Source organism: Dermacentor albipictus, chromosome 2, assembly GCF_038994185.2.
Source record: "Dermacentor albipictus isolate Rhodes 1998 colony chromosome 2, USDA_Dalb.pri_finalv2, whole genome shotgun sequence".
Taxonomy (NCBI): Eukaryota; Metazoa; Arthropoda; class Arachnida; order Ixodida; family Ixodidae; genus Dermacentor; species Dermacentor albipictus.
In genome coordinates this window covers 75,996,979-76,109,943 of record NC_091822.1, presented here as the reverse complement: position 1 = coordinate 76,109,943, position 112,965 = coordinate 75,996,979, and the positions used below count along the sequence as shown (strand labels likewise).

Genomic DNA, 112,965 nt, shown 5'->3' with positions numbered 1-112,965 from the left:
ACGTGTGGTGGACGGCACCAGTGTCAAAACAGCTTGTGCGGTGCCGGTGCAGTGCAGGCGTGGAGTCCGCGATGCCTGCTTAAGTTGTCGCACACGCCTTCAAGTCGAGCGCTAAGGTGTGCGGCATGTCACCGATTTAAGCTGAACAATTTGCGGCCCGGCCTATTTATCAGGATTAGAAATTGGGCTGGCTGGTCACTGTCAAACCACTTGAATGTCACTGTAACAAACCACTTCTCACAGGGTTGCTGGTTCCTGTATTCTCATGCTCATCCGTATACCTGCCGCGGTGGCTTAATGACTATGGCGTTGCGCTGTCGAGCTCGATGTCGGGGGTTCCATCCCGGCCATCCCAGCCACATTTGAAGGGGCAAAATGCAAATAGCACTTGTGCATTAATATTTCTGAGCCCGCTAATCAACCCAAGGGGTGAGAATTATTCTGGGAGTCTGGCACTGCGGCGTGCTTCAGAATCAGATCGTATGGCACGTAATACTGCAAGAATAAATTTTTCAATTGAGGGCTTTGTACGTGTAATGTCTCAGTATGACTCATGCAGCAACCGTTTATTTTAACTTTAAAGTCCCTGTCCGCTTTTTGGTTGTATGGTCATAAAATAGTGATGAAGCAAGTGTCGGAAATAGTGACGGGCCATGTATGATACGTTTGTCACACTGCCATTGGGATCGGGACCGAATTTCTATATCGCAATTCGCTCATTAGCCCAAGCCGCGCAATTGGGCCACTCGCAGTCTAGAAATGCGTTCCCGATCAAAAATGCATCTTTGATACTGGTATTGCAAGCGCAGATCATCGAAAAAAGCAGGTCGGCTCGTATGTGGTGAATCAAATGCAACGGTGATGTCTCCTCAGTTCTACAAATGCAAAAATTAGGTGCTGATAGCGAATGCGATTGACGCCACCGGTTTCTTACCTAGCTGTGAGCATTTATACAGGCGCAAACATATTTCGGTTAAATTGTGCGTGTGCATTTAATAATATAAAGACCAACGTATTACTTCAATGTTGTGGAGTATGGAAAAAAATAATGGATCAAGACGGGTCATACGATTACCTCTACGCTAATTACAAAACTACGCTAATTTAAAAGGTGTTGTATTTTTGCCAATCGTTTACCAAGTGCATCTCAAGAGCTCCATCATAAACATTATGTAGCCGTTGATAACAGTGAACTAATGTTCTAGATAACGTACCTACGATTTTATATCATATATTTCTCCTGGCGAAAACGTTTCTTATAATAATTTTATTGTGTGCAGGATTGTGGAGCTAGTAGTTTATAACGCTCAGTGACAACTTTCAGAACTTTCTTGGCTGAGCTTATACGCTTTCCATGGTATTTAACAGTCAAGTGGCATTGTCTTTGTTGGTCTACCATTATACTATTTGTGGCAGGAAACGTTTTGTGCTATAAATGACAGAGCAGGTAAAGCAGTATTTGATCCCTGCCCGGCCGCGGTAGACCAGTGGTTATGTTGTTACGCTGCTGAGCTCGACGTCGCGGTTTCGATCCTGGCGGCGGTGGTCACACACCAATGAATGTGGCATACAAAAGCGCTCAGGTGTCGTGCATTTAGATACCGGTTAAGAAACCACAGCGGGTTCTAATTATTGCGGAACCTCTCATTACAGCGCGGCAATAAGTAGACTCTCGTGGTCCTGCATATAAAACCACGGAATGCTCTCTTTTATACACATAATGATTTTCAGTACGTTTATATCTGTTGTCATTTTGCAGGAGAAGGTGACAAAATATACCCACATTCATATCTGGTCCACAAGTTCAATGCAGTCCAATCAACAGGTACAAGCAAATCAAGCAGAGGAGTTCACGGCGATTTAAATCAGTGCCTATCTTGAACAATTTAGTATTCAGAAAGTATGTATGCTTGACTAAACCTATGGTGAATTTCTTTCCAGAGAACACGTACACCAAGTACCCATCGTCCAGCGTATCCGCATAACAAGTAGCCTGGTTTCGATGCTGGCAGGTCAAATGCAGGAGAAATACACTTATTATGAGCTTCATCGAAATGTATTTAATGCTTTTTTCTTTGTGGCCAAATTCAATGTTTACTTCGGATAACATTACAGGGAAAATGGGTCTTGAAATAAAAGACTACAAGAAATAGCTTGAAAGTGTCCAACGCAAACCTATGCCTACATGGAACAAAAATTACATTAATTTAGCATTGTAGTCCACTTTAAAATCGATCAAAGTTATGTTGCATCCGACTTTCCATTTCAGCAAGCACTACATTTATTCCATAAGAATCCCATCTAAGATCAACGCAAAATTGCTTTGTTAAATTACAGTGGTTTCGCGGTGGCCTCTTTGAATAACGATCAATGAGTCTACAATAGTAGGTCCGTGATATTTCAACAAAAAGTTTTGTTTATTGAGCAACAAGACGTCAACGAAATTTCTGCTCGGATTTCCATTTTAATAAGGCGTGGTAGAACGGCTAGCGCATCGGGATGCTATGCTGAGATAACAGCTTTAAAATTTGAATAAGAGCGCAAGGACATCAGAGAAAAGTGCTGGAAGTTAGCGCTCTGTTCTCTCTTCTGTCTCCTCTGCTATCATTGCGCTTTTATTCGAACTTCAAAGCATGTTTCACCAACAAGCCCGATCCTACACCCTTCTTGAGGTAACAGGCTATTTTTCAACTCTTTCAAGGCTCAACTCTTTCACTTCGACATGGGCCACTGTAGATGGTAGGTAGGTGGAACCCATTGCCATCGAAACTCACCGTAAGGTAACATCTGCCATTTTATTTTTATTTTGGCTAACGTCGCTATAATAATAATGACGCAAAGTCCAGGATTCCGATGCTTTTTTTTTTTAGTGACAAATTAAAATGCGTTTTATATGTTTGCCAGGCTGCCTATCCGCCAGGTATTGCACTTACATGGGCGAAATGCGTATACCGGTAGTGCTTGTTCAACTTGAAAACCGTGTCTCAGATATAGTTTCCCGAACAGGCCAAATTGAAATAGCTTCGGAAGCGGATTCCTGACTTAGGCGCTTGTCCTTTTGTACCGAACAAATACATACGTAACGTCAGTGCGCAGGTAAACTTCATTTTTTGAGACATTTCCGAATTGGTGTTTCGCGTAAAACAGCAAGTGTAACTTGGTAATTCTCCAAAAAACGCCGTCACGTACAATGCGAAACCCCAATTCAGAAACATTGCCAACATTCGGCGCATTCACTCTTTCGATCAAAAGCAGAAATAGTGCCTTCTAAGGTACGATATGGTGGAGTGTGCAAGACGGTATCAGAGCACAGCGCCTCCTGAACCGTTGCAGTTCACGGCTGGTAATAAAGTTCAAAGAGGCACGTTCACACTGCGAAACATGGCGTAGCTCATTCACAACCAGCAGTGGAGTTGCACAGATAAATAAATTGACTTTATTTTCTAATTAGATACAGCGTATATGGTCCCTGCTTTAGAACGTGTATTCTATTAGCATTGCAGCTGGCCTAATACACAAATTATGCACCCCTAAAGTGGTCCGCATGTATAAAGTTTCTTGGTGCGTGACGGCATTATACAATGATAAGCAATGCGATTTCATATAGTTAATTATTAGTGCTGAACAAGCGCACAAATACTGGCATACGCGACACAAAAGAAGATCGGGAAGCAGTACGCTATTTGAACGACAGCACAATACAGAATCTTGACAGGGCTATTGATTGCTTAACAATGCAGGCATCTGCTTTTGCGGTTTGTATCCATTGTGACGGGACGCGTCATGATCATCACATTGGGATAAGAGTAGTGGTAAAGCTTCCTTGAACCATTCCGGGTGCTCCACTCAATGCCGTCGCCTAAGCTGTCGTGCGCGCCGTTCAAGTTGAGGCCGTTCGGGTTAGCCTTGAAACAGCGGTAGTGCCACCAGCCACTGCGGTAGTTCTTGGCACAGTTGTATTTCGCGTCGTCGTGGTCCTGGTCAAAAGTTGAAAATTTGGTGTTGTTGCTCAGGTGGAGTGAATCCCAGCCTGCGTATTTCATTGCACAGAATATTTTAACGTTATTCAATGGGGGTCATCTTCATTTAAAACAGCTCAACAACGAAGGTCGTCGGTAATCGAATATTTCATGTACTAAATCGATATTGTTCCAGTACAGGCAGCAGGAAGCCAAGCAATTTCGTTGAAATCACCACCTGCTCTTCCTTCAACTCTGAAATATTCGCTACCTTTCGTCCAAGCTTTTACGCAATCCCAACGATGATGGAGGACGGTCGCCAGATTCATTTAGTTATCGGGACAAAGTCGTGCCACCATAAAAAAAGATAACTATACACCATCTCAAAATTCATTTGCAGCAATGTGGAAGTTTCCGGACTTAGCCCACAGGAAAGTCTTATAACCCTCAAGATGTGTCAAGTCGCGCCACGTCATCTGCCCGCCGACAACGTTTTTCCCGGTGTGCGATGAGTATCCGCCAAGTTACTAACATGTGGCGCATCTCTGTGACGTATAACGTTCAAAGCAAAAAGAGAGCTCTCTCTACTTCCGGCAACTTTTCTTGGCCATGAAGCCAAGCCTACGAAAACTAAGTGCGCCTGTTTCTCCGTTACTTAAAGTATTTCAGCAGCTATGCTCACGTTTTCTTACGTTGGAAAGAGAAAACAATACTTTTGATAGTACGCGTTTCAGGTTAGATACGCTCGATGTTTCATATGAATGCCTAAAAAGAGACAACGGCTGAGCAGTGCCAGCGCGAGCAGCAACAACCGTCCTCTTCCTCTTCGTCTTCCTCTGGCACCCGTATTTCTCACTACAATCACTCCCCGCCGAAAAAGGAGCCAACCTGGCGACCTATGAAACGGGCAGCGCTGGTTGGTCTTAATGCTGCTTCAATCAATCGACATGAACAGTTTCGCGTTCGCGACGCCGTTGGTCTGTAGATGACTGAATAGGCTTAATAACTAGTTGACCGGGGACGCCTGTTGGAGTTCGACCTGAACGTTATAGAAAGGCCAGGAGTAGAGGAAGGAAGCCGGAGCCATGCCAGCGTTCGAGGTAAGTATGATGGAAAAGCAAGCTTGCGTCACGGCCGTGTTTCTGGCTATCCTGGTATTACGCGGTAAGTGAGCGCGCGATATGACGACATTCTTCGGCATAAGTGGCGGCTTCGGGCAGAGCCGTAGATTCGGAAGCGTCCGGGCGATACAAAAGAATTGTGTCCACAAACGAGGAATATTGGCGACCATAAAGAAGAAAGAAGGGAGAGAATCCCATGATAGATGGAGTGGCGTTATTGTAAGCATACATAAAGAAGGGAAGGATGCAGTCCCAGTTAGTGTGGTCAGTGTAGATGTACAGTCTTAATCAATATGAAAGGAAACACCAAATTTTTTTCCATCGCCAGTATTGGCTAAATCCACATGCCCACCATGAAAGTGTTCAATGATACTAAAACTTCAACATGAAAACTTATTGCTATTTATCAAGTTCCTAAATTCGAACCTGTGGACTACGAGTTATTGTCAATTAAAAAAAAAATGTTGTTCCCTTTCATAATGATGACGACTGTATATGACGAGCACGTCGACAAGAGTACGATTACAGCGTTCAGTCACACCACTAGGTTTATGGATAATAGACACTTGTTGCATTCGCGAAGTAGGGCTTCTACAGCTTCGGGTAGGAATTAACAACCACGTTCACTTAGTAGCTCGCGAGGCACACCGTATCGAAGAACAAGGCTGCGAAGGATGAACGAAGCGACTTCACGTGCTGTGGCCGCCGGGAGCGCTGAAGTTTCGGCGTAGGGTGTGAAGTGGCCCACGGCAACGATGACCCAGCGGTTGCCATCAGGGGTGTACGGTAGAGGGCTGTAGAAATTCATGCCAATATGATGAAAAGACCTGGAGGGACAAGGTAATAGTTGGAGCGGCCCTTTTATCTTGTGAGGTGGGCTCTTGCGGCGTTGGCACTTGCAGCATGAGTGGACGTACTGTCGAACGCAGTGGTACATTCCTCGCCAGTAGTATCGAAGCCGTAACGTGCATACGTCTTTAGTACACCACCATGGTCGCATCGCGGATCCGCATGAAAAGAGGCGCAGACGCCGGAATGTAGAAGGCGAGGAATCACGAGCAACCATTTATGGCCATCAGATAGGTAGATGCGGCGGTACAGGAGCCCTTCGCGATTTGCAAAGTGGCGGGCAGTGCGCGGAAGCTAGCGGACGGTGGTGTGTGTTGAGGGTTGAGAAACATACCCTAGAATAGAGGCTATCCAAGGATCCCGGGGTTGTTCTGCTGGCATGTCGACTAATGTAAGACACGAAAAATCGTAGCAGCAGACAGACGGAGCACCACACTCATCGGGCAGTGGTGAGGTGGAAATAGCGTCGCCATTCCAGTGCTTACGGCCTCACCGGTAGACGACACGGATATCATAGTCCTGCAGACTGTGATGTGTGGTGCGCGACATGGTGCGGGGAGCGCGACGGTCAGGAGCAGACGACGCTGAGTGCACGCGCGCCGAGGTGGAAGAAGGAAGACAACGACGCTGAAAAGCGTGCGGCACGAGAACGCGCGGCGCATGACAGCCAACAAAAAGAAGAAAAGCCTCACCAATCAAGAAAGACCACGGAGCGTCCGGCAGCCAATCCGAAAATGCCAAATCGGCCAGACCAAAAGAAAAAGCGTGGTGCGCTGGCAGAACGGGGCGACACGCAAGGGCGACACGCAAGAGCACACGCAGGGAGACGCCGGGGAGACGCCAGGAGAGTCCCAGGAAGCGACGGCAGGAGGAGGTCAACCACCGGAGCGGGCGTTGAAGACGGACCGTCGGGTTCCGGACCCGAGCCCACCAGGACTTCACCCGCCCGGGGCCTCCTGCCAACCTGTTCCTGTGCGTCGCCCGTCTACCTGAGCGTGCCGTCAGCTCCTCGAGGCCGGCGGTGAGCTTCTGCGCCAGTGGGCAGGATGAGAACAGTCGGGCTACGGGCCCGAGTTCTACGCCAGCTGTCCGGCCAGGACGCCACCCCCGTCGGCCGTGCCGTCTGCTGCCCGAGGCCGACGTTCGAGCTTCCGCGCCGTGGGCGAGAGGGGAGCAGTCGGGCTACGGGCCCGAGCTCTCTGCCCGGCCAGAACGCCGCCCTCGTCCACTCCTGCCACCCAGCCGCCAGCGTTACCTCGCCTAGCCAGAGCTAGCGCGCTCCCGCCGCCCGGTCGGTCAGCTAACGCCGCAACCTTTGGTGAGACCGGCGCCACTCCTTTCGCCAGCTTGTCGCCGCGTCGCCGCGTCGAGACCCTGACGCGTCCCCGCCCTCGTGGCAAGCCCGGACTCTCGCACTCGTTAACCTCATGCTAGCCCTAGGTGTGTTCCTTACCGCAATGTCCGCATGAGTGTTTATTTTATGCATGCTTTCTGCTTCCTTCCATTTACTTTATGCCTCTTTTTAGTGTGATTAAAAGTCTTTGTGTGTGCGTCCAAACCAACGGCTTTGTCCTCATTTGGGTTCTCGGAGGCTCCGCCTAAGAGATCGACCGAACCATTGAGAACACGAACCTTTGCCCCCATAAGTGGGTCATCACATAGACAAAGTACCCAACGAGCTAGGCGACCAGTTGGGTCTTTAATGACGGCAACCAGCACATGGTGGGGTGATCCGTCACGCCGTCAAATGGAGGGCGAAATTTCGTGATTGCTCACACGATTGCAAGACATTGTTTTTCAGTGACCGAATAGTTCGTTTCCGTTTTGGGCAGAGTGCGGCTGGCGTAAGAACCGACGTACTCTTCGAAGTGAGACATACGCTGGGCAAGAATAGCACCGAGGCCTATTTCACTAGCGTTCGTGTGAATATCGGTAGGAGCGTACGGGTCAGAGTGGCGCAGTATAGGTGGGGATATCAAAGAATGGCGAGATGTAGCGAAAGCATCTTCACAAGCGGTGCACTATGCCAAGGTGCATTGGCTGTTCGCAAGCAGCTGCGTTAAACGGGCGATTATGGACATGAAATTACGGACGAATCGGTGAAAGTACGAACACAGGCCTATAAAGCTACGGATTTCTTTCCTTTCAGCGTAGACGGCCTGGGAAACTCGGCGACGGCGCGAAGCTTTGCAGTGTCGGGAAGGACACTGTCCTTGCTGACATGGCCTAAGATTGTAAGCCGGCGGGCGGCAAATGGCACTTCTTCAAATTAAGCTGCAGTTCAGCGTGTGAAAGGCAAGTCAGGACGGGTCAGATGGGAGCCAAAGTACTTCGAAAAGTCCACAACGTCGCCCAGGTTGCAAAGACACGTCTGCCACGTCTGCAAGCAGTCGAGAGCGTCGTCGATTCCGGGCACCGGATAAACATCTTTTCGCGTGATCTTGTTAGGGCACCTGTAATCAGCGCAAAATCTGATGCTACCGTCCTTTTCTTGACCAGCACAACTGGGTAGGCCCAAGCGCTGTGTGAGCGCTGAATAACGACACGATCAAGCATGTCGTTGACTTGTTGATCAGTAACACTGCGTTCAGTGTAAAAAACTCGGTATGGACGCTGCCGTAGGGGCGCATGGGGTCAATGTGGTGAACGAGAGTGGATGTGCGGCCTATGGAAAGTTGTTTATAATCGAATGACATGCGAAAGCGGTCGAGCAGCTCCAACAGTTGGGTACGCTGGGCAGGAGGGAGTTCTGTGTCAATTGACGGAAGGAAGGCCTCTAAGCAGGGCGAATCAGTGGTGGTAAGAGGAGCAAGGCTGTCGACGGGAAGACAACGTGTCGTCAGGCCGTTCTGTAGAGTAGACGGAAGCAATGTCATCAAGCCGACCTATACATTGGCCACGGAATAAGGTGGCTTTTGAAAACCGATTCGTGACATAAATGGCGCTGCAAAGGTTTTCGACTGCGAGAACTGCAACAGGGAGGAGGAAGTTCTTGCGAGCGTTGAATGCTTTTGAGGGCGCAAACAGGGCGGTAGAAGAGGGAGCATAGCCGCAAGAAAGTGGTATAAAAACATAAGTGAAAGTATGTATGTCAGTATCCGTGGCGACGACCACTCCAGAAGAAGGTGGCTTGTCAGATCACACATCGGCGACAGCTCAAGCTTGGCACGCACACAGTCAACAACGGCATGGTTTCAAGAAAGTCGCAAGCCAATGTAACCTCGTGCAAACATGGTGAAAAAACGACAAATTTGACTGCGTACGAAATGTGCTCATTTACTATATGAGCTGTGTATGCCGCTAAACGTTAAATGCGGTGCGCGGTTGCGATACGCAGGGAGAGGTCGGAAAGCGGAATCGTGACCTTTCTTAACTTGCGGCACAGTTCCTCACTAAGAACAAGCAAAACGACTCCAGTATCAACGAGTGCTTGCAGGAAAATGCCTTCGATGTTCAGAGTTGTTTTGTTCGCAGGTAGAAATCGAGGCCTTGAATTTGTCAGACACGAACGCAGTTCTTACCTCCGGAAGTGTGATGGCTAGTTTTCCGCTTGGACGGGGGGGGGGAGGTGGGGGGGGGGGTAGAGGTGGCGACGAATCATAGGGGAAAGTGAACGGTGACGTAGTGAGGGCGACCGACGTGAGCCGTAGCCACGTCGATTCGGTGAGCAGGCGTCCTTCGTTGTGTGGGCAGAGATCGGGTGTGGTGGCTCCGGTCGTGAGTAGCCTTGATTTTCATCAGCCCCACTAGTCCGGAAGTCAATACGACGGCAGAAACCTGCGACATGCTCAGATAGGCAGCAGAAGTAGCAGATAGGCCTGTTCTGCGGGGTGCGCCTAGGATTAGTGGACGGTGGTGTGGAACGGTGAAAACATGGCGGGTTCGGGCGGATAAGCGCAGGTACAGCGTAAAAGTAATTTGCAGGTCGACCAGGATCCGTGCCGAGTGGAATTACTGGCGACTGCCTGCGTATGGCTTCAGCATAGGTCAGAGGAGCGGAAACAGGTGGATGTTGGTAGGAAGTTGGTCGCACCTCAGAAATTTGCTCCTCTATGGTTTGTCGTAGCGTGGGAGCAAGCGGCTGCGCGACGTCCGGTACACAGGGAACAAGGAAAAAACTGTCGGGCCATTTCTTCTCCGACAAACTGCTGGATTTGCTGCATTAACAATGTGGTGTCAGTGGAAACGTGCCCAGTTATTGCTGACATGTTGGCCGTGCCAGAGCACGGGTGGCGTGTAGAAATGCGCTGCTTCCGCAACTCGTCGTAGCTCTGGTAGTACAGTACTGGACCACGTCCATGACAGTTTGGGGATCTTGGGAAATGGTCATTTGGAAGGCGTCGTCCTCGATTCCCTTCATGATGTGTCTGATTTTATCAGCCTTAGACATAGCAGGATTGATGCGACGGCAGTGGTCGACAATGACCTCAATGTAGGACGTGAAGTTCTCAGCGGATTGCTGGGCGCGACAGCGTAAGCGCTGTTTTGCGCGGATCTTGTGAACAGTGGGTCGGCCGAAGACTTCCGCGAAGCTCGTTTTGAAGGACGCCCAGTTGGCAATATCAACTTCGTGGTTGTGGAACCACAGCTGCGCCACGCCCGCCAGGTAAAAGTTGACGTTGCTGAGTTTGTCGCCGTCGTCCCATTTATTGTGGGCACTCACCCGCTCATACGAAGTGAGCCAGTTCTCGACGTCGTGTTCGCCGGTCTGTTGAAAATGACAGGGTCTTGCTGTCTTGGTACTCCGGAGCAAGCGACCACCGGTGGTGTGGTAGCACTTTGCTGAGGCACGTCGGCAGGATATGAAAAGACGGGGGGTGGAGTCTGGGTACGGAGTTCCCCGATGAAAAATGGAACCATCGCGCTCCACGAATTGATAGCACGCGTTTAAGGTTAGATACACTCAGCTTTTTATATCAATGCCCAGAAATAGACAACGGCCGAGCGGGCCGAGCTCGAGAACCAGCAACAGCAACCGTCTTCTTCCTCTTTGTCTTCTGCTGGCACCCGCATTTATCATTACACCGTTTTTTTACAGCACCTAGCTTGAAATCATGCACAACATTCACCAGTCAGCAATTGATATCTTGTTCTATTTTTAGTTTGCTCTTTCGAGTTCCCGGACACCCGAGGCCGTCGCACCTTTGCCACATTCAGCAAGCTAAAAACCATGCCAGTGTCTTCTGGTGAGTGTTCGCCGTTTTCTGTCCCGCCAATCAACTCCCCTGAGAGGCTGTTGACCAACTTTACCAACAGAAGACTATATAAGCCCAAAAAGAAAGTGTTTCCATCGTCTGCGCGGAAACCAAGCGAACCCACCTGGATAGGATAAGACAGGATACACTTTATTGCTCCAATTTATAGAGTCATTCAGCGGTCAGACCGAGTACTTCCATCTTCTTCTTGTCGATGGTGACTCCCGTCTTGCAGGGTTGGCGCCCCTATTCCAGGGCACCACTGACCGTGGCTGCTCTTCGGGCATGGTGTACCAGCCCCCGTTGCAGGAATGCGTTGCCGCTGGAGAGCACACTCTTCCACTGCTCGGCACTCGGATTTTCTAGACTGTGGAATGTTTTGTATTTGCTGCATACACACGTAATATGATGCAGGGTGGGTTTTGTGCCACACCAAGGGCATATGTCCGTGTATTGGTTTGGGAACATTTTGCTTAGTATATGTAGGTTTGGATAGCTTCCTGTTTGCAGCTTCCGCCAGCAAAGTGCCTCTTGTTTTTAGTATTTCGGAGTACGTTGGTATCACCGTCATGAAGTCCTCGGGGTCTCCAGTTAGGTCCGCTCGGTTAGTAAGCTCGCGAACAGTCCTATCGACCCTCTGGTTGCCTTGAATTTCAGTGTGTCCCGGTATCCAGAGAATGTTGTGTCTAACTGGTCTTTCGTGTTGGCCAGCGCGGTGGAATATTTGGAGCGCCTTTTGGCCAATTTTGCCATTGATGTAGTTACGGCATGCTTCCATGGAATCCGTTAATATAGTAAAGGATTTGTTAGCGCGGTAACGCTCTGCGTCCGCTAGAGCAACAGCCATTTCTTCGCCCTCACTTAGCGTACAGTCCCGTGCCGACGCGCAAGTGATCTCCTTATAGTCCGATCTAATTACTGTCGCGACGACGTTTCGCTCTGCTGTGCCTCGTTTCCAAGGATACACCGCGTCGTTCGTATATACGATGTTCGCCATGGTTGCTAGATATTTCTCTACATATTTTGCCCTCGCATTCCGCCTGGCTGCGTGTAGGTTTGGGTCCATGTTTCTTGGCAAAGACCCTACCCTGATGGTGCTGCGGTACTCATCTGGTAGGTTTGCCGTCTCTGTTCTTCCCTTTCTCTTTCTTGAAGTCCAAGCCTTTTTAGAAGCCTCGCCTGCTCGACGGAGAAGTCCGAGATCCTGAGAGTCAGACGAGGAAAGCACTCAAAAGAGGAATTCAACGTCACCCTAAAAGGACAGAAACTACCAAAAACGAAGTCAGAATTCTGGGAATGTGGGTGCAAAGTAACCAACGCTGCACACACACTATAAGCCTACTCAAGCGAGCGACAACACAGGTAGCGCGCCTGATCACCGGTGTATCACAAAAAAGAAGCGTCATGAGGGAGGGAGACATGGTTACGCTGGTTAGGTGCCTCGTAATCAGCCGAATCACGTACTCCCTCCCCATTACAACACAAACAAAGGCGAGAGGGACCAGGCCGACGCCATCATAAGGAAAGCCTACAAAACAGCTCTTCGTCTGACGGCCAACACTTCGACAGAGAAGCTGGTAGCCCTTGGATGCAATAACGTGTTCGAGGAGCTCAAAGAAGAACAATTATGGTCGCAGATACTCACACTCCAGCAGACTACGATGGGCAGGAAACCATCTGAAAATCGCAACCACCCGCATGTAGTACAAAAAAGTGAGCGAGCCGATTGCTACTGCGCCGGCTACACCGACACCAGTGTCAGTTGCGCGTGCATGTCCTAACCGACTCCTTACGGCTGGCTCGCAGCTCCGACGCCGCCTACGATGCTCGCAGTTGAGAACTATATCTTTATTTTTTTATTTTTAATATTAAATACTAGAATTTTATTACTTTGCAATTTGTATTTCTAAAGGAATAATGTTTAGTTTGACACACCATTCATTGTATCTCGTCTTGTAGTTCATCGTAGATAGCAAGTTTATTTTTGTCGTGTTTTACTTTCTTTTTTGTCACTTTCGATTGCGGTCATTCATGAATTGATATCGCCACTGTCACGTTTGTGCGCCTAATCTGCAGTGGCATTCGCCTTGTGTTACATTTGCTGCACGTAGATTTTCCCGTCTTTATATTTTATTTCAGAGGTAGTTTTCTTCTCGACTGATTGATTTTCTTCGGTATACTGTTGTATGAATAACGCTTTTGCAGCGTTGATGATCTTTGCGCGCCTTGCTGAAAAACACTTATTTTATGTTGATGTAACCTGAGTGTCCCCCTTACCTAATGCCTTGCTGAAGGGTTCTAAGGCATTCATAAATAGATATTTCTCTTAAATAAAGTAAAATTCCCTATGCCGACAAGCGGAAGAGTGACTAGTATTTTTTCTTTGTAAAGAACATTTGAATCATAGCATTCATAATTATCATAATGCCTTCCTTGGTGGTGTCTATAGTATCCTAATAAACGAGTACATAATGGCATAACGTAGCATTTCACAACTTTTGCGCACAACTCATCGCTGCGTTCAGCGTGTTGCATTGCCTGTTTCTCGAAGCTCGACCGGCGTTACGATTGAGTACCGTGGCGTTGTCGGCAGGAGGCAGGTGCCCGGTAGAACATGGCGACCAGGTAGGAATGAGACGATTTCTAGTGCGAAACTTGCACTGTTCATACAATGGTTGGTGAAGGATATAGAAAAGAATGAATGCTTTTAAAGAGACATTGCGGAACCCCTTAAATAGTCCCACTAAAATTGCACGTGGGATCTTGCTGACGTCAACGTCACGCGACATGCACTGAGTCGCCCTCGGTGCTTTTCGGCTGCTCCCACTTTCCTGGGCGAGGTTGGACGTCCCCGTTTGTCCCTTGCGGCTGCTCGCCCTTTCCTAGGCAACGTTCGCGTCCCCGTTGGTGCTTTGCGGCTGCTCCCACTTTCCTGGGCAGGTTGCACGTCCCCGTTTTTCCCTTGCGGCCGCTCGCACTTTCCTAAGCAGCGTTCGCGTCCCTGTTGGTGCTTTGCGGCTGCTCCCACTTTCCTAGGCGACGTTGCACTTGCTTGCCTCCACTGGCGGCAACCCGCGGGTCTGGAATGGGCGGCTGATCCTTTCGTCTAGGTGGGGTTGGTTCGCGGAAAATGGCCTCCCCTATACAGTCGGACAGTTGGCGGAAAGCGTTTTCACGCACACACACCCAAAGGGGCCTGTAAACACTGAATGGCGTCCGCTAGACCGGCAACCATTCGAGACAACCATAACAAATTAGGAATACATCCTCCGTTTGGTTGAGCAGGGTCTTTCGAGCATCTTTTTTGCCTGGGGCGTTACACGCCAACCGTAACAAGCCTTGAAACTGCGGCACGCAGCAGGCAGTCACACACAAACTCACGCAGCAACTTCAAGGGGAGTATGGTAGCGCGATTCAAAGACGGGACAAGAGAAGACACAAAGGGACACACACAGCGCTAACTTCCAACACTGTTTATTGTCGAAAACCAGGTCGTACTTATACGCTCAAAGAACACGAGTCACATCCACGTGAACAGATTAACAATCATAGCGATACATTTTGTGATAAGTTAGGCCATGCGCAGAAATTTCAGTTCTTTTTCAGAGAGAGCCAATGATGGTTTGCTGATACATGTGTCCCCTAGGGCATCAATCTGCTCGGCTTCTATTATAAGTCTAGTGAGTTCGTACTTGTTTCTACCGGTAATGGTTGTTGATTCGAAGAGAGGGGAGCACTTATGTTGCTTACAATGAAGGGAGAGAAAGCCATCTGATACAAGTTTGTCGACTTTATTTTTGTGTTCGCGCAGTCTATCATTAATGCATCTGCCCGACTGTCCGACGTAATACTTCCCACACGATAAGGGTATACGATATACAATTGAAGTCTTACATTCTCTGAACTTCTTCCTGTGTTTAACTTGGCAGCTAGGGGCACTCTCTTTCTTTTCTGGTCTTGTTTTCCTGCACAGGCTGATTAGTTTGTTGGGTGCAGAAAAAAACCACATCAGTGTTTCCTCGGCGAGCAATTTTCTTTAGGTTGTGCGAAACCGGTGGATATACGGTATCACTGTTGGTCTTTTTTTCTCTCGGTTCCTATCTCTTTCTGCTCGTTCAGCAGTCCCTGATTGCTGCACTTGCCGAAGTATTCCCTCAGCAACTGATGTCAGTACATGATTGGGATAACCTGCTTCATGCAGCCGCATGGCCTGTTGTGTGAAGGCTTCGTCAGTGCAATGATGGCATGATTTAGTAAGTGCGTCAGTGAAACACATTTTCGCTATTCCTCGTTTTACCAGTTTAGAATGGGCTGAATGATATGACAACAACGGTTTATTTGTCCGGGGACTGTAATACCAGCAAGTTAGTTCATCACCGAAGGTAAATTTAATATCCAGAAATTTGATCTTTTGTTCTATAGGCACTTCGAACGTTACTTCTAGAGGACAAAGGCACTCGCGTGTAGTGTTACTAATAGCCGAACACTCTGTGTCAAAGTTGTCTTGCTGAACATTCACAAACACCAAAAAATCATCAACAAATCGAAATATTTTAACAACTTTTGTATCATTGATGCGTGAGCACAGGTCTCTGTCTAGCTTGGCTAAGTACAGGTTGCTTAAAACAGACGCTAAGCAGGATTCTATACAGATCCCTTGTTTTACAAGGGATCTGTATAGGTCCTTAACATCCTTAACATCAATACAGGTCCTTAACATCTGCTGAGAAGGCCTTTAGTCCCGTGTTACAGTTGGCCTCTACAAAGGCTAACACTTCCGGGGAATTTCTCGTGATGAACGGATCCTTAATCTCGAGCAGGTTAAGCTTGTCTAATAAATAGACTGCAATAAATTTCTGCCATGTGCCTTTCTCCGATACTATTACTCTGAACGGGAGACATTTTTTGTGAGTTTTCGCGCTAAAAAACACATCTAGACTGTCATTCTTTCTTTTTCCTATTGATTTCAATACTTCATTTAGGTGCATGTCCCGGCACATCACTACAGCTCTGCTCTTGACTTTCGCCAGTGAAATTTCCTTGTGTTCATTGAACACGGCTGCTAGTGCTTCATTAGCTTTTTCGTTGTAGCTTCCATGTGACAATAATACAAAGCCTCCTTCTTTATCAGCAGGTAGGACAGACAGTGCATTTTTAGCTAGGTACATTTGTGCAAAGAAATGACATTGCGTACCTTCAAAAACAAGGGATCTGTATAGGATCCTGCTTAGCGCCTGTTTTAAGCAACCTGTACTTAGCCAAGCTAGACAGAGACCTGTGCTCACGCATCAATGATACAGAAGTTGTTAAAATATTTCGATTTGTTGATGATTTTTTGGTGTTTGTGAATGTTCAGCAAGACAACTTTGACACAGAGTGTTCGGCTATTAGTAACATTATACGCGAGTGCCTTTGTCCTCTAGATGTAACGTTCGAAGTGCCTATAGAACAAAAGATCTAATTTGTGGATATTAAATTTACCTTCGGTGATGAACTAACTTGCTGGTGTTACAGTCCCCGGACAAATAAACCGTTGTTGTCATATCATTCAGCCCATTCTAAACTGGTAAAACGAGGAATGGCGAAAATGTGTTTCACTAACGCACTTACTAAATCATGCCATCATTCCACTGACGAAGCCTTCACAAAACAAGCCATGCGGCTGCATGAAGCAGGTTATCCCAATCATGTACTGACATCAGTTGCTGAGGGAATACTTCGGCAAGTGCAGCAATCAGGGACTGCTGAACGAGCAGAAAGAGATAGGAACCGAGAGAAAAAAAGACCAACAGTGATACCGTATATCCACCGGTTGTCGCACAACCTAAAGAAAATTGCTGGCCGAGGAAACACTGATGTGGTTTTTTCTGCACCCAACAAACTAATCAGCCTGTGCAGGAAAACAAGACCAGAAAAGAAAGAGAGTGCCCCTAGCTGCCAAGTTAAACACAGGAAGAAGTTCAGAGAATGTAAGACTTCAATTGCATATCGTATACCCTTATCGTGTGGGAAGTATTACGTCGGACAGTCGGGCAGATGCATAAATGATAGACTGCGCGAACACAAAAATAAAGTCGACAAACTTGTATCAGATGGCTTTCTCTCCCTTCATTGTAAGCAACGTAAGTGCTCCCCTCTCTTCGAATCAACAACCATTACCGGTAGAAACAAGTGCGAACTCACTAGACTTATAATAGAAGCCGAGCAGATTGATGCCCTAGGGGACACATGTATCAGCAAACCATCATTGGCTCTCTCTGAAAAAGAACTGAAATTTCTGCGCATGGCCTAACTTATCACAAAATGTATCGCTATGATTGTTAATCTGTTCACGTGGATGTGACTCGTGTTCTTTGAGCGTATAAGTACGACCTGGTTTTCGACAATAAACAGTGTTGGAAGTTAGCGCTGTGTGTGTCCCTTTGTGTCTTCTCTTGTCCCGTCTTTGAATCGCGCTACCATACTCCCCTTGAAGATGCATTACCAACAAGCCCACATTGCAACCCTCACGCAGCAAAACACACGGATTTCCTCTAATCTCAAATGAAACTGTTCTTAAAGTTCGCTGCGTCTTAGCTGAAGCATTCTTCGTGTGTTCGCACTTTCAGTGACGTTCCACCTCGAATATTTGCCTTTGGAGAGGCATGCTGATTACGGAGAGTTAGGGTTGTTCGTTCGCTAACAAAGCCAACACATACGTAGTTCAGAAAAGCGATGAAAGGGACTAGTTGGTGGCTGTGCACACTTTCTACCTGGAACGCGACGAACGCTTGCAGAGATATACCGCTTCTACATGCCTAGCTGAGTGTATTGGGAGTATGCGTTTCGAAAAAAATAAACGCATTTCATAATTAATAGCCGCCAACACATTTTTTGCCCCACGTACACCTTCTCCGGTCATTTTCTAATGAGTAAGGATTCATGCATCGCTGAAAAATAAAGTTTTGCTCGCCTCATCAAAGCGGCAGCAACGGTACTGGAGTGCGCGAAAGCCTCCTCGACGCCTGAAAAGTCCTTAGGTGATAGCGCCGCGGTACAGAGAAGGAGCCAGCCATACCCACCACTAAATTTAAGCTCTTTGCGTGTGGATAGGCGTGCTAGAAAAAAAACCACTAGTGCACGCAAACCTCTGAGGTCATGCGGGCGGGCGATCAGCTCGGATATCGGGAGTTGAAACATGCACGTTGATCGGCTGGTTATTTGAAGATAATCCAAAGTGCAATCATAGACGTGGCTTTGATCTCACTACTACTACTCTTACTCTTAGCGAATCGTTGATTTCCCAGGATTACCGCAAAAACAAAACAACAAAAATGGTGAGGATGGCGCCATGAATTTTCACAGCACCTGCTGATGCCTAGTTAATTTTTTATCGCTAAACTTGTACTACGTTGCATTTGAGGATCGAATACTGAACTTGGCAAGTTTCGATTGCCTTTATTTCGACACAACAACCTGACTGATGGGCCAACGCTAGATTTCGGGCACGAAAATGAAATAACATGGCCAAGTTATGTTTTAATTTTCTATTGCTCAGAAGCCCACTATGTATCACAAAATTAGGAAAAATGAACTTTTTTTATAGGATAGGTTACCATTATCAACTGATTTAGTGTTTCTCTTTAGTGGCCCATTAGGTATCCTATCAACTTCTGCCCACTTGTGAGAGGTTCTGAATTTTATCGATGCTACGACGAACGCGGTTACATCGTCATCCTCCGAGGTGTGTCCGGGCACTGCAGCTAACATTCAAATGTTACACGCCTTTTTAGGCACGGGGCAATATAACTTAAGACTCATAAGAAAATGTCCACTTATTCTTTATTAAAAAAAACATGATTGTGTAGAGAAAGAACCGCGAAGAAGTTTACCGGAAACGAGTGAAGATTCACTAACACTGTCACGTGCCAGTATGGCAGTATCTTGACGCATATTTTTAATAACAACTTGATGAGGCTGGTTGATTCACATCTAAACACAGATTTACCGGCACGAAAAAATAACCACACGAAGAATCAAATACGACAGACAAGGGTTGACCACCAAATGGAAGTTCGGTTGGAATTTACCAGCCATTTTGTGCCTTTCCGAGCGCAGGCATGCGTACACCAGTCATATATACATGAGAAAAAACAGCAAAATCATAATCTTTAACGCGAAAGTGGTTTTATTTTTTTTTCCGATAAGGCAAGAGAGGAAGCATTACCCATTTATATCTTTCCTTTCGAATATGATATGCCTTTATTATTACCCTTTCCCTCTTGCCTTTTCCTTTCCTTGTGAATTTTGTCGTTTCAAACATGGGAGTACATGCGTCCTTGTTTCAAATCCCCGTTAAATGATTTTAATTATTCTTTACGCTACTGCAGTGCTGACGAGCTCTTTGGAAATTCTTCGGAAACATTGTCCCGTTTCTCTGATATATGTTTTACTACAGATCAGCGGTATCTGGTAGATAACGTTGCGAGTGAGTGAAGGGAGTTTCATGATGGGTGGCTCACAGGGGCCTTTCGAACGCTTGCGCTTGCACGCTCAGGAAAGCTTGCACGGGGCTCTGAAAAGTAAATTAGCAGTATGCCTATCAGAAACATTCTTGAGCCTGTGCAGAAACTTGTGCAAATTCGGCACCAGGTGCACTGCGCTTTTGTTATCATTCTTTTCTTTGTGTGCTGGTTGCAAACTTATTAAAGTGCTCCAGCAATCATCCAATAAACTCGCTTCACTGAGTGCACTCGCAACATTACCTGTTAGATGCCACTGCTCTGTGGTGAGACATAATAAATTGGACAAACGGGACAGTGTTTCAAAGCCAGAGTTCATTTGCACTGTAGTAACGTAAAGAACGGTTATGCAAGTCATTTAGCGGCACGTCGTAACAAATGCGCATCTACTCACATGTTTGAGAAAAAAGAATTCACAGGAAAATGAAAAATAAGAGGGAAAGGGAAATAAGAGAACACATCATGTCGGAAAGGAAGGAGGTGAATATTGAAGCGCTCCCTCTTTTGCTTTCTCGGAAAAGGAAATAGCTTTCTCTTTCGCCAGAAAGATTCAGATTCTGCTGATTTTCCTAAAGTATATGTGACAGGTGCAGGTATGACTAATACCGGGACAGGTATAGAGTGGCTGGTGAACTTCAATTAAAATTCCAGTCGGCAGTCGGCGCTTGCCAGTGCGGTTTGTTACTTCGCGTCCTTGCTTTTTTCGATTTGTTCAGCCTTACTTCTAAGAAATTTGTAGGATATAATGAAAGAGGTATCTTTTGTTTTTTTATTTGGTGAATACTCCGCTCAGCTACCACGCGTCATTTATTTTTTTCTTTATGCTTTGCATGCTTCATTCGTTACACAGCAATCCAATATGGCTCAATAAAATAAGCCACATGGCTAATGTATCATTATTACCAGCTTTATCTGAATTCCCAAAGTGCTGGTAAACATTTCATGCAGTGACACACCAATAGTGTTCACAACAGTAATGCTTTGACGAAGCTCCGTGTAAAGGTCTTCATCTCGTACACTTGTCGCCCTCATTGCGCTGGTTCCACATAACAGTAACTTACTCTACAAAACAGCTGGTCGTAATAATGCAAAACCGTATAGGTAAAGGAATTGTAAATGAAGCAGCGAATATTTCCACATGCTTTCTTTCACTGAAATATATTTTTGTTTCTTACCCTTCGGACCCAGAAATCGTCCTAGGGAAAGCCTAAAATGACCTTTCTCCGGCCCGACTTTGATACTCTCGTAGTCCACAGAGACGCTTTCACCTGTGTGGTTCTTCAAGACAATCTTCAGCTGCATTCTGCATTCTGCATTCGACGTCAGAGCATGTAGCGCTCTGTTACCTGTTTAAGACAAAATTAAAGGAAAAGGTGTCAGAGAAAATACCGGGAGCAATAACAATATATTCAGCGCCGAAAAACGAAGATTGCGAACGTACAAGAAAATTTACATTGGCTGTGGCACTTTTAGGACTATGCAAATATGAAACAATGCCAAAAATGCAGAAGACAATGACAGTTTGCAAAGTTGCTGCCACCATTGCTTTAGAGAGTTCATTTGTGGGGTTGAACGTCCCTTTGCAACTCACGAATTATGTCTGCCTGGGTAGTAAGAAGCGTCAAAATAATTTCGGCCACTTCTGGTTATTTAACGTGCATCCAAAGCACAGCGCAAAACATTCTTGCTGTTGGTCGCGTCCATATTGCGGCCGCTTCGTCAAGGAATCGATCCCGCCACATTGTTGTTGAAAGAGTACATAGGAGTCAGAACGTCGAACAAGACGGCTAAGTGTAAACCAAATTCGGTTCTCGTTTTGTGCAACTTAGCCATTCCCCAAGTAAATTGCTGATTTACACTATTCCATTCGATGGTGGCCATGGAAAAGAATTGCTTCCGAACGAACAACTGAGAAAAAAATAACAAAGAAAAATTTCCCTTTCACTGTGTTGCACCGGGTTTCAACTGTAGTTCAAGCATGAGCAGTCGCATGGATACCGTACGATTGTAAAGTTCCAAACCACATACGTCATCCACACTGAAAACGTAACGAGACTCCAACTATAGTCAACTTGTTTCGTCAAAATCTAGTTCGCAGAACATCCTCCATGTTCTCGCAGAACATCCTCCATATTGCAACCACATACGATATCACTCGAGTGCTCCCCCACCAGCTATGCTTTGACATCGCCAATTTCCTCCGGTACAACATCATTTTACTCCATTAGGCCCCCCTACCGTAACTCACGGGCCGCGGCCGCACCATTTTGGTCACAGTCAATGACGAGAACTTGCGCTCCTGCCGAACGGAGCACAAGCTGACCGCTCCCTACCATCTTCAAATAAACGGTCGCACCGACCCTCTATTCGCGGCCTGCCATAAATGTTCTCTGTACGTGCTTTATCAGACCACCGTGACTAACACCTTGCGCTACCTCTACTTAACGTTTTCCTAGAATTCATCATGCCACGACACCACCGGATTCTCTGTACGTGCATTCTGACCGTGAACCGTCGTCACTTCTGAACACCCTAGTTCCTGCAGCTAAAGCCCCGCCCAGGGAGAACGCACTTGATGTGCCGACCGCGCCCAGCAGATTCCGGCTCTCGCTTGTCTGGCTCACACGCCAACCACGAGAGCCTGTATGATAACCGGCGCCAAAATAACCGCTTCTCAATAGGTTCTTTAGTTATCCAGTGGCACCTGTTCCATCGTGTAAGCTTGTGGGAGAAGCTGCTGTCACGGTACGTTGGTCATTACTGTGTCGTCCGTCAGGTGGCAGATGTGCGATATGAGAATGTTAAAGTGTCAATGCAGTATGCCACTTCAAGACACCAACGTAAAAGACGCGAAATGAATCTTCCTTGTTTCCCATGCACCAATCGGCTGCGCAACGCCAAGACCACCTTGTCGTGCTCGGCGGTAAAGTGCGTATCTGTCAGCCTACGCTGAGATTTGCCTTACTGAATTGTTTAGTGTTGCGGTATGCGCTTCTTTCGCAGGTGAAAACTCAAAATTACCTTAAATGTGCACGAACATCCCCAGTGCAACAGCAGCAGTGAAATAATAATGATACGGTAACCAGCCCTGGGATTGCGAGAAAGCGTTTGATTCAGTCAAAATCGCAGCAGTCATGGAGGCATACAGAATCAAGGTGTAGACGAGTCGTATGTAAAAGTACTCAAATACATCTATAGTGGCTCCACAGCCATCGTAGTCCTCCATAAAGAAAGCAACGAAATCCCCATAAAGAAAGGCGTCAGGCAGGGACATACGATCTCTCGAATGCTATTCACAGCGTGTTTACAGGAGGTATTCAGAGACCTGGATTGGGAAGAACTGAGGATACGAGTTAATGGGGAATACCTTAGTAACCTGCGATTCGCTGATGATATTGCCTTACTTAGTAACTCAGGGGACCAATTGAAATGCATGCTCACTGATCTGGAGAGGGAAAACAGAAGGGTGGGTCTAAAAATTAATCTGCAGAAAACTAAATTAATGTTTAGCAGTCTCAGAAGAGAACAGCAGTTTACGATAGGTAGCCAGACATTGGAAGTGGTAAGGGTATACATTTGCTTGGGGCAGGTAGTGACCCCGAATCCGGATCATGAGACTGAAATAATCACAAAAATAAGAATGGGCTGGGGTGCGTTTGGCAGGAATTCTCAGATCATGAACAGCAGAGTGTGATTATCCTTCAGGAGAAAAGTGTATAACAGCTGTGTCTGTGGCTGAAGGAACAAACGCGAGTTAATGACATCTCAGTTGAAATGAAGAAAAAAAATCGGCATGGGCAGCACATGTAATGAGTAGGGAAGATAACCGATGGTCATCAAGGGTTACGGAATGGATTCCAAGGGAAGGGGAGCGTAGCAGAGAGCGGCAGAAAGTTAGGTGGGTGGATGAGATTAAGAGATTTGCGGGGACATGGCCAGAATTATTACATGATCGGGTTAGTGAGAGAAATATGGGAGAGGCCTTTGCCCTGCAGTGGACGTAACCAGGCTGATGATGATGATGATGAACCAGCCCTGGGCATGCACGCCCTGTAGTTTGCTTGGCACGACGCGTTCACTAAACTGCAGTGCGATTATAAGTCATGATTCGCATGTAAACACGATCGCTATGTGCGGTTACTGAAAGCAAAACACGCCTTCAGACATAGGTTTCAGGCATAGTTTGCTTTGGGGTCGGAGCAGTGTTTCTTCTAAGCCCTTTCAGGGGCCATATAATTCCTTTGATTGAAAACTTATTTTCACCGCATTTCATGCATTTTAGGAGGAACCGAAGACGTACAGCTGTCATATACACTACGAATTTTCTATTGAGGGAGTTTTGTCAAGTGGACATAATGTGCGCTCCTTGTAAAAACTCACTAGACGAACATTAGATATGGAGGTACCAATTCTTTCATGTCAAGCAGGCTTGAAAAGTAGAAACCTGGTCACTTGAAGGTTATCCCTGGTGCAACACATTGCGAAACATGGTGAAAGCCGAGAACCCGATACTTACAGCCGCATACTCGCACTAAAAAATAACAGACACCCGTGTCACTTCGCGTTAATTTAAAAAACCATACTGGACACGTTATTCAAATTTGCAGCGCAATTCAAATCATAAGTGAATTGAACACATTTTAGAAATCCTTATTTTCGCGAACGGTTTGGCTGTTCACTATGTTGGCGTACACAAATGTGTATGCAGCTCTCTAGAGTGCTAGTAATATATTTCCTTAGATTTGGGCAAATGTCCCTATTTCCCTGAACAACGCCTGCAATTGCTAGATTTTGGGGAAATTCCCTTGGTTTGGCAGCCCTGTGTTGCCCCTAGACGGTGTTTTTTACTACGCGTTTTTTTACTAGGTTAACACTACGCGACTACTGAAAGCAATACAAAACAGCCATCGCTGTGCAAAGAAGAGGAAGATGACGTTGTTGTTCTGCACGCCAGCTATCTACAGTTTGGGCGACAGACATGCATCGCAGCGTCAGTATACCCTGGATATTGTGTTTTGTATATGTAACAATATCTCCCCTGATCTAGATTCACCTTCAGTATCTGCAACGAAATGTGTGCCACAGTGGGGCCAGGAGAAAACACACCACGCTGAAGTTGCAGGCTTTCTGCGGAATCCGCATAGCGCGAGGCCAGAACCACACATCTAATTCAGCATAACCTAGGAAAGAAGCTTTAACACACGCCCATGCATATTTGCTGATACGGCCACTCATAGAGGTGATGCTATCCTTTAGAATTCCAGTGCGAGTACGCGTTCTTTAAGTTCAGTATGTAAGGAGAAATTCTCTGAGAAACCCCTCGCAGAGGTGCGACATTATCGCAGTGAATATTTTCAGTTTTCCTAAAGAAGCCCGGAAGGGGTGTGTTCCTGCCGCGCCCTCTACCACTCAGCAAGTACAGCAAAATCAGTTTTAAGAAAAGGTGGTGATTAGGCTCGACGTCTCAGAATGCACTCAGGCAGACGCAGAAAGTCAGCAACTTCCAGCTACATACCCACTCCCGTCCTTCCAACAACACATTGTGGTCGTATGGCTATCGAAAAAGCAAGTACTTCGCCCATCCACCCATTGGTAACTCCACCTCGACAAGCCCGGCCACCAGGGCTCTCACGCCGCGAGGAGGTTCGGTTAAGAAGGATGTGCGTGGGTGCTACATTGTTGCCAGCTGCAACCTGTTTATGAGCTACAGACCATCGACGAACCTTCGGCTTGACCTGCCCCTTGTGCCCTCACCCAGCTGCTCTCGAGGGTCTACCGCACCTATGGTGAAATTGCGCCGGACTGCGCTCATCAAGACTCCACTACCTGTCATCACCTGTGGATCTGTGGTGCTCACCATAGATGACTGTTGGACTTCCTTGAACACAACGTGCACATATATCTTCCATGCATCACACGCTTTGTGCTGTAGGGCAACCTTCCGAATAAAAAAAAAGCAAAAGTATGCTTATTGAGCATCAAATTGCATGTGGGCCTAATTTGGGGGGAGGGCGGGGAGCATCGGTTGAAAGCTTTGTGGTGATAGTAACTATGGTGACGCATATGCACATCTGTAGGGTACGAGACACTTCAAGAGTGAGACGCACTATGGGTGCCATACTGAAAGTTAGGCTTAGACCAGTGCTTTCTGGTTGTGCAGCAATTTTGGCAGCAGCTTCAGCGCCCATTCATTTCCTTGAACCAGCCAAAAATTTTACCACCTTCTTGTAGTTCCATAATCAGGACTACTATTCTATAGACAACCATTCTACACGAATTTGGAAATCTTTTCTTGAATGGCAAATTGACATCCGTGGGTGAATACCATGAGGTTACAGAGAAAATCAAACACCATCCACGTCGTGGTTTCTTTGAATAAATGTATTAATTAACGGCATATTTGGTATTCACAAGGTATTTCTCTCCTACTTGTGAGCAGTGCTATGCTCACATTAAGAATCCTGCACCACAGTGGAACAATGCGTAAACTTTATCCTTAAATTACACCTTGAGAAAGGAATTTAGAGAGTTTTAGAATAGGCAACCTAAGCCACACCCAAGTGTTTCGGGCCTCGACTCCATTGCGGGTCCTTCGCACTCTTTTGTACTCACTATGCGTTCTCTTACACGACCAGTGGCTTTAGTCTCCCAAAGTTTGGGCGATCTAATCGAAAGCGCTCTATTGTCTTCGATGCGCACTGAGATTCGTTGACAGTGACCGACATCTGCAGACACCGCTCGGAAGCCCACAGGGCATCTAGCAGTTCAATGAGGCATTCGTTCCGCCGGGGGAGTCCTTCTCCACAGGGTCAAGTAAGCCTTTTTTTTTCTTGCACGCTTCATGCTGCAGGAAAGATTTTACCATTACTGCATGATTTCGTCCTACGAAATAACTTAGCGAGCGAAACTAAAAACAATGCCGCAAAATGGACGTGTCAAGTGCGTCATTGAAGCACATTATTGCTCAATCCAGGCAACTTTCACAGCGGCTATTCCTTGTCGCTGTGCTAAATAGAAAGCCTGTCATGAGACCCCATCATTTAGGCATCACGAAGGCCAATCGGAATGTTTCGTTGGACCCTTTCTGCCCATGAGCAGTCTTTTTGTTTTCCTAAACTTACCTGTGAGGATTTCATGTCCCAATCGCTAAAGTTGTGCAGGAAGGTGAATGAACAAGATAAGGGGACACGCAAATCATCAGGTAATGTTTAGAGCAAACGACTTGTGTCTCACTTGTGTTGTCTTTGCACCAAACGGCACAACCGTGCCACACACGTGAGCTCCGAGCCAACCCAACTTACCAAACCAGTACTCTTTGGCCGGATCACCAAAGCCGGTGGCATACTCTTTCCAGTTACGGTAGAAGTAGTACACCCTGTTACCGAACTGCCCTCGTCTCTGAATGACCTGCACGAAGCACGAGCAGAACAAGAAAGCATGCACTATGTAGTGATCCTTGTGCCTGACAGTTTATGACAGATCACGACAAAAACGTGTGAAATAGCGAAAGTTAGTTGCTTACCAAATATATAGCCCTGCAATTTGACATCATAGATGACCTAACGTGGGCACGTCAGGCGCGAAACGCTATTGATTCGCAGTTTTCATGTCCCACGGATAATTTTCTTCAACTTTGAAACTGGCAAACAGACTTGATAATTTATTAATCTGAAAACGCAACCTTTGCTACTTCGCAGATTTGTGCTCAACTGATTTACATAATTGTGTATTTTGGTATTGCTCGTAGAAGATACTTTTATTGGACAGCTGAAGTCGTTAGATATGGCCTCTAAAAATGGCCTTCTTTAAATGCATTAGCATGTCTAGGCCTACCCAACGACGAAACCCGTTGGTCTGTTTGTCACGTACAGTGAATTAGTACCAAGCAAATAATTTAGTAAAAATAGCTGAATACGTTTGCAAGCAAAAACGCTGACAGAGGTGAGTTTCGAATCTACCACCCCACGCTCAGAAGCCAAGTGTCTTATCCAGTGGGTTAACACATACTTTCTTTTTCAGTTTGTTTTCTTTATTTTTCGCTTGACTACGAGCATAAATAGATGCTTGTGATCCCGGATAACACTCGTTTTATATGCTTTGCAACATCGAACATAGACATCACGTCTTGATCCCATTCAATCGTCGTATACACAACATGTACTTTCACAACCACTTCCACCAACTATTTATGCACAGATGGGCCTTTAACATCACAGTGTCTACGTTCCATGAGACCACACAGAATGCATGCAGTCCGTCTAAAAAGATAACATCCATCTGTTGAAGATCAGTTTCAGCCGGCAAAGGAAGCAATGTCATGTACATTGAATGGAAGGTTTATCTTTAAAGTTTTCTCTAAAATATCCCAATATAATATTGCACAGTTACAATCAATGAAAACTTGTTCAATAGTGCCAGCTTCGTTGGACAGAGAGCATCTTCTTCCGGACGATACGCAAACCACTCTTTGTTGTAACCACGCTTTAACAAGTAAGGTTCCCGCGCGGGGCTTCAACATATATGTTTCAAGTTCACCGGTGTCTAGATATATTTAATCCTTGTGAGTACTTCTTGCCCACGCCATCTTCGAACAGTAACCGACTGATTAGCACAGGGAAAATAGACGCTTTATTTTGCGTTGCAAGTGTACTCAAGTGAAAATCTTGCCCTGAGGAACTATTCTAACGCCAGAACTTCGCGCAAGAACCATGCCATTGTGCAACAAATGCCATGGCTGAAGAAATAAAAAAAGTGCATAGCAACTGTACACGTGGTTTGAAAACACAGCAAAGAAAAGCCTCTCTTTCCTCTCCTAAGAATATGAACCGTCATACAGCTTGCTGAAGAAACAAGTGACACAATGACAAACCACCCTTCTTTACTGGAATAAACAAATTTGTCTATGGTGTTCGTTTCCTCAAAAAACACCAGCTAAACGTGGGAGATGTGCAGTGAAATTATAGAATAAGCTGGCGTGTACAATACAGTGGCTGAAGAGCATACATAATTTTCGCAGCATAAGAAAACGTTGGAAATAGCGGCACTTTCAAATATCGACATTTCACTGCCACCACGTGCTTCGCCCATCGTCCGCATTTTAACGCGATAGTGTTAAGGAGCTCGTGTCGCAGAAAAGCCGGTGTCGTTGGCGTCGGCGTCCGTGGCGTTGACCGTGAGCGATAAATCATGGCAGGCGCTTGATAAATAAAAAGCAACTTCCAAGATTGGCTCGGCGGGAATCGAACCAGGGTCTCCGGAGTGTGAAACGGAGACGCTACCACTCAGCCACGAGTTCGATGCTTACAACCGGTACAAACGCGCCTCTAGTGAATGCGGTGTTGCCTTCGAAACGAGCCGTGGAAAGTTATACTGCGGTGTATATCGGTAATTATGGACATGTAACGTACAGAAGTCGCAATTACACGAGTTGCGAAGTGCGTTTCCGCTGCATTTCTTCTCCGCTTTCCGCACACGCAGAGCCGTCTCGCGGCAAACACAGAAGACCCCCTCCTCTCAATGTACGGCGCTGCCCCGACAGGAGGCGCGCCGCGCGCGCATTGGGACTGCTGCCAGGCGCTTCGCGGTCCCGACTCCCTCTCCCCTGACGACACTTCGCCGTGCTCCCGGTTGCAGAATCAAGCGCCGTTCCTTTCTTTAGATTACTATCTATCTCTCTACCCGTGCCATCACGACGTTTGGCTGGCGTAGATCGTTTCCCCTCCGAGACACCGAGTTCTTTGGTTCGTTCCGTTCGCTCAGGCGCACGTTTCGTTGCCGTGCATTGCTCGACGCTCACCGCGTGATAGGTGGGCGCTAATTCCGATGCGGGGCGCATCGTAAGTGATCGCTGTGCCGTAGCGCATTGTCTTATACCCCTTGGCGGGTCGACGGGAACGCTGTCGCGTCCCACTCTTGAAGGCGAAGCTTAGGCGTCCTCCAATTTTTATTATTTTCTTGTTTCGGGCCAGACTGACTCGTTCTCACCATATCAATTAAATGGTGCCCCCAGATAAGTACTAGGTGCTGTCAGCCGCTGCATATACACAAAAAACAACGGGCGTGGCATCACCATGGCCATGCCAGAGACCAATACACAATTCCCAATACAATTCCTCTTTTGCTTATTAATTAGACTGCCAATTTTCTGGCCAAACGTTTCAATAATTTCTAATAATGAGCTTACACTCTTCCTATACAGAGGAAATATGGCAACATCATCAGCATAAGTTAGAACATGCACTTCGCATGATTATATCTTAAACTCTCCGAGTTCTGCACTATTCAATATTATTTTATAGAGCGGCTCGAATAAAACAGCAATAAAGAAAGGACCTAACGTGCAACCCTGTCGAACGGAAGAAAACAGTTGTATGCGTTCTCAGAGTTCCCTATTTACGATTACATTGGTACTTCACCTTTGATAGGCCATTTTGATTCTTTACATGTGACGGAACCAACTACTACATGAGCAACAAAAACACAACACTATGTGGTACTTTGTCAAAAGTCTTACCTATATCTATTTGCGGCATTACTGCTTTGAGGAGAGCGTTATCGCAATGATCTAAAATGCTTCTGGCTAGATGAATATTTCAAATATTATCCTACCTCTAATGCCCGATGCCTGACGCAGCCCAGCTAACTTCCGCTTTATTGCAGCCTTGGCGTAAAAACTTTTAATAAAACCTTGTAATCAACTTTTGTCAACATAATTGGCATGTGTCCCATTATGTTACGTGATGTATTGCTATCTTTTAATTTTGGGATTAGTGCTGCGGGTGCACGATTGAACGATGGCGGTAAGGTCTCCCGCTCGAATGCTCCGGAAAATACCTCACGCAATGCTGCTGCCGTATTCATTTTGAACGCATTGTAAAATGCCGCGGTAATTCCCTGTAGGCGGTAAGAGAACCCCCCCGCTGAGTTCCTCAAGAGCGCTCTCAATTTCTCCCCTGCTAATATCCCGCAGGAGTAAACTTGTTTTCTCTCCATCTAGCCGTCGGCGTCTCTGCCAAGAACTCATCCACGTAGTCTGGCAGCTTTGCCTCGCGACAAGCAAACAACTATCGATAATAAAATTCCAAATATTGTCCTGATAACTTTCTATTCCCGCGACATCTGACGACTATATTATGCTTCCAATACTTCATTTTTCTCTCGGCTTTACATCTGACAAAGCTCGGCTTATTGGTGCTTCAGCTGCGAGGTATTTTTTAGCTCTTGCCGTTTAATCGCACCTCTATATGTTTCTTCCTATAGGCATTACAGTTTTCCTTGAACGTACTGCAGCTCTTGCGTCACAAAAACACGGATTAACTGTATTGATTGGCACCAAGTCTTGCATCTGCTGCGGCAGGTCCTGTTCGTGCTTTCTAGCTTGCTGATTGATGTGTCCACCTCTCTCCATAGCGTTCAATCTTCACCTTTTGTTTAAAAAACTCCCATTTTCCGGCGGCACTGCTTATTGCGTCACTATAAGAACTGCCCGATTTCTTTCTGTTTCATCTATTAACACTTCGTCTTTGGCTAGCTGAGTCTTCTATTTCCAACTGTCCTATTTGAAGTGTTCTTTCATGCTTTTGGCTGATCTCAAACACCACTTAACAATTATTACTAAAGGAAACCGCATCAACATCCTAGTTATGACACAGAGGCGCAACTTCTGAAAATGCCTACACCCGATGTAGTCATGCATGATTGATTCCTTCAATGTGCGCGAAGCGTTCATGACTTCCACCCCTTGAGAACTGTGCCACATCGCTTGAAGAACATTTCCTCATGCATTCTTTGAAAAACGCACCACTTTCATCATTTACACTTGCAGTGGCTGAACGCTCTTCTTGATAAAAGACGCTGTTGTAGTCGCCCCACACAATCGCACACATTTCACGAGTAAAATACACACTCAGCTCGCGGCTGAGCAAACATCTTTTATGCGGCTTTGTAGAACCTTAGACACAAATAAATGGCTAAAAACCCTCGCTCGCAGAAGGTGAGTATGTCTGAACGACATGAATGTGTTGTAGCGGCGGTACACACACATGTCCATGATGACAGTTTCTATGCAGGCTTTGTTGAAATATGTGGTGATGGCGGAATAAAAGCCATCTCTACAACCACATGTAGAGCCGACTTGGCGCTGTGTAGACCTTAGGAAGATACTGATTTCATGAAAATGTATTGGCAAACACACCACATCTCTAATGGATTTCTGTGGTCCGTTCCAGCGCTCGTTCAAGGGACGAAAAGCTACTGATCTTCAATGCTCATGCGCTTGAGCTGAATTGAATTCGTTGGTTTTGCGTTCCAAAACCACGGCTAAGTCAGTTGGTATACTCCCCAAGTAAAGGGGAATCGCGTCAAGCACAAATTTCTCCCCAGGTGCTTGGCAGGCCAAACTAAGGGAGGTAAAGAAATCAAGCATGCTGCCATGGCAGTGGTTTTGTTGATGCGTGAGAGGGAAACGCCATCCCGCTTGTCGTCTGCTATGCCCTCCATGTGCACACGACTTTCTCTGCGGGCGCCAACGAAAACCTACACCGCTTGCATTTTTTTAATTTTTTTCAGATTACTTTCTTCTTTATGATATTTTCAGCACCATTCGCCTTCTAATTTTCACGTCTTACTTACGTCTGTGCAAGAAATCTATGTGGAAACCTATGTATGTTTGTTCAATGTGCCCGAGCCAGCAGGCCATGGCACGTGGCTATATTGTTTCGTCAGAACGTAAGTAGGCAGATAAATGTGGTTTATTCTATGTTTTTATTAGCTTCATTCGCACAGCAATGCATCCAATACACAACACACTAATGTAGACCTAGGTTTCTCAATTTTTATGCTAATATGCGCCTTCCGAACTACAACCATACATACATAAGACAGGTTCCTATAATTTGTCAGCGACCGAAAAGTGCTACAGAGGCCATGTTTGTTTCCTGTGTTCAACATAACTCTATCAACTCAATTTCTGTCGCGACAGTTATTTGTGAATAATAGAAATATTATGAAGAGCACCATGTCCACATTTTTCGCTTACAAGTAAAATCAACTTCCTTTTTTCTTCCATAAACAGTTGTTGTTGCTAGTCGGAAAAAAAAGAACATTGTATACCTGTCTAATTCTCTGCATAGCTCTCCTTGTGGTAATGTGCTAATGAATATTTAGGGAATGATACTGAAAAATGTCTATAGCTTTTTTCTTATTGGGTTTTGTTTCGCTATCGAACTTGTAAGACTACTAGAGCTTCGTTCAGATCTTTACCCTGGCGAAGACGGTGCATGATTATGAAATTCCTCACGAGCGTATTAGATATGTTTCTTGAAATATGTAGTGCATTTAGTTTGTTCTATCATCATTTTGGCAATCACGGCATATTCTCAAGAAAGTAGTAAAAAATAGCGCCGAGTTCCTTTGTCGAGAAACAGTAAATGCAGGAGACGCGTGTGTCAATCCGCGGTGGCTCGTCAATTGAGGTTCGGCAAGGACAGAGTGATGCACGAAAGTATTATATACAGCGTAGCTTTGCGACATGCACAAACACTCTTGCCCCCGTATTCAGAAATGCATCTGAATTTGAAGCACTTCCTTGACTTGATTTACATGACGCCTGTCGTGAACGCACCAAAAGAAACGCAGTGAATGTCTTGAGCGCGTTCGCACCAGGCGTCATTTATATCAAGTCAAGCATGAGCTTCACGTTAAGTGGCATTTCTGAATGCGGGGGTTAAGGCAGTTTAAATCGGCTTCATTCAATGCATCAGAGTAATCTGCACACAACATTTCTCTTTTCAATGGTTTTCAAGATCTTCCTCTAACATAATGAAAGAGAGTCATATATATAAAATTTGTGGAATTTTTCTTGGGCGACCAGTTCATGGCGAAGCTTTAATATTGCCATAGCAATTACATGGACACTCCAGGTGCACTTCTGCCGTGACCGTTGGCGTCCGCGTCGCCGTGAGGTCCCGTATGAGTGGAAGCTTGTGAAGGTGAGCCGGCTAACGCGGCTCATGTCGCGTGCACGATCGAGGAACGCGGCCCGGATGCGTGCCCTCCCCCTGTGGCTCGCGCGGAGAGGGGTGAGGTGAGGTAGGAGGAGCGTTTTTTTCCGGTGGCTGCTACGGTGCCTCGACATCCTCCTCGCATGCCGCTCCGTACTGAGTGGAGACAACCGTGGCGTCTGCTACGGCGTTGTCTCAAAACCGAAACTAGCCCTAGTGTTCATCAAGATCGTAATCATCATCAGCAGCCTCCCTACACCCCGGTCATGTGCTAATTGTGGCCATGTTGTCCCTGCAAACTTATTAATCTCATCCGTCCACATAACTTTCTGACGCACCCTGCTACGCTTCCCTTCTCTTGGAATCCAGTCTATAACCCTTAACCACCACCGCTTATCTGCCCTCCTCATTACATGCCCTGCCCATGCCCATTTATTTTTCGTAATTCCAACTAAGGTATCATTAACTCGCGTTTCTTCCCTCACCCAATCTGCTGTCTTCTCGTTGAACACAAGATATGAATACAACAATACAACCCCAGTGTTCACCCGCTGCCAAAACCATGATTTGATTATGATGCATACCGTAGGGGCGGAGGGGGAGGACCAGGGATTAATTTCGACCACCACGGGATGTTTCACGTGCCCCTAATGCACGCATGCCCTTCGCCTGGCGCCACAATGAGAAAACATGTCAGTCAGTTGATAAAGGTTATAAGGAGTGGTATGGGGTTATGTGGGTCTCACCACTGTTGATAATGGTTCTACTTTGACGGATAAGGTTCCAAAGAGCGATAACGGCTTTTAATGATGGGAGCAATTCTGATACGGTTGAAATCACTGATAAGGGTTGATAAGGGTCGCATCAAGTCCGATATTGTTTATAAGGACTGCATTATGTCCGACAAGGTTGATAAGGGCTGGAATATGTCTGATGAAGTTGATAAGGATAGTCAAGAGGTGATTAGAATTGCATAAAGTGCAATACGGCTGATAACGACCGCTAAGAGTTCGTATGGGTTTATACTGGTCGCATCAACTTTGGTAAGATTTATAATGAAACCGGGCTGCGTGGAGATGAGCAAGCGGCACAATGCTTACGCATACTTTGACAACTCCAGCTGAATTTCTCCAAAATCCTTATTTTTCAGTTCTATCGCATCTGGTTCTTTTCCTAAAATTCTAAGAATGCATACACAGGCAAACTCAGCATAGAACTTGCCATACACGATGTCACCTAAACTGGAGGCGGCCTAAGCCTTGCAAAGCATAAAAAAATGGCTACACGCACCGTCCAGCCTCCTCCGTCGGTCTCCATGTCGCAGTAGACGACTTTCCCTTTGACGTCATCTTTCCCAATAAATATGTCGTACAGGCCACTTGTCGTCTGTCCGGCGCGCAGAAGGTCGGCACAATGCCGGGGCCGCATATTGCCTGCGATGTACACGCGAATAAATACTGGCAAGCGGATTTTTTCATATATTCAAAATAAAAACAAGCTTCGTTTGGTTCCTCTGTGATCTCAATCAAGCTTTCTTTATTATTGCACTTGGCAGCGAAGCCGCAAACTCGTTATTTTAGCACAATAGAACTACATATAAATTCACAACTGCTTCCTGAAAATCTTTTTTCTTCTTGAGAATAAAGCGCCCCGCCCTGATACATTTCTACAAGGCGATGCGTTTAGTTCAGAAACATTGTTGTGATATTTAAGTCGCAGAAAATGTTAGCCCTGCTAAAATTACCTTTTTCTCAATTTTATGCCTATGTCGAATTTGATACTTCAATACACGCTGATTCATTCACATTTCCAAATCGTGGTTTCTTTGTTTCTCCTAGAATACCCTCTCGCTTGGACAGAACACAGCTTGAAGTACATATAAATAGTATTAAAGATAATAAAAAAAGGAGTTCATGGTGCCACAGAAGAATTTGCTCCAACATGTCAATGTGCGAATTTTGCGCTAAGTCGAGATGCATTCACTGCTAGGCGTAAATTACGCGTTAGCGGCAAACAGTCTTCCCGATGGCAGCAACAACCACGTCGGAAACCTACCCATAACACGCACCCGCTGTTTTTAAGGAAGCCTCGTTGCTTAAGCGAATTACAAATCGTTATTCCCTGTAGCACCTGCATAACATATTGATTTCTACTTCTTTCCAAGATGTATTGCCAAAGGCTTTACTTTCATATAGGACCGTGAATTTCTTCTCAAGCTTTCACAAATAAGCTTTCGATTTAACAGGTTTCACATGACCACTATTCATAGGTTGCGTGTCTTTGCCATTTCCACATTCCTTGTGCAAGTGTCTCACCTTTGAGGTCTTGACACCGCTTAGTAGTCTTGACACCACTTCCGCTTGAAACCGAGCACAGGACCACCAAGCTGAGGCCCGCCACGCTCCAGCCCATTTTTCTTCCACGATGCTCACTATCCTATTGAGAACCGGTACCGGTGGAACAGATAAAAGGTTGGAGAGCATCACCGTCCTAAATCATAAGGAGATATCATAAACATTACTCAAAGAGATCGGGCACTCTCACCATCTTTCTCTCTTTCTCACTATTTCTAAACCCGTCATTGTTTTCTTCGATGCAAGATCTTCAGCAAATATGGCAAATTTCTTCCCCTCGCCTACAATTTTTCATAAATACTGAATGCATAAAATAGCAAAGCACAGAGCATGGCTGCACATAACGATAACAAAAATATACCCTAGTTACGCTTATATTGTTTCCCTTACTTAAAACTTAGTAGCACGTGCTGGTGTCAGTCGAACGGCAAAGTACTGGAACGTGACTGGAGAAAAGATGGGGAAGGTGGGAGATGAAATTCGTGTTGTTCTATGTCCGGAACGTGCACTGTTGCATTCATGTTCCGTAGTTATGTTAAGAAGTAAAGCGCAAACTGGAGAGCACCGTATGTTACCGATGCGCGCTTAAGAATGTTTGGTATAACCGAAGACCATTTTAAAGTACCAGCTTTCCTCAGCTCTCATTTCAAGCACACTGCCATCTCTTGGGGTGCAGGAGGCGTCTCACACGAATGCTCGAAGTTTCATTTATGAGAACGTGTTCCCAAATATCTATCGTCACTGAATTTACATTTGCACAAATGAGTTTCTCTTCGCGCTTTAAGTATCACTATTTTCAATAAAGATTACGATATCAACCTATAAACCTATGTATATCTCCAATTTCTGAACCTGTCAACGTTAACCTCTAGAACCACACCCAGAGAGGCGAGTTTAGCAGTGCTATTAGAGCAATTAAAGGGCAGTAAATGGGATGTAAGAGGGCTCAGTGAAGCTAAGAGGACATAAGAAGCACATACAGTGCTAAAAAGCGGACACGTCTTGTGCTACCGGGGCTTAGCGGAGAGAGGAGAACTAGGAGTCGGATTCCTGATTTGTAAGGATATAGCTGGTAACATACGGGAATTCTATAGCATTAAGGAGAGTGTGGCAGGTCTTGTATGAAACTTAAAAAGAGGCCTCATTTAAAACTTTTTGTGTTCAAACAGACAGGGACAAAGAAGAGGAGCAACACAAGGACGAGCGCTTGCCTTGCGTTGCGTTCGTCCTTGTGTGGCTCCTCTTATTTGTCCCTGTCTGTTTGCGCACAAAAAGTTTTTTAAATGATGAATCTGTTCCAACTAGGCCGACTCGCAGTCATGTTAAAAAGAGGTACAAATTGAACGTCGTACAGGTCTAAACCCCTACATTCAGTCATGATGAACAGGAAGTCGAAAGCTTCTATGAAGACGTGGAATCGGCGATTAGTAAGGTCAAAAGAATATACACTGTACTGATGGGCGACTTCAATGCCGAGGCAGGCAAGAAGCAGGCTGGAGACAAGGCAGTGGGAGAATATGGCATAGGCACTAGGAATAGCAAGGGAGAGTTATTAGTAGAGTTTACAGAACAGAATTATATGCGGATAAGGAATACCTTCTTCCGCATGCGGGGTAGACGAAAGTGGACGTGCAGGAGCCCTAGTAGCAAGACTAGAAATGAAATAGACCGTATGCTCTCTGCTAACCCTGGCTTCATAAGAGATGTGGACGTGCTTGGCAAGGTGCGCTGCTGTGACCATAAGATGGTACGAACTCGAGTTAGCCTAGACTTGAGGAGGGAACGGAAGAAACAGGTACATAACAAGCCGATCAATGAGTTAGCGGTTCCGGAAGGAATTCCGTATCAAGCTACAGAACAGGTATTCGTCTTTAAGTCAGGAAGGTGACCTTAGTGTTGAAGTTAGGAACGACAATCTTATGGGCATAATTAAGCATTGGGCAATAGAAGTCGGTGGTAACTCCGTTAGACAGGATACAAGTAACGTATCGCAGGAAACAGAAGCTCTGATCAAGAAACGCCAATGTATGAAAGCCTCTAACCCTAAAAAAAACTAAAATAGAACTGGCAGAGTTTTCCATGTTAATCAACAAGCGCAAGACAGCTGACATAAGGAATTATACTATGGATAGAATTGAACATGCTCTCAGGAATGGAGGAAGCCTAAAAGCAGTGAAGAAGAAACTAGGAATAGGCAAGAATCACATGTATGCGTTAGGAGACAAAGCTGGAAATATTATTACTAATATGGATGAGATAGTTCAAGTGGCTGAAGAGTTCTATAGAGATTTATACAGTACCAGTGTCACTCACGACGATAACGGAAGCGACAATAGTCTCGAGGAATTTGAAACCCCATAAGTACCGCCGGAGCAAGCCAAAAGAAAACCTTAGAAGCTATGCAAAGGGGGAAGGCAGCTGGGGAGGGTCAGGTAACAGCAGATTTGCTGAAGGATGGTGGGCAGATGGTTCTAGAAAAACTGGCCACCCTGTTTACGCAATGCCTCATGACTTCAAGACGTACCGGAATTTTCGAAGAACACTAACATAATCATAATCCATAAGAAAGGGGATGCCAAAGACTTCCAAATTGATAGACCGATGAGCTTACTGTCCTTCGCCTGCAAAGGATTTACTAATGTAATCGCAAATAGGATTAGGAACACCTTAGACTTCTGTCAACCAAAGGACTAGGTCATAGACCATATTCACACCATCAATGAGGTGATAGAGAAATGTGCGGAATATAACCAACCCTTATATATAGCTTTCATTGATTTCGAGAAAGCGTTTGATTCAATCGAAACCTCAGCAGTCATTGAGGCATTAAGAAATCAGGGTGCAAACAAGGCGTATGTAAAGATACTGAAATATATATATAGTGGCTCCACAGCCACCGTAGTCCTCCATAAAGAAAGCAACAAAATCCCAATAAAGAAAGGCGTGAGGCAGGAAAATATGATCACTCCCATGCTATTCACAGCGTGTTTACAGGAGGTATTCAGAGACCTGGATTGGGGAGAATCGTGGATAAGAGTTAATGGAGAATACCTCAGTAACTTGCGATTCCCTGATGATATTGCCTTGCTATGTAACTCAGGGGAGCAATTGCAATGCATGCTCACTGACCTGGAGAGGCAAAGCAGAAGAGTGGGTCTAAAAATTAATCTGCAGAAAACTAAAGTAATGTTTAAGAGTCTCGGAAGAGAACAGCAATTTACGATAGGTAGCGAGGCACTGGTAGTGGTAAGGGAATACATCTACTTAGGGCAGGTAGTGACCGCGGATCCGGATCAGGAGACTGAAATAATCAGAAGAATAAGAATGGGCTGGGGTGCGTTTGGCAGGCATTCTCAGGTCATGAACAGCAGGTTGTCATTATCCCTCAATAGAAAAGTGTATAACAGCTGTGTCTTACCAGTACTCACGTACGGGGCAGAAACCTGGAGTCTAACGTAAATGGTTCTACTGAAATTGCGGACGACGTAAAGAGCTATGGAAAGAGGAATTATGGGTGTACCGTTAAGGGATAAGAAAAGAGAAGATTGGGTGAGGGCACAAACGCGATTTAATGACATCTTAGTAGAACTCAAGAAAAAGAAATGGGCTCGGGCAGGACATGTAATGAGGAGGGAAGATAACCGATGGCAATAATGGTTACGCACTGGATTCCAAGGGAAGGGAAGAGTAGCAGGGGGCGGCAGAAAGTTAGGTGGGGGGATGATATTAAGAAGTTTGCAGCGACAGCATGGCCACAATTATTACGTGACCAGGGTAGTTGGAGGAGTGCGGGAGAACCCTTTGCCCTGCAGTGGGCGTAACCAGGCTGCTGCTGTCACTGATGATGATATCTTCAATTTAAAAAGCGCTCTTTTAAAGGAACCTTTTGTAACCCTAACCTGCTACTTTTGCGTCTGCGGGCTCTCTCTGTTGAGGCTACGAAACTTGGTTACTGCCATAGGAACGCATGTGGCGCCTCAGTTGATTTTATTCGTAAAACAAAGAGAATAACAGGCTGATTCATGTTTTATTATTGTTATACCATTTATCCATGTAACTAGCAGGACGCAGTAATATTCACTTCAGTAGTTCATGCCAATTTCACGCTGCAATACTCAAAGCGCCTGTTCCTCCGTATGTTTGTTAATAAGGTCTACTCATTTACTGGCATATTCCTTTACTACTTTTTCCATTATTGATTTCGCATATATTCCCTACTGTAACATAATTCTGGGCCCATCTGCCGTAGTGGGCTTTTCCATTCCTCTTGAAACAAACCAACCAACAGGGTATAAATAAAACATTGCCGACTCTCCCCTAATCGAGAGTAGATGTAAGCATGAAATGGCAATAATAATATGTACTTTTTATTGGCGCAAGTGCCAAGTATGGCCAAAGAGTGTCATTACATGTGGTGAGGGTAAGCATGAAAGGACAACCGGCAAGGATATGGGAGATGGTACTAGCCACAATCTTAAAATCGGTGTGGCGCATGTTTTCAATGGCACACCCCACCACATTACACCGCACCACGCCATACTGCGCACTGGTCAATATGGACGCTGTCCAGCTAGAAGAGGAAAACTGGTTGAACGCTGCACGACAGGCAGCGGAATACGCCAGGGAGGCACAGCGCACTGCCACCTAGAAGAATAATGAATTTAATTGTGGGGTTTTACATGCCAAAACTACGATTTGATTTGCACGCCATATTGGGGGACCGCGGATTAATTTTGTTCACCAGAGAATCTCTAACCTCGCCCTAATGCAAGGAACACGAGCGTTTTTGCACGTCGCCTTCATCAAAATGCAGTCAGGGCAGACCGGGATTTGATCCCGCGACATCGTGCTTAGCAGTGCAATACCATAACCGCTAAGCCACCGCGGCGGGTAGAAATGGCCTTTTATATATAGAACATCATTTTATATGTGTGACAATTAGCTTATGCGTAACTGTGCGCTTCCGTGGTTCTATGTAGCCATACGTTAGTGATTGACGACTCGGACACTACTTTGAAAACGTGCCGTGTATGCAATGCTTCCTATTTTGCATATGTTATCGTCCCTGTGGAAAAGTGCGGTGATTGTCACTCAGCGTTCGTATGGTCTCTTGTTGAAATAAATTGTTTCTAGACTTCCAAACTGGCCCGGGTGTTCTCTGAATGCCAGGATAATCACTCTGCCTTTTGGGGCCAAGGCCTCTTAAAGGTCACCGACAACGGTACCTAAAATTTCATGTTCAAAATAAAGCTTCCATGATTGATGGTATGGTATGGTGAAACTATGGTATGGTATGGTGAAAGTCCTGCAGATTGTGATTCTTCACGAAGCGGGCCGCTCCCACGTTCTTGTGCACGTTCTTGCAAACAGTGCACCCAGGTGCTCAGGATCGCGTCGCTGACTGCACTTTGCTGTTGCTTACAAGTCCTGACGGGGCCAGACCGAGGTCAAGGCAGCAACGTAGCGATGAACAACGAGCCTTTGATTACACCGTTACGGAGTGGTCTGCTCTACAAGCTTCTTGGCGGAGAGCGACGCGCATTCTAGATTGCGCAAGTCTGCTGCAGGCTGAAGTCCTTTATAGAATCCAACTCGCTCAATCAGGAACAGAGAGCGAACGTCCCAACGCTTGCAACTGCCGCTTGGCATACATAATAAACGGTGGTCTAGGAGGACCCCGTCCAGCAGAGGAAAAGGCACTGACGCGCACACATATACACCGCCACTATCTTGCTTTCCGAGGAGGAGGAGAAGGAGCGAACAGATGCACGAACATGCGCACGAAGCCGACCCATCCTTCCCTCTGCCTCTTGCGCGGCCTCTTGCATTGGCCGCCGCATCACGGGCAACGCAGGTGTCCGCGTTTCTGCCAGACAGCTGGTATTCTTACATAGCGTTCGCAGCCAGGGTTTCCCGGTAAGCTTTACGGTTGCATGTGTTCCAGTTGCAGGAGACTGGCCCTATCCAGCGTCCAAGCGGAAGACCCCTGTATGAGATCATCTGGAGTCACTACCATGGCTGTGTCGCCAGCAATGGTTTGCACTGGACTTAGGGTACCACTAATCTTGACCTGTGTAACCACATCTGTCTCTCTATCCTCCCTCGCTTACTCCTGAATAAAAAGTTACTCACCAACACCAGTTGCAGAAAAGCGAGCCATAACCGTCCTTCATGGTATTCTAACTGCCCCACGTCCAGGAGAGGAAAAGGCACCGATGTTCACACACAGACACAATTTTCCTTGCCGAGGAGGAGGAGAAGGAGCGAATGGACGCACCAAGCTCAACCATCCTCCTCGTTGAAGGAATAGAGCACTGGCGAGCCTACGCAGACATTAGGCCGTCGCGCGAGCCCTGTAGAAGGTAGAGAATGCGTGCACAAAGGCCAACGTCTGTTCGCCATTGCAGCAACCTAGGCCTTTTTCAGTGGCTGAGGGCGGGACACAGTATTTGCAACGTCCAGACTTTCGCCGTGGCTTTGGAAGCACCACAGAAATTATTCACCACGGAGCCCAGCCGTAACAAGGTATCATCTGAATGTCTTTTTTTTTCTTGAAGGTCCAAAATTCTAAAACTGCTTGTGGTGGAAAGCGCCATGGTAACCCTTGTTCTAAACATTCGATGAGGCGGCCAGTAGTTCAATACTACTTACTTACTTACATATTTAAATTAGGCACGTACTTAAATTAGCGAAATATAGCCGGTGAGTTCGCAAATAGGCGTAGCCACTTACAAATTTTGAGGACTACACCAGTTTCAAGACACCAGTTTTCAAAGTGTTCCATGAAATGCATTGGCGTTCCACAGTTCCTTCATTTAGGAACGCTTTGTTTTAGGCATTGAAGCACAAAAGTAACTGGAACACGAAAGCATTGCGTCGGACACTTTTATTTTTTCAGAAGGCACAGCGAAGAGTCCTACATGATGCAGGAACTGATTCTAACCGCAAGTGAACCTTTTCATGACTGCCTTTTAATACACCTTATAGTTTAGCGCTGGCTTCGTCGCCTTCTTGCAGTAGCGATAATCCTAGCTTGTATCTGATCCCGTTGTAAGCTACATTAAAGGGAAGCTGAAGATTCTGTCGAATTCAATAAGACGCTCATATACGGATGCGGGAACCTTATAAACCTTGTAGGTAAAATTTGGGTTTTTTTTCAATTAGGAGCGACGTAATCGTCGGTTAAAATTGCGCTGTAGCTCCTCCCCTCGTTGAGTGCCGCGCGCTGCTGCTGATGCTGACGATGCGAGCAGAGACCGGAAACCGCGGTGGTGTGACGTCAACACTATTGTTTCGCTTCTTCGCAGCCTCCGCGACCGTGCCTGACCGTGCTTGTTTCTGCGTGCGTGCCATCGTAATCTGCTTCGATCGACCCTGCATTCCTTTGTTGGTGCGTCTGCGTGTATGTAGAGTGGTAGTCAACGTGAGTGATAATCAAGGTGAGTGGTAGTCAACGTGGTAGTCAATGGATGAAGGCCACTACACGTACTGCATGAACCGGGAAGCTTTTCACGCCTTTAAACCGTCTTTGTAGATTGCCGACAGCTTTGGTCAGCGCACAAATGCCAACGATCGCATCTCCGCTTACGTTCCACGAGGGGGCATGCAGGACAACAACACTACAGTTGTTTGACCGAAAACGAGCTCACTAGATCGGCGAAAGATCGGCGAGATCACTAGATCGCTTTGCAGAAAACATACTCACTAAAGAGCATTTCCAACACGAGGAGATCCCAAGACTTTGCTTTCGTTCTCGTCGAAAGCACTGCTCGCACCAGCATCGTTTGCTTCCTCGAGAGGCCGGCTCTTCGCAATCGGCTCGTACATGTAGGGAGTAACGCCGAACTCCTCAGAAAAACGCAGTCTCTCTAAATTTTCCATTACCGTCTCAGAAAAACAGCACCAAACTACCTGGCACCGCGCTTCATGTGCAGCGGCAGCGGTCGGTTACTAAGTTGACGTCACGAGGCGCCCGTCCAATCACAGGCGGAAACGAGACGCGCGAGCTGGGCGCGTCCGGTGCTGCAATTTTCGTCGAAAGAAAATATATTTGCGCTTTATTTCGCTCAATTTCGATGCGATATTTGAATTCGGAGGGTTGAAATCCATTATGGACAGATGTTCGCTCATTTTTTCTGGAGAACCCTTCAGCTTCCCTTTAACGTGACAGCGTTAAGGAGCTCATGTCGCAGAAAAGCCGCTGTCGTCGGCGTTGGCCGTGAGCGAAAGATGGCGGAAGGTAATTCATAAATAAAAGCAGCATGCAAGATGGCCTGGATGGGAATGGAACCATGGTCTCCGGACTGCGAGACGGAGACGCTACCACTCAGCCATGAGTTCGATGGCTCAAAGCGGGACAAAAGTGCCTCTAGTGAATGCGGTGCTGCCTTAAAAATGTGCCTTAGAAAGTTATACTGTGCTGTATATTGGTAATTATAAGCATGTAAATTACAGAAGTCGCAGTTAAACGAGCAGCGAAGTACGTTTCCGCTATATTTCTTCTGCGCTTAGCGCACATGCAGAGCCATCTTGCGGCAAACAGAGACGACCCCCTTCTCGCAATTTACGGCGCTGCCCCGACAGGTGACACGCCACTCGCCCGCTTCTCCCCACGTCTCGCTTGAGCGCATTGGGGCCTTGTGGTGACCAGTGCGAGAAGGCCCCAATAACCTTGCATTTATAAACTTTTCCCACCCTCTCCCCTTCCAAACTTCAGGTGTCGTCACTCGAACCCTCGTGTTTAGGAGACGCAGCTCCATTGCCGCTCACAGCGCGATTCCTAGGTGCAGCTTCCGAAGTGAGACGCCTCTGACGTGATCGCTGCGCCGTAGCGCGTCTGCTGGGAAAGCGTCCCCTGCGATGTGTGCCGTGCTGCTGGCGAGGAGTCATACGTCTTCGTGGTGCTCCCAAATGAGACAGAGGACGATCCCATCGAGGCGTCAGCCCCATGATCGCGTCCGCCTTCATGGCGCGTCGCGGCCCGGCTATCCGTGCCGATCATGGCGTTTGGCTCACGTAGCGCGTTTTTCTCTGAGAGACACCGAGTTTTTTGGTTCGTTCCGCTTGTTCAGGCGCATGTTTCGGCTTTGTATGACTCAAGAGCATGCCGAGCGAATGAGTGGGCGCTGGGAACGGGGTGCGATAACACTATCGCGCTCCACTCTTGAAGGCGAAGCTTAAGCGTCCTCCAAGTTTTTTTGTGTGTGTGTGTGACAGGCGATTAGCCTACGTAGTAAAACATTTGTTTCTTTTCTGACCGTCACAGTGGGGTAACAATGGGAATAGTAACTACACTGTCATTATTGAGAGACCATTGGCGTGAACGTAAAAATTTGAAATCATGCACCTATTTCCCGAAAATGTTTGTTCGTAGTGTTTGAACAAATAAAGCTCGCGTTTCCAGCATTCGATTATTATTCAGAAAAGTAGCAGGATGCAATCGGCTAAAATTACCCTTTTTTGCGATGCGTAAAAAGGTTCGCTCGTGTCAGTGACAGCTCGCACTACAATATTTGTAATAGAATTTCACGCAAGCCAGTGGAGCTATTCCAAGTATTACAATATGTGCGGGGATAGTTACGACTGCCATCGAAACAGCCCCGCAACTACAGGTTACCTGTAATGTTCAATTTTTTGCGCAGGTGTCACTTTGCCATTGCTTGTATTTTATGCGATTAAGCTGATCATTAATGCATTACCCGGCCTGAAATCCTCGATTAAATTATACTGATACGGAACAGCCACAACAGTGTGGCTGCACTGATGAGGAAGAAGACGACGTGTGCCCGCTTCATATAGCGTCGCCAGTTTGGCCTCCCTTACCTCCCCTATAAATAAATTGTAAATAGAATGGGGCATCAGCTACACGTAACATTTATTTGATGGAAGTGGGCCTTTTCTGTACCCGTCACGGAGCTCCGTAGCAATCGCAACGCGACAGTGCAACTTCGGTTCCTCCTGGCGGCACTTCAACTGCGCAAGCGTCTCCGCCTACAGCCGCGACCTACGCGTTGCCGTTTCCCCTCCTCGGGACCCTGATGTTTTCACCCGCATCGGCAGTCCTCATGTTGACGACTGGCTCCGCTTATACCAACATGTCAGCACCACTCACAGGTGGGAGCCGACTATTAGTGTTGCCAACGTTCTTTTCTACCTGGACGGAGCTACACTGGCATGGTTCCAGACACACGAAGAGGAGATCTCGAGCTGGGACCTTTCTGGCAGTCCGTTCGGTCGCCAAGTCAACGCCAGGAAAGCCCTTGCCACACGTGTACAGACGTTGATCGAGTCCTACGTGTCACACATTCTCAATGTCTTGGCCCTTTGTGCCAACGAAGACCCGAACATGTCTGAGGACGATAAGGTTAATCACGTCTTCAAAGGCATTGCTGATGACGCCTTCAATTTACTGGTGTTTACGAACGCCACCAGCATCGATACAATCCTCAAGGAATGCCGACGTCTCGAGCATGCTAAAAGCCGCCGGGTATCCCAGCACATCACGTGACTTCCCAACACAGCTGCTGCGTCACCTTGTGACGACCTCTTCCACCTGCCATCGTGATGCGACAATTTGACCCGCATCATTCGTCGTGAGGTCGAAGCAGCACAATCGGCAGCCCCTTCATTCCCGTCACTTGATCATTCTCCGCTCACAATCTCCTTGATCCAGACTTCGTCCGACAAGAGTTGTCCAACGTCGGCTTGCAATCCATTCGTTCCGTACGATCGCAACCTCTTTCTCCGCGCACGTCCCCACCCGGCTCTTCCTCGTTTTATTGACAGCGCAACCTCTCCGAATGGCGAACCGTGGACGACAAGCCAATCTGTTGTAACTGTCAATGCATTGGATATGTCGCTCGCCACTGCCACAGCCGCTGGACTTATCCGACGCGCTATTTTCCTGATTACCACGCTCGTCCCTCTAGCGAGTCCTTTTCCTTCGCTCCTTCTATGTCCGCCCCATCATCAGACCCTGCGACACCTTCGACGTGACCCCGCTACTCCCGCTCGCTTTCTCTCTCCCACTGCAAATCTCGTTGGCCCCCGTCACGCCGTGTTCCTTCCCCGAACTACTCGCCACACCCCCAACTGGAAAACTAGACAGTCCAGCTTCTGGAGGTGAAGCTGCAATGACGAAATTGGCACGAAATCCTCGCTTCACCTTACCCACGAACAAGAATATTTTGGACGTTCTCGTCGACAATGTTCCTGTCTGCACGTTGATTGACACCGGGGCGCATGTGTTCATTATGAACGCTTATCTTCACCGTCGGCTCAAGAAAGTTCTGACGCCTGCCTTGAACCGAGTTGTACAAGTCGCCGATGGAGGGAGTGTCACTATTGTTGGCATGTGCTCTGCCCGACTCACCATTGCTGTAAGACACCGTCGTCCTCTTCACCATCATGAAGCATTGCCCTCACAAACTCCTTCTCGCTCTGGATTCCCTTGCAATACTTCTGCTCTCATTGACAGTTCGGCAGTGTTGCCAGATCGCTCCAACCACAGGTAGCCAAAGTGACCTCCTCAGTAGCCCAAATGTAGCCAAAAGCGAAACATTTATGGCAGCCCAAAAGCAGCCTAGAAGGTTTGCCTTTTTGTGAAGTCATTTCTTAAGCATACTGAACCAATTTTCGTCAAGAATACCTACATGTTGGTTTTTCCACGCATGACTACGCATGACCTCCGCGCGCAGCATCACGGAAGCCATACGGCACGGAAAACAGATGCCGCACAAGCCCAACAAGTGCAGATACGACGGCATGCAGGCAAAAATTCATGATCTGGCGAATGCGGTCTTCGTTGCAAATGCACTGTTTTACTTTTCGCAGACCACCAAAAAATCACAAAAGAAAACACAAATAGCAGCGCGCAATCAACACGCAAGCAATGGCATGAATTCAGGCATTCAGTATTATTACTTACAGCTCATGGTAATTTCGCTTAACACCACACCGTGCACTAAGCAAAAAACTACAAAAGAAATTGGAAGACAAAGTCTAACACAATAGATCGTGGTAGGTACAAAATCTAGTACGATATACATACACAAAAAAGTCTGCTATGATTAAGCATCACAAGCTTACAGTGAAGTGGAACTGCTTGGTCCGTACAAAATGTCAGAGCTGAAAGGGGACAAAAATTCTTGGCCTTGTTTAAAATCCTAGCAGCAGCCTCAGTTCATGGCCAGGCCAAAGTTCACGTGGAGGAGCACTACGAATGTCTCGTTCGACATTATATATCGAAGGTCGGTTTTAATGAGCGAGACCTTTCTTAACACTGGTTCGATGGCGTCATTTGATACGGGTAGTGATAGTAAACACAGGAAGGGGGTTTGGAGTTGTGTAGGGTGTAGGGAGTTGTGTAAAGTTGTGTCCGGCCGCCATTGGAATATGAACCTGGCAATGTTTAACGCTAGAACGTTATCTAGCGATGCGAGTCTAGCAGTGCTATTGGAGGAATTAGAGGGCGGTAAATGGGATATAATAGGGCTCAGTGAAGTTAGGAGGCCAAAAGAAGCATATGCAGTGCTAAAAAGTGGGCACGTCCTGTGCTACCGGGGCCTAGCGGAGAGAAGAGAACTAGGCGCCGGGTTCCTGATTAATAATAATATAGCTGGTAACATACAGGAATTCTATAGCATCAACGAGAGGGTGGCAGGTCTTGTTGTTAAGCTTAATAACAGATACAAAATGAAGATTGTACAGGTCTTCGCCTCTACATCCAGTCATGATGACCAGGAAGTCGAAAGCTTCTATGAAGACGTGGAATCGGCGATGGGTAGAGTGAAAACTAAATGCACTATACTAACACGTGTACTTATCTTTATCGGGCGACCACGTTTCGCCGCTTAACAACTGTAATCGCACAGCGAGGGACGCGCCTGAATGTATCCGATGTTTCTGGAAAGTTATCCATGCTTCTACCTGGCTGTCTGTTGTCGCCGAACCTTGTGTTATCTGATTTCATCGCGTAACGCGAATGGTGTAGAGCTTTGTGGAAGGCGCGCGGGTCCGAACGATTAGTCTGGAACATTCGACGACTGCTCTATAAAAGCCGACGCGCTTGACCCGCTGATCAGATTTTCGACGATCGCCGACTGTGTTCGCCGCTATCGTTGTGCTTTAAGAGTATCCTATTTTGTGGGCACAGGTTCGCCCAATAAAAGCTAGTTTTGTCTTTCGCAGTACTGCTACTGTGTTCTTTCTTCACCGTCACTACCACGTGACATCTGGTGGAGGTGCTAGTGCGTTCATGTACCGAACGCCCCCGCAAAGCCGCGATCCAAGCCCGAAGCCCCAGGACAAAACCGACACCGCCCAAGACCAGCGTGCTAGCCGCAGACTGCAAGGACTGCCCCCAGAGCACATTCAACAACTGGGACTCCGACGACAAGCTGCGGCATGTCTACTTCGCCTTAGAAGACGCCGCCAGAACGTGGTTTGAAAACCGTGAGTCGACCTTAACGACATGGGACCTCTTCCGTAGCGGCTTCCTGCGCACCTTTACGAGCGTCGTACGCAAGGAAAGGGCCGAAGCCATGCTAGACGCCCGAGTGCAGCTACCGAACGAGAACGTTGCTATCTTCACGGAAGAAATGAAACGTCTCTTCCGCCACGCCGACCCGGATATGCCCGAAGAGAAGAAAGTCCGCCTTCTCATGCGTGGTGTGAAGGAAGAACTTTTCGGCGCAATGGTACGAAGCCCACCGAAGACCATAGAAGAGTTCCTTCTCGAGGCAACCAGCATTGAGAAGACACTCGAAATGCGGAACCGGCAATTCAACCGCCGTACGAGCTCTACCCACTACGCAGGAATTCAATCACTGGCCACAGAAGATCTGCGCGAGACCATCAGGGCCATTGTGCGCGAAGAACTGCGCAAGGTCTTGCCATCGTCGCAGCCTCAAGTGGCCTCGATCGCCGACATCGTGAAAGAAGAGGTGCACCGATCCCTTGGAGTTCCTGAGGTGGAACCAGAATCACCGCAGCCGGAGGCAATGACCTACGCCGCCGCCGTCGCCCGCCGTCAAGGCCCCCCTGCGCGACCGCGCCAGGGTCCTGCAACGCCGCAATTCCGTCGTCCGCCGCCGCCACCGCCGCCGCAGCCAGCACGCCAATACGTCGCCCAGCGCACCTACGCGAGGAAGACGGACATTTGGCGAGCCCCCGACCACCGCCCGCTCTGCTATCACTGCGGAGAAGCCGGCCATGTGTACCGCCGATGCCCATACCGCGACCTGGGACTGAGAGGGTTCGCCGTCAATGCGCCGCGTCCACAGCTTGGCGAGCGCCCACGTGAAATCGCCGATTACCTAGCCGCCACTCAGCGGAACTCTCGACGACCATCCCGTTCACCGTCACCAGGCCGCTACCTGTCACCGCAGCGCCGACCGTACACTGGTCCAGCTCGGGGCCGCTCTGCGAGCCCATATCCGGAAAACTAAAAGCAGCAACCGATGGAGGTGCGGTTGCTGTTCGTCGAACTGACGAAGATCCTCCGCCGCCGACGAAGTCGATGAAGAAACCATCTCGACGACCTAATGACCACACGCCGCCGTCCCGACGAAGTCAGCAAGCCAAGACTACACCGACGAAAGACGACTTGACGACGCGACGTTCCAGTTTCAGTTCAACACGACGCAGCCGTGATCCGACGCCAAGACCTAACTGCAACGCCAGACATAGAACCACCGACCTCGACGTGCTTCTCGACGGCCACGCAGTTACCGCCTTAGTGGACACCGGTGCTGATTACTCCGTCATGAGTGGACACATCGCCGCCCAGTTGAAGAAGGTTAAGACTGCATGGGAAGGCCCTCAAATTCGCACCGCTGGAGGACATCTGATTACGCCGACTGGAATCTGCACGGCAAGGATAACCATTCATGACCGGACTTACCCTGCCACCATCGTTATCCTCCAACAGTGTTCTCGAGACGTCATTCTCGGTATGGACTTCCTGAACCAACACGGCGCAGTCATCGACCTGAAGTCGAAGTCAATAACGCTGTCGGAAGATAAAGCGATACCGCCGGAGAGCCCTCGTAGTCACCACGCCTTGAGTGTGCTCGAAGACCAAGTGAGCATCCCGCCCCGCTCCAGCATTGTTATTTCGGTCGGCACCGAAATACCCGCTGACGTAGAAGGTGTCATCGAAGGCGACCAACGCCTCCTGCTAGACCGTGACATTTGCGTCGCAAGAGGGATCGCTCGACTGCATGGAGGGAAAACTGAAGTGTTGCTGACAAACTTCAGCCCGGAGTTCAAGAACATCAACAGGGGCACGACGATCGCGTACATCGAGGAAATTGTGGAAACCAGTAATGCGTTTGTCCTCTCGGATTCCGCCACATCTACCCCGACGACCACGGTTCCCGAACCAGACTACGACATTAATCCAAGTCTCCCAGTGATTAAGCAACAGCAGCTCAGAAGTCTGCTCCGACGATACAAAGACTGCTTTTTGACGACATCGAGGATTCGACAAACACCAGTCGCCAAGCATCGCATAATCACCGAGGAGTACGCTCGACCACTCCGCCAAAGCCCTTACCGAGTTTCGCCGCGAGAACGCGAAGCTATAAGAGAACAAGTCGACGAAATGCTGCGCGACGACATCATCCAGCCGTCGAAAATCCCGTGGGCATCCCCTGTTGTCCTGGTGAAGAAAAAGGACGGAACCCTACGTTTCTGCGTCGATTATCGTCGTCTGAACAAGATCACGAAGAAGGACGTATACCCCCTTCCACGGATAGACGACGCATTGGATCGGCTTTGCGACGCTAAGTACTTCTCCTCGATGGACCTCAAGTCTGGCTATTGGCAAATAGAAGTCGACGAAAGAGATCGCGAAAAGACCGCCTTCATCACCCCAGACGGCCTCTACGAGTTCAAGGTTATGCCATTTGGACTGTGCTCGGCGCCTGCAACGTTCCAGCGTGTGATGGACACGGTTTTAGCGGGATTGAAATGGCAGACCTCTCTCGTTTACTTGGATGACGTCGTTGTATTCGCCGGAAATTTCGACGATCACCTTAGGCGGCTTGCCACAGTACTAGAGGCCATCAAGTCATCAGGGCTCCCTCTGAAGCCAGAAAAATGCCGCTTCGCTTACGACGAGCTTCTGTTCCTAGGCCACGTCATCAGTAAATCCGGTCATCAGTAAAATCAGTCATCGACCAAATCAGTAAAATCAGTCAACAGCTGCCATCGCAAAGTTCCCGCAGCCCACCGACAAGAAGGCAGTGCGTAGATTCCTTGGCATGTGTGCCTACTACAGGCGCTTTGTCAAGGACTTTTCACGCATCGCCGAGCCGTTGACACGTCTAACTAAATGTGATGTTGAGTTCAAGTGGGAAACGCCGCAGGCCGACGCATTTGAAGAACTCAAACGACGCATGCAGTCGCCGCCGGTACTTGCGCACTTCGACGAGTACGCCGATACAGAAATCCATACTGACGCCAGTAGCCTAGGCCTCGGTGCCATTCTAGTCCAGAGGAAAAACGGAGTCGAACAGTTGATATCTTACGCTAGCCGGTCGCTGTCAAAAGCGGAAGGCAACTATTCTACGACCGAAAAGGAATGCCTCGCCATCGTTTGGGCTACAGCTAAATTTCGCCCTTATCTTTATGGCAGGCCATTCAGAGTCGTCAGTGACCATCACGCTTTGTGTTGGCTAGCGAGTATAAAGGATCCTTCAGGACGACTGGCGCGGTGGAGCCTCAGACTACAAGAATACGACATCACTGTAACCTACAAGTCCGGACGAAAACACTCCGATGCCGATTGCCTATCACGTGCCCCCATTGACCCGCCGCCGCAAGATGACGAAGATGACGACGCCTTCCTTGGCATGATAAGCGCAGAAGACTTCGCTGAGCAGCAACGGGCAGACCCGGAGCTAAAAGGCCTGGTGGAATATTTGGAAGGGCACACCGACGTTGTCCCCAGGGCATTTAAGCGCGGACTATCTTCCTTCACGCTTCAAAACAATCTCCTCGTGAAGAAGAACTTTTCACCAGTCCGCGCCAACTACATTCTTGTTGTCCCGTCAGGACTTCGTCCAGAAGTATTGCACGCCCTACATGACGATCCGACCGCTGGACACCTCGGTTTTTCCCGGACACTCTCGAGGATACAACAAAAGTATTATTGGCCGCGCCTGACCGCCGACGTCGCCCATTATGTCAGAACATGCCGAGACTGTCAGCGACGTAAGACACCGCCGACAAGGCCAGCCGGATTACTACAGCCAATCGAGCCTCCATGCCGACCATTCCAGCAGATCGGGATGGACTTGCTGGGACCCTTTCCGACGTCAACAACCGGAAATAAGTGGATCGTCGTGGCGACAGACTACCTCACCCGCTTCGCTGAAACTAAAGCACTGCCGAAAGGTAGCGCAGCCGAAGTGGCGAAATTTTTTGTCGAAAACATCCTGCTTCGACATGGCGCCCCAGAAGTCCTCATCACCGACAGAGGAACGGCCTTTACAGCGGAGCTCACCCAAGCCATTCTGAAATACAGTCAGACAAGGCACAGGAGGACCACGGCCTACCACCCGCAGACGAATGGCCTTACGGAGCGGCTGAATAAGTCCCTCGCCGACATGCTAGCGATGTACGTCGACGTCGAACACAAGACCTGGGATGCCGTCCTGCCGTACGTAACATTTGCTTACAACACGGCGGTGCAAGAAACAACACAGATCACGCCGTTTAAGCTGGTTTACGGCAGGAACCCGACGACGACGCTCGACGCCATGCTGCCCCACGTCACTGACGAAGAGAATGTTGACGTCGCTAGCTATCTCCAGCGCGCCGAAGAAGCCCGACAGCTCGCCCGCCTACGGATCAAGAACCAACAGAGGATCGACAGCCGACACTACAACCTCCGACGACGCTTTCTTGAGTACCAGCCCGGCGACCGTGTTTGGGTTTGGACACCGATACGCCGACGAGGACTCAGTGAGAAACTACTCCGACGCTATTTCGGACCCTACAAGGTCATCCGACGTATTGGCGCTCTGGACTATGAGGTCGTGCCAGACGGCATTTCGCATTCACAGCGGCGCCGCGCACGATCTGAAGTGGTCCACGTGGTGCGCCTTAAACCCTTTTACGGACGCTGACGAAATTCCTTATTTTTTGTTGTTGTTTTCTTTGCTACGGGTGTTTTTATTTCGCTTGTATGTAGCATCGGGTCGATGCTTTTTAAGAGGGGGGGTATTAACACGTGTACTTATCTTTATCGGGCGACCACGTTTCGCCGCTTAACAACTGTAATCGCACAGCGAGGGACGCGCCTGAATGTATCCGATGTTTCTGGAAAGTTATCGATGCTTCTACCTGGCTGTCTGTTGTCGCCGAACCTTGTGTTATCTGATTTCATCGCGTAACGCGAATGGTGTAGAGCTTTGTGGAAGGCGCGCGGGTCCGAACGATTAGTCTGGAACATTCGACGACTGCTCTATAAAAGCCGACGCGCTTGACCCGCTGATCAGATTTTCGACGATCGCCGACTGTGTTCGCCGCTATCGTTGTGCTTTAAGAGTATCCTGTTTTGTGCGCACAGGTTCGCCCAATAAAAGCTAGTTTTGTCTTTCACAGTACTGCTACTGTGTTCTTTCTTCACCGTCACTACCACGTGACAATACTAATGGGCGAATTTAATGCCAAGGTAGGCAAGAAGCAGGCTGGAGAAAAGGCAGTAGGGGAATACGGCATAGGCACTAGGAATATCAGGGGAGAGTGATTAGTAGAGTTTGCAGAACAGAATAATATGATTATAATGAATACCTTCTTCCGCAAGCCGGATAGCCGAAAGTGTACGTGGAGGAGCCCGAACGGCGAGACTAGAATTGAAATAGACTTCACACTCTGCGCTAGCCCTGGCATCATACAAGATGTGGGCGTGCTCGGCAAGGTGCGCTGCAGCGACCACAGGCTGGTAAGAGGAGACGAAAGATCTGAACAAGAAACGCCAATGTATGAAAGCCTCTAACCCTACAGCTAGAATAGAACTGGCAGAACTTTCGAAGTTAATCAACAAGCGTAAGACAGCTGACATAAGGAAGTATAATATGGATAGAATTGAACATGCTCTCAGGAACGGAGGAAGCCTGAAAACAGTGAAGAAGAAACTAGGAATTGGCAAAGAATCAGATGTATGCGTTAAGAGACAAAGCCGGCAATATCATTACTAATATGGATGAGGTAGTTCAAGTGGCTGAGGAGTTCTATAGAGATTTATACAACAGTACCAGTGGCACCCACGACGATAATGGACGAGAAAATTATCTAGAGGAATTCGAAATCCCACAGGTAACGCCGGAAGAAGTAAAGAAAGCCTTGGGAGATATGCAAAGGGGGAAGGCAGCTGGGGAGGATCAGGTAACAGCAGATTTGTTGAAGGATGGTGGGCAGATTGTTCTAGAGAAACTGGCCAGCCTGTATACGCAAAGCCTCATGACGTCGAGCGTACCGGAATCTTGGAAAAACGCTAACATAATCTTAATCCATAAGAAAGGGGACGCCAAAGACTTGAAAAATTATAGACCGATCAGCTTACTGTCCGTTGCCTACAAACTATTTACTAAGGTAACCGCAACTAGAATCAGGAACACCTTAGACTTCTGTCAAGCAAAGGACCAGGCAGGATTCCGTAAAGGCTACCCAACAATAGATCATATTCACACTATCAATTAGGTGATAGAGAAATGTGCGGAATATAACCAACCCCTATATATAGCTTTCAATGATTACAAGAAAGCGTTTGATTCTGTCGAAACCTTAGCAGTCATGGAGGCATTACGGAACCAGGGTGTAGATGAGCCGTATGTAAAAATACTGAAAGATATCTATAGCGGCTCCACAGCCACCATAGTCCTCCATAAGAAAAGCAACAAAATCCCAATAAAGAAAGGCGTCAGGCAGCGAGATACGATCTCTCCAATGCTATTCACAGCGCGTTTACAGGAGGTATTCAGAGACCTGGATTGGGAAGAATTGGGGATAAAAGTTAATGGAGAATACCTTAGTAACTTGCGATTCGCTGATGATATTGCCTTGCTTAGTTACTCAGGGGACCAATTGCAATGCATGCTCACTGACCTGCAGAGGCAAAGCAGAAGAGTGGGTGTAAAAATTAATCTGCGGAAAACTAAAGTAATGTTTAACAGTCTTGGAAGAGAACAGCAATTTACAATAGGTAGTGAGGCACTGGAAATGGTAAGGGAATACACCTGCTTAGGACAGGTAGTGACTGCGGATCCGGATCATGAGACGGAAATAATCAGAAGAATCAGAATGGGCTGCGGTGCCTTTGGCAGGCATTCTCAGATCATGAACAGCAGGTTGCCATTATCCCTCAAGAAGAATGTCTATGATAGCTGTGTCTTACCAGTACTTACCTACAGGGCAGAAACCTGGAGGCTTACGAAAAGGGTTCTACTCAAATTGAGGACGACGCAACGAGCTATGGAAAGAAGAATGATAGGTGTAACGTTAAGGGATGAGAAAAGAGCAGATTGGGTGAGGGAACAAACGCGAGTTAATGGCATCTTAGTTGAAATCAAGAAAAAGAAATGGGCATGGGCAGGACATGTAATGAGGAGGGAAGATTACCGATGGTCATTAAGGGTTACGGACTGGATTCCAAGGGAAGGGAAGCGTAGCAGGGGGCGGCAGAAAGTTAGGTGGGCGGATGAGATTAAGAAGTTTACAGGGACAGCATGGCCACAATTAGTACATGACCGGGGTTGTTGGAGAAATATGGGAGAGGCCTTTGCCCTGCAGTGGGCGTAACCAGGCTGATGATGATGATGATGATGATGATGAGGGTACTGGTGGCTGTGGTGGGTGGCTGTGTAACAACGGAAAAATGTTCTACTTTGTGTTGGAGCAGGGGCGATTTGGGCAGGAAGAGTTCGAGCGAATTGCCACGTAGGCGTCATGCGGCAGGCAGAAAATTCGGCAAATTTCGGTTAGGTGCCGCTCGGTGTTCTCTGTTTTGGCGCCAAAGTAACCCGTGGCGCACCTTCACCGGGAGCTAAAAGCATCTGATGCTTAAAACGTAGGACGCCGAAAGCTCGCATTCACTGGCGCGCGCTGGTAGCGTTAGTTCGCGGATGGAGACGTGTTTCCGGAGGTCGGCTCTCTTAATTAAAATTATCGTAAGGCCGTGATTCTTGACCATTTGAAATGCATATGTGTTCTCTAACATAGAACTTACAAATTTTCATATTGTAGCAAACGCGCTCAATCTCTTTATCCTGCTGTCGTCTGCATATTGATTCCAGCGTGTTTTCATTTGTGCTTACCTATTTAGACTTTTTTACACAGAAAAAAGATGTAGCCCAAAAATAGCCACATAGACAAAACGAAAAGTCTGACGGCGACACAGATAAAAAGTTGTCCGATTTGGCTATTAATAGCTCAATCTGGCAACCCTGCAGTTCGGCCGGCTCACTTCGCCTTTACTTACCTCTGGTTCCCGACCCTGTGGACCCACTTCCAAGCCATTTGAGCTGCATGGATTTTCTTCGACTACCGCCTCACTCTGTGACACGCGCCGGTCTCCAGTTAAACTCGCCAAATGTCACTTTGCTCGCCGCGAAATCACCGTCCTTGGACATCTCGTGAATGGCAGAGGCGTGCGACCTGATCCGGACAAAATTGTCGCCGTTACGAACATTCCTTTTCCGAAGTCTGCCATGGACGTTCATAGTTTCGTAGGGCTGTGCGCTTATTTACAACGCTTTGTGAAGGATTTTGCGATCATCGCACGTCCCCTTACCGACCTCTTGAAGAAAGACGCCCCTTTTTCTTGGGGTCCGGCCCATGCCGCATCAATTGGCAGCTCACTACTCTTCTTACCACGCCTCCAATTCTGGCCCACTTTGACCCGTCTGCCTCAGCGGAAGTTCGAACTTATGCCAGTGATCACGGCATACGAGAAGTTTAGTACAACGTCAGCGCGGACATGATCGCGTTTAAACCTATGCCAGCCGATTTTTATCACCCGCCGAGCATAATTATTCAGTCACGGAGTGCGAGTGCCTCGCTCTTGTGCGGGGTGTTGCGAAGTTTCGTCCATACTTGTACGGACGCCAATTCTGTGTAATCACTGATCACCGTATGCACAGTTAAAAGCACACGATGCGTACTCTCATATGCTCTTTGGAACTGAATGAATTTGATGCGGAACTAGAACGACTTCGAACACACTATGCGTACTCTCACATGCCCTTCGAAACTGAATGAATTTGATGTTAAACTAGAACGACTTCGAGCAATCCGATTACGTGCTGAACGAAGATACCAACGTACGAAGACAATGGACGATCCACGGATTGCCAGGCACACGCAAAAGAAGATACAGCGCCGGTTAGACAAGCTCTGTCGGTCGTTCTGTCAGTCGCAAAATCCACGCAAGGCTTCATCTCAACTATGAAGAACGGTGTGCGGTCTCCAGACACTTCCCGTACAGCGATTCCTATTCAAGGCGCTTGCCCTCTCTCAAAAGATATCGGATATTGACGTGGCAGAGGATTTCTGCGCCAGATTATCCGGCCAACTCCCAGCTACCACCATTCTATCACCTTCGAGCAGCTGTCCGCCACCACGTGATCACCGGTTGGATCTACTATTCTAAATCTACGAACTTAAGGCAGCATTAGCTTTGTGTAGCCGCTCATCAGCGCCAGGACCTGACAGAATTTCCTAGCGAGCTCTGTGTCACCTGGGGGAGCAAATGAGAGGAGTTCTCCTTGAGGTGTACAATGAATCTTGGAGAAATGGCACTCTACCAGCAACCTGGAAGACAAGTCGCCTTGTTCCACTGCTGTAGCCTGGCAAATCGCCGTTGGAACTCTCATCATATCGCCCGATCGCTTTGGCGAGCTGTGTGGGCAAAGTAATGGAGAGGATGGTCCTAGGACGTCTGGAGTGGTACTTGGAGTACCACAACACCTACCCAGATGCCATGGCGGGCTTGCGACGTGGTCGATCATCGATCGATAACGTCGTCGACTTGGTCGCCTACATTCAACATGAGAAATGCAGTAAGCGTCTCTGCGCTTCTTTATTCCTCGACGTTAAAGGGGCGTATGACAACGTTACACATGAAGCCATGCTCTCTGCGCTCGCAGAGGTAGGAGTGGGTGGTCGGATGTTTCAATGGATACGGAGCTATCTACCCATGCGATCGTTCTTTGTAAGCACTGAGGAAGGCCATACTTTTCTACATTAGAGCTGCCGTGGCGTCCCCCCGGGGCGGTGTGCTTAGCCCTGTGTTATTTAATCTAAGACTAATTGCTCTCCTTGACCACGTGCCAACCACAGTCAGGCTATCAATGTACGCGGATGACATCTGCATATGGACGTCTGCAGTAACACGCCTACAGTTGCGAGCGAGAATTCAGAGAGCCGCCACACAAACTGCTATCTACCACCGTAATCGAGGCCTGGAAATTTCCTCCGAGAAATGCGCACTAGTGCCATTTACGCGCAAACCCATGGCAAACTACAGTGTTATGATAAATGGCCAAATAATACAACGGGTCCGATCGTACAAGTTTCTAGGTGTCATAATCGACAGGGACTTGTCATGGAGCCCATACATATCATACGTGAAAAAACGGTTGATAGGCATCTGCCACCTGTTCAAGTTTTTCTCTGGCAAGACCTGGGGAATGTCGCCAAGTGCCATGTTACAACTGTACAGGGTGCTTTTTCAAGGATTTCTGCGATATAGCTCGCCAGCAATAAACAACACAGGCGAAACGAATCTACGAACAATGCAAAATCTTCAGGGTGAAGTGCTCCGGATCTGTCTAGGCCTGCCTCAGAGGGCTTCAACAGTGGCTACGATAGCAATCGGTAGTGACCACCTTGTAAAGACCCCCATTGAAATTGAAGTACTCAGGACCCATATAAGGCATCTAGCCAGGACTCTTCGTCACCATTTAGCCTCAGTACCAGCGGAGAGACCACACTCATCTTTCAGCAAAACGATAACTGCATATGATGAATCATTGCGAGCTTGTTTCACACTGGCTGCGAGACCTTAGATCCCTCCATGGTGCCTCGCTCAGCCAAAGATCAATCTTGGAATACCTGGTATCTCGAAAAACGCTGATCTGTCATCACCAGCCCTTAGACAGCTCACGCTACTATATTTTACGAGACCTACCGCGACACTACGCATATTTACAGTGATGGATCTGTCCTTTCAAGCAGCTCCGCGGCGGCAATCGTCGTACCAGCGAAAGCTACAACAATCAAATTTAGGACGACCCGCGCGACAACTTCGACGGCAGCAGAGCTCGCAACGCTCTTTACTGCCCTTCATCAAATTGGTGACGAACCGCCACACAAGTGGACAATATTCTGTGATTCGAAGGCGGCACTGCAGTCTCTGCTGTCACCTTTACGACGTCGACTGCACGAACAACTAATATTCCATATTACAGAGACGTTACACCATATGAGGGATGCAGGCCATCAAATAACCTTCCAGTGGCTTCCAAGTCACTGCGGGATTATCGGTAATTAACGGGCGGATCACGCTGCCCGATCAGCCCATACCGAGGAGCGCCACGTCCCGATTCCTCTTTCTAGAACTGACGCGGCACGGAAGCTCCGCCTACTTGCTCGGCAGTGCAGCGCGTCACAATGGAATGAACCACATTTAAGAAATACGCGACTGTACTAACTTGATCCCACACAAAGTCTTCGAGTGCCATCACAGCTTCGCCGTAGAGACGCCACGTTTTTATATCAACTATGGTTGGGCGTTGCCTTTACCAAATCCTATGCATTCCGCATAGGGATGACCGACACCCCTACCTGTGACCACTGCGGCTATGAAGAATCAATTGGTCATATTTTGTGCGCCTGTCCGCGGTACAGTCCACAGAGGGCATGCCTTCGCCACGAACTTGACCAACTTTACGACCAACCGCTATCCGAAAAAAGAATTCTACAGCATCGAAAGGACCTACCGTCATGGAAGAAGGCCGTGAAAGCGCTATTGCGCTTCTTGCGATCTACCGGCTTGTGTGAACGACTTTACCTGGAACGACTTTTGTATGCGTGTCTCCAGGTGTGCGCGTTCCATTTTCCCCTTCTTTTTTTTAGTGTTTTCCTCTCTGTCATCTTTGTAACCCCTATCCCCCATCTCCAGTGTAGGGTAGCAAACCGGAAACTCATATCTAGTTAACCTCCCTGCATTTGCTCTTCATTCTCTCTCTCTATTTTTGTAAAACCATGTCCTCGGGCAGTCCGTTCCACTCTGCATTATTGCACTCATTGCATCAGAGTTCTTCCTTCAAAGTTCTGATATGTTTTGTTATCCTTCAAGGTTCTATTAAGTTTTTTTATCCCTTAGTTTGAATACAAATAAATACTTTACAATTTCATATATTATCAACTTCCCTAAATTAATTACGAATCGTATATGGAAGTGCTATTACTATTATTATGGCACATTTGAGTGGTCTTTTTGAACTCTTTCAATGCATTCTGGTGGCAGTGAAGCTGTATTGTGGTGGCAAATTATCTGTATCTGCTGGCTATCCTCGCTTAAGGGCCCCCCGGGATGACTCGTTCGCTGGGCGTTATGCCTGACAGAATATACCTTCTCCGTGGTATATAAGACAGGACGCTTGCACCAGGATACCGATTGTTTGTCCCACTACCCCACTGACGAACCGGCTGATGCGGACGCCATCGCTGGCGTTTTCTCTGTGTCCCTGTTGCTTCAAATCGGCAACGAGTAACACCGCGGTCCTTGATTACGAGCCCTCATCGACCGCCCGGAATCAATGCTTCGCGACGCCTCACTCCGGATCTTCTCCTCAAGGACCGGGACATTTTACCGCCACAATTTCGATCCATACGGCCTTGGCCTTATGCTCGTGATTCCATCACACCTGCGTTCAACTATCCTCCACCAACTTCACGACGCTGCCTTGGCTGGACAGTTGCTCGTCTCGCGCTCATACGACCGTGTACGCCGTCGATTCTTTTATCCGGGTCCTGCCCGCTCCGTGCGGTGCTACATTGCCGCTTGTGAGCCCTTGTAAGCGCCGAAAGAAGCCCTCCACACTTCCATCTGGATGTCTCCAGCCGATCGACATCCCACCTGAACCCTTTTTCCATGCTGGTCGAGACCTTGTTAGACGATTTCCTCTCTGGGGCTCCACAAATAAATGCGTCGCCATCGCTACTGATCATGCTACACGGTACGCAATCACCGGAGCGCTCGCGACAAATTGTGCTACTGACATTGCTGACTTTCTTCTCTATGACATCATTGTAGTGCACGGTGCTCCGCGCCAACTACTCGCTGACTGTGGCCGCAGCTTTCTCTCGGCAGTCGTCGAGGACATCCTCCGCTCCCACTCGACAAAGCACAAGTTCAGCACGTCCTACCACCCACAGACCAACGGCCTCACGGAGCGCCTCAACCAGACCATCACCGACATGTTTTCGAAGCACGTTGCGACCGACCACCACGACTGGGATATTCACTTTCCATATGTGGTGTTCGCATATAATTCATCGCGTCACGACACCGCCGGCTATTTACCATTCTATCTCCTATATGGCCGAGGACCCGCGTTGCCCTTGGACACTTTGCTGCCCTCGGCCACACGCTCAGCCAGTGAATACGCCCTCGACACGACCACACACGCTGACAATGCACGCCAGCTCGCCCGGACCCATCTCGAGGCCTCACAGGAGCATCAGAGACGCCTCAATGTTTGCCACCATCGTGACGTGCACTTCGCTCCGGACTCTCTGGTGCTTCTCTGGTCACTCATTTGATGTGTGCGCCTTTCCGAAAATCTGCTGTTGCGCTAGACTGGCCCATGCCGTGTGGTGCGACAAGTGACCCATGTCACGTATGAAATTATCCCCTCCGACATTTCAGCGTCATCGTAAGCTGCATGTGGCATCGTTCACGTGGCGAGACTAAAGCCATGCCACACACCTTTCACCGCGGACGGTGCTTCTACTGCCGGGGGTGATGATACTAAACAGCCGCCAAGTGTGGCTGCACTGATGAGGAAGAAGACGACGTCTGCCTGCTTGACAAAGTGTCGCCGTTTTGGCCTCCATTAGCTCCCCTGTAAATAAATTGTAAATGATATTGTGCATCAGCTACACATAACAATATGTGCTCTAATTTTTGCCACGAGCATTTCTCACTATCCATATATGAATGAGCAACACTCCAAGCGCATTTCTCACGTCGACGTCGTCATCGCCGTTATGTTCCGTGTAAACTCTAAAGGCGACAATAGCGTGTCCACGCGACCTACGCTGCACATTTGTGAGAGTAAAAGCGTACGAGGTTGAGCCGGTGATCACGGCTCAATCTCGCGCACTCACCGTAGGGAAGCAGGGAGGAAGCGCGTCGTCTTCCGTCGCGCGAGGCTCGTAGGGAAGGAGCCGCGAGGCTCCTATGAAGCCGCCCGCCTGGCGGCCGCCTCCCGGGCCGCCGTACCTTAAAAGCCATCTGCGACGGACAAGAGCTGGCAATCGCTAGCGCACCAGAATGTCGCCTATTAATTGTCCGAGCTTTAGTGGGGTGATTTTCGGAAGCTGATAAGATGAATTTGGAGTTTGGCCCGGCGCACGCGCCTCGTTCACGGTGTGCCTGACAATATTTCTGGCGTCTGCGACAGGACATCCTCGTGCAAATGGTGTGTCCATACTAGGTCGAAAGAGCCTAGGGTAATTTACGTTGCCATCGTAAACGATTTGTATTGTTGCATCACGTTTCGCTAATTGTCACAGAAAACTGTTGTGTAGTTGAAATCTAGGCAGACACCTTTTCCACGCGGCTATATTTTTGAAGGGCATCATGGATGTAGATAATTTATTTGCCCTCTATGAGAAGATGGGTCTTTCCGCAGGTGAGCTACAGAAGTGGGTTAGCCAGAAGGAAAAAGAAGCTGCAGTAAGAGATGAAAGACAGGTGATATCATGACAGTTGAAACAACAAATAGAATCTGGGATATCAGAGAGAAAGAAAAAAGACAGCACAACAGCAGCACACAGACGCTCCTGCTCAGGCAAGAGTCGATAGAATTGAAAGGGAAGAAACGAACTTCCGTCTGAACCAAAGCAAGCAGCTTGTGGCATTCAATGAAAGGAAAGCTGACCTGTAAGCTTACATGGACAGGTTGAGACAGTTGCTAGTGAGCGAAAAACATGAAGAGGAAAGGCAAGGAGGTTAACCAGATATCAGTCTCCGGTTTGCTAGCCTACACTGTGGTTGGGAGATAGGGGTCAGAAATAAGACAGAGAGGAAAAAGAGAGGAAATATGGCCTTCGATTCTGTATGGCCCCAGACGTCACCGGCGATGGTATCGGCCATCCCTATGGGAAACGCCCCGCGCTAAAAGCAGCGCCCAACCACAGTCGATGCAAAAGCGTAGCGTCTTCACGGTGAAGCTTTGATAGGACTCGGAGGCTTAATGTGGTATTAAGGGAGTATAGTCTGCAATTCCTTAAAGTGGTTCGATCCATAGCGACGTGGTTCACTGGCGAGCAAGCAGGTAGTTTCCGTACTGCGTCACTTCTAGAAAGTGCTATTCGTAGTACTGGTCCTCAGTATGGGCTGAAAGGCAGCTTGATCGGCCCGGTCATTTCCGATAACTCCCAGTGAGTTGGACGCTAGTGGGAATTTATTTCATGGCCTACATCACGAGAGGACGAGGAAGAACAAGCATCGAAGAACATGAAGAAAGATTGGCTCCCGCTTTCAACATCGGTTTTGACCCGTTAATCAGAGTGTACCCTTGGTTAGGTTGCATAAATCGACGCTTAGCATCGAGGGGCTCACGGCGACACCAGGATTTCTACGGTAGGTTGACTTTTCGCATCTTAAGATACTTTTTTCGAGCCACCATCGCCACCGCCGTGCTAGGCCAGGGGCCGCCTGAGTGGGGCAATTGGAGGCGAGTCAGACATGCCAGTCATGATGGAAGGAGAGGAACTACCTCCCGACGAGTGCACTGAAGAGTACGGATAGCACCTCACAACACGTGCAATAAAGCGCACGTGTTGCAATGGAGTGCACGTGTTGCAATGGAGTGCAACACGTGCACGTGTTGTGAGGTTGTGCACCTCACAACACGTGCAATGGAGTGATAAGGAACATTGACGTAGCAGATGGGTCGGCAGAGCTGGAGAAGAACATACTGAATTCAAGAAACCCTTTGGCTCTCGCCGTTAAAAGAATCAAGAATACTGGTACGGTGACCATCGCCTTTGATGGACACAAGTTTCCGAATTTCGACCAGATCCGGTGTTAGCGGGAATTCAGCAGGAGCTGGGCCTCATATGGCTACGTCGCCTAGAGTATTCGAGAACGGCAGTCGAGTGAAGAATAGGATCGCCATGGCGTCCTCAATGCCATACTTGCCGAAAGATCACTTTAAAACCATACTCCGACCACGCGGCGGACTCAATATTAGCAAGATTGGCTCCACCAAGATAGGCAAAACCATGGTTGAAGCAGCTGGTCTGAGCTCGGACCACTATGCATTAGACATCATATGCCCAAACGTCAACCAAAACATAATTGTGGCGAGTAGGCCGGAACGAGAGAATGCTTAGAAATATGTGAGAATAAGGTCAATTAACCTGGATGGATGCAGCTTCGAGATCAATGCATATGAGACTGCACCTCACAACACGTGCAATGGAGTGATAAGGAACATTGACGTAGCAGATGGGTAGGCAGAGCTGGAGAAGAACATAGTCAATTCAAGAAACCATTTGGCTCTCGCCGTTAAAAGAATGAACAGTACTGGAACGGTGATCATTGCCTTTGGAGGACACAAGTTTCCGAATTTCGTCAGATACGGCCCAGTCTTTGTAAGGTGCTCACAATACAAGAAACAAGCCGTCGTATGCTACGCTTGCGGTCGGCTCGGTCACAGAGATGACGTGTGCCCGTTTCCTCAAGAGAGAATATGCCGAGGCTGTGGTGCAGTGAATCCGACTGACAAACATCAGTGCCAACCCAAGTGTGAACTGTGGGGTGGCCCACACTCAACGGCGGACAAAATGTATAGGGAGCGCTCTACAATCCATACGTGGTCAGAAAACGGAGAAACGAAAGAGCACTAGCAACCAACGTCAGCAAGGACAATAACGACGCGCCGCCAAGATCAAGGTCCCATGGCAGGTCCAGGTCCCGCAGTCACTCACGTTCCCCGGGAAGAAGCGTGTCCTGATCCGGACCCAGATCCAGATCCGTATCCAGGGCGCGATCCGGATCAAGAGATGACAGTCAACAGGCTGCATCGAAACCCAGGGAAGGAAGCAACGGTTCCACGTGGGCCGACAAAATCAAGGGAACGGCTATAGCGGACAAGACGCTGCCTCACAGGGACACCAATAAGACAAGACTCATCTGGGCCGACGACACGCGCACCAATCCGGTAAGTGCCATGCTTTGTGACCCACCCCCAGAGCAAACTAGGCATCGTGAATTAGAAAGGCTGGAGAAAGAGAACGCAGAACTAAAAGAAATGAATCAGAACATGATTAGAGAGACAACGGCAATAAGGAAACTCTTAAGCGAGGCTAAACAAGCAGAAAACAAAGAAAGCACTAATACACGCAAAGAAGCCGCAATCCCCGCGCGTGCTGGTGAGGGATCTATGTCAGCTAAGCGTAGGGCTGTTGAAAGTAAGCTCAAGAACAGTGAAACAGATGGAGGAACACAGATGGAGGAAGTCATACAAGCCCTGGCATCTTTCAAAGACAGCATGCAGATGCTTATGGATAGCGTCTCACAGTTGACAATGAATGCAGGCCAAATACAGGCGGCACAGAATGACCCTAAAAAGGGACTGAAGGCTTTTGACGAAAGAATCGAAACCCTGGAAATGATGAATATGTCAATGTATGTAAGGGAACAATGCGGGTCGTCATTCCTCAGAGCTACACTTACTCCCCAGGCGGGGGAGATGAATATGCAATATGGCTCACACTAGGAGGGAATTTCGAATATGGCAGTGGAATTGCGGGGGGTACAATAACAAACGTACATCACGCAGCAATACCTTAGGTCACTTCAGCCTAAACCGGAAATTATCGCACTTAAACAGACAGGATATGGATATGTCACACTCACTGGACACAGAGCCATAGAGTGTCAAACATTTTGTAGCGGCCTGTACGTGCTTGTAAATAAGCAGCTTACACAGATTTCACATACCTTAGGCATCATAGACGAAAACCTAGAGTACCACATGGTTGAGGTTGCAGTGCTAACTTCACACAAAAATCAAAGGAACAATAGCTTATTCGAGCTCAACGTCTACGGCAATCCGAAACACCAGAAACAACACTTCAAGAAATTATTGGAAAAGGCTACTAATCTAGCTGGAAGTAGACCTCTGATTATATTAGGAGACTTCAATGCCGGCCACGAGCTATGGGGCTATCTTACGACGGATGTCAAGGGCAGGAATCTGTGGAACCACGCGGATAAACTAGACCGGGTCTTAATCACGGATAAGACACATCCCACAGGATCGGCAATTCTGTCTGCAAACACCACACCGGACCTTACGTTCATTAAGAACGCGGAGCACGTTTCATGGACTAACACAAACATCAATTTTGGCAGCGATCAATACGTGATAAAAGTCAAACTGGAAGTTGAGATAGGCCGAACTCGAGAATTCGAGGTCGTAGATTGGGACCTTTTTGGTAAGTTAAGAGCACAAAGCGGAAAAGAAACGACCAAACTCAATGTCAGAGACTGGTGTGAGGGCACCAGAAGGGACATCAAGTCAGCGTCCGAAAGGTTTGTTGCAGCACCAATATAGAGACAATAGACTCGAAACTTGTCCACCTAATAGAAGCCAAGGAAGCCATAACCCGAAGGTGGTGGGCTGAAAGCTTAAATCTTAGGCTGGGAAAAATAATCGCAGTACTTAACAAACAAATCGAACAACGCTGTAACACCCTTTGCCAGCAACAGTGGGACGAGTTTTGTGAGCCAATTGATGGGCAAATAAGGAACGGCTAGGCGTGGAAATTGATCAAGCATCTGCTGGATGAAGAAGGCACTAAAGCCAACCAGACACACAGCCTTGCCCGAGCTATACACGAGCCCTTAAGAGTCAGCCTATCAAAACAGTTACCAAACAACTAGTTGACAAATACCTACCAGTTAGAAATGAGCAGGACCAACCACTTCCATCAGAATACAGGGAAGCCGCTCAACATGAACTCGAACAACCCTTCACCACATCCGAAATCCGGAGGGTGTTAAGTGAACTAAATCGAAAGTCAGCCACTGGTCCTTATGGAGTGACAAACAGATCACTTAGCAATCTCGACGAGCCGTCAATTGAATCGCTGACAGACTTCATCAATGAAGCATGGATTTCAGGCGAAGTCCAAGAAGAATGGAAAACTTCCCAAGTTATACTTATACCTAAACCAGGTGAACCTTCAAGCTTGGACAACTTAAGGCCAATATCACTTACATGATGCGTGGGGAAGGTCGCTGAACACGCAATCCTTAATGGATTAAAGATCACTTAGAGGACAGTAATATATAAACTCACAACATGCTGGGTTTTAGGACCGCACTTTCCACGCAGGATGCCATGAAGCAAATTAAACACCACATACTCGGCGGATATTTTAGAAATACTAAGGCCATACTCGGATTAGACTTGGAAAAGCGTTCGACAACATCAAGCATGAGTATATCCTCAAAACGATAGAAGACATTGGACTGGGATCGAGGATGTCTAAATACATCAAATCCTTTCTAGAAGCGCGCACTGCGAAGATAAAGGTCGGCGACACAAAGTCGGAAGTGTTTCAGCTCCGAGATCTAGGAACCCCCAAGGATCGGTGATCTCTTCCGTCCTCTTCAACCTCTGCATGATTGGTCTGTCCAGAAAGCTGGGAAACATTAAAGTTATTGACCATACCATAGATGCTGATGATGTCACTGTATGGTGTGCTGGTGGCAGTGAAGGGCAGATACTGGACGCACTGAAGGAAGTGGTCAAGATGTGGGAGGAATACCTGAGACCTACTGGACTCAGGTGCTCCCCACATAAATAAGAGTTGCTACTTTATAGACGTGAAAACAGGGGCAGGCCTAAGGGTTGTAAAGCTCTATCGGAAAGCAATATACACCTACATATAGAAAATGGTGTCAATATACCCAGAGTCAACGTAATCAGGGTACTAGGCTTTTTCATTGAAGCCAACGGTGGAAACCATACGGAAGTCAAGAAAATCACCCTTAAAACGGATAACGCGTGCAGGGTGATCAGATGCCTGGCAGGAAGACACAAGGGCATGAAAGAAGATAACCTCATCAGGTTAATCAACCCTTTCGTACTCTGTCATATCTCATATGCCGCTGCCATGTACAAATGGACGAAGGTTCAACTCAAGAAGCTTGACGAAGCGATCGAGAAGGTTGTTAAAAGCGCATTTTGGCTCCCAATTCGAACCAGCAGTGAAAAATTGCTCAACTTAGGAATACACAACACGGCCATGGAGATCGCGGAGGCTCAAGAAACATCACAAATAGCGAGACTATCAACAACCAGCACGGGAAGATCAATCCTGGACAAGATCATGATAAACCCTATTACGGATCCAGCAAATTCCATTAAAGTTCATCAAGATTTCGCAAACAACATAATTGTCGCACCGCTACCCAGGAATATGCACCCAAAACATAACATCAGCAGAAGAGTTGCACGAGCCAGGGCGTTAATCAAGAAAATGTATGAAGGGGGCGGAGGAGCCTGCTTTGTTAATTCGGCTTCCTACAAGGATCGAACTAAGTTCGCGGCGGCGGTAGTGGATCATCAGGGCAAATGCACCAACTGCGCCATGGCCTACACTAGCAAACCTGAAGTCGCTGAACAAGTTGCCATTGCATTGGCACTAACAGACGATAGATTCACAGAAACATACAGTGACTTGAAAACAGCTATTAGAGCTTTCAATAGGGAAAGATTGTCCCACAGGCTTCTAGAATAATTAACCAAATGCAAACAAATGTCAAATGTTACATTTATTGGTTCCTGGCACCCCTTGGTTCACTTCAGGACATTCCTGTCAATCCAAATGAATCAGCCAAAAGCGTCGCCCACGAACTTACAGACCGGGCCGCTTTTACATATTATTTTGATTCTGCTGGATTGGAGAACCTACAGAGAGAGGCGCTCATTACATACAATGAAATTACAAAACATTACTACATTGAAAAGAGGGAGTTTCCACCCTTTCCCTACAGGCTAAACAGAGCACAAGCCGTTACACTTGGGCAATTACAAACACCGTCTTATTATTCACCTGCACAAATAAATAAATGGTATGACATTACAGACATGAATATTCTATGCAAAGCATGTGCAAAGGAGACGTGCACGCTTGAACATCTGCTCTGGGAGTGTGGGTCGCTCGGCCCTGGCATTTCCCGGAATCGGTTTTTAGGAATGATCAGATCTTCAGATCGTATCTCTCAAGTCTTGGCAGTCCAGTACGCCCGTGATCGGGCTAGGAAACTTGAACTCCCAGTCCCGACATGGGACTAACCAGGCAGGTGGCAACACCTTGTACCGGACGAGAATAAACTTTTTTCCTCCTCCTCTTCCTCCTCCTCCTACATCACTTTTATGGTGCGTCGTCTCTGTAATCTGAAATACTAGCCCATCGATGTGGTCCGCGTCGTCAAGACTACAGTAGATACTGCAGTACCGCCTTTGAATCGCACAAGATCGCCCACTTGTGAGGCGGTTCATCACTGTTTTAATGAATGGCGGTAAGGAGCGCTGCGAGCTCTGCTGCAATCGATGTTGTCGCGTCAATCCTCTTAAATTTGATGATTTGCTGTCACGACTGCCGCAGCTGAGCTGTTTGGCAGGACAGATCCGTCAGTGCAGATATGCGTAGAGTCACGGTAGTTCTTGTACAAAAGTACTAACGTCAGCTGTTTAAGGGCTGGTGATGATACATCAGCTATTTTCGTGAGCGAGACAAGATGACAATGATTAATAATGTGTTCATTGTTTGGTTGAAAGAGTTGCTTGGCCTGTCGGCTGGTAGAGAGAATAGGTGGTGGTGAGAAGCCCTGGCAAGATGCCCTATATGAGTCCTCAGCACTTCACTTTCAATGTGAATCTTAAAAATACGGTCTCTAGAGATTGCTATAGTCGCCACTGTTGATGCAGTTTGATGCAGGCCTAGACCGATCTGGAACGCATGAGCCTGAACACTTTGTATTGTGTGTAGATTTGTTTTGCCTGTGTTGGTTGCTGGTGGCAAGCTGTGCCGCAGAACGCCGAGAAAAAGCACTCCGCAAAGTTGTAGCATAGCACTTGTGAACATTGCCAAGTGTTACCAGTGAAAAACCTGAATAGGTGGTTAGATGCGTGTCAACCGTTTTTTTTTTTTCAAGTATGATACGTGAGGGCTCCATGACAAGCCTCTGTCAGTTATGAAACCTAGAGGCTTGTAAGATCAAACATGATATTCCTTGGCCATTTATCATTACGTTGTAATTTGTCTCGGGTATGCAGGTAAATGGCACTACTGCGTACTTCTTGAAGGACACCTCCTGGCCTCGATTGCGGATGAAGTTAGCATTTGGGGTGGCAGGTCTGTGAATTCTAGTTCGCAATTGTAAGCGTGTTACCGCATACGCCTGATGCAGATGTCATCTGCCTACATTGATTGCCTGAGTGTGCTCGCTATGTGCTCCAGGAGAGCATTTAGGGTTAGGTTAAATCACAAAGGACTAAGTACACCGCCCTGCGAGGCGCCCGGTAGCTTTAATGTCGAGAGACATGGTCTTGCTCAGTGCTAACAACAAAGGATCATGTGTAATCGCATGAAACATCCCACCACGCACTCCTAACTCTTCGAGGGTAGAGAGGATGGCTTCATGCTTAACGTTGTCATACGCCCCTTTATTAAACGTCAACAAACCGAATGATGCCCGAGCACATATGAACTCGAGCCGCTAAGAAGACGAGCAGTTTGCTTGGCGATGAAACCATTCTGTAAAGCCCTAACTGCCGTTTTGTAATCGCTATACATCTCAGACCCACGACCGACTAGCAGGTCGAGGACGATGGTGGCTTGTTCGGCGACTTAGGGGTCTGAAGTGTGAATCCAGGCGCTGTTGGATGTCTTGTCACTGGAGTCGACCACAACGACGGCAAAGGTTTTCCTATCGTGGTACTCCACCGTGTCGACGAAGCTTGATCTAATGTCTTGTTGCTTGATCTGTTTTTGGATGGTTGCTGCTTTGGCATTGCGTCTGCCTTCGTTCTGGACGGGATGGACATTTCGAGGCACATGAGCCACTTCGAACTTGTCTCAAATGCACCTAGGGATTCTTGTACTGACCATCGGGAATCCCGCAGGGTCGTAACCGAGCTCTAAGCGGATGTGTTTACCTGCCTCTGTGGTGGTCAGGCGAGTGAACTGCGCACGCTCTTTGGTTTCGGCATGCTGCTATATCAGTGCATGCGTGGAGGGCCTAGCGTATCAGGTATTACTATTACGCATCGTGCAAGAAGCTAAGCTGAGACGTTCTTATCTTGTTAACGATAAGACAGTTAGGCCTGGAACTATATTCTGTTGCCCGTGGATATTGCCTCTGTACATCTCATCCCTTCGGCAACGCTGCAGGTTGGTTATGAGATAGACTATAAAACCAGGGACACGCAGAAAGAACGAAAAAAAATGCCGCCGAACGCCTGTTTGCCTTCCTCTGATTGTCCCTTATTGCACCAGTGTTCTTCTTTATAATAGCCACAGGCAAAAAGGGATGGACGCCAAACATTGGCGCCACTTGAACGTCAGACTTGATTAAAATAAAGAAACCCCTAATTTTCTATTGCCAACCCGTTCAGTGAATGACAAAATTCATCTAAACCACTTACCCAATAGCTGCAAGACAACGGCGAATCCTAGAACGGCGAGCTGTTGCGGTCGCTTTCGGATGTAGAGTGTTCTGCTTGGCACAAAATTAGAGTTCTCCAAAAACAAAGGATTGCAAGTGGCTTTTCACGACACGCTCGTCGTATTATTAGTTTTTTTTTATTTCTTGCTGTCCGTTACCATTGTGAGCCGCACATGCAATGCGACACGTCAAAATCCTCTCAGAAATATTGCTGTCTAAAATAATGTGGCAGAGACATTACAATGAGAAATCCATCACCGGCGTCATCACACCGGATCGAATGTTGTTCTTGACGACTTTAGGGCATAATAGGAATACACGGCTTCAATTTCTCTTCTGGAAACAACAGTATTGTAGTTACCGGCGGTTGACTCATCGCGAAGACCTATTTCTACAAAGTTATTCGATAAATTCGAAATAACCACATACCGAAAAATCACCGACGATAACGATGCACCCTAATGCAAAATTTCAGCGCAGCTCTATGCACCTAAACAAAAACCTATGCCCAGAATCCAAACATTCCACGTATTAGGTGTTTACAGGCAAGGCAATGGTCACAATATCCGATCTTAAAATGCACTAGGACAAACTACCGACGGCTGTACTAGCATGATCAATAGAGTAGCCAATCGCAGACATGGAATTAAGGATGAATATCCATTAATTACGCTTGACTCCGGCCCTTATCTTCAGCAGAGTGACAGAAGCGACACTTTATCTCAAGCTGACGCCAACCGAAATCGTTCCAATAAATGTAATACTACCGAAAGCCTACAAACAAGCCCTTAACATTCTTCCAGGCACGGGAACAAGGAACATTCCATCCCTCGGCATCCACAACTCCGAAAATAAACTAGCTGAAGCACACCGACATGCGCGAATCACATGCTGCACAAGCCCACTACATGCGGCAGAGCCTCTCTTCCAAAATTGCAATGCGCCACTAACTCCTCAATTGCTTACAGAAGGAAACAACGGTGGCCCCTATTCCCCGTAACATGCAACCTGAATATCACTTTGGCAGGAGGAAAGCACAAGTCAAAGCAATACGAGGTGGATAAGGCATTTTCTCCACTGCTCGCGGGACAGATGCGGCCAAGTACAGTTGAAACTCGGTTTAACGAAGTGATCACCACGCTCGAATTATTTCGTTTAATCGGGAAGTTTTTAAAATTGACAGAAAGTTTTCAGTGCTTTGAAATGTAAAATTGTTACGTATAGACACGCAAAAGCTACTGCGGCATCGTATTGCCGCTAATTCAGCCATCTGTCACATAAACCATGAAATAATGAAAACAACCACCATCGCCTGTTCCGAGGCGGTGTTGAGTACGCTGTCCCGTGCATGGGCGCGGGGCGCAGCCTCGTCAAAATAAGGCTAGGGTAGTGACTAGGATACCTAGTGTCTTTAACGCGTTAGCTTTAGAGCCTACCCTTGAAGAAAAATCCGCCTGTGTCAAAATTGCAAATAGATCACCGCTTTTTCTTTCCTCATTTATTTAAGAAAAAAACTTCGTTAAATCTATTTCGGCTAAGTTGGTTTCGGTAATTTGGGCGGATGACAACATTAAAACCGATGGGTACCTGCCGCCGAATAGAAATTTCTTCGTTAGATCGAGAACTTTATAAAATCAAGTTTCGTTAGATCGAGTTTTAACTGTACCCGAACGGGGAGAGAATGGTTATCAGCATGGCACAGACTGAGGAACTGGCATCCGCCTCCGTTCGCACGCAGAACGTCATCGCAGCAGAAGAAGCCGCCATTAATATCGCTATATCGGCATCGACACAGGATGAGTGAATATATAGTGTTGCAGATTTTAGTCAGCGTATCAAGCCTACGCGAATGGCAATCTAAATAAACTAGCATGCGATATCCTCAACCGCCTGAAACAATTACCCTGCACCGCCATAACCTGGACACCGGGACATGACGCCCTCGGCGGAAACAATCGTGCACACACAATAGCCTGAGGTCACTGTAACCGGGCACTGCAAGAGATGCCAGAATCTCACAGTGTACAAGCACTGTAAACTTACTATGAAATACTCAAGCACTGCTTCCTTTCGAGAAAATCTGCGCCGTCACCGCTCCCATACTTCATCAGAGCTGAAGTCACGGCCTGGATGAAACTTCTGAACAACACCTATCCTCACCTCATGCGCCCCAATGCGATGTGCTCCATCCTTTATCAACTCCATTGTCCTGTCCGTACAGAGCGAGCTGCCCTATACCACAGCACATGGGCCTGTCAAAAAATTCCAAACAACTCCCACCAACCGAAACACAATGCGCGAAACGCAATGGCTGAGAAATGACTTCGAGCGTGTGCTCATATTCAGACAATCGAAGACGAGGTCTGGCAACATGGCGGCATCATTGACGCAAGCTTCTTCCAGCTTCTAATTTCACCCGGATCGGATTCGAGGAGAAAGAGTGATGCGAGTGCCATTGACATGAGCGGAGTGGAAGAGCTGACGTGAATGCGAACACAGACTCAGAAGCCACTGCACCATTGTGTTGTGTACTTGTGCATATGTCGCGCGCTTTTACTAATCCGATGGCATTATAATGATATAATACTCACGTTTTAGATGTTAAATGCACTTTATTATGAGGCACCGTATACTTTCTAATTCAACATTTTACACCGGCCCGTTTTTCTTAACGTGGGCCTAATATAAGTTCATGGGCGCTTTTGTGTTTTGCTCACAGCGACACGTGTCGAAATCCTTTAGAAGTAAAGGCTCTTTTCTTAGAGAGGTTTACTATTCAGCTAAGCGCATAATTGACAGCATTATTGAAAATGGCATACATTGTATCTTTTGCACATGAGGTCAACGTAAAATTGGGTGCTTCTTTGGCACATCCGTAAATTTGAGCACTACAATATATATATATATATATATATATATATATATATATATATATATATATATATATATCCGGCTAAGCCAGGCGGATCGCCTGTGCTTAGCACGAGCGTGAGCCGTTCGGGCAACCAGTGATTCCTGGTCAGCGTCACCTGCCTCCTCGGTTACAAAGAGACGTTACCCTCGGAAATGTTCACTGCACCCTTTACAATTGGTGGACGTATGGGGTATTCAAGAACATCTACACCGTGGAACTCCGGTCTCGGACTCTGCCTTCCGTCATGCCTGACTATCCCCAGCTGACGTCGCCGCCACCCCCCGTTGCCTGCTCTGGCGCTGTCCCCCAACGCCATCCAGCGGTTTTCAGCGGTACGGATGAACAGGACGTCAATGGGTGTTGGCTACGTACGAACGGGTGAGCTTGCACCATCGATGGGATGATACCGCCAAGTTAAATGCCATCATATTCTACCTTGCGGGAGCGGCTCACCTGTGGTTTAAAAATCACGAAGCCGACTTTCAGTCCTGGTCCGCGTTCAAGATCAGTTTCGCTGCAGTTTTCGGTCGCCCTGCCATCCACAAGTTGCGCGCCTAGCAGCGGTTATGAGAGCGAGCGCAACAACCCGTTGAAACGTTCACCTGTTATATCGAAAAGGTTGTCGACCTTTGAGAACTTGTGGATGCTTCTGTACCCGAAAATGACAAATTCAAGCACATTTTGAAGGGCATCGCCGATGACATTTTCCAAATGTTGATTGCCAAAAGCCTGTGCACCGTACCAGAGCTCATAAATTTGTGCCAGAGCTACGACGAGTTGAGGAGGCAGCGCGAGTTGACCTGTTCACACGACGTGATACTTGGGTGGGACTTTCGTTCGCGAAATAACGCCATCATCAATTGTGCACGTACTGAAGTCGAATTATCGCCTCTGTGTGACGTGCCTCTCGTCAGCGCCACTTCTGTTGCCGCTAAGCTAGTCCTTCGAGAAGACATCGCCATACCACTGTACACGTCTGCCGTGGCTCCCGTCGTATGTGGCGCTGTCTCTGAAGGCGCTGTCCTCTTCACTCCTTCAGAACCCTTCATGACCCGCAAAGACGTTTCCCTCCCTTTCACCGCGCTTGAGATTTCAGCCGGTTCCAGTGTCATCGTTGTCTGCAATCCGCTTGCTACAGCCCTGATGGCTCTTTGCGGAGAAGCACTTGGCCATGTTCAGCCTCTTGATGACATATGTTTAAAACCGACGTGCCGGATGCTTCACATGCAGAGCTCACTGACTTCTGTGTACTTTCCACTTCTGCTCCGCCATCGCCTGACTTATTCACACCTTTCATTGCCGATGACCTTACTTCCGAGCAGCCCTCCCAGCTTCTTCACCTGCTTGCCCAGTTCCGCTCATCTTTTGACGTCGCTCAGCCTACTCTGGGTCACTCGTCAACCGTCAGCCACCACATCGACACTGGCTACAACGCGCCATGGCGGCAGCGCCCGTACCGCGTATCCGCCAAGGAGCGTCAGGTGATCAGTGAGCACGTGGACGACATGCTTCAGCGCGGCGTCATTCGACCTTCCGATAGCCCGTGGGCATCACCGGTGGTTCTCGTCAAAAAAAAGATGGTTCTATTCGGTTCTGCGTCGATTATCGCCGTCTTCATAATATAACGCGCAAAGACGTATATCCTCTACCGCGTATTGACGAAGCTCTGGAGAGCTTGCAAGGCGCTAAATTCTTCTCTTCGTTGGATTTACGCTCGGGCTACTGGCAGGTCCCGATGTCAGCAGTTGATCGCCCTAAAACTGCATTCATTACGCCAGATAGTGTATACGAATTTAATGTGATGCCATTTGTCCTATGCAATGCGCCTGCTACGTTTGAACGAATGATGGACAATATCTTGCGCGGCCCAAAATGAAGCACGTGTTTGTGCTACCTCGACGCCATGTTTGTGTTCGCCCCTGATATCAGCACGAATCTTCTTAGCCTTATGCAAGTGTTGACGTACTTGACCAACGCAGGCCTGCAACTGAACCTGAAAAAGTGCCAGTTCACCGCGTGCAAGCTCATGATCCTAGGTCACGTCGTATCACAAGACGTATCGATAATCTCACCTCTGACACAACTCTTAAGTGGCGCCAACAACCTATCATCCTGGTCTCCTACATGCGACACCGCGTTCGTGACCTTACGCCGTCTCCTGACGTCTCCGCCTATACTGAGACACTACGAACCCACCGCCCCAACTGAAGTGCATACCGATGCCAGTGGTATTGGCCTTGGCGCTGTCCTTGCGCAGCGCAAGTCTGGCTACTCCGAGTACGTCGTTGCTTACGCCAGTCGTGCGCTGACCAAAGCGGAATGCAATCACAGCGTCAAAGAAAAAGAATGCCTGGCCATCGTTTGGGCACTCAGGCAGTTTCGCCCCTATTGATATGCCAGGCCTTTCAAAGTGGTTACTGACCATCGCGCCCTTTCTTGGTTATCCTCTTTTAAAGACCCGTCTGGACGCCTTGCCGTTGGGCTCTGCGCATTAATACGACATACACGTCATATACCGCTCAGGTCGCAAGCACACTGACGCTGACACTCTGTCCCACTCTCCGCTGCAAGCCGAGACAGCCTCCTTCTCCACCATTAAGGCAGTATCCTCGGTCGACATCAACACCTTCGCATCAGAACAGCGCAAGGATCCTTGGGTGGCCTCTCTTTTGGACCTCCTTTCTGGCTCGCCTGCGTCTCCCATCTCCCGCTCCCTGCGTCACCAGGCTGTCCATTCTGCTGTCTGGGATAACGTCTTGTATCGACGCAACTACCAGCCCAATCGTCTCAAGGGGCTCCTGGGTATCCCTTGGAGTTTGCGTTCCGATATGTGCGCGTCTTTCCATACTGACCCACAATGTGCACAAGCAGGCGTTTTGAAGACGTACGAGCGCCTGAGGCGACGTTACTACTGGCGAGGAATGTTAACTTTTGTCCAAAATTTGTCCGCTCGTGCCCGCAATGCCAACGCCGCAAATCTCCGCCTCATCCGGCCCACGGTTTATTTCATTTATTTCATATTTCATGTACGTTTCATCGGAGCATACAAACTGGGAGATCATCCTCCCATTTGTCCCGTGCGCATATAACACGGCTACACAAAGTACCACAGGATTTTCTCCATGCTTTCTTCTCTATCGTCGCGATCCTTCCAATACCATCGATACGGTTTTGCCTTATACACCAGACACATCAGAATGTCCTCCCGTTTCAGCCGTCGCACGATACGCCGAGGAATGCCGTCAATTAGCCCGAATGTTCACCTCCGCTGACCAACAACGACAAAAAGCCAATCGTGATGGCAACGCTACCAATACGAACTTCGCTCCCGGCACCCTTGTCTTGCTGCCCGTGCCTTCTACCACGCCTGGACTTTCAACAAAACTTCTCTCGCAGTATGATGCACCATACCGCATCGTCAAACGCGCCTCTCCGGTCAACTGCGTCATAGAGCCGCTTACATCGACATCCGACAAGCGCCGCCGTGGCCAAGATGTTGTTCAGATTCGCCGGCTGAAAAAATTCTATGACCCGCTCATTTCCGCGTCGTAAGTAGTCGCCAGGATGGCTCCGCTTTCGCACCGGGGGTAATTGTAATGAAGAAGAAGCGCACAAGAACAAGGACAGCCAAATCGTCTCTTCCACGCTTGCTGTGCAACCAGTGGGCCAGCCGGATCGCCAGTGCTTAGCACGAGTGTGAGCCGTCCGGGCAAACAGCTGTTCCTGCTCTGCGTCACTTGCCTCCTCGGTTATAAAGAGACGTTACCCTCGGATCTGTTCACTGCACCCATTACAATTGGTGGACTTACGGGGTATTCAAGAACATCTAGACCCTGGAACTCCGGTCTCGGACTCTGCCTCCCGTCGTGCCTGACTCTCCCAAGCTGACGCCGCCGCCAGCCCCCGTTGCCTGCTCTGGCGCTGTCCCCCAACGCCATCCAGCGGTTTTCAGCGGTACGGATGAACAGGACGTCAATGGCTGGTTGGCTACGTACGAACGAGTGAGCTTGCACAATCGATGGGATGATACCGCCAAGTTAAATGCCATCATATTCTACCTTGCGGGAGTGGCTCACCTGTGGTTTAAAAATATCACGCCGGCCCCCGTAGTAAAATGAGAAAGAAGAGCACGACGAAGCTTCAAAAAGCACAGTGCATTGGACTGACGCTTCGGTTGGTAGACCGCAGTCATACTGTGCTTATTGAACGTACGTCGTGCTCGCCTTCTGCACTATATATATATATATATATATATATATATATATATATATATATATATATATATATAAACGAGAAGAAAGGGGGTTAACCGAGGGACCCGATAATTATTAGTCGTATAATGAGAAGCTAACAAACACTGACACCAATTACAACATAGGGGAAATTGCATGTGCTTAATAAATGAAATAAAGTAATGATAAATTATTGGAAATTAAAGTGGATGAAAAAACAACTTGCCGCAGGTGGGAACCGAACCCACAACCTTCGCATGTCGCGTGCGATGCTCTACCAATTGAGCTACCGCGACGGCGTTTCCCCATCCACTTTCTTGGGTATTTATGTGTACTAGTAGAACCCTGGGAGTGTTAGCCAGCACTCCCAGGGTTCTACTAGTACACATAAATACCCAAGCAAGTGAATGGGGAAACGCCGTCGCGGTAGCTCAATTGGTAGAGCATCGCACGCGACATGCGAAGGTTGTGGGTTCGGTTCCCACCTGCGGCAAGTTGTTTTTTCATCCACTTTAATTTCCAATAATTTATCATTACTTTATTTCATTTATTAAGCACATGCAATTTCCCCTATATTGTACTTGGTGTCAGTGTTTGTTGGCTTCTCAGTATACGACTAATAATTATCGGGTCCCTCGGTTAACCCCCTTTCTTCTCGTTTATTACATAACGAGGGTCTCGAATCCGGCAACATTGATGCCTTCAGGTAGCATATGTGGGTTTATTGACCAGTTGCCTTCACCCGAAAAAGATCACGTTCTCGTGACGCCTGCGGCAAAAAAGACGTTCCACGTCCGCCGCCAAGGTCTGTGAGTGGGGGCGCTGGCTAACACTCCCAGGGTTCTACTAGTACACATAAATACCCAAGAAAGTGGATGGGGAAACGCCGTCGCGGTAGCTCAATTGGCAGAGCATCGCACGCGACATGCGAAGGTTGTGGGTTCGGTTCCCACCTGCGGCAAGTTGTTTTTTCATCCACTTTAATTTCCAATAATTTATCATTACTTTATTTCATTTATTAAGCACATCCAATTTCCCCTATGTTGTACTTGGTGTCAGTGTTTGTTGGCTTCTCATTATACGACTAATATATATATATATATATATATATATATATATATATATATATATATATATAGGTGTGTGTGTGTGTACAGCTTTTCAATAAATAGAAAACAACTTCGAAAGCTGTTGTGGTAGTGTCATACTACGTAAGACCAGCCGGTGGCTCTTCACGCATTAATCTGGGCTGGTTATTGAAACTCCGTCGACAATACCCAGGGTGTCCTACTTCAGTTGGTGGTAATTTCAACGCCCCTCGCCCCTACCCCACTTCTTGCCACCGAGGTAGGCGTGTGCGAGAAACCTTCGCGGATGCGTTGTTTTTTCTGCTGAACCATCGCAATTCAGCAACGCTGGCTGTACCTCAAGCTCGGCGCGCCGCATACGCACCGGATCTTAGGTGGTGCTCGTGTCCCGGCACCCCCACTTGGCCCCTGAAGCCCAACTGCTGGCGCAGTGACCACCTCTCTATCACCATCGTTCTTTATCTGACGCAGGCCTGCCGAGTGCGCCGCAAGTGTGCTGTGGTCAAATGCGACACATTTCGCTCCATTCTCCAAGACACCTCTGTGGACTCGTCATCACTACTTGTTGACCGAATACAAAGCGCGCTCAATGAAGCTACTACCTTCAGCTGGGTAGGCGTCGATTGACCGGCACCGGATGTCGGCTTTCTCAAATTGTGAGCAGCTCGAAGACAAGATGAGTCCAATTCCAGCATTTGACGAGGGCACAACGGGATCGTCTTTGAGCTGTTATTCCGAGGCAATGAGGGTAATCATTTGCCTTCCACGCATCACCCCCATCGTTGCTGTCCAAGAAAAAGCTCAGCTGAACACACTAAATGAACTGGTGCAGCAGCGACGTGATGCTCGCAATCTAAAGGCCTGCCTTTTCACGTCCAGCCTATTGCACGCAACGGGTGCTCCTGCCTTTTGACGTGCACGCAACGGGTGCTCTCTGGGCTTATGCATTCTCGCACTCGCTTCTACCGCCATCATCGCCAGTTATTCCTCACTGGAGTTTTGTACAGCTCAGCGATACCAAGCCAACAGATATACCTTGCCCGACACCAACTCATGCGAAGGCTTCCCTTCGGGAACAAATTATAGTTGAAGATGGCCACCTGCTACTTGGCTCTATCATGATTTACGTTGATGCAAGCATCCAGCACTGTGAAACGACCACTGCACTTTATTGCCCTTGCGCACCTGCCCTGAGTAAGATGTCCCGGTTTCCAATCCAAGAGCCTCCTTCCTCCTATTGTACTGAGCTACTTGCTCTTCGAGAAGCGCTGCGCTCTGTGTCTGCCTTTCCCATGGCCTTGCAGAAGGGCTGAAATCCTGGCCAGTTGGTACATAGTTGAAGGGAAAACCCAGTCAAAAAATACAAAGGACAAGAGGAGAGGTTCACACCACAACGACTGGAAAATAGCGTAGTCCCAGCAAGGCCAGCAGAACATGCGCAACCACATCATCGCTAATGGCAGACCATGAAAAGACAACATATTGCATCTATCGTGACCGACCTACATTTGCAAATTGTTTTTCATGTATGCGCACCGAGGTTGTACTAATGCAGTTGTCACCTGATAAACTGATGTAGTAGGCTTCCAGGATTTCTCGCTCTCCTTTGCTATTGCCCTTACCAAGAATCAGTCGCGGTGTGAACCTCTCCTCTTCTCCTTTGTGTTTTTTGACTGGTTTTTTCCTTCAACTTTTGCCATGGCCCCCACGGCCCGCACCGTCATGCACACTGACGTACTCCAGGGGATGCCACTCCTGCCACGTGTTCGTCGCAGCCCTTAAATATGTTAGCAGACCATCTTCAGGCGGCACACACCCCGCAGCAAATATCTATCAAGTGGATCCCACACGATCTTTTGAGTTTCCCCAACTCGTGCCGATTCTGAGACCCGTCTAGCGACATTTATATCCTAGCTCCCTCAGCTGTTTCACCTAGGTGATGCCACCCTCCTTTTAACAAGAAAAAAGCACCTCCGCTGCCGCACACGTGCTCTCACACCTCAGTGTGCGTTAAAGCTATCCCGAGGTTCGGAGGATCTGGATCGGGGTTGCCCTCGCTCCTACCGTCACTCGGAAGTGGCCGCACTTTCACCAGTTATATTCCCACTCAGGGTGTCCAGTCTGCCAGTCCCGCAATGCTGAAGCCGACATCCACCACCTGCTCTGGGTTCGCTCTGCGCTGAAACGAACGAGGCTCCGGCACATCTCAGCATCGGTACCTTCGCCGCATATTCCTAGCCATTACACTGCTTGGATGCAGGGACCACATTATCCATCCCTCCTGGACTATATTAGATCCACAAATCTTTTTTCATACATTTAGTCGCCCTTCCTCGCCCGCATCCCATGCCACTGTATGCCATGAGACATTAACCTTCGCATTAAAAAAAAAGCTCGTTAATCGAAAATGGTACCGGAATTTCTGGCTGTGTAACACATGCGAAATATACTTTGTGAGAGTATATGGGGGTATAGAAAGTATGTCGTTTTGCAGCGCATGCTCACGTAATATCGACGTAATATCGACACACATGGCCGCATGAACTTCGTATGCAGCCTCTCTTGTACATTATCTAATATTCAGAAACTTCACGACAATTCGAAATTAGGTATGTACTATATGACCCAATGCATGAACAAAACTACTTCGTGTATACTACAGCTAGAGCAGTTCTTGTTGCTCAATTTCTAATATTTCGCGGAAAGTTATTCTGGAGACGAAATATATAAGCAAAAAAAGATTTGCTCATAGATATGCAGCAGAAAGCGATAAGGTAGCGCATGTACCATGTCAAAATTATTTTGTCGTGCAGACAGTAAGAAAATCAACAAGGTCATATTTTAAAAAAGCGAAGTTGTTCATTAAAACTATAAGTATAGAAGCGCAAAAAAAGCTCGCATAAATTAAAAGGAGCACAAGCGTAAAACACCAGTACCCGCCGTGGTTGCTGAGTGGCTATGGCGTTAGGCTGCTGAGCACGAGGTCGTGGGATCGAATCCTGGCCACGGCGGCAGTATTTCGATGGGGCCGAAATGCGAAAACACCCCTGTACTTAGATTTAGGTGCACGTGAAGAACCCCAGGTAGTCAAAACTTCCGGAGTCCTCCACGACGGCATGCCTCATAATAAGAAAGTGGTAATTTTTTTAAACCCGTGCGTTCTCCAGGAAAAATTAATCTCTTAGCCATTAGGCAGCGTGTATATAAGTAGTTGGCTTTTGCTTTATTTTGCGTACCTTGTTAGACCAGTTCTTTTCAGTGAATAAACATTATCAACCCGCTGATATTTCAGTGTTAATCACATGACCGTCATATTTTATTGAAGCTTCGCTTTGCTTGGTTACTGTATTTTCACCAATCGCAAGAAAAATTGTGTCACATTTCACGCTCTACTTACTTCTATACACAAGTCTGCTGCCTTCCGGTGCAGGTAGCCAACATAGCAGCATCTTCGTTTAGCGTCTTTTAATACATTAGGTTCGGTTATGCGATCATTCATAATCTTTTTTTTTTTTACTTCCTGGATTGGGCCACGGGTACAGCTTCGACACTTCATGTCTCTGTACTTTTAACGCTCCCGGGCAGGCTCTAGACCTCAATCTCAAGTATTCAAAACTTTCTTCCCTGTTCACATCCTGAGCGTGTGACTCAAAGAGCCTGCGGTTTTCAGAGAAGATTTATTATCTGCAATCCCTCGCCATCCCGCATGTTTCATTTGGAAGTCTTTTTTATTGCTCAACATTCATCAAAATAACAAATGAGTTGCAAGCTCAGTAAACCCTAAAAGCAGCAAGTTTCCATAAGCTGGTAGCCGACGTGCAATATAAAGGTGCCCAGCGTCGTATTCACTAAGCCGACCTGGTGTCTGAGTGGCTGTAACGTCCTGCTGCTTAACATAAAGTCGAGGGTGGTTTGGCTCCCAGCGATGCTGTCGCATTTCGAAGTTGGAAAAGAATGTGAACAATATTGTATCATGATCTAGGTGCACAGTAAAGAAGCAAAGGTGGTCAAAAATAATCCGGAGCATTCCACTATGAAGGGCCACCAATCTCAATGAGTTGTGTTGGGATGTCCAAACTTATGCTTCAATTTCCAGATTGTCTGCACTAAAAGAAGTGGCACTATCACCCTGGCATAAGAGACGAAGAATCCGTCTAAGGGAGCCAGAGGCAAGACTATAATGACGCATGACATAACCGAGCAGTCGCAACACGACAACAATTTCTACAGAACGTGTACCTGAACGAGCAGTGGCAAATGTTTCAGCTACTCTGTCTCGATGCTGTATCGCTTCTGAATGGCCGTGCCACCGTTTCTCCACATATTTATTCAGTAGGTGCTTCCGAAACCAAGCCCGATTCGGCGAGTGGTCTTATCTCTTACAAAAATGAGGTTAGGCTGTCTATGAAGAGCCTATTGACCTTTTATAGACAGCCCTGCCTTTCTATAGATTTGGTTTTTGTTGATGCAAAGTCTGTAGACTCTCTAAAGATAAAGTTGAAAGGTTGCTATTCCCTTTTGCAGTCTATAGAACAAAGTTGATAAAATTGTTTCTTCTTGTCTATGTCCCCTTTATAGACTGCCTGTAGATGAAAGTCGATACAGTCTCTATTTACTTTTGTCCATTCTCTGCCTATAGGCTGTCTATAGGCGAGAGTCGATAAGGTTTCGATTTCTTTTTGTGCACTCGCATTCTGTAGACGGTCTATAGAAAAAAAGGCAATATGGTGTTCGTTTCTTTTTGAGTATGATCCCCTGTAGACAACCTATGGGTGAAAGTCGACACAGTCGCTATTTATTTTTGTCCATTCTTTGTCTATAGACTGTCTGTAGAAGAGATTCGATAACATTTCTATTTGTTTTTGTCTACTCGCATTCTATCGATGGTCTCTAATAAAAGTCGATAACATATTTTTTGTCTACTTTCCTCAATAGACTAACTATAAACGGAAATAGATAGTCTATTTATTTTTGTTCATTCTTTGTCTATAGACGGCCTACACGAGAGCCGATAGAGTTTCTATTTCTTTTTGCCTACTCGCATTCTTTAAACGGTCTATAGAAAAAAGTCGATAAGCTGTTTCTTCCTTTTTCTCTATGACCCCTTTATAGACTACCTATAGACGAAAGTCGTTACAGTCTCTATTTAATTTTCTCTATTCTTTGTCTATAGGCTGTGTCTAGGCGAGAGTCAATAAAGTTTCTATTTTTTGTCTACTCGCATCCTATGGATGGTCTACAGAAAAAAGTCGATAAGCTGTTTTTTTGTCTGCTTCTGCTCTATACGCTACCTATAGACAAAAGCCGATAAAGTCTCTATTTATTGTTCATTCTTTTTGTCTACTCCCTGGTTATAGGTTGTCTATAGACGAAAATTTTTAAGGCTTCTATTTATTTTTCTCTACTCCCATTCTATAGCCGGTCTAAAGAAATAGTCCATATGATGCTTGTTTCTCTTTCTCTACTTGTGCCCTATAGCTTATCTGTAGACAAAATTTGATACAGTTTCCATTTATCGTTATTGATTCTTGTCTATGGACTGCCTATAGACGAGAGTCGATAAGGTGTACATTCCTTTTGATCTATTCCCAGTCTACGTATGTCTTCACGCACATGCACACAGTTACGTACGCACACACACACACACACACACACACACACACACACACACACACACACACACACACACACACACACACATATATATATATATATATATATATATATATATATATATATATATATATATATATATATATAAATATATTGTACTGTAAAATAGGGAGCAGTGGCGCTGTGGCTAGGAGAGACACAACGACGACGAGAAAGACCTACCTTGTTTCGGTGCTCGGTCGGCTACTACCTCTCGCTGCTCCAACTTTCTAGTCGCGAACGCTTACAGCTCAAAGTGCTTCGCGACATTTGGTGGAAGGTGCTGGACTTATTGCCAACCTGGAACTCCGAAGCCGGACGATCCCTGTCACATCTCTCATGCCTGAGGAGACTAGCCCTACCGCGCCACCCGTGGCACCGCCTCCAGTCGTCTGTCCTGGTGCGCCATGCCAACGGGATCCTCCCATATTCAATGGAACTGACGATCATGACGTAGAGGACTGGCTGTCATCATATAACCGAGTGAGTGCCCACAACAAATGGTCTGATGCTGACAAGCTTGGCTACGTCCCTTTCTACCTTTGCGGGATCGCCCATCTTTGGTTCCGCAACCATGAGGCTGACTTTTCCACCTGGTCAGCATTCCGAACGGCACTTCAAGAAGTATTCGGTCGCCCTGCTGTGCGCAAACTTCGGGCCGAACAACAGCTTCGCTGTCGTGCCCAACAAAAGGGCGAAACATTTATGAGCTACATTGAAGATGTAGTTGACATCTGCCGGCGTATAGACCCTGATATGACCGAAGATGGCAAGGTCAAGAACATCTTGAAAGGCATAGACGACGCCGCCTTCCAGAGGCTCTTCGCCAGGAATCCTCAGACGGTCAACGGCATCATAACGCTTTGCCAGAGCTATGAGGAGCTGCGCAAACAGCGGCTTTCTACGCGCCGAGCTCTCGCTCCGGATGTCGCGCTTTCAGCTCAGAGTGATGGTGTCGCTTCTACTCCTTGCAGTTCAGAACTTTTCGACCGAATCAAGCAATTTGTACGAGAAGAAGTGGCGCGCCAACTCTCTCTTCTGCCCGTCGCTCCAGCCTCAGAGCCGCGCTTGTCTCCAGATCTCCGTCACCTGATACAAGAACAAGTCGCTAACGCAGTACCACTTGCTCATCAACCGCCTCCTACGCCTGTGCCACTTACGTACGCTGCCGTTGTCGCTAATCCAAGGCCTCCTTCCGCAGGTAATCAATCCAGACTTACCAGCGCCTTTCCCTCACCTCCGCAAGCAGCTGCAACATATTCTCCTGCCCCCCCAAGCAGCTACTGGCGGCCACAGCAGCCCATGCGCCCACCTCGCCAATATTTCCAACAGTCCTTGCCCGCTGTTCTCAATCCATGGCGCACCCATGACAATTGGCCTATCTGTTATTCGTGTGGCCTACCTGGGCATGTAGCATGGCTTTGCCGCCGGCGTGGATGGTATCCTTTGGATTCTCCGAGGGCACAAAGTAATGGTTTCGACTCTCCGTCCCGTTCTGCTACTGCCGCTCAGCCCTTCGAAGCCTCGTCTCCTCTTTTCCGACCCTTCAATAGCCGTCGGTCTCCGTCTCCCCGTCGGCGTTCTCTGTCGCCGCTTATCCGTCGTCCTGAAGCTATCCGAGAGGAAAACTAAGGGCCGCAGTTCCGGAGGCAAGAACTGCGATCTCAGCGAACTCCTCAAGACCTCATTTATTTCCTGCGAACGTCCTTGAAGTTTATGCAGAAGACATTGCCGTTCATGCGCTTGTAGACACGGGAGCAGCAATATCAGTGATTTCGGACCAGCTTCTTCTTACCCTTCGAAAAGTCGCGACAACTTATTCAGCCATTTCATTACGTACAGCAAGCGCTGCGCCGATTGAACCCTTAGGGAAGTCTACCGTGCGTGTTGTTATAAGCGGCGCTTTATACCATATTGAGTTCGTTGTTCTGCCTCGCTGCTCCCATGCCATGATTTTAGGATGGGACTTTCTGTCCTCTCATCATGCCGTTCTAGATTGCGCCCGTGCTGAACTCGCGCTGTCGCCATTCGGCACCAACGTTTTTGAAGATACTGATGACACTTCCAGTCGTGTGTTTGTCACCGCCGACACCGAGATTCCTCCATACTCTGCCGCACTTCTACCCGTTTTCTGCGTTGGGCTTTCCGACTCCACAGTTCCTTTCACGCCGTCTAAGCTTGTTGCTCGCCGCCATCCTTTCTTGCTTCCTTTTGCCCTTCTTGCCTTCGACAAGTTTCGAGCGCACTTTATGTATCGAACCTGTTTCCTTGCCCTGCCAGGCTGCTCCACAATGAGTGTCTTGGTTATGCCGACGGCATCGAACCAAGCTTCCTTTACAATGTGCCTGACGATCCGGCTTCCCCTTCGGTTGACGCTCTGGCCCTTCAAGTTTTTCCTCCCATGCCGCCGTGTGACACAACGTTTTAACAGAGTATTGATCCCAACCTCACTCCAGCGCAGCACGCCCAGATCGTCCATCTTCTAGACCGCTTTCGCACGTCATTCGACCTACACCAATCTCGCTTAGGCCGTACTTCCACCGTGGTCCATCACATCGACACCGGCAACCATGCGCCTTTACGCCACAGGCCGTATCGCGTATCCGCCACGGTGCGTAGCGTGATCGCCGAGCAAGTTGCAGACATGCTCCAACGCGATGTCATACAACCTTCGCACAGTCCCTGGGCTTCTCCTGTAGTGCTGATAAAAAAGAAAGATGGCACAAGTCGCTTTTGCGTGGACTACCGGCGACTTAATAAGATCACACGCAAGCACGTTTATCCGCTACCCCGTATTGACGACGCGCTAGACTGCCTCCAAGGCACTGAATTCTACTCATCCTTAGACTTACGATCCTGGTACTGGCAAGTGCCAGTGGCTGAGTCAGACCATCCGAAAACGGCCTTCATCACAGCTGACGGTTTATTTGAATTCACCGTGATGCCATTTGGCCTGTATAATGCGCCTGCCACATTTGAAAGAATGATGGACAACATCTTGCGCGGCCTCAAATGGCAGATATGCGCGTGTTATCTGGACGACATCGTTATCTTTTCACCGGACTTTCCTTCCCACTTACTTCGACTTGAACGCGTCCTAAAGTGCATCGCCGATGCTGGACTCCAGCTTAACTTGAAGAAGTGTCACTTCGCTGCCCGGCAGCTGATCATCCTCGGCCATGTCGTGTCGAAAGAAGGTGTACTTCCTGATCCGGCGAAACTACAAGCTGTTGCCCAGTTTCCCCGAACAACGACTTTGAAAGAACTGCGCAGCTTCATAGGATTAGCGTCATACTTTCGTCGTTTCATCCGCAATCTTGCCACTATTATAGCACCTTTAACGCAGCTTCTTCATGGTGGCCACAACCTTTCAACCTGGTCACCGGCTTGCGATGCCGCCTTCACACAGCTGCGTCGTCTCTTGACGTCACCACCAATCCTGCGCCATTTCGACCCCAGTGCTCCAACTGAAATACACACGGATGCCAGTGGCGTTGGCCTTGGGGCCGTTCTCGCTCAGAGAAAGGCTGGCTTCGATGAGTACGTCGTTGCCTTCGCCAGTCGTGCACTCACTAAACCTGAATCGAACTATTCTGTCACAGAAAAGGAATGCCTCGCTATAATTTGGGCCATAACCAAATTCCGTCCGTATCTTTATGGCCGCCCGTTTGACGTCATAACTGATCAGCATTCGCTGTGCTGTCTGTCATGCTTAAAAGAACCGTCCGGTCGTCTTGCTCGATGGGCCCTACGACTGCAGGAGTATGACATTCGCGTACTGTATCATTCTGGCCAATATATGGTCTATATATATATATATATATATATATATATACACATATATATATATATATATATATATATATATATATATATATATATATATATATATATATAGGCCACTACTCACAATGCTCTGAATTAACGTTTACGAGTTATTGTTGTAGGTATCCAGGAATTCACGTGATTAAACGCAAGATATCTCCACTTCATCTAGGCACTCATCCGCTGCAAAAGCACCATTTTCGCTGCACTCATAGCATATTTGTAACACAAAATTTAAAACATCCTGCATAGGCACCAAACTTCGACCTGTACTTAATAATTCCCTGCAACCTTTGCGCAGTCCTTAGTTCGCCTTATATTCGGAGCTTCTGCGATGATCGTGGGCAGTTTTGCAATAGGGGAGAGACAGAATGAAAATTTAGTTGCTGTTTTTTCAGACTCTTATTTATGAGTCATCACCGTGAGAATGCAGCCTGGCCTCTGTAGTGTTGCGCATATTCTACTGGAGCCGTTGAGTTGGACGTTCGAATTGAGATGCTTAGGAAAAGGCTGTTTCTTTATTTTATTTTTTTTTGAGTGGGAGGGGCGGCGTGGGAGGGTTGTTAGCAACCAGGCATGCGTAGTGAAAAATGAATAAAAAGGATTATCGCACAAATGCGTGCAGCCCTGTGTGACGCAATACAACAATGAGTTAGCGCAGTTTTTGTCCGTTATCGATCGGCTAGGGTCACCCGTGGCATTAGGCATTAGTTTCGCCTCCATGAGGATCTTGCGTCCTATATTCTCAGTACCAGTGCAAAACAACAGGTGATGGATGGCCGTCGAAGAAACAGCAGCCGTACCCTTGGATTCCGTTACGTTCAAGGGTTGTCACAAGTCAGCATGCCCAGATGACAGCTTTTGTCCGGGCCACGCCAGCCGGGAGCGTACAAAGACAAACTTAATTTTTGAGGCGATGGAACCAGGCGCACGGTAACATACCTTCACAAGTTCACTATTGGATGCCGTACTTATGGGCTTCGAGGAGATCTCGGCGGTCATAAGGAAGAGAGACTAGTAAGCCATTTCGTCGGTCAAGATGATTAACGGACTTGGACTGTGTCCCTGAACTCAATACAATGTAACGCTGAAGTGTGACGACCTATTTTAGTCTGCCCATTTCTCGCAGTTTTTAAATGTCTTGGTGGCTTTCAGTTTCTTCAGTGCATCAAGACAGTCTGTGTAAAATGTTGCAGCAGAATAGATGCAGCAGGCTAGTAAGGAAGTACCGTTCTAGGGATAATGGGGCGACCTAAATAAAATACGGGCCTGCCCAGTTGTTTCTCTACATGGTGCTGGATGTGGCGTCATCGGGCAGTGACTGATTAGTAAGAACGATAAGAAAGGGGGTTAACCGAGGGGCCCGATTTTTATTAGTCATATCATAAGAAGCCAACAAACACTGACACCAAGAACAACATAGGGGAAATTACTTGTGCTTAATAAATGAAATGAAAATGAAAAGGCAAGTTGTTTTTTCATCCACTTTAATTTCCATTAATTTATCGTTTCTTTATTTCATTTATTAAGCCCAAGTAATTTCCCCTATGTTGTCCTTGGTGTCAGTGTTCGTTGGCTTCTTATGTTATGACTAATAAAAACCGGGACCCTCGGTTAACCCCCTTTCTTCTCATTCATTACATAACGAGGGTATCGAATCCGGCTACCTTGACGCCTTCAGGTAGCACATGTGGGTTTATTGACCAGTTCCCTTCACCCAAAAAGATCACGTTCTCGTGACGCCTGCGGCAAAAAGGACGTTCGTCCGCCGCCAAGGTCTGTGAGTGGTGGCGCTGGCTAACACTCCCAGGGTTCTACTAGGACACATAAATACCCAAGAAAGTGGATGGGGAAACAGCGCCGCGGTAGCTCAATTGGTAGAGCATCGAAGGGTGTGGGTTCGGTTCCCACCTACAGCAATTTGTTTTTTCATCCACTCTAATTTCCATTAATTTGTCGTTTCTTTGTTTAGTTTATTAAGCACAAGTAATTTCCCCTATGTTGTCCTTGGTGTCAGTGTTTGTTGGCTTTTTATAATATGATATAGTAAGAGGAAGACAAGGACGACCAATTAGCAGTTCAGGAAATTTATAAATGCGTTACATCTTGCTGCTGAGCCAGGTGGTTCATAGTTCATGAGACGAAAATAGAGGCCAAAGCAATCAAGAAAAGACCCGACAAGAAAGAACGTAAAAAAGGGGAAAGAGAAGAAAAGAAATAAAGTGGGGAAAAAGCGTCAGAGATTTGCGTGTTTTTTTTTATATTTTCGTCTTCTTTCTTTATAGTACCATGCGGTGTCACCGATGTGAGCGCCCGCATGCTCGTCATTCACCATGCTATAGTTGTGGCCTCTGAAATTAAAATGGCACGCCGACAACCTGTAGCAATCTGCGAGGCCAAGCCTCTACATTCCCCTGGATATTTAAGCACTGTGTCATGGCATCCAGCATTCATTCGCGCAGCAACGTATTTTATTGTTTCAACCTTTGTGCAAAGCTTACAGCTTTGCAACAGGTAGCTGGATTTCAATCAGGGAAGTTACTTTAGAAAGTGTTACACCGTATATTTCTAAAAATGAAACAGCCAACATTGTTTTTTTTTCGTACGTTTCCTTGGTCCGCATTTTGCATATTTTTGTGGTCTCCTGCTGCGCGTTGTCCGTGGGGTCTGCACTTAGCACGAGTGTGTTTGCAGTAGCGCTCTAATTAGACCCATTTTTGTTAAGATGTTAGAAGACGAAGAGTGCTATGCGCTTATATCCCGTCCGCGCCACAATTATTCCGGATAACAAAGCACTTGTGTGACGCTGACGTTTGTCATGGACTGCTGAGTCGGAACATGCGCGAAGGAAAGAGCGGTACGCCTGCTACCCCGACGGTAGTACTTGTCTTCCGTGAGCACTTTCCTCCTCTTGCGTGTACAAACGACTCTGCCAGCTGAATGTTTGATTTCACGTGTGGTGGACGGCACCGGTGTCAAAACAGCTTGTGCGGTGCCGGTGCAGAGCAGGCGTGGAGTCCGCGATGCCTGCTTAAGTTGTCGCACACGCCTTCAAGTCGAGCGCTAAGGTGTGCGACATGTCACCGGTTTAAGCTGAACAATTTGCACCCGGGCCTATTTATCAGGATTAAAAATTGGGCTGGCTGGTCAAGGTCAAACCACTTGAATGTCAGTGCAACAAACCACTTATCACAGGGATGCCGGTTCCTGTATTCTCATGCTCGTCCGTATACCTGCCGCGGTGGCTTAATGGCTATGGCGTTGCGCTGTCGAGCTCGATGTCGGGGGTTCCATCCCGGCCATCCCAGCCACATTTGATGGGGCAAAGTGCAAATAGCACTTGTGTACTAATATTTCTGAGCCCGCTAATCAACCCAAGGGGTCAGAATTATTCTGGGAGTCTGCCACTGCAGCGTGCTTCAGAATCAGATCGTATGGCACGTAATACTGCAAGAATAAATGTTTCAATTGAGGGCTTTGTACTTGTAATGTCTCAGTATGACTGTCCCTGTCCGCTTTTTGGTTGTATGGTCATAAAATAGTGATGAAGCAAGTGTCGGAAATAGTGACGAGCCATGTATGATACGTGTGTCAAACTGCCATTGGGGTCGGGACCGAATTTCTCTATCGCAATTCGCTCATTAGCCCAAGCCGTGCAATTGCGCCACTCGCAGTCTAGATATGCGTTCCCAATTAAAAATGAATCTATGATACTGGTATTGCAAGCGCGACCATCGAAAAAAAGCAGGTCGGCTCGTATGTGGTGAATCAACTGCAACGGTGATGTCTCTTCTGTTCTACAGTTGCAAAAAATAAGTGCTTATAGCGAATGCGATCGACGCCACCAGTTTCTTAGCTAACGCTGAACATTTATCCAGGCGCAAAAATATTTCGTTGTAATTTTGCGTGTGCATTTAATAATTTAAAGGCCAACGTATTACTCAAATGTTGCGGAGTATGGAAAAAAATAATGTATCTAGACGGGTCATACGATTACCTCTTCACTAATTACAAAAGAACGCTAATTTAAAAGGTTTATTTTTGCCAATCGTTTACCAAGTGTATCTCAAGAGCTCCATCCTAAACATTATGTAGCTGTTGATTACAGTGAACTAATGTTGTAGATAACGTACCTGCGATTTTATATCATATACTTCTGCTGACAAAAACGTTTTTATAATATTTTTAATGTCTGCGGAATTGCGAGCTAGTAGTTTACAACGCTCAGTGACAACATTCATAACATTCTTGGCTGAGCTCATACGCTTTCCATGTTATTTAACATTCAAGTGACATTGTCTTTGTTGGTCTACCATTATAATATTTGTGGCAGCAAACTTTTTGTGCTATAAATGACAGAGCAGGCAAAGCAGTATTTGAACCCTGCCCGGCCGCGGTAGACCAGTGGTTATGTCGTTACGCTGCTGAGCTCGACGTCGCGGTTTCGATCCCGGCGGCGGCGGTCACACTCCAATGAACGTGGCATACAAAAACGCTCAGGTGTCGTGCATTTAGATACCGGTTAAGAAACCACAGCGGGTTCTAATTATTGCGGAACCTCTCATTACTGCGCGGCAATAAGTAGACTCTCGTGGTCCTGCATATAAAACCACGGAGTCCTCTTTTTTTATGCACATAATAATTTTCAGTACATTTATATCTACTGTCATTTCGCAGGACAATGTGATAAAATATGCCCACATTCATATCTGGTCCACAAGTTCAATGCACTCCAATCAACAGGTACAAGCAAATCAAGCAGAGGAGTTCACTGCGATTTAAATCAGTGCGTATCCTGAACAATTTAGTATTCAGAAAGTATGTATGCTTGACTAATCGTATGGTGAATTTCTTTCCAGAGTACACGTACACCAAGTACCCATCGTCCAGCGTATCCGTATAAGTAGCCTGATTTCGATGCTGGCAGATCAAATATAGGAGAAATACAATTATTAGGAGCTTCATCGAAATGTATTCAATGCTTTTTCTTTGTTGTCAAATTCAATGTTTACTTCCGATAACATTACAAGGAAACTAGGTTTTGAAATAAAACACTGCAAAAAATAGCTTGAAAGTGTCCAACGCAAACCTGTGCTTACAGGGAACATATAAAATTACATTAATTTAGCATTGTTGTCCACTTTAAAACCTATAAATCTTATGTTGCATTCGACTTTCCATTTCAGCAAGAACCACATTTATTCCATAAGAATCCCTTATAAAATCAACGCAACAGTGCTAAATTAAATTACTGTGGTTTCGCGGTGGCCACTTCTGACTAAGGATCAATGAGTCTACAATAGTAGGTCCGTGATATTTCAACAAAAGTTTTGTTGATTGAGCAACAAGACGTCAACGGAATTTCTGCTAGGATTTCCATTTTAATAAGGCGTGGTAGAACGGCTAGCGCATCGGGCTGCTATGCTGAGATAACAGCTTTAAAATTTCAATAAGAGCGCTAGGACATCAGACAAAAATGCTGGAAATTAGCGCTTTGTTCTGTCTTTTGTCCCCTGTGCTATCATTGCGCTTTTATTCAAACGTCAAAGCATGTTTCACCAACAAGCCCGATCCTACACACTTCTTGAGGTAACAGGCGGGAAAACAACCATCGGATCACCTTCGTTCACCGAGTATGTGCCGATGCGTGCATACCTAGAACTGAGGTGAAACAGCGCGAAAAAGAGGAGGACACAAGGAAACAAATACCACAGACAGCGCTTGTCTGTGGTATTTGGTTCCTTGTGTCCTCGTCTTTTTCGCGCTGTTTCACCTCAGTTCTAAGTATGAACCAACTAGCCCTCATCAAGATCTTACCGTGCATACCTGTTCCTCTTCAGTGAAACTCTTTCACGCCGACATGGGTCACCGTAGGGGTTTGCTAGGTGGGGACTTGGTAGGCGCCGCGGTTGGAAGAAACTCTTTGACACCAACTGGAAGCCATGAGTATCTGGAATTCGGTGCGTGCCGGTCTTCAATGGACCTCTTTGATGGCAACTTGGGTCTCTGGGTATGTGCCAAAAGGTGTGTGCCCCTCCTTAACGAACTTCTTTAACGCCAGCTTGGTTAGCTAGATATGTGCAACTGCAAACGTGCTGCCCTGCAATGGAAAAATGTCCCTCAAATTTATTGGATTCTAAGCACAATCGAGGGGGCCCACTTCACAAGAGTTCCTCGAAGACCGCAACTCGACGCATTGTGAGGCTGCGCCTCAAACGCACTGGGTATGTGCTCTTCTTCAATGAACGACTTTGACGTCAACGCTTCCGGAAGCTGCACCATGAATGCATTGTGAATGTGCCGCTGTTCAACGAATTTCTCGCCAACTTGGATCGATGAGTATGACCCACTGAGTATGCAGCACGCGAGGAAGCTACAATCAGTGTTCGCAAGCACCAACGCGCCAAGGTTCCCGTCTCGGAGGCCACCCTCAGACGCTGCGGCAGTGCCACTAGATGTCACAGCTTGCGAAGAAAGAAGCGCGCGAAAGGATCCCGGTGGTCGCGTGAAGAGTTTCCCAGCGTTCGAATGTACAGGTGCGACATCGATATTCGGAGGCCGGCCCCGGATTCGCGTAGGTGGCGCGAGATGGCCCCGAGTGTTGTTCGGGAAGCCAAGAAAGGGAGTCCTGTTGCAGTACACACCTTACACACCTTACAGCCGAGTAGCATTAAAATCTTTGAGGAACGCGGTAAAAAACCTTTTATGAAATTGAATCTTAGTGGTGCCGTGCAAACATTGTCACACTATGCTAGAAATACATACAATAGTCTTTCTTTTATGCTGCTTCCAATATCACTGTCACAATGCTAGAAACATGTATTGCTTAGCCAAACTATTGTATTTGTATTTCGTGATTTGTTTTGCAATGTATTTCCAACATTCATTGCTTCATGTCCTGTTTACGTTTGTAAAGTGTTTACATTTTTTTACGTTATGTGCAAACCTGCTCTAGCCACCCTGTTACGGCCAAGATGGCCAACAGTATTTGGAAATAAATACATAATAATGAATAAATTGTTTCGACAGAGGCAATACATTGTGCGGCTGAATTGATTCCATTCTAACCCACTGCCATCGAAACTCATGGTAAGGTAACATCTGCCATTTTATTTTTATTTTGCCCAACGTCGCTATAATAATAATGACGTCAAGTCCAGGATTCCGAGGCTTTTTTTTTGACAAATGAAAATCCTTTTTATATGTTTGCCAGGCTGCATATCCGCCAGGTATTACACTTGTATGGGCGAAATGCGTATACCGGTAGTGCTTGTTCAACTTGAAAAGCGTGTGTCAGTACTAGTTTCCCGAAGAGGCCAAATTGAAATAACTTCGGAAGCGGATTCCTGACTTAGGCGCTTGTCCTTTTGTACCGAACAAATACATACGTAACGTCAGTGCACAGGTAAACTTCATTTTTGAGACATTTCCGAATCGGTGTTTCGCGTAAAACAGCAATTGTAACTTGGTAGTTCTCCAAAAAACGCCGTCACGTACAATGCGAAACCCCAATTCAGAAACATTGCCTACATTCGGCGCCCTCACTCTTTCGATCAAAAGCAGAAATATTGCCTTCTAAGGTACGATATGGTGGAGTGCGCAAGACGCTATCAGAGCACAGCGCCTCCTTAACCGTTGCAGTTCACGGCTGGGGATAAAGTTCAAAGAGGCACGTTCACACTGCGAAACATGGCGTAGCTCTTTCACAACCAGCAGTGGAGTTGCACAGATAACTAAATTGACTTTATTTTCTAATTAGATACAGCGTATATGGTCCCTGCTTTAGCACGTGTATTCTATTAGCATTGCAGCTGGCCTAATGCACAAATTATGCGCCCCTAAAGTGGTCCGCATGTGTAAGGTTTCTTGTTGCGTGACGGCATCATACAATGATAAGCAATGCGATTTCATATAGTTAATGAATAGTGCTGAACAAGCGCACAAATACTGGCATACGCGACACAAAAGAAGATCGGGAAGCAGTACGCTACTTGAACGACAGCACAATATACAATCTTGAAAGGGCTATTGATTGCTTAACAATGCAGGCATTTGATTTCGCGTTTTTTATCCATTGTCACGGGACGCGTCATGATCATCACATTGGGATAAGAGTAGTGGTAAAGGTCCGTTGAACCATTCCGGTCGCTCCACTCAATGCCGTCGCCTAAGCTGTCGTGCGCGCCATTCAAGTTGAGGCCGTTCGGGTTAGCCAAGAAACAACGGTTGTGCCACCACCCGCTGCGGTACTTCTCGGCACAGTTGTTTGTCGTGTTGTCGCGGTCCTGGTCGAAAGTGGAAAATTTGGTGTTGTTGCTGCGTTTGAGCGAATCCCAGCCTGCGTATTTCATTGCACAGAACATTTAAGCGTTATTCAATGTAGGTCATCTTTATTTAAAGCAGCTCAACAATGAAGGTCGTGGTTAATCGAATATTACATGAACTGAATCGATATTGTTCCAGTACAGGCAGCAGGAAGCCAAACAATTTCGTTCAAATCGCCATCTGCTCTTCCTTCAACTCTCTGAAATATTAGGTACCTTTCGTCGAAGCGTTTACGCAATCCCAACGGTGATGCAGGATGGTCGCCAGATTCATTTAGTTATCGGCACAAAGTCGTGTCACCAGAAAAAATAAGATAACTATACACCATCTCAAAATTCATTTGCAGCAATGTGGAAGTTTCCGGACTTAGCCCACAGGAACGTCGTATAACCCTCAAGATGTGTCAAGTCGCGCCACGTCATCTGCCCACCGACAAAGTTTTTCCCGGTGTGCGATGGGTATCCGCCAAGTTGCTAACATGTGGCGCATCTCTGTAACGTATAACGTTTAAGGCAAAAAGAGAGCTCTCAGTACTTGCGGTAACTTTTCTTGGCTATGAAGCCAAGTCTACGAAAACTAAGTGCGCCTGTTTCTCCGTTACTGGAAGTATTTCAGCAGTTTTGCTCACGTTTTCTTACGTGGGAAAGAGAAAATAATACTTTTGATAGTACGCGTTTCAGGTTACATACGCTCGGTGTTTTATATGAATGCCTAAAAAGAGACAACGGCCGAGCAGTGCCAGCGCGACCAGCAACAACAACCGTCCTCTTCCTCTTCGTCTTTTTCTGGCACCCGTATTTCTCACTACAATCACTCCCCGCCGAAAAAGGAGCCAACCTGGCGACCTATGGAACAGGCGGCACTGGTTGGTCTTAATGCTGCTTCAATCGATCGACATGAACACTTTCGCGTTCGCGATGCCGTTGGTCTGTAGATGACTGAATAGGCTTAATAACTAGTTGACCGGGGACGTCTGTTGTAGTTCGAGCTGAACGTTATAGAAAGGCAAGGAGTAGAGGAAGGAAGCCGGAGCCATACCAGCGTTCCAGGTGAATATGATGGAAAAGCAAGCTTGCGTCACGGCCATGTTTCTGGCTATCCTGGTATTACGTGGTAAGTGAGCGCGCGATCTAACGACATTCTTCGGCATAAGTGGCGGCTTCGGACAGAGCCGTAGATCCGGACGCGTCGGGGCGATACAAAAGAATTGTGTCCATAAATGAGGAATATAAGCGACCATAAAGAAGAAAGAATGAAGAGAATCCCATGATAGACGGAGTGGCGTTATTGTAAGCATACATAAAGAAGGGAAGGATGCAGTCCCAATTAGTGTGGTCAGCGTAGATGTACAGTCTTCATCAACATGAAAGGGAACACCTAATTTTTTTCTATCGCCCGTATTGGCTAAATGCACATGCCCACCATGAAAGTGTTCAATGATACTAAAACTTCAACATGAAAACTTATTGCTATTTATCAAGTTCCTATATTCGACCCTGTGGACTACGAGTTATCGTCAATAAAAAAAATGGTTGTTACGTGCAAACGTGCATACGTATTTAGTACACCACCATGGTCGCATCGCGGATCCGCATGAAAAGAGGCGCAGACGCCGGAATGTAGATGGCGAAGAATCACGAGTAACCATTTATGGCCATCAGGTAGGTACATGCGGCGGTACAGGAGCCCTTCGCGATTTGCAAAGTGGCGGGCAGTGCGCGGAAGCTAGCGGACGGTGGTGTGTGTTGAGGGTTGAGAAAGATACCCTAGAATAGAGCCTATCCAAGGATCCCGGGGTTGTTCTCCTGGCATGTCGGCGAATGTAAGAGACGAAAAATCGTAGCAGGAGACAGACGGAGCACCACACTCATCGGGCAGTGGTGAGCACGAAATAGCGTCGCCATTCGAGTGCTCACGGCCTCACCGGTAGACGACACGGGTGTCATAGTCCTGTAGACAAAGTACCCAACGAGCTAGGCGACCAGATGGGTCTTTAATGACAGCAACCAGCACATGGTGAGGTGATCCGTCACGACGTCAAATGGAGGGCGAAATTTGGTGATTGCTCACACGTTTGCAAGACATTCTTTTTCAGTGACCGAATAGTTCGTTTCCGTTTTGGGCAGAGTGCGGCTGGCGTAAGAACCGACGTACTCTTCGAAGTGAGACTTACGCTGGGCAAGAATAGCACCGAGGCCTATTTCGCGAGCGTTCGTGTGGATATCGGTAAGAGCGTACGGGTCAGAGTGGCGTAGTATAGGTGGGGATATCCAAGAATGGCGAAATGTAGCGAAAGCTTCTTCACAAGCGGTACACCATGCCAAGATGCATTGGCTGTTCGCAAGCAGCTGCGTTAAAGGGGCGATTATGGACATGAAATTACGCACGAATCGGCGAAAGTACGAACACAAGCCTATAAAGCTACGGATTTCTTTCCTTTCAGCGTAGACGGCCTGGGAAACTCGGTGACGGTGCGAAGCTTTGCAGTGTCGGGAAGGACACTGTCCTTGCTGACATGGCCTAAGATTGTAAGCCGGCGGGCGGCAAATGGCACTTCTTCAAATTAAGCTGCAGTTCAGCGTGTGAAAGGCAAGTCAGGACGGGTCAGATGGGAGCCAAAGTACTTCGAAAAGTCCACAACGTCGCCCAGGTTGCAAAGACACGTCTGCCATTTGAATCCTCTAAGAATGTTGTCTATGAGACGTTCAAAGGTGGTAGGCGCATTACAAAGGCCGAACGGCATTAGGCTAAACTCATATAGATCGTATGCGGTTAAAACGCAGTCTTTGGACGGTCAGTTTCATTCATAGGGATCTGCCAGTACCCAGGTCGAGAGTACAAACAGGAAAATAACTCTGCTCCTTCTAAGCAGTCGAGAGCGTCGTCGATTCCGGGCAGCGGATAAACATCTTTTCGCGTGATCTTGTTAAGGCACCTGTAATCAGCGCCAAATCTGATGCTACCGTCCTTTTCTTGACCAGCACAACTGTGTAGGCCCAAGCGCTGTGTGAGCGCTGAATAACGACACGATCAAGCATGTCGTTGACTTGTTGATCAGTAACACTGCGTTCAGTGTAAAAAACTCGGTATGGATGCTGCCGTAGGGGCGCATGGGGTCAATGTGGTGAACGATAGCAGATGCGCGGCAAAAGGAAAGTTGTTTATGATCGAATGACATGCGAAAGCGGTCGAGCAGCTCCAACAGTTAGGTACGCTGGGCAGGAGGGAGTTCGGTGTCAATTGACGGAAGGAAGGCCTCTAAGCAGGGCGAATCAGTGGTGGTAAGAGGAGCAAGGCTGTCGACGGGAAGACAACGTGTCGTCAGGCCGCTCTGTAGAGTAGACGGAAGCAATGCCATCAAGCCGACCTATACATTGGCCACGGAATAAGGTGGCTGCTGAAAACCGATTCCTGACATAAATGGCGCTGTAAAGGTTTTCGACTGCGAGAACTGCAAAAGGGAGGAGGAAGTTTTTGCGAGAGTTGAATGCTTTTGAAGGCGCAAACAGGGCGGAAGAAGAGGGAGCATAGCCGCAAGAAAGTGGTACAAAAGCCTAAGTGAAAGTATGTATGTCAGTATCCGTGGCGACGACCCCTCCAGAAGAAGGTGGCTTGTCAGATCACACATCGGCGACAACTCAAGCTTGGCGCGCACACAGTCAACAACGGCACGGTTTCAAGAAAGTCGCAACCCAATATAACCTCGTGCGAACGTGGTGAAAAAAATGAAAAATTTGACTGCGTACGAAATGTGCTCAATTACTATATGAGCTGGTTGTGCCGCTAAAAGTTAAATACGGAGCGTGGTTGCGATACGCAGGGAGACGTCGGAAAGCGGAATCGTTACCTTTCTTAACTTGCGGCACAGTTCTCCACTAAGAACAAGCAAAACGGCTCCAGTATCAACGAGTGCTTGCAAGCAAACACCTTCGATATTCAGAGTTATTTTGTTCGCAGGTAGAAATCGAGGCGTTGAATTTGTCAAACACGAGCGCAGTTCTTTCCTCCGGAAGTGTGATGGCTAGTTTTCCGCTTGAACGGGGGGGGAGGGGGGGCGTAAAGGTGGCGACGAATCATAGGGGAAAGTGAACGCAGACGTAGTGAGGGTGACCGACGTGTGCCGTAGCCACGTTGATTCGGTGAGCAGGCGTCCTTCGTTGTGTGGGAGGAGATGGGGTGTGGTGGCTCAGGTCGTAAGTAGCCTTGATTTTCATCAGCCCCACTAGTCCGGAAGTCAATACGACGACAGAAACCTGCGACATGGTCAGGTAGGCAGCAGAAGTAACAGATAGGCCTGTTCTGCGGGGTGCGCCTAGGATTAGTGGACGGTGGTGCGGAACGGCGAAAACATGGCGGGTTCGGGCGGATAAGCGCACGTACAGCGTAAAAGTCATTTGCAGGTCGACCAGGATCCGCGCCGAGTTGAATTGCTGGCGACTGCCTGCGTATGGCTTCAGCATAGGTCAGAGGAGCGGAAACAGGCGGATGTTGGTAGGAAGTTGGTCGCGCCTCAGAAATTTCCTCCTCTATGGTTTGTCGTAGCGGGGGAGCAAGCGGCTGCGCGACGTCCGGTACACAGGGAACAAGGAAAAAAACTGTCGGGCCATTTCTTCTCCGACAAACGGCTGGATTTGCTGCATTAACAATGTGTTGTCAGTAGAAACGTGCCCAGAGTTATTGCTGACATGTTGGCCGCGCCAGAGCACGGGTGGCGTGTAGAAATGCGCTGTTTCCGCAACTCGTCGTAGCTCTGGTAGTACTGGACCACGTCCATGACAGTTTGGGGATCTTGGGAAAGGGTCATTTGGAAGGCGTCGTCCTCGATTCCCTTCATGATGTGTCTGATTTTATTAGCCTCAGACATAGCAGGATTGATGCGACGGCAGTGGTCGACAATGTCCTCAATGTAGGACGTGATGTTCTCGCCAGATTGCTGGGCGCGACAGCGTGAGCGCTGTTTTGCGCGGATCTTGTGAAAAGTGGGTCGGCCGAAGACTTCCGCGAAGCTCGTTTTTAAGGACGCCCAGTTGGCAATATCAACTTCGTGGTTGTGGAACCACAGCTGCGCCACGCCCGCCAGGTAAAAGTTGACGTTGCTGAGTTTGTCGCCGTCGTCCCATTTATTGTGGGCACTCACCCGCTCATACGAAGTGAGCCAGTTCTCGACGTCGTGTTCGCCGGTCCGTTGAAAATGACGGGGTCTTGCTGTCTTGGTACTCCGGAGCAGGCGACCACCGGTGATGCGGTAGCACTTTGCTGTGGCACGTCGGCAGGCAATGAAAAGACGGGGGGTGGAGTCTGAGTACGGAGTTCCCCAGTGAAAAATGGAGCCATCGCGCTCCACGAATTGATAGCACGCGTTTAAGGTTAGATACACTCAGCTTTTCATATCAATGCCCAGAAATAGACAACGGCCGAGCGGCCCGAGCTCGAGAACCAGCAACAACAACCGTCTTCTTCCTCTTCGTCTTCTGCTGGCACCCGCATTTATCATTACACCGTTTTTTTACAGCACCTAGCTTGAAATCACGCACAACATTCACCAGTCAGCAATTGATATCTTGTTGTATTTTAGTTTGCTCTTTCGAGTTCCCGGACACCCGAGGCCGTCGCACATTTCGCAGATTCAGCAAGCTAAAAATCATGCCAGTGTCTTCTGGTGAGTGTTCGCCGTTTTCTGTCCCGCCAATCAACTTCCACTGAGAGGCTGTTGACCAACTTTACCGATAGAAGACTATATAAGCACAAAAAGAAAGTGTTTCCATCGTCTGCGCGGAAACCAAGCGAACCCACCTGGATAGGATAAGACAGGATACACTTTATTGCTCCAATTTACAGAGTCATTCAGCGGTCAGACCGAGTCCTTCCATCTTTTTCTTGTCGATGGTGACTCCCGTCTTGCAGGGTTGGCGCCCCTATTCCAGGGCACCACTGACCATGGCTGCTCGTCGGGCATGGTGTACCAGCCCCCGTTGCAGGCATGGGTTGCCGCTGGAGAGCACATTCTCCCACTGCTCGGCACTCGGATATTCTATACTGCGGAATGTTTTGTTTTTGCTGCATTCACACGTAATATGATGCAGGGTGGGTTTTGTGGCACACCATGGGCACATATCCGTGTATTGGTTTGGGAAAATTTTGCTTAGTATATGTAGATTTGGATAGGTTCCTGTTTGCAGCTTCCGCCAGCAAACTGCCTCTTGTTGATTAAGCATGTTATGGGGCGTATGGGGAATATTTGACCCTCGTTTCTCTATGATAATTTAGTATTTCGGAGTACGTCGGCATCACCGTTATGAAGTCCTCGGGGTCTCCACTTAGGTCAGCTCGGTTAGTAAGCTCGCGAGCGGTCCTATTGGCCCTCGGGTTGCCTTGAATTTCAGTGTGTTCCGGTATCCAGAAAATGTTGTGTCTAACTGGTCTTTCGTGTTGGCCAGCGCGGTGGAATATCTGGAGCGCCTTTTGGCCAATTTCGCCATTGATGTAGTTACGGCATGCTTCCATAGAATGCGTTAATATTGTAAGCGATTTTTTAGCGCGGTAACGCTCTTCGGCCGCTAGAGCAAGAGCCATTTCTTCGCGCTCACTTACCGTACAGTCCCGTGCCGAAGCGCAAGTGATCTCCTTATAGTCCGAGCTAATTACTGTCGCGACGACTTTTCGCTCTGTTGTGCCTCGTTTCCAAGGATACACCGCGTCGTCCGTGTATACGATGTTCGCCATGGTTGCTAGATATTTCTCTACATATTTTGCCCTAGCATTCCGCCTGGCTACGTGTAGGTTTGGGTCCATGTTCCTTGGCAAGGACCCTACCCTGATGGTGCTGCGGTACTCATCTGGTAGGTTTGCCGTCTCTGTTCTTCCCTTTCTCTTTCTTGAGCTCTAAGCCTTTTTAGAAGCCTCGCCTGCTCGAAGGAGAAGTCCGAGCTCCTGAGAGTCAGACCAGGAAAGCACTCGAAAGAGGAATTCAACGTCACCCTAAAAGGACAGAAATTACCATAAAACGAAGTCAGAATTCTGGGAATCTGGGTGCAAAGTAACCAACGCTGCACACACATTATAAGCCTACTCAAGCAAGTGTGAGCACAGGTAGCGCGCCTGATCACCGGTGTATCACAAAAAAAGAAGCGGCATGAGGGAGGGAGACACGGTTACGCTGGTTAGGAGCCTCATAATCAGCCGAATCACGTACTCCCTCCCCATTACAACACAAACAAAGGCGAGAGGGACCAGGCCGACGCCATCATAAGGAAGGCCTACAAAACAGCTCTTCATCTGCCGGCCAACACTTCGACAGAAAAGCTGGTAGCCTTCGGATTCCATAACATGTTCGAGGAGCTCAAAGAAGCACAATTAGTGTCGCAGATACTCAGACTCCAGCAGACTACCACGGGAAGGAAACCATCTGGAAATTGCAACCACCCGCATGTAGTACAAAAGAGTGAGCGATCCGATTGCTACTGCGCCGGCTATACCGACGCCAGCGTCAGTTGCGCGTGCATGTCCTAACCGACTCCTTACGGCTGGCTCGCAGCTCCGATGCCGCCTGCGATGCTCAGAGTTCAGAAGTATATTTTTATTTTAAATTTTTAATATTTAATACTAGACTTTTATTACTTTATAATTTGTATTTCTAAAGGAATCATGTTTAGTTTCACACACCATTTATTGTATCTCGTCTTGTAGTTCATCGTAGATAGCAAAGTTTATTTTTTTCGTTTTTTACTTTCTTTTTTGTCACTTTCAATTGCGGTCGTTCATGAATTGATATCGCTACTGTCGCGTTTGTGCGCCTACTCTGCAGTGGCATTCACCTTGTGTTATATTTGCTGCACGTAGCTTTCCCCGTCTTTAAATTTCATTTCAGAGGTAGTTTTCTTCTCGACTGATTGATTTTCTTTGGTATACTGTTGTACGAATAACGCTTTTGCAGCGTTGATGATGTTTGCTGGCCTTGCCGTATAACACTTATTTTATGTTGATGTAACCGGAGTGTCCCCCTTACCTAATGCCTTCCTGAAGGCTTCTAAGGCATTCATCAATAGATATTTCTCTTAAATAAAGTAAAATTCACTATGCCGACGAACGGAAGAGTGACTAGTATTTCTTCTGTGTAAAGAACATTTGAATCATAGCATTCATAATTATCATAGTGCCTTCGGTGGTGGTGACTATAGTATCCTAATAAACGAATACCTAATGGCATAACATAGGATTCACTATTTTTGCGCACAACTTATCGCTGCGTCCATCGTGTTGCATTGCCTGTTTCTCGAAGCTCGACCGGCGTTACGATTTAGTAGCGTCGCGTTGTCGGCAGGATCAGGTGTGCGGTAGACCATGGCGACCATGTAGGAATGAGACTATTTCTAGTGCGAAACTTGCATTGTTCATACAATGGTTGGTGAAGGATATAGAAAAGAATGAATGCTTTTAAAGAGACATTGCGCAACCCCTAAATAGGCCCACTAAAATTGCAGGTGGGATCTTGCTCACGTCAAAGTCACGTGACATGCACTGAGTCGCCCTCGGTGCTTTTCGGCTGCTCCCACTTTCCTGGGCGAGGTTGGACGTCCCCGTTTGTCCCTTGCGGCTGCTCACCCTTTGCTAGGCAACGTTCGCGTCCCCGTTGGTGCTTTGCGGCTGCTCCCACTTTCCTACGCGACGTTGCACTTCCTTACCTCCACTGGCGGCAACCCGCGGGTCTGGGATGGGCCGCTGATCCTTTCTTCTAGGTGACGTTGGTTCGCGGAAAGGGTCTCCCCTAAAGTCGGACAGTTGGCGGAAAGCGTTTTCACGCACACACACAAAGGGGCCTGTACACACTGAATGGCGTCCGCTAGACCGGCAACCATTCGAGACAACCATAACAAATTAGGAATACATCCTCCGTTTGGTTGAGCAGGGCCTTTCGAGCATCTTTTTTGCCTGGGGCTTTACACGCCAACCGTAACAAGCCTCGAAACTGCGGCACGCAGCGGGCAGTCACACACAAACTCACGCAGCAAAACACACAGATTTCCTATAATCTCAAATGAAACTTTTCTTAATGTTCGCTGCGTCTTAGGTGAAGCATTCTTTGTGTGTTCGCACTTTCAGTGACGTTCCACATTGAATATTTGCCTTTGGAGTGGCATGCTGATTACGGAGAGTTATGGTTGTTCGGTCGCTAACAAAGCCAACACATACGTAGTTCAGAAAAGCGATGAAAGGGACTAGTTGGTGACTGTTCATACTTTCTACCTAGAACGTGACGAACGCTTGCAGAGATATACCGCTTCTACATGTCTAGCTGAGTGTATTGGGAGTATGCGTTCGGAAAAAAATAAGCGCATTTGTGAATAGCCGCCAACACACTTTTTGCCCCGCGTACACCTTCTCCTGTCATTTTCTAATGAGTAAGGATTCATGCATCACTGAAAAATAAAGTTTTGCTCGCCTCATCAATGCAGCAGCAACAGTACTGGAGTGCGCAAAAGCCTCCTCGACGCCTGAAAAGTCCTTAGGTGATAGCGCCGCGGTACAGAGAAGCAGCCAGCCATACCCTCCACTGAATTTAAGCTCTTTGCGTGTGGATAGGAGTGCTAGAAGAAAACCCACTAGTGCACGCAAACCTCTGAGGTCATGCGGGCGGGCGATCAGCTCGGATATCGGGAGTTGAAACATGCAGGTTGATCGGCTGGTTATTGCAAGATAATCCAAAGTGCAATCATAGACGTGGCTTTGATCTCACTACTACTACTCTTACTCTTAGCGAATCGTTGATTTCCCAGCATTACCGCAAAAACAAAACAACAAAAATGGTGAGGATGGCGCCATGAATTTTCACAGCACCTGCTGATGCCTAGTTAATTTTTTATCGCTATAGTTGGACTACGTTGCATTTGAGGATGGAATACTGAACTTGGCAAGTTTCGGTTACCTTTATTTCGCCACAACAACCCAAATGCGAGACGAAAAAACACTATTGTGGTAGACTGATGGACCAACGCTAGATTTCGAGCAAGAAAATAAAATAACATGGCCAAGTTATGTCTTAATTTTCTATTGCTCAGAAGCCCACTATGTATCACAAAATTAGGAAAAATGGACTTTTTTATAGGATACGTTACCACTATCAACTGATTTAGTGTTTCTCTTTAGTGGCCCTTTAGATATCCCATCAACTTCTGCCCACTTGTGAGAGGTTCTGAATTGTATCGATGCTACAACGACCGCGGTTACATCGTCATCCTCCGAGGTGTGTCGGGGCACTGCAGCTAACATTCAAATGTTACACGCCTTTTTAGGCATGGGCCAATATAACTTAAGGTTCATAAGAAAATGTCCACCTATTCTTTATTAAAAATTACATGATTGTGTAGAGACAGAACCGCGAAGAAGTTTACCGGAAACAAGTGAAGATTTCACTAATACTGTCACGTGCCAGTATGGCAGTATCTTGACGCATATTTTTAATAACATCTTGATGAGGCTGGTTGAATCATATGTATACACAGATTTACCGGCGCGAAAAAAATAACGACACGAAGAAACAAATACGACAGACAAGCGTTGACCGCAAAATTGAAGTGTGGTTGAAATTTACCAGCCATTCTGTGCCTTTCCGAACGCAGGCATGCGTTCACCAGTCACATATACATGAGAAAAAAACAGCAAAATCATAATCTTTAACGCGAAAGTGGTTTTATTTTTTTCCGATAAGGCAAGAGAGGAAGCATTACCCATTTATATCTTTCCTTTCGAATATGATATGCCTCTATTATTACCCTTTCCCTCTTGCCTTTTGCTTTCCTTGTGAATTTTGTCATTTCAAACATAGGAGTACATGCGTACTTGTTTCAAATTCCCATTAAATGATTTTAATTATTCTTTACGCTACTGCAGTGCTGACAAGCACTTTGGAAACTCTGTCCCGTTTCTCTGATATATGTTTTACCACAGATCAGCGGTATCTGGTAGATAACGTTGCGAGTGAGTGAAGGGAGTTTAATGATGGGTGGCTCACAGGGGCCTTTCGAACGCTTGCGCTTGCACGCTCAGGAAAGCTTGCACGGGGCACTGAAAAGTAAATTAGCAGTACGCCTATCAGAAACATTCTTGAGCCTGTGCAGAAACTTGTGCAAGTTCGGCACCAGGTGCACTGCGCTTTTGTTATCATTCTTTTCTTTGTGTGCTGTTTTCAAACTTGTTAAAGTGCTCCAGCAATCATCCAGTAAACTCGCTTCACTGAGTGCACTCGCATCATTACCTGTTAGATGCCACTGCTCCGTGGTGAGACATAATAAATTGGACAAACGGGACAGTGTTTCAAAGCCAGAGTTCATTTGCACTGTAGTAACGTAAAGAACGGTTATGCAAGTCATTTAGCGGCACGTCGTAACAAATGCGCATCTACTCACATGTTTGAGAAAAAAGAATTCACAGGAAAATGAAAAATAAGAGGGAAAGGGAAATAAGAGAACACATCATGTCGGAAAGGAAGGAGGTGAATATTGAAGCGCTCCCTCTTTCGCTTTCTCGGAAAAGGAAATAGCTTTCTCTTTCGCCAGAAAGATTCAGATTCTGCTGATTTTGCTAAAGTATATCTGACAGGTGCAGGTATGACTAATACCGGGACAGGTATAGAGTGGCTGGTGAACTTCAAGTAAAATTCCAGTCGGCAGTTGGCGCTTGCCAGTGCAGTTTGTGACTTCGCGTCCTTGCTTTTTTCGCACTGTTCAGCCTTACATCTAAGAAATTTGTAGGATATAATGAAAGATGTATCTTTTGTTTTTTTATTTGGTGAATACTCCGCTCAGCTACCACGCGTGATTTATTTTTTTTCTTTATGCTTTTCATGCTTCATTCGTAACACAGCAATCCAATATGGCTCAATAATATAAGCCGCATGGCTAATGTATCATTATTACCAGCTTTTTCTGAATTCCCAAAGTGCTGGTAAACATTTCATGCAGTGACACACCAATAGTGTTCACAACAGTAATGCTTTGACGAAGCTCCGTGTAAAGGTCTTCATCTCGTACACTTTTCGCCCTCAATGCGCTGGTTCCACATAATAGTAACTTACTCTCAACACTGCTGCTCGTAATAATGCAAAACCGTATAGGTAAAGGAATTGTAAATGAAGCAGCGAATATTTCCACATGCTTTCTTTCACTGAAATATATTTTTGTTTCTTACCCTTCGGACCCAGAAATCGTCCTAGGGAAAGCCTAAAATGACCTTTCTCCGGCCCGACTTTGATACTCTCGTAGTCCACAGAGACGCTTTCACCTGTGTGGTTCTTCAAGACAATCTTCAGCTTCATGCATTCTCCATTCGACGTAAGAGCATGTAGCGCTCTGTTACCTGTTTAAGACAAAATTAAAGGAAAAGGTGTCAGAGAAAATACCGGGAGCAATAACAATAAATTCAGCGTAGAAAAACGAAGATTGCGAACGTACAAGAAACATTACATTGGCTGTGGCACTTCTAGGACTATGCAAATATGAAACAATGCCAAAAATGCAGAAAACAATGACAGCTTGCAAAGTAGCTGCCACCATTGCTTTAGAGAGTTCATTTGTGGGGTTGAACGTCCCTTTGCAACTCACGAATTATGTCTGCCTGCGTAGTAAGAAGCGTCAGAATAATTTCGGCCACTTCTGGTTATTTAACGTGCATCCAAAGCACAGCGCACAAACATTCTTGCTGTTGGTCCCGTTCATATTGCGGCCGCTTCGTCAAGGAATCGGTCCCGCCACATTGTTGTTGAAAGAGTACATAGGAGTCAGAACGTCAAACAAGACGGCTACGTGTAAAAAAAATTCGGTTCTCGTTTTGTGCAACTTAGCCAATAACCTAGTAAATTGCTAATTTACACTATTCCATTCGATGGTGGCCATGAAAAAAAATTGCTTCCGAACGAACAACTGAGAAAAAAATAACAAAGAAAAATTTCCCTTTCAGTGTGCTGCACCTGGTTTCAACTGTAGTTCAAGCATGAGCAGTCGCATGGATACCGTACGATTGTAAAGTTCCAAACCACATACGTCATCCACACTGAAAACGTAACGAGACTCCGACTATAGTCAACTTGTTTCGTCAAAATCTAGTTCGCAGAATATCCTCCATATTGCAACTACATACGAGATCACTCGAGTGCTCCCCCACCAGCTATGCTTTGACGTCGCCAATTTCCTCCGGTACAACATCATTTTACTCCCTTAGGTCCCCCTACCGTAACTCACGGGCCGCGGCCGCACCATTATGGTCACAGTCAACGACGAGAACTTGCGCTCCTGCCGAACGGAGCACAAGCTGACCGCTCCCTACCATCTTCAAATAAACGGTCGTACCGACCCTTTATTCGCGGCCTGCCATAAATGTTCTCTGTACGTGCTTCATCAGACCGCCGTGACTAGCACCTTGCGCTACCTCTACTTAACGTTTTCCTAGAATTCATCATGCCACGACACCACCGGATTCTCTGTACGTGCATTCTGACCGTGAACCATCGTCACTTCTGAACACCCTAGTTCCTGCAGCTAAAGCCCCACCCAGGGAGAACGCACTTGATGTGCCGACCGCGCCCAGCAGATTCCGGCTCTCGCTTGTCTGGCTCACACGCCAACCACGAGAGCCTGTATGATAACCGGCGCCAAAATAACCGCTTCTCAATAGGTTCTTTAGTTATCCAGTGGCACCTGTTCCATCGTGTAAGCTTGTGGGAGAAGCTGCTGTCACGGTACGTTGGTCACTACTGTGTCGTCCGTCAGGTGGCAGATGTGGGATATGAGGATGTGACAGTGTCAATGCAGTATGCCACTTCAAGACACCAACGTAAAAGACGCGAAATGAATCTTCCTTGTTTCCCATGCACCAGTCTGCTGCTCAACGCCAAGACCACCTTGTCGTGCTCGGCGGTAAAGTGCGTATCTGTCAGCCTACGCTGAGATTTGCCTTACTGCATCGTTC

At 47.3% G+C, this 112,965-nt stretch overlaps 2 protein-coding genes across 6 annotated transcripts in view; both read right to left on the bottom strand.

Moving 5' to 3' along the window:
• Positions 1-2,302: 2,302 nt before the first annotated feature.
• Positions 2,303-75,239, bottom strand: LOC135913109 (techylectin-5A-like). Of its 4 annotated transcripts, XM_065445777.2 has the most exons (7): positions 75,131-75,179; positions 72,951-73,044; positions 35,941-36,061; positions 34,916-35,058; positions 26,927-27,032; positions 20,801-20,971; positions 2,304-4,030 (listed from the first exon to the last, which is right to left on the bottom strand). In XM_065445777.2, exons 3-7 carry the CDS (start codon positions 36,035-36,037, stop codon positions 3,729-3,731), a joined length of 819 nt encoding a protein of 272 aa, XP_065301849.1. In that variant the 5' UTR covers positions 36,038-36,061; positions 72,951-73,044; positions 75,131-75,179; the 3' UTR covers positions 2,304-3,728. The 4 variants fall into 4 exon arrangements, with proteins under 4 accessions (XP_070389776.1, XP_065301849.1, XP_065301852.1 ...); XM_070533675.1 differs by lacking the exon at positions 72,951-73,044 and having other exon boundaries at positions 2,303-4,030; positions 75,131-75,234; XM_065445780.2 differs by lacking the exon at positions 72,951-73,044 and having other exon boundaries at positions 35,941-36,115; positions 75,131-75,239.
• A 23,163-nt stretch (positions 75,240-98,402) lies between these two features.
• The window catches only part of LOC135913110 (techylectin-5A-like), a 53,845-nt gene continuing 39,282 nt past the window's right edge, over positions 98,403-112,965 (bottom strand). For both annotated transcript variants that reach the window (XM_065445782.1, XM_065445781.1), the window contains exons 5-6: positions 111,190-111,357; positions 98,403-99,019 (exon numbers count right to left, since the gene is read on the bottom strand). In XM_065445782.1, the coding sequence (XP_065301854.1) occupies positions 98,718-99,019; positions 111,190-111,357 (470 nt within the window). In that variant the 3' untranslated portion in view covers positions 98,403-98,717. The remainder of the gene's footprint in view (positions 99,020-111,189; positions 111,358-112,965) is intronic.

Excerpts from the sequence above, each read along its gene's own strand:
- LOC135913109 (XM_070533675.1), bottom strand. The coding sequence starts at position 75,175 with ATGGAGTTGATAAAGGATGGAGCACATCGCATTGGGGCGCATGAG. Across the intron at positions 35,059-35,940 it reads GCGGTGTCAAGACCTCAAAG|GCAATATGCGGCCCCGGCAT; the intron begins GTGAGACACTTG and ends TGTACATCGCAG. Across the intron at positions 4,031-20,800 it reads ACGATTTCTGGGTCCGAAGG|GCTGGGATTCACTCCACCTG; the intron begins GTAAGAAACAAA and ends TGAAATACGCAG.